The 144,179-nt window shown below is 45.1% G+C and overlaps 1 protein-coding gene across 6 annotated transcripts; it reads right to left on the bottom strand.

Annotated features, from left to right (window-relative positions):
* Positions 1-39,569: 39,569 nt before the first annotated feature.
* Positions 39,570-102,545, bottom strand: JCAD (junctional cadherin 5 associated). 6 transcript variants are annotated; one of them, XM_057432482.1, is made up of 5 exons: positions 102,393-102,545; positions 56,499-56,538; positions 56,180-56,401; positions 45,758-49,410; positions 39,570-41,420 (listed from the first exon to the last, which is right to left on the bottom strand). In XM_057432482.1, exons 2-5 carry the CDS (start codon positions 56,534-56,536, stop codon positions 41,386-41,388), a joined length of 3,948 nt encoding a protein of 1,315 aa, XP_057288465.1. In that variant the 5' UTR covers positions 56,537-56,538; positions 102,393-102,545; the 3' UTR covers positions 39,570-41,385. The 6 variants fall into 6 exon arrangements, with proteins under 6 accessions (XP_057288465.1, XP_057288466.1, XP_057288463.1 ...); XM_057432483.1 differs by lacking the exon at positions 102,393-102,545 and adding an exon at positions 71,142-71,197; XM_057432480.1 differs by having other exon boundaries at positions 56,180-56,538; positions 102,393-102,534.
* Between the last annotated feature and the right edge of the window lie 41,634 nt (positions 102,546-144,179).

The raw sequence follows: 144,179 nt of genomic DNA, 5'->3' as shown, positions 1-144,179 counted from the left end.
CTGGCTGAATTACACATGGTCTGCTGGTTTGCAGCATCTCACGGTACATTCATGGCCCACTGCTTAGCAATCCCATATACCAGCTTTCTCTTTTTCTTCCACTTTCCTTTCATTTATCTATCTATCTATCTATCTATCTATCTATCTATCTATCTATCTATCTATCTATCTATCTATCTATCTATCTATCTATTTTACTTCTTTTAGCTGCTTATGGGATCTCTTTTTCTGAGCTGTGGTCTTCCTTTCCTCTATCCCCTCGTACTTCCCTTTTCCTGAATTTTGTTTCTTCTATCATGCCTCCCAGCCCCACAGCCCACCACCCTCTGGACCACCTTTGGGCCCCTCACTTCCTACCTGTGTTCCCCAGATACAGGCTGGGGTGACTGTGGCTGTCAGCAAGCAAATGCATGTTGTAGCTGCTGTGAAGGTTTGTATCTGGCCACAAAGTGGTTGGTACCACAGCCTGTATTGGTTGCAAATACACACAAATGTGGAACAATTCTTTGTATAATGGAGCAGTTGTTTCCATCAGAGATGATGCATTTTCCTCTTAAGTATACATCGGTACTGTCCTTCAATAGCTAATTCGGGTTTTCTTATTTAAGATAGTACTTACAGACAGTTACTTATAGATAGTTTTAGTCCATGGGGTTTTTTTTTCCAGATCAGCTAATAAAACCTTGTATGTAGAGATCTACTTCAGCCTGTTTAGGCAAGTAAAATAGTCTTTTCATTTCTGTATATGAAGAGGAAAAGGGCACAATAAACTCAATGCATTTTAACAAATTGAAGAATATGACTCTGAAAATAGAGCTTAATCCACTTCCTAGTACAACTCTCCTTAAACACACAAAACCTGCTTGCTAATTCACTTTCAATCTTTTGTCAACATTATTTCCATGGAAGTGGTTGAATTGATGAATAAAATTTTGTTTGCTGAAATGAAAATGTACAGCCAGGTGTTTGAAAGCTAATATTAACATGGAATGATATTGCTTTTCATCTTTTGTGTCTTGGCATTATGCTTTAAATATAAGAATTAAAATCAAGATGAAAGAATCTGCTGACAATTTTTGGTCTCTGTTCCTTCTACATATTGTGTGAAACATGACAGCTCACTAATAGCTCTTCAAGAGCCTCTCCTGTAATACTGAAAATAAGCCAAATGATAATTGTTAGTACCCTTCATTATCCATACAAAATTATTTCTTCATTTATTTTCAGCAGTGCAAATTTCTTTTGCCTGTTTTCAAGAACAGACAGACAAAAGAACTATCAAGAGACTTCTATGTCTCTTGACAGGTCAAGGATGTTACAGCAGCAGTCACTATCATGACAACAATTTACATGAGAGGTAACTTGAGTAACCCAAAGTGCTTAGACCCAGTCTTGGGTAATTTTCCTCTTGTCTCTGTTTCCTCTGCACAGCTTGTGTGACTGGCATCATGGCTCCCACTATCTGTTCCAAACTGCTAGCTATTAGCTTTTGGTTTTGGTGTCTTGGGACACCAGAACGTCCCCATGTTGCATAACCTGACAACTCCCTGCACAGAGGATTCATGAAGACTTTGCAAGAAAGCCTGTCACCAAATGCATGAAGTATTTTCTATTTACACACCCAGCGAGAAATTTTCTCTCATGCATGCCATTTTCCTACCTGACTTCCTTCTCTAAAAACAAAGTTCTGCAATATTATCATGTTTTAACTAACAAATCCTCAAGCCCCACTGAAACTCATTTCAGGTGATGAAAAATTGAGACCCTTGATTGGTTTTTGCTTTGCTCAGCAATTAAAATCCATTAAAATGCTGGGATTTTTCCTGTGTTGAACTCTAACACAGAAAATACAACAGCTGAGCAGCCTGGTGTCACCCTGTGAAGTCCAGTCAACTCCTCCTCCTCCTCTCATGACCCATGACTGAAATAGATGTTCTCTGGTGTAAATATCAGGTGTCCACTTGCAGAGATAATCACAAGCTAATCCACCAACAAGCGATCTAAATAGAGCAGATAACTGCTGGAGCACTGACCTGGGTCTCCATCCTTTGTGCAGCCCCCAAGTCTTAGGGGATGAGGAGGAAGAACCTCTCTGGAACCCTCATCCTGCCCCCATCTGACTGAATAGGCACACAAGCTGGAAAAGGCACCGGCTGGAGGAGAGGTAGGGAGTCTGACAGGCAGAGTGCAATCACATGAACCTCATTTCCTTTGTAAAGCAGACTCGGCCAAAAGTGTACAGACCCTGTTTTGTTTTTTCTAGAGATGATATTTTTTTTTCTGCAGCTGCTAGAAGCCTAAAGGAAAACTTCAGCTCTTTTGGACTCCTCTTTACCATTTGAGCACTTCTGTGTGTATTCAAATCTCATTATACATAGGCATTATGTGCTGGCTTGAACCAGGAATTCAGGACTGGAATGTGGTTGGATGCTGCTCTGACAGGACAGCAGCTGTGAAGGCGTTTGCCTTTGCTGTAGTGATGGGCTCCCTGTCCATGGGTGGAGCAGCCCATCAGTACCCCATCTAGGGTTTGTGCTCAGGGCCCAGCCTACCACCTGGCTCATGAAAACTGTAAGAAAGGCTGCTGCTTCTTCAGAAAACCAAAGGCTGTCGCCACAAACACCAGGGTATTGCATACTGCTTGCAAAAGGACCTGCCAGAGGGCCTTCTCCCTTCCCAGGCAGGAGGGATCATGCTGTACTTTCACCTCAAAACTCTTTTTAGTTGTAGGAATGCAAGAAAGATACAGAAATCTGCTGTTATTTGTAACCCTGCTCAACTTTTAGTTGTAAGGTGTGGGTGTAAGACACGCAGCACAAAACCACAGGCCATATAACGTACGTAAATGAGGCTGTGGGACTGAGTGTGAGTTGTGGAGAGGCAGTGTCAGTGCTGAAGGGGTGAGCAGGGACCCTTGATGAACTCAGAGTCAACACTGCCTACAGCATATACATGCATTTCCCATCCAGGTGGCTTGAGCAGGGTTGTGGTGGGCATGCCATCCATTCAGCTCAGCCAACCAACTCCCTTCAGGCTCCATCAAGCTAGGTGGATGACACAGAGTTTTTCTCCTTTCTTGCTTGCCCCAGAAGACACATTTTGTTCCTGTGCCAACCACAAACAAGAAGTGGAGTTTCAACATAAGCTCTTTGGTGAAATCAAGACAATCACCCCAAGTAAGGGGCATATAGTATACTCTACCTTACGGAGTGGAGTGCAGCTTTGGAAGGCAGTACCTTATCATAAACCAAGCTATTGTTTGTTTGCGTGCAAGCAGATTACTGATGAATCAGCTTTTTATGAATGCTTCTTTTCATCCCTTCCACGTCCCTCACCCATGTCTTGTTTTAAGACAGATGGTGCAACTTCCTTTGCGGCTACAGTTCCCATTGCTCATTTCTAGTCTTGCCGCTGGGGAGCACTCCCAGGTAGGGCAGCTCATAAATAAATCTTTGCCCACAATTGCTCAGTGACATGTGCAGCCTATAAACAATGCAGCAATGTTGAATAAGGAGCTAATTCAAACTGGTGACCCTAAAGCATGAACTGAATATACTGGATAAAGACAGCTGGGTTATAGGTTTTGCTACTTTTGTAAAACATGCTTTAAATTAAAATACATATATTAAATGTGAAATTAGATATGATTCAGAACAAAGCCCATGTTGAGTAGAAGCCTGAATTCCCAGAAACACAAGACTAGCAGTCAGCTGCTTAAACAGGGTAACTAAATCAATAAGCAATTGTCATTTCAGGATTAAAATGTGTAATGTAATGAAATTACAGAAGATCCTGCTTCAGTCTTATTCTGTTCCAAACTCATTGCTCTGAATCAGCATTTCAAAGTTTCTTTTTCTGACAGTAAAGAGGAGTGCAATTTGCAATATGTTTCTGCAAACAGCATATGCAGTTCCTCAGGACTTGCACCATTAGGGTTGTGTTAAAAAAGCCTCTATACTGCAGAGTAAGGATTTCTTTTGCAGTATGGAGCCCTATTAAAAGACAAATTTTTTTCCCTCTGAAGGTCATGGGAACTGTTTCCTATATAGTTCTGCCCAGGAGTTTCTAGTTAAATGGCAGCCTTTTTATTAAAATGTCTGTTTTCTGTCAAGGAAACTTAGCACATCTTTAACTGTCAGAAAACGCTATGCACACATGTGCTGTAGCAGAATGCAGAATTCATAAACACTTGCTAATAACACGCTCTGACTTCACAGATAAAGACAATTTTTCAAGTCCTGGAGTTACCACTGTCATCGTTAAGGAGCCTTGCACTTGGCCAAGAGCTGACCACAAAGTACTGCAGGAGTAGTATCCCCTCTTCCCTTACCTTCGGGTTTGGCTGTGGTACATGCCATTGCATTTATTATTACTATCATCTTATTTTGAATAATGCTTGTTATAGCAGGAAGATATGGGGTATCTTTTCTTAATTGCAAAAACCTCTCAAGCCAAGAGCCTGGAGTCAGAGTTTCCGGGGTCCAGTCCCACATCAGTACAAAGTCATTCTTCATCCTGGCAAGCCCTTCAGCTGTTCTGTCCTTCCTACACTGAAACTTAGACACTCCATCACCACATCTGAGCATGTCTCTCTCCTGACACCCTGCTGGGATTAGCTTCTCACATGCTTGCTTTCTTTTAGTCTCTCTTCCAACGTATACAATGATTTGAATTTTCTAACAATCCACACATGTTATTATACACTTAAGAGAAGGTAACATCAAAGAAACAGAGTTTATACCGAGGGCAGAAGGTGATGAGGTATTTCCTGGGGAAGTTCATACTATGGTCTTAGAGCTGCTAAATATTGTTGTTCTGAGGAGTTAAATATTTGGTAACCGTAGCAGTTTCTGTAAGTTTATGTGTGGTGTTCTTTAACCAATGTTTAGTATGCACTTATGAGTTATTTGGCTGGGAATTGTATGGCAACCCAGTGACAGGAGAGCAGAATAGAGACTAAATTTATGGTACACACAGGTTTCTGAAGTTCCCACTTGAAAAGGCAGTGTTCTGCAGTTACAGCAACGGGGCCCTTTGGTACGTGCTACCCTGAGGTGCTCTGCTGAACCCACCTTTGGCAACTTCTGTCAAGCTGAAGATCATTTCCCTTTGAGTTTGTACAGCAATTCAGTAAAGCCTAATTATTAGTTAAGATGCTAACACTATAAATATTTACTGCTGTTACTGAGTTTCAGAGACAGCTACAAAGCTTGCAGCTATGTATAGCTGGAACTGGAAAAAGATGTTTTGTAACTGCAGAGAGATCCAAGAAGTAGCAGGAGAGAAGGCAGGAAAGGTGAGAGAGGTGCTGTACTTCAGCAGAGGTCTGGAGAAAAGGTCGAGGCAGGGAGTCTCTTGGTTTGTACAGACTGTCAAGAGACAGAAGGCACAGGAGCAATGAACAAGCACAGAAAGGGAGGTCAGGCTCAAACCATGGATAAAATCATGGAGGAAAGAGAAAGAGAAGCAGGAGCAGGCAGGAGCAAATATGATGTGATACTGAAGCTGAGAACACTCAAGCATCATCCTATAGATGGCCAGGTTCCAAGTACTGCCTTTAATATAGCCATTTGTGAGGAGGGGCATGTAGGGGTATATAGCCTGAGGTAGAGTAAGAGAATTTTAACACCACAGCGGGCTGTCAGCTTTGTAATCCTAAACAAAATTTCATTCAAAAGAGCTATATTCTCCCTTTCTCATTATTGCAAACAATAAGAGAGCTGCCCAATATGTATATGCTCCTACATGGTGGCACTCTTTGAGGGACACACAAGGAAATCATGAAACAGAATAAGCACTAGAAGGAGACAGATGGAGCTGCCTGATGGAGCAAAAGAAAGGAGCCCTAAGAATAACATGGGGAAAATGCAAAAGGAAGCAGAAAGCCAGGAGGAGTTGGAGGACACATTCAAAAAGGGATTCAGAGAGCTTAGAGAGCAAGCCAGGCTGGGCACTGGAAGCTGCTGTGTACCATAACAAGTGGGACTTGTCACTGGTATGTCTGGGATATTTCCAGGAAGCTTTTTTCTTCTATGGGGTGCTGAGGAGCTGCTGCTCTGGATCACTCTTGCAGTCCAGCACTTCCTGTGGAAGAACAGCCAGAAGCTATGGCCAGAGAGAAATGAAGTCTGAAGCTGACATTGAGGAAAAGTTGTTGCAAGAAAAGGTTTTCCCTGGAGCAAGGTTGGCCTATGGCCTCAAAGTCTAAATCCTTCCCATTGCTCTTTCAATTTTATTTGGTTTAACATTAGAATGTAAGGGATTATTATTGGTTTTAAAACCAATGCTTAATCCTTATATTTGAAAATCTCTTTACTTTAGAATAATACTGCATTCCCATTAATTACTGCACCAAATAAAATTTATTTCAAAGTTCAGAAACTATCAAGTACACACATTGTTATTGTCAGGAATATTGTCAGGAATTCCCACTTTCCCCCTCATTTCCATCTCAAAGTTGCATTCTTCTGCTGAAGAAGTAATTTCAAGATTAGTTGTAAGAAATATCCAAGATGATCGCTGATTGAGACACTACCCAGCCCTGTCTCCACAGAAGTTTCTGCTGACCTTACATGTCTTGCTTTCGCTTTATTGTTTAACAAATTTGCTTTTACTAGTAAGAGACACACTCACATTTTGTTCCGACATTATGTTTTCAACAAGATACTTTACTAATGCTCTGCAAGAAGATTTTTGATTCTTTTCATTATCTACAAAGATTTTCATCTGAAGTTGCTATTTTTGTTTCATTTGGCATCTACATTTGGGAAAGAGTCAAGGGAGGAAGTGACAAATCTATCAGCTTAAGACGGGAAGCCCTGTGATTACAGAGCTGCTCATATCTTGTTAGAAGTTGTTTTTCCCTTTGGCTATTTCATACTAACATCCTTTCATGGGATAGTTTCTCCATTCACATCATTAAAATATAACATAAAAATATTTATTCATCAAGCACTGACTGTAATAAGTCTAATCTTGCCTGTTCTATACCATGCTTACACAGCACCGAAACAGCCAATTTTAATGGGACAGGGAGGCACGACTGTATATTAAATATAACACAGCAACAGCAGACTTACAAAAGGAATGGATCAGCCATCTAACTGCTATCTTGCTTATAAACTATTTGCCTGGAAGATACTGTGTCAGTCTTGTGTACCACCTTGCATGTGTATGTTCCTAACTTATTTCTGTAGCATCTTTACTCCTTTGCCAGAGGCACAGAGGAAATAAGCAGCAATCATTCACTGTCTCCTTTCCTGTGAAAAACACGGTGTATTTGAGCAACAAAGAAAGGGAGCTTTTTAATTTGTTTCTCTCAATAGCAATTTTCAGGGTCTCAAGATGCTTATTACAGTAGAAAAGCACATGAGAGTAAGTGCACTGATTAATTTGTGCCTACCAGAAACCCTGGATAGCAAATAAATAATAATAACAACAACAACATTGCAAACCAATGTAAATACCACTGTGATTAAAAAGCCTCCCTCTAAAGCAAAAAAGTCAGAGCCCACAGGAGGAGTGTTACATCTAATAGCTGCCCCGAGTTGTACAGTACCTAACATCTCCTATCCAAAGCTCTCACCATTCCTCAGAACAACCTTCAGGAAGCAGAAGGCATTTTAATCCCCAGTCACTGGTCCCGAGAGGACCTTGGTGCCTCCATGTACCTCCTTTAACTCTTCCAGTTGCATTGCAACACTTAACAGGGGAACCACAAGGATGTGGACAATTAACAGCAAAGCTTGAAGCAAGGCTGCCTGAAAGAAAAGGGAGGTTAGGATGAGGGCTGTATTGAACCAGAGCCAGGCAGTCAAACCATGGTACTTACACAGTAAATAACTGCGATGACAACTTTGCTCACCTTTCAGCACTTGCTCCTTTTAAACAATTCTGTAGTATCTTGTGCCCTTACTCCTAACAACGTATCACCATGGGTGTTGACATTTAACCTGTTTGTCAACAGATCCATTTACATCTCATTTCACTGGCACCCCATGCAAGAGGCAGTAAGTGAAGAGCATTTTAGCACAAGTGATGAAAGATGTCATTGCTGGTGCCCTTTAGCACTGCCTGCACTGCCGTGAAGTATAGCTACCATTAGTAACAGAGGTTTGAATGTAATGTCTCCTTTCACCCAGCAAGGTCAAAAATTTATGGTTTTGACCTTTTCTCTCTCATTTGATGTTGGAGTGGGTTCGGGTTGTGTTGCCAAAGAATAACATCAAATCAAATAGAGTTGCTGCAGGTTCAGTGTGAAGTGATGCAGAGAAAGAATTCCACCTCTCCCTGATAAAAAGTACTTCAATGACTTTAATAACAAGGGCCATAAAATTTCGCAAACTTTACAGAAAATGTTGTAAGAGCGTTAAAACTTTCAAGGGGGCACACAAGAGAACGCAGTGATTCCAAGACGACCTACCTTTATTCTTGTCACTATATGGTTTCCCCAGGTGTATTTCTCATGGTCTCAAATATGTTTCAAGAAGAGCAAGTTTTGTTTTGGTATAAAGGTCTGCGTTTGTTAAACCAGCGTAACTTTAAAGTGGTGTGCTTTTAGCAGGCTGTAAACTGTTTTGACTCAGTTTGGGTTGGTCACTTTGCACATGCAAGCTAGAGAGGCACACAAGCCCTTGTGCTGCATTCCCCTGATTTGACCAAGTTGGCTTAGCCCACTACAGACTGCTGTCTATAAGCCTGGGAGGTTTAATGAACTCTTAAACTTTTCCCTGATCCTTGTTTTTAGGGCCAACCAGACTTGAACAATTTGTCTGAGTCACTTTTCAGCACTGGAGTCCTCTGATGTGCAAAGCTGCCATACGGTCTCCAGCACTCTCTTCTTGCCCCATCACCAGCGACTCAGCACGTGAGGAGCAGGAGTGCTGCTTTCCATACACACTGCTGACAGAGGCCAACTGCTCAGCCACTGGGGAAAGGGACATTTTAGGGACTGCTGGCTCTTCACTCACTAAGCATGACAGAGTTGCAAAGCTCACCCAAGATCAGTCCTGCAAGTGTTTAGGATTGGGGATTAACTCAACCCACTGCAGGCTCAGTAAGAAACTATTTTTCAAATAACAAGTTGCTCTGCAGTCTCGTTATCTGGAATGTTTTTTTTTTTTCTACCCCTCCCCGCCTCCTTTCTTTTTTCTCTGCAAAGAAGCATTGCTTAAATGTATGCATAATAACTGTGCAGAGATTCAAACATACCTTCTGTGATGCTGCAGTACTGCTGGCATATTGCATTCAATTTTGGGATAGTTTGGCTTACTTTTATTTTCTTCCTGGTTTCAACAGGAGAAATACATCACTTTGACATGGAAGGATTTAGAACAATTCTGGACACTCATAAAACATGCTGATATGAGAGATCTTCAGATAACCTCCAAATTTTTGTGCTTTTGGGTTTGTTTTGTTTCGCATCTGTAGATGCACTACCACAGCACCCTGGCTGCAGTACCACCAGTCTAAGTAAATGTAGCCTTCCTCGAAGATCATCTTTCTCAGACTTTCTGCTAGGATGCATAACTTCATCGATTCCCCAAGTTCTGGATCTGAGTTTGGGATTTCTACCAGAAAATTTAATGTCTATTTGCATTCAAACTATATATTTTAGCGTGCACACAAGCTGTCCTCTGCTGTCAGGGACTTTGGCAGGAACTGTTGCTTAACAGTGTCTTTGGAAATATAAAGTCATACATAAGCTATGAAATAGGTTGTTATTGTTATATGGATATTTTTAACACATTTGAGCATTGAGTAACTAATACAACATCTTTTTACCCTTATTGGCTAAACCCAGTATGCTTCCTCTCTGGCTTTTGTAGTCTAGCAGGAGATATAATTTGTGCCAGCCCACACAGGGCAAGGGGGCAAGAAATAAACTATAAATTGCATATCATTTTTTTGCTGCTTCTCACTGCTACAGTGACCTTTCTGCCTGCTGTGAAACTTCATGTCCGAATTTCCTCCCAAATACTACAGGATACTGCAAGTACTAACTAAAAGAAATGCAGAGAGGCAGGGAACAGAGCAGTTAAATGGCCATTAGCAAGGCTAACAAGACAAATAGGAATAGCTGTTACAACACAGGTTCTTACCCAAGCAAGACCACTATGAAGGAATATTACATCCAGTAATGTTCCTTGTCAGACTTAATGGATTATAAGTACCCAGGTTGCTCCTTATATAGATACTTCAAATTCACTTTGTAAAACCATGAGACAGATACACTAAACACCCACCTCTGGCTGCAGCTCATGACTGCTTTGCATACCACTGTGGTCCACTATGTCTGTGCTCAGCCCTTCATTGCTGGTCAAGAACATGGAGGCATGGAAACTCTCCTAACTAGAGGATAACTTCAGATATGTGGGTACTTCCCCAGGACCAGCGCAGTAGCCTGTTCTTTTTGTTACTACAGGTGGCCAGTGCTTTTCCAGGCAGTCTGATTCCTCCAGGGAATGCTGTATTTTTAATGCCACTCAATTTTCCCAGTGTTGGCTTTATATGGTACGAGTTGACTCCTAGAAACTACAAGAAAACAGAATCTTCTAAGTTTTGCTGTTCCTAAAGTGCTGCTAGATTGAGCCCTATGCATTGGATACTCTGTCCTCCCCAACCCCCCCCCCCCCCGCCCAGACCACCAAGCCTCATGTCACATAGGGCCTTCTATGCGTGTTTTAACACTTCCAGGGACAGTGTTTCCACCACTTTCCTGGGCAGCCTGTTCCAGTGGCTGACTAATCTTTCAGTGAAGACAGTTTTCTGTGTTCGGTGTTTCGTGTTTTGTTTTTTTTTATATATATATATATATATATATATATATATATATATATATATATATATAACATTATTTAGTATTCTACCTGCTTGCTGGTTATCGGCATTTGGAACCTCACCACCACAGTATCTGCAGAGCATTGCCACTAGTACAAGAACATGACCCCATGCTCAGAAATACAATCTTAAAGAAAGGGTTACCTCACTGAATATTTTATGCTCTTTGTTTTTCTTTTTGCTTAGCAATTAGAAAGTGCCCTTTGTTTGTGTTTCGACAGAATTATTGTAGTAGGACACTACCAAAAAAGGCAAGGAAAGAGTTTCCATGCAAGTCAAGATTTCTCTTTTATTTTTCTAACAATGACAGAGTCACAAAACAGGAGCATGTCAGATGTGGGCAATCTGGAATTTGGTTAAACAGGAATGAAACAAAATCTGCAAGCGACAACTTGCTGTTGCAACAAGGATTACCTCAAAACCAGGAAACATTACAGAGTAAACCTCTTTTTGTTTGCATTTCAAAACAGTTGCTAAAATACTGCTTCTCAGGACTAGAAAGTACCCAGTGCATATATTCCTTTCATGCTCTCCTCAGCAGAGCTTCAGTATGGATTGGCCCCACTTCCTCACACCTGAGCTGCCATGCACATTTATCAGGGGTTTCTCCCCCTGTCTTTTGGTGTTGGTGTGGAAGGAAAAGGTGGAGCAGTTGGGTGAAGCCAGCTCCATCCCACTCCCCCAGCCACAGCCAGCCTAGCCCCTGAAGCAGACTATTTTCTCATTATCGCATGACTAATATAACCACAGGCACTTGAAGTGCATGGGAACTTTTCCAGCCAGTGTTCAGAGGGCAGCGCAACCTTTCTGCTGAGGAGGGTCTTTTCTACTTTTTTCCTTTCAGTAAGTAGTTTGCCATCACTGTCAGTGCAGCAAGACGGACCCCAAACCAGGCACCACTGGAAAACAGCTCTTCTTGAATCCTTCATATAACTTGAATTTCATGCCAGCACCACGCTGGTGACAGCAACAGTCCATGCATTTTCTCAGGCATGTTCAGCATGATAAGCTGTGCCAAAAATGGTTGAACTGATCATTTCGTGGTTACTGCACAAGAGCTCACAAGACAGACAGTGAAGCCTTGCTAGGCTATGTGATATGTTCCACAGCACAGTACCTGCAGCATGTGGTGGCAGCTCACAAGGCTGGTAAGAGCCTTTTTAACTCTTGCATGTACTGACACTGCCTTTTTGGGTTCTCCTCCAGTTAGTCAGGAGCCTGGAAGCCCCTGAGCAGGGTTAACCAGCTCCCTGCTGGGGCTCTCATTAGGAGCAGCTGGGGCATTGCTGTTTCTCCTGTGTCTCTTTTTCCATCTGTTTCTATGTTTCTGAAAAGCCTTGCCAAGAACACCCCAATTTATTCAGCTCTCAAGTCTGATTTGACTTGAAGCCTCTCAGCCCCCCACCCTTGGGTCTGACCAGATCATTGGAGCAGAAGTCACAGGATTTCAAAAAAGAAAAAACAACAGCAAGAAAGCTGATTAGACAAAACTGCTGAAAATCTCCAAGAATTAATGTACAAACTAGATGTGATAGCTTCTCAGAATGGCATCTTTCCAACTGCAGTGTCCATATCACTCCAGTCAATGATGAGACAGATTAGGCACTGAATTCCTGCCAGCTGATGCACTAGGGCATTCTTATTTATGAGAAATGTTGTAATTTGGTAGGGTTTGACCACTCCTTTGAACTTTGGATGTTCGCATTGCCTGATTTTGGCAAGTTTGCACCTCAGTGAATAGCTGTGTGCTGTTCAAAATCTACATGACCACGGCAGCGATACCTTTCATTTATAAATGTGATCACACATACTTAGGCTACACAAGGGCTGGTAAACAGAGAATGCAATTACACTTAAGCATGAGAGGAGACACAAAGCTGGACTAGACTGGGAGAAATTTGAGGATGTTTTGCATGTTTCAATTTCCATGCTGTCTGACAGAAAGCTTGATAAAAATCCTATGTCAACCACAAAAACTGAACGGCCAATTAATTACTAACACTGTTTCAAGTGACTTCTAAATGAAGGAGAATATGGCTGCCTTCAAGGCTGACATTTTAGGTGTGAAAATCAGTTTCACGTCAGAGGTCCTCCACTCTGCTCTGCTGGGAAACCTCTGCACGGCCAGCTCAGCTGCTGGCACTCCGCCTTGCCAGCTCACTGGGAATTCAGCTCTGCAAAACCCCCTGAAGGATGCTACTAGCTTCAGCCCATAGCTGATGCCTGCAAACTGGGAGCATCACTAGCTAGTCTGTAGGACAATTACACCAGTGAGCTTTACAGAAAAAAAAAGAGTTGAAACAAACCTCTAGCTGTGAATTCTCTATTGCAGTGATAGTGTGTGGCTAAAACCCCAACTATCAGTGGCTAAAAGGCTCAGGCCAAAATCAGATCTTTGTACTTTTGAAATACAGGGGAATTCATATTTAAGCCTTCAGGCCTAACTCCTGCAGACTTACATTTCCAACTAGATCCACCGTGTCCAATCCACAATAAGGAGAAAACAAGTCTTTGGCAAGCAAGGAGAGAAGTTCTTGTGACTGGCTTTCCAATTTTTGCACAATAACTTCTGAAAATTACAGTCTTTTCCCTTGCTTCAGTTTATAACTGGATTGCTGGGATAAAAACACAGATTTGGGATCAAACTCTGCTTCTTGCAGTAGAAGAGGTTGTTTTGTTTGACTTGTCTCCTATGGAGGTCGAAGAAGGGCAGTTATTTTTTCACAAACCTAAATGGGTATTGAACGATGGTTAAAATAGGAGAATACCCCCAGAGCTCTGGCCTCTCTGCATAGGTGCAATTCTGTAATTCAGCTGCACTCATTCCAGAGTTATATTAACCTGACTGCAGGTCAGCAGATGGCAAGCAGGACACAAGGGCAGAGTGGGACAGGAGAAGAGACCTGTTAAACCCTGAACTCGCAACCGGATCTCTGCCAGCGGCTGTTCAAAGACTCTGGACACTGCAGGCAAGCCGGGGGCAGGCAGGGCTCTGCACCAGCGCAGGCAGACGCTGAACCAGGGCCTTGTGCATTGGTTTATTTTAGAAAGTTCAGGATGCCGTTACTGAACAGCCTAAATATAGCTCTATCAAAATGGAAAAACAATCTGGGTTCAGCCATGTACAATCACAGACCTCTTCACACTTCAAACAGCAGGACATGCTGTACAACGTGCAAAAACTAAGGTCTTTGTGGGAGCTGAGGAGGAAGGAAGGTGCCAAAGGAGGGAGGGCAGACCCTGAGCACGAATCAGGTCCCCCTGGCAAACACAGCAGCAGGTAGGTGCAAGTCTCTGGGGCAAGCTGGCTTCTACCAGAGCAAGAAACAGCTGCACCGCACTGACCAACAAAAAAGAGAAATCTGTAGAGAAAGAAATGGTAATTACATGTTTCTAGAGCTCTGGTTCTCCAAAATCTTACTCTGAAGCAAGATGTGAAGGAAGTCTGTTTTTAACTTCTGCAAGCAGTCCTGGCCAAACATCTTCCCTCCCCCTTCACTACTGGCTAGAAATCCCCTTCATTACTCACACACAAACAAGGCTGTTGCCATAGAAGTCTTCTTGACTTGGTTAAAAAGTGATTCAAGAGGATCACCCGGTGGCTGAACTGGCTTATGCTGAGAGTAAGACAGAAGAAAACAGGCCCTCTCCAGTGGCTGGGGCTGTGGGGAGAGCCCCAGCTCTCCCGTTGCAGCTTGCCAATCTTGATCTCTGGTTTTGCTCAGAAAGTGAAGCTGAACAGGAAATTATTGTGCTGTGTGACAGAGCAGTGTATTATTCAGTATTAGGAGGATCATGTTCATGAAATGTTATTTTTCTACTTTAACAGTTAAACCTTTGGACTAGTTTTTTTAACGTAATTTTCATTTTTTGCAGTTATTTATGTTTTAATGCTCTCCTCCTCCAAAGGATAGCATCCCCTCCTGTTGCACTAGTGCATAAACTCTGTGTCTCCATGGCAGCCCAGGGGCCGAGGGAAGGGAAGGCACACACCAAGCATGTGGTAGAAATCATCCCCATGTGCCTCTTCACTACCAACTGATGCCAGGCTTCTGGTCATTGTGTATGGATTTGGTGACACAGCGTGAGGCATAGAGGGGGAGGCAAAAGGAAGGGGCCAAGTGGGCCTCTCCTCCAGTGGGCAGAGATGTGGTCTCACCTAATGTATCTTTCAGAAATGGTCTGTAGCAAAGTGCTGGCATTGTAAGGGGACGTGTGACCCAGAGAGTGCAGGATGGAATAATTCATCCATCTCCAAGAGTAAGGCTAAAATAAAATATACACTGCTCAGCTCATTGTAAACATTAATAACCTTCCTTGTAGATTTTCTGATGGGCTTCCTCTAGCCACTGCTGTGTGCTGGAGCAGTGGTTTGGCATGGCCATTGCAGATACATGCCCCTTTCTGGAATATTCACAAGATTAAAGGTCCCTCTTGCCTCAGAGGAATCATACTTCTTGCATGCTTGTTAGAGACAGGGGCTGCCAGACTCCAGAGGTGGCACAGCAGCAAGCCTACCCTGCTGTTCCCAAATACCCCTTTGCCAACAAAGTAGCCAGGGGTAGGATGCAGCATTCTGCCTTTAATGGAAAGTGAAGGATGGAGAGAAATCTGTTTGGCCTGCCAACAGGATGGGGTGATGGTGACACAGAGGAAGGAGCCAGGTTTGTTGGGGTGGATGGGGATACCTGGAGAAGGCAGGAGGACAGGCACATCCTCACCAGCTCCCCTCGGTAATAGCAACCGGCTGCTGAGCTTCCGCTGCAGGGTCTGTGGTCTGACCCTGCCCTAGGCTAAGCACACTGCAGTACCAGAGGTGCTGGGTTACTCTCGAGGAACAGGATTAAACCAGTCTTTTTATTAGTTAATAATAAATATGTTGGTTAATTAATAGTAACCTACTGTACCCTAGGTGAGACAAAGTTGCTGCAGGAGATGTTGCTTCTGGCTGTGTGACCGGAGGCTCTGCCACAGTGCAGGACATGACACAAGGAGGCACAGGAGGGTAGGACAGGCACTGGATATTGGCTTTTCCTGTCCCAGGGGCTTTGTTTGGTAGCTTCAATAGTAGAAATGTTTTTCTGTTATTTTAAAACACACCCTGAAGTTCAACATAAACCACTGTCACAGGCCTGAAGTTGAAAAGGAAGACAGTGCTCATGGTGTATTGTGCATGCATATGGATCTAATTATTGGGAGATCATTAACAAAACAATGTCTCTCTGCTGACTTTACTAGGTCTCCAAAGACGTCGTCTGAAAGAAGTATTTGACATCTTTAGAGTGTTAAGGCTACGGATTTTTCTTATGTTCTTTAGAATCTGAACATGTGGGATGCATACAATGCATTTTTCCATTCTAATTAGCATTTTCATTGGCTAAACTGTGCCTGGCCCTGATACTTTTAAGAGACCCACTGATTCCACATGCCACAAGAGCCACTGAGGAAAACATATGCTAAGACAGTGTAATTATGCAGGATCTTAAGCAGCTTCCAGTTAACCAGTGAATGGTGTAATACTAATCTAAAAGCTTTAACCAGTCTTTGATGGAAAATTTAACTGTTGAAAGAGGAAGACAGAGAGTGGAAGGGGGACAGAGAGAAAAGAAAAAGCCCTGAACAGACTTTGCAGAGTGGAGCAGCATAAGACCCACTGATCGAAAGCTGTTTGATGAGTTGAGTGCCATGATTTGAACAGAAGAACAGAAGAGGAAAGCTTGAAAGTTGTTCCCTTTGCAGATGCAAGCTCAAAAGATCACCTGTCCGCTTGGTATTTAATTTGCAATATTGATGTGCTAAGCTGCTCGCACACACAGTAAATCAAGGAGCAAAGAGCAGAAGGTAACAGCCAGCCCATACGGACAGCGACTTGCTTCATTTATTACTCCGGGAAGTGTGTCCATTTTGCAAACAGAAGTGGCATTTTCCTTGCTTGGTGGCACTAAGTGTCTTATTACAGCAGGACAGTCAGGGCAAGAGACTTATTGACAGCTTGGGTTTAAAAGTGCCCAGTGCCCCGTGACTCAGTGAAAGCCAGCCTGATGCAGACATGGCCACTGATACCTCTTTAAAGGACATGAATATACTACAGTGATGCCAGAAGTTCTCGGGCATTATTTATCTGGAAACGATGTTCTGAAAGGGAAAATAAAAGCATTTTGACAAGCTGTCCATGCCAAATGTGAAGTGCTTTGCTGTCTGCTGCAAGCAGGCAGGGTAAGAATGAGGAGGTACTCTTCCCAGGCCTGCTGTGAAGCAGCTGGGCTGTCAAACCCAGCTTTTGCCTGTGCTAAAACAGGCTAGAAGCTCAAGAGCTCAACAGACAGAAAGCAAGAGAGACCTGTTCTATCACCCACAACAGCACTTCTCCACTAGCACTTTTCAAGCAGCTAATCAAAAAAAACAAGTACAGACTGGTAAAACACTTGAAACATGCCATTGCCTTTGCATGTCACTGTCATCCATCCTCATGTGCTCCAAAGCCTACAATCTGGCTTTTAGGTGAGGCACTGGAAAAGCTATTGCTGGTGAAGCTGAGCAGAACATCATGCAGTGATGAAGCCCTGTAGGACAGCTCTGCCTTTCTCAGGCCAGAAGCTTCACACTTAATTTGCAAGGCCTCAGGACTGAGGCTTTCTGCTCTGTCCGAACTTTTCTTGACCTGCTTGCAGTTTTGGTTTACTTTGTTTTGTTTCATTCAGCTGTGGCAGCAAGTTTGCTAAGTGACTGCAAGTGCAAAGCTTATTTGTTTTACTTTTGTGTGTCTTTGCATGCTACAACCATTTATAAGCTTTATAGAGATTGCAGTTTTTCTGTGCAGAATGAGGTACTTATGACTAATAGAATAATGTAGTGTAGGGGAGGACAGGTCTGCTACAACAGCTGTTGAGAAGCAGGCTGAGGTGCAGAGAAGCACAGGCCTGGGACAATGAGAGATGTGGCACAGGCTGGCACTGGTGATCCCACAGCTATAAACATCTCTCCCATATCAGTTCAATAAAAGTGGAGCTAGACAAAACTGGTTTTAGGGTAAAAAAAAGAACAAAGAAATAGTACCCAACATATGTAAAAGGCACCACATACAGTAAATTCCAATGAAACATGGAGCTGCAGACAAGTAGAGAAAGATAAATGTGTAAAAAACCATGTTAGCTTATGAAAATTACTCCAAGTGGATCCTAGATCAAGGAAGGAAAAACCATCAACCTGAAATCCCATCCCTGGCAGTGTTCAAGGACAGGTTGGATGGTGCTTGGAGCAACCTGGTCTAGTGGAAGGTGTCCTGCTTGTGTCAGGGGGTTGGAACTGGATGATCTTTAAGGTCCCTTCCAACCCAAACCAGTCCATGATTCTATGATTCTACAAACATCAAGCTCCTCTTCACAAAGCACTTCAGATTCCCCCCATTCACTGCAACAACCCCAGCCCCACCAGACTGAGACCGTCCACCTCAGGGCACAGAGGATCACCCTGACACCAGGAAAAGGGGGAGAAATTGAATGTGTAAAATGATTTTAACTGCACTGTTATTCTTTCTTTTTCTGTAACAGATCTAGACTTGCAGTGACTCTTGAATTACTGCTAAGGTTTCTGCTAGTGTAAGGTGAGCTTCCTTTTCACCTGTAAACAAGACTTTTAACATAAAAAATTGCTGGAATTAATGAAATGAGGTGACATTGAAATGACAGAGGCCATGGATAGGAAAGAGCCTACTGATCTTCTGTGGGCTTGCTCTAGCTGTCACAATCCCTGTGACTGAACTGCGGTACAGGGTGACTTCTGGAGGTCAGACGAGGCATGTCTGGGAGCTTCACAGCACAGCATGTTCCTGGGTGAGGGACAGCTATTTCGGCAGAGAGCAGCAGCAGGGGCATGCTTTCACCCACTACAAGCAAATCACTGTCTTTCCCGGGAAAGGGAACAGGAATGGATCCCACCAAGGAAACAAGAATCTTGGTACAGACGAATTGCAACACACATTATTTATGTTAAAATACTGAAGATCAGGCCAGAAAATGCTATAGCCAAATTGATTTGGAAGGGCCAAGCTGGATTCATGAGGAGGAGGCTAGCAGAGGACAGTATGTGTATAATTTGTAACTTAACCCAGGCTGCAGTGGTATGCAGACACCAGCTGTCATACCCTCCGTAGATGCATAGAAAACATTTAACATGATTTAACAGGACTATCTGGATCAAGTGATGCTGAAGTTTGTTTTTCACAAGACCTTTGCTGATAGTGTTTTCTTTATGGACCTTTCCCTGCCAAACTGTCACTAAAACTCAGCAGGATGCAATTTCTTCTCCATTTTCCCTGGGAAAAGAAAAGTACTGCAGTTCAGTGGGTCTCTTCATTCTAGTAGGTATCAAGTCCCTGACAGTCTTTAACCACGTTCTCTTTCTTTTTTTTTCTTCACAAATGGGGAAAGGGGTATTTGCATCTTTTAGGTTAAAGCACCTGGGAAACACCAACCACAAAAACCCAGAGGCTTGGGAGGCCTGGGGAGGAGGGGTGTGTAACTTGCAATGCACTATCATGCAAACTGCATCAGCATAGAGCACCAACTACCAGTTCTGTAATCAGAGTTTTTATGAACTCCAGGAGTTGCAACGTGCCTTGGATGGATGTACCTGGATGCTGGATCCAAGTCCGCCTAACCAGCTCTGTGGCATGAAACTTACGGATATCATCAAGCTTTGGATCAATAGAAGCAAAAGACTCTGGCAACCCTTCAGATGGGCAGTATTTTCAAAGGTCATTGCCAATTTTGCAATACCAGATTTTTAGTCTAATGTTCAGACCTATGGCACCTGCTTTAGATACACAGAAAAGCTGGTCTTTGCTCCAAACACCTTACTCTTTAAACACATGGATCTCATAAAGGCAATGCTGCTGCTAGAATTAATAGTCTACTAATCATGTTAGCTTTTACTTTTCAGCATATGCTGATGCCGTATTTCTGCGGCCAAGTTATCTATAACATGATGAATAGTTTTGTCTGCTTCTAATTTTCAAGTAATACTGGGAAAATTTTCGATTGAATCGGCAGAACTTGACGTTATTCTATGGTTTTGTTCTTAGCATTGCTCTCACAATTCAAAAATATTCCCAGTGCCCCTCTTTCAAACTCTTAATAGCAATGGGGGTGGGTATATCCAAGATTTCCTGTCTCCATCATTAAGAGTGGGACTCACTCATGACGTGAGTCAGTTTCCCATTACTTGCTGCAGAGACTGAACTACCTGTGTCACCAGCCCAGCACCCGGGCTGTTGTCACAGTATTTGACCCAGCAGTCACCCTGTGGCTTAGACAGGGACCATGGAGCAGGAGAGAGGCTGCTGCTGGAGAGTACCCCTCCCTGAGCCTTTCTGGAAACCAGCCTAACTCTGGGACCCACTGCACTGCAATATTGCACTTCCAAAGCAGCTGGTGGTGGGGAGGGCAGGCACAGTGGCTCTCCTGTGCTGTCAGAGGGGTTGGGAGGGTCTAGTGCCCTGCAGCATGTCCACAGTCCTTGCATGATTTGGACCACGCACTGTTAAAGGAAAATGCTGGGGCATGTTTTGCTGTAATACATTCCCTTTCCCATCCTGGCAAGATAAGTCGTATTGCATGGTGAGTTCATTATGTTCCATGTTTGTTGATCTAAGTGAGACAGAATGAGCTAAGACTGATTTTATTTGGCTGGAAAGGGCTGAACAGCAGCTAATATTAAACACCTCTCATGTGAAGCAGGAACATTGGTACTGAAAGAATTATAATGACTTAATGTGAACTTTAATAAAGTGTTCATGAATAATACATTTTAAATTATTACCTAGATATTGGCTGGCTGGAACACCAACCTTAGTCCATATTTCTCTGATACTATTTAACCTTGTCACCAATTTAGGGAATTAAGGCACTAGAAATCCTAGCTGTGGGGGAATATGGATAGACCTCATAGCATAATCCTTGTCCCACTCACACATTGTTTTGCTTTTGCTCCTATAAAAGAGGGTAACATATAAAATGAAATCTATGAATGCAGTCCATAAAATGAAGCCTATACTGTGTCTGTGGCCTCTCCACACGATGACATGGGGCTTCCACCAACCCAAGCCATGCACTCTCCATAGAAGGTTGTCAAAAGTGCAGGAGCCATTTTCCTGTGAGGCTGCAAGTACCTCCAGCAGGTGCCCACTAGTTCCACGTGTTGCTGGTGTGGCCAATAACTTCATTGTGTCTGACAGAGCAGACAGCAAATTCAGCCCATCTCCCTTTGGCTGTGAGAGTCAAGATTAGGATTCATTTGGATTAGGACCAGGATTCATCCCACTAGGCACAATTTTCCAAGCAGTGGATAGAGGAGGCAGGTAACACTGTAATACAGAGGCTTGTAAAGTGACACACTGGGCTTCTCTCCACTTTCCCTGTTGGCTGCTCAAGTAGCTGTATCCATTTCCAGTACCCAGCACACTCCCCATGCACCTCCTGCATGGCTGCTTTGTGCAGCCATGAAACTGCACCTCTAGCAAGTGTACTACTAACATAGGGTACAGCTACCCAAGCAGTTTTTTCTGAATGAAGGTGTACATTTACAATATAAGTGTAGCTGCTAGTGGCAAGTTCTCAGAGGCAGCCTCTTGCCTGGGAGAAAATTTCCCTCTATGATTAGGCAACTTTTCACTTACCATAGTCTGTGAATGGGATCTTGCTGTGGAAAACATGATGTGATATAAATGCACAACTCCACAGTCACTTGTTTGTATAGGTGTACCTTTAGAAATGAGAGTTGCAACCAGAGTAGACCTTGAAAAGAGCCCTGCTGCTGGCCAAACAATGCTTTCAAAGGACTTTCAAACACTGACTGCCTCATGTGGGATTTGTAAACTGTTTTGCTATATGAATCACTGCAGCACCCGAGCCTGGGTCTGGAGCAGTTTATAGTTAAAACACCATGCAGCTGTAATATAATAACAAAGCAGCTCCTCTGACTAAAACTGGCCGCAGTCCTGGGGGCTTTTCTCTTGCTTTCTCAGTCACACCCTTCCCTTAAATCTCCTCCTGGGTCATGCAGCTAACCCCAAGTTGAGGGCCTTTAATGGTTTGTCTAAACCAGCAAAATGAATTTCCAGACCAGAAGATTTAGGGTTTGATATATAGATAAAGAGTGAGCTTTAGTACTGTCTCAGTTTTGAATCATGAGCAACGCCTGACCTTACTGATGTGCCCCCAGCTGGTTTTCACAAACTGAGCTATCAGGGAAAATATCCATCCTCAGATTCCCAAGCATCATAAGTGTCTTGTGGATGTCACCAGAAGTCCATGCTTAATGCACACCCACACTCCTCTCCTCTGCCGGATCCCAAACCACTGTGGCCTCTCAGGAGCTTAAACATCTGCGGACTTTTTAGTGCTCTTGGGTACATCTATAGGTGATGGCTGTTGGATTTCTTCTGGCAGTGCAAACACCCAGAGAAGGCAGCCAGCAAGCACCTTGTGCATGATCAGGTACAGCCACATCTTCCCAGCCAAGCAATGCTATGCAGCACTGTACTTTAACTGGGATTGGGATTGGGGTAGGGCAGCAGAAAGGACATGTTCTTCTTTCATCTGATTTCATCAGGGTTTTTTTGAAGACTGAATTAAAGTAAGGGAATGCCTAGAAATACATTTTTGCAGTAACCCAATTTGAAGTTTTGAATTTATGTACATGGTCATTAAAAAAAAAAATCCTCTTTTTTAAAAAAAAAAAACTCAAAATCTGCAGAGAAATGTTACCCAAATTTCCTCAGATTTTACCCACACCAAAATTCCTGTCCAAGTCAGGCACTTTCAGAGAAACAAAAGCAGTTACAAAGCTGGATCATTAGCATTGTGTAGAAGCCCAGTTTCAGCTGTTTGTATTGGAAAAGTTCATGCTTTCTTTTTCTTCTTTACCAGTTCTAATAAACCGTGCACATAGCTTAGGAGAAGGAGATACTACAACACCCAAACTCCTTACAGTTCTCAGTGATCAACGATGTCTCTTTAGCAAGCCAGGTGTCTGGTTTTATCGTCTATCCAGATGTCACCCCACCATGCAGTCCACCAGGCAGTACACAAAAGTGCTTATGTGCTGCACTAGCTCTGCCTAGACCAGCATCCACTTTAAGTGATGAAAGTCCACAGGACCAGGTGTCTCTAGGCCAAGCATTCCAGTAAGTGAAATTTATTGTTTTAATATTCCTTTCTCCCATTTCTCCATCAAGGGATCTTCCATCACTAAATCAACATGACTCAGCCTGCTGCAGGAAGATAGAAAACAGGACAAGTGCAGGCTGTCTAAAAATAAAATGGAGCCAAAGAGGTCCTCTGCAACATTGAGCTTTACTAAGCACCAAGATGACTCAAAAGAGCTACTCTGTGAGGTCAACGGAAGAAGCAAGTAGAAAGAAAAGCTTGTAATTGGTGTCAATATTACAAGAATGGGTGAAAATCGTCCTGGACTCCATAGCTGAGATAGAAAACTGATGTCCTGCACACAGCAGGAGCAAGCCATCAGTTTTCTCCATCCCAGTGCCTTCGTCATCACACTGCCTGAGGAGAGCAGGAAGGTTTGAGGGTGAGCATTTGCCTTGTGCTTTGCCTTCTGTCTGTGTCCAAGGCCAGAAAGATAAAAGCATCTCCTGTCTCACTGTCCACTGGCAATTTCTCACTGCCAGAGAAAAATGAACTCTGACACACCCTGTCTTACAGATGGTCCAAATCTATCACTCAAGGAAAAGGTCACAAATAGCATCTTTAGCCTTCCCACATCAGCCATACATGTGGGAGCCAGTAGATCCACCATTCCCTGTATGTGGTCCTTCCAGCTCCTACAGGATACCTAGAAGTGTTCTATTTCTAATAATGCTGAAGGAAAGTAGTCTCTGATGGCATGCAGTGCACAAGAACATGGTAAAAACATGATCCAGAGGGTTTACAATCTCATTAAAGAGTTTAATTCTTTATACACACTGTAAAACTGAAAATCCAGGGTAGGTCCATTGAAAACAAAGCAAACCAGATAAATGTGAGCTGTTTCACACTGGGCTATGGGTATATTTATGTGGAAGGCTGAACAAATAAATTAGTGGTTTCTTTTCTGATAATGTAAATACTCCAAGAACACTGGAGATCCCAGTGAAGTCATTTGGAAGGGGTTGTAATGCAGTGCAGATGTGAAAGTGCTTGAAGGGAAAGAGGGAGCGTCCAAGCCTTTCCTGAGACTCTCCTAACACCCTTATGACAGTGATCTGCCTCAGTGTTGTTGTTGGCATGGCTAGCTCAGCAGCCGTCACAGCCCAGCTTCATAATTGACGATACAGGCCCAATTCATTAAAAGAAGATTTACTGGTGTTAAGAGGGTTTTGTTACAGATCTTGTTTTCATAAATGGGGCTCTATAGTGCATTATGTGTGTGATTTACAGAGGAAAGAAAAAACTCTGACTTATGGGGAGAATTGCATGTGAGCAAGTTTCTTGGAGTGCAAATAGTTTAGTATGGAAACGAGATACAGATCTAGGGGAGAAGGAATTCATTCTCCTCCTATCTGCTAGTGCCCCTGGAGATTCACAGCAAGACACAACCACATTGGCGTTGTTACAGTGCTCTGTACACCACTCTGCTCCCGCTACTGTCCTATGTGCTCCACCAGCTCCAGGGAAAGTGGCAAGTAGCAGGGGGGACCAAGCTCCCACTGCTCTCTGCCTCCTATGTGTAGTTCCTCCTGTCTCGGAGAACTGATCAGTTAAGTGATGAGGCCCTGCAGATGTTTTCTACGCTTGGAGTGACTTTTCAGCCTGACTTATGAGTACAGCCCAGCCTGGTTAGCACGGGGAGCTGCCAGCTATAGTGCAAGTTACTATGGGAGCTATATTGCAAGAGACATGCTAGACACTGTAGCTATGGCATAATAAATACTGTTTAGCAAATAGAGCAATATTAAGTAGTGTAGTCTTGGGCATGTCATGTCTCATTCTAAAATGGATGTTAAAAAAAACATGATTTCCTATTGCTCCCCTCTTCCCACTGACTACAAAGGGAGCTAGGGTGACTGGGGCCCAGTTGAGACAAAGTGCCTCTTCAAGTTCTAGTTAAGACTAGTTGCAACGTTCAGGAGCAGGTTGCCCACTTGGCTAAATACAAACAGCATGGCTATGTACAGTGCTGTCTAAAAGGCAGAAGCAACACAATGGCTGGATCCAGATGGGGAAATCCTGAGGACAGAGCAAAACTCTTCTCCTTCCATCTCCCATAAAATTGTTTGTGCCTATTAGCCTATATGCCTTTATGAGTGCAAAACAATGGAGTAAAATATCTTGTTCCTTTACTGAACCCTTTAGACTTTTGTTATTAAAAAAGCAGGTACATTATTTCGTAAAAAAAATCCGTGGAAGCTTTTAATTTTTATGGGTTTTGTCTCTCAAAATGTATAAAAAGCTATGGTATAATTAACAAACTTAGTGAGTAATGCACAGCTTAGTATCAGCCCCTGTGGAGCTGCTAAAATCCATGACAGCCAGGAGTTAACAGACCTATCATGGTCAACAAGGGAAATTGCTGTATGCTTTGATTTATGATGCTATAATTATTTTGCTCTTGCAATATCTGATATGCTGTAGTGACCTATGAGTGACACAGGGCTCTTCCAGAGGGTGTCATGCACACAACCAAGCAATTTCCCTGGCCAGATCTTGTGCATAAAAATTAATTTCTGGAAACATTCATTCATATTTTTACAAGTGATTCACTTACTATAGGGATATCATAAAGGCCAAAAAACTTTGTAGGCATTTTAATAAAAATAAAGTGTGAGGTGAAGCATTTACTGCCTTTAATTTAGGTTGTTCATGTTTCTCCAGCTATCAGGAGCTGGTTTCCAGAGGCCCTGCAGGTGTTCAAGTGCACATTGGAACTGTCAGTGTCTATTGTTTGTGCCAAGCAGTAGGTTTTTAAGCAACATTTGGAAATGTTCACAGAAAAAAGCAATTTTGGACTTGTACAATGGGAGTGATTGTGCACAAAAGCTGAAGCTAAGTTTCACTTGCCCAGTGGGAGACCAAGGAGCAAAACCATTCTTATGAGTCATAAATTCAGTCAACTCAGTCAGTGTCCAAATACTGAATACTTAGATATAGACTTCTCGCAAATTGCTTTTGAGCAGGGAGTTATTCACTGAGTAAGTTTGATTAAGTAAAAACGTTCTAAATGGTCATAACCTGCTTGTGGCCAATTCACAAAAAAAAACAAAACCAAACCCCAAACATATATATATAATATCAATCTTTATTTTGAGAAGTTTATACTGTTCTAATCACATGGCAACGCTCAGATATATGCAACCAGTCACACCCTACTTGCAAGCCATCAGCAAGAAGACACCAGGAAAATCAGCCTTGATGCTTCAAACCCATGTTTTTAATTTTCAAACCTCTAAAGAAGTATGAGACAGCCACAAGCTGGCTGACAACAAGCAGTTAACTTGGACAGTCCCTGTGGGAGTCATTTCAGAGACCCACAGATGATGGCTGAAAAACATAGTTTTAGATCAATCATATTTGACAACCCAGTTTCAGGGCTGGGCTTGTTCTGTGTTGGAACTGTAAAGTCAGAAAGAGATTAAGAATCTTGCCTAATAGGTGGCATTCCAGACTGTCAGAGTCATGCTATCACACATAAAACTTCTATTAGATGAACGATACAAAGGTTGCCCAGTATTCAAATGCTAGGCACTGCCAGAAATAAGGTTATTATGCTCTGTTTTAGCACTTTAAATGACACATCCATGTTATCCTCCTATGGCAGTCATCACTGTAGTGTCTGTCCCCCACAGAAAACAACTATTATTTTCAAGACAGTCTGTGAGATTAGCATTTCCATGAGTGAAGATCCCATCTATACTTACCCATGACAGCCAGAGCTTGCCAGGAAACATATTGCTCTGTTTGAAGTGTTTCTCACCTGATTTTTCAGGATTTTTAGACATGGCACCTTATCTGCCCAAAGCACAGCTCTCACTGGCTTTCAGTGGCATGATCTACCTCTTCAAAGACTATTTGGACAATGTGCACTGTGTCACCTGGGGACAGAGAGACAAGCACAATCCAGACCCCAGACAGCCTGGGATGGTACTGCCCTTCCTATCCCCAGTGCTTCTTTTCTGCAGTGTGCACTTCCCTTCCGGTTTTGCTCAGAGAAGATGGACCCTGGGAGGTCTGTAAATGTACATTGAAGACGCCTCTGGTGTTTCAAAGGTTGTTCTTTTGCTCCATATTCTGCACTATAGCCAGTTTTGCCACATTGCAATCTCTCTCTGGGAGAATGAAAGAACTGTCACTCATCTCATACCCTACCCAAAAAAAGAGCACTCAAAAATTTCAGGCCATGATTTTTTTTTTTTTTTTTTAAAGTTCATTCTTAACTTGGATCTTGGAAGCAGCTTAAGCTGGATGTCTGGCATGGAAAATCTCCCGGCCAAACATTTTCAAAAGTTTGGCAAAATCACAAACAAGGAAGACTGGGGTTTTATGAAGGGGAAACTGTTCAACACAAATAAAATAATAAGTAGAGCTGCTAGATCTCTCAACAATAGGTATAAAATCTGTAAGAGTTTCTCCACATAGGGTTCATAGCTAATAAGCCAAAGACTGGTGTTTTATGAAGACCTAGAAGGACCACAGAGAATCCTCCGTGTTTTCCTGTAGACATTCACTGAGATTAGACTGACACCAAGAGTTGTACTGAACTAAGTCCACAGCCAGAAAGGGATAGTGTCTCTTGGTTAAGTGAGCAGCCAGTCTGTTGGAAGCACTAGATTTGTCTTCCACACTAACCACCTGCTGAACTAATTCACGGACTATAACTGATCACTTATTAAATCAAGGTGACAACAAATATTCATACAGATTAGCTTCTTTCTTCTTACAGATAGTTTATTCAGAAATGTTACTGCTCAATTGCAGAAAGTCCTGCTCAGAAGAGAAAGGAAAAGTTTTAGTTTGACACTGGCTTTCTGTGTGAGCATTGCCTCTCTTTACCTGTTTTCCTGAGGGCTAAAATGTGGGAACTGAAACAGTGACTCAAAAAGGGTTTTAGTTTTACCTAACACAAGATAGGTAGGCTTAAATACTTATAATACAAAATACTGTTTCAGGTTCTTTGCTTTACGCTCAGCTCTATTCTTTTGGATCTAGTTTAGAAACAAGTTTTCCCTAAAGTCTCTTGCACTGCAGGAAAGAAGAGCTCCCTGAAGCCGGTTTGTGTAGATCTTTAAAATAATACTGGCTTACACATTAAAAGACAGACACAGCTGCAGTGAAGGGCACTGGGCTTTTGATCTTAAAAAAAAAGAAGAAGTTGGGTTTAAAGAACATTCATTTTATGCAAATAAATCTGTGCAGAAAAACAGAGTAGGAGAAATCTGTGCCCTTTAGAGACCTGGGAAAGCAGCTGGCCTGGCTCTGCAGGAAGTAGCCTGCAGGTGCTGGGAACTGGCCAGAGGGCAGGACTCTCAGCTGCCAGACTCAAACCTGGCCTTTGCCTCAGCTGGAGCAGGAGGATGTGCTTGAGGAAGTGGGGCTCTTATGAAAATTGTCCCTGGAGAGAAGTTCACCTCTCCTGGCTCCAAGTGCATTAAGGGAGCTGCTTGGCTTTTCACATCTATCAGATGCAGCTTTCTACCAGGCTGGATGTTGTGTTTGTCTTTTCTTGTGAAATAAGCCTTAATTTTGGAAATGTTTTTTCAGAAGTAGTGGCTGGCTCAGAAAGAAGTCAGATAAATGCTTGGGAGAGCTGCAGAGGAGAGTCTGATCTGTTACTCATTTGAAGCAAGAGGAGCTTCTACCTGCAGGACTTGAAGCCTTTTCAGTTTATTTTTCTTTTTTTTGTCCTGCTGCCATGACTATGGATTTTCTCCCTCTTCAGTGTCTTTTGTATGAACACCCTGCCTTATAAGCAATATTAGAAGCTGGGAGGAGAAGTGGAGACAAAAGGACTGCAGTTACCAGGTGTTTCTTCCCAACCAGGCAGAGCCAGACTGCTTGACCTTCATCTCCCTCTTATAGCCTGTAACACCAAAGGGATCAGTGTAGGTAAAGAATGCTGTGTGCGTGACTTGCAAAGGGCTGGCCATTCCAAGAACCGTGTAATGAGCTGAGGCTGACACAGCATTGATAATGTGACAGCACAGCCTTGTCTTTTGTGTCACCACAGAGAATGAGATGGACCAGAGCATCTGCCCATCTCCCAGCTAAGACAGGAAAGAAAAGATGTGTAGAGAGCTGGAAAAACAAACATTTTGAGGAAAACAGGTAAGAAAGAATGAAAACCACACTCATAAAGATGTAGTGCTAGTACAACCTTTTCTTACCTTTGGGTCTCAAAATGTTTCACTGTTTTATAAGATGGGAAGCACACAAAGCACATTGCCAAGTTCATAGAACCTGTTTCCATCTGAATCAAGGGTGAAAAATTACCTTCAGGCTACTGCATTCTTGAAATGTTTTTTTTCCTTCCTCCCAGCTCATCTTGTGACATATTTTAATATAAATGTCCCCTTCCCCACAACTAGGGTTAGTGGAGTTCAAAGGTGGGAAGGAATCTAAGGTATACTTGGGATGGAGATGTATTTCAGGAAAAATTGGGTTAATTTGGCAACATTTCTTTCAAACTGAGAAAAATGTATAAGTAATGGGTGAGGTTACACAACAGCCAGGCAATTAATTGTTCAGTTCAGTGGGTGTTCCCAGTCATCCTGAGGCCCATCTCCCCATGAAAGAAGACAGTTTTCCTCTTCCAGCATCAATGCCTAAACCATTCCCAGCTATTCTTTAGCCATCTTGACACAATCAACAATGAAAAACAAAACCAACCTCCATGGATTTTCATTTTACTCACTGCCCTCAAGCTGTTTTCCATACAAGTGTGAAATGTCAAATTTGCCTGCAGTGGGTCTGAAACCACAGATCAGACAATTCAGTTGCAGTATCAAAGTCAAATAGGATTATGGGTTACACATCTGGGACTGGGGTATAGGATGGTTGGCATGAAAAGAGCTCTGGAGTTCAGGCTGCTAGGATTTGGCAAGTGGGAAGCAACTGTGGTTAATCCAGTTTTGAAAACAGCCTCTTGTTGCTTTGCCTCCATGAGAACCATAAAACCCCAGGTTTTTTGAAATATTCATTGAAAATAAAAATCTCCACTGCCAGAAGAGTCCAGCAGTCTGGAATATGTAAACCCAACCTCATAAATTGGGTATGCACCAGGCAGAGCTTAGCAGCACTTGGAGCCCACCAGCTCCCACCTATCCCATCTGTCTCCCACTCAACCCCAACCTATCTCTGGATGCTTCTGCAAAATCCTACTACCCTACCACAGCCTGATCGCGTTTCAGCTGTCGCACAGGCCCCTTTAATCACAGGGAAAAGGTGCCTGGAAAGCACACACGCCCTTCTCCGCTGCGCTCTTCTCTCACACTGCTCAGTAACCCTAAGACCAGGGAAGCACTCACAGGGTCAGGTTGGCGAGCTGCTTGGGCAGGCAGCAGCTTGGGTGGACACCTGCCGCAGGGTCTCTCCTCCGCCTAGTGCCAGGTCAGCTCCTCAGGGACTCCCAGTCTTCCTGCACCCTGTACCTCAGCTCACGGATGTGCCTTGGTGGGTTGATCCCCAGCACCCCGACTCCAAAGACTCTCCCTTCGCGGCTGGCAGCACCTGGCGGGACCGGGCCCGAGGCAGCTCCCCCGCTGTGGGGCTCCTGGCAGCAGCGCGCCCAGCAGGTGGCGCTGTTGCAGAGGCTGCCGCCAGCGGCCGGCGACGCCTACGGAGGGCCGGCGGGACGGGGCAGAGAGGTCCGCTGATCCTCCACCGGCCTGCGCAGCGCGGACGGGGCAGCGGGGGGCGAGCTCTGCCCGCAGGGCTGCAAGGGAGGGCTGAATTTACCTGTATTTCCCGCTCTGTGGTACAGCCTCGTGAACCTGAGGGACAGTGAGCAGGCTGTGCAGAGCAGGGGTGCCACAGCACGGGCAGTAGCCTCAAAGACTCGACAAACCGTGGCCTCTTCTCGTCACGCTTTGCCTTACGTAAAGAGCACTAATAAACCAACAAAAAACATGGGGTGGAATTCACTGACAGACTTCTGTGGAAAGCAAACAAACAAACAAACAACTATGGTAGTGAGGCACTGGAACAGGCTGCCCAAAGACGTGGCGAATGCTCCATCCCTGGCAGTGTTCAAGGCCAGGTTGGACAGAGCCTTGTTGACATGGTGTAGTGGAAGGTGTCTCTGACCATGGCAGACGGGTTGGAACTGGATGATCTCAAGGTCCTTTACAGCCCAAACCATTTTGTGATTCTGTGGTGCAAGCCAGAGGACAGCCTTCCTTCAAATGAGAGACTCACAGCCCCCTGGGCACAAAATAGCACCCACAGGGCACGGGAAACCCTGGTGTTTGTTCACAGGTTTTGGGCAGGGCACATCTCGGGAGGTACCAGGGCAGCACTGTGTGGGGCAGCAATGGCAGCCAGCTCAACAGTGTTGTGGTGGTGTTGGGGCCATGGCACAATGGCTGTGTCTGTGAAGGGATCTGTGGGGAAGGGGCTGCAGCACCTCCTCATCTCCACTTGCCTGCTCCGTATGAGGAAGTGAGATCTGAGTCCTGTTGAAGGGGTCAAGCAGGAGGGGAAAGGGCTGACTCCCTGAGGGCCATGAATAGTTGTGCCCTGCTGTGTAAAAAGAGGGTAGATAGCGAAGAGGGAACAAGTGCTTGACAAAGGTCACCCAAAGTTAAGGAGACAGTTCACAGGGTGAGGAGTCCTTGAGGAGAACATTCTGGAAGGAGGCCTGCTGATGCTTTCCCAGGGGTTTCCACTGAAGAACACAGTCACACCCAACTGTCAGAACATGAACAGTGGTTACGAATTGCCTCTAAAGGGGACATGCAAACCAACAGCCACAGTCCAGTGAGGTTTGTGGGCTGACAGATCAGAGGCCAGCTGCAGGTATTTTAAGCAAGTGACCCTCCTGAAAGGAGCTTGGCTTTCTTACTGGCCTGCCTGCATGTAATTGAGTTTTTTGTTTCCCTTGAACTCTCTGTTTCAATGCTCCATGGCTATTATGAACTCCTTCAGCTATTTATGTGGTTCAAATGTACTGACACTGCCTAAAAAGTTCCTCAAGGCAGAGTTTTAGGAAATTGGTCCGAAGTCTTAGAAACTGAGTCATTGGGGATGGGTCAAACTTTGCTTTCTTCTTGAGCTGCCTGCTGTGTGTTTGTCAGATAGGGATTGAGCTGAGAAAAAGCCTCAGAGTTCAAACGCCTTCCCTGCTGCAGCAAGGTGGAGCATGGCACAGGATGCAGCTAATCACAGATAACAGCTGTGTGTATCAGGGGTCTCCATTTCCCTCTCCATTCTGCTTGCTCTACTCCCTGCCTCTCCCACGCAGGCTGAGTGGAGGGAGGCCGGGGTAGGATATGGTTTTCAGACCCATTAACAGCTCTTCAGCCAGCTAATGTCTGTGTCACAGGGCATATCCTGCTGATTCAGCAGTAGAGGGCAGTCCCTATCTCAGGGGAAAGGAGAATAGAACTAAATCTTTGCTTCAGGAGGCATGACTTACACCTTTCAACCCTGCCTGGGGGAAATGTGGACCTCTGCTACAAAACTCTACTGCTTCACTCACATAGCCAAACCCGTGTGATTTCTAAGCAGTGAGCAAAACTCTACAGATATATATGGAGTCACCAACATTAATCAACTACTGAATTATAGCTTCAGCTGGAAGAGACAACTGTGCTCTGTAGAGCTGCGCACACCAGGCTTTGGTAGTTGTGAGGGGAGAAATATAGAGGTGAGCAGATAACAAAAATTAAAAATTACATTGGTGCAGGTGAAGGGGGTTTCCAAAGAGCATTTCAGAAGGTTTGGAATGTATCTACAATTGTTTCATTACACCCCCCCCCCATCTAAATCTGTTCTCAAAAACATTATCATGGGGTATTAAAACCCCAACAGCACAGCCAGTAAACATTTAATGATAAAAAGGCACAATGTTCTCCATGAACATCCCCTTATTACAAGAGTTGATGACATTCATTGATTCTGTTTTTCATTTCTCAAGGGGAATAAAAGATGATTTTTACATAAGGAATGTTTCTGTTTAAAATCTGGCCCAGGAGCTTGGCAGCCTCCATTTGACTGTCCTGATTCACCTCTCCACGGTGACTGTGATTTCTGGGGGGGCAGAGGAAAAGGTCTTGTATTTCTGGCATGGTGCTGTTTTCCTTGAGGGGAACTTCAGCTGAAGTGGCTGAATTATATTGAGAGTGGCTTAGGGTAAGGAGCGTGTTGCAAGAAAATGGAGGTGTGTCTGCACCGAGAGGAAGAAGGAGAGGAAAAGTAATGCAGAATGGAAAAAAGGTTTTGTGGATACTTTTCAGCCTCGGGCACTCAAGAGGAGGCTGAGAAGGGAAGGAAATAAGAAAAGCAGCATATCATGAAGTGAAGAGAGCGGTGACATTTTACAGCAGCCAAAGATCTCCACAGTGTTTGTACTCCTTTCATGTGGTGTTATCAGAGTCCTTTGTGAGAGTTTATTATTGTGTTCTCCCAGACAGCAAGCAGACAGCCATCCTGTGACCCACATCCTGAGTTTTACAGCCCTCCTTGTCCTGTGCCATCTTGGGTATTTATAGTGTGACCCACCACGGGGAGAGCAGAGGACTTCCTTTATACTCTAAACATTATGCTACAATAATAATGAGAAACTGGGACAAATGACAAGCCTCTATGCTCACAGAATGTCATAACCCTGCTGCTTCAAATGACTCAGGCTGGCTAGGCCACCATGCTGTTTGCTCAGTGGGTTTCAATTTACTCGGTGCTGTTGCTACTACAGTGAAACTGAGGCTAAAGGCTGTACCTGGGGCAGTACATGGAAAGAGTCTAAATACTCCACAGGTGAAATGGAGTAGGCAAGGAAGAAGAGGAGAGCCTGAAGCTCCCTAGTTAGGGCAACATCTGTCCACCCAGCCCTTCCAAAGGACTGGCTGTTAAATCCATGGCAAAGTGAGCTACAGCTAACTGATGTACACTGCTACAGAGCAGCAGTGTAGCACCTCAAAGAGATTTAAAGTGGTTTGGTTTGTTCGTTTGTTTTTTCCTATTGGTTTGCAAACATTTTTTGTGATCTTGCTTATGGTTACAAGAAGTGTTCTTATTTCAAGGGGTAAAGGAGGGAGTTGGCTTCCTTTCTGCATCATCCCCTGAGATATGACACTTCCCAGGCTGGTGTTGGCACCTCTCTGCATAAATGGTGCAAAGGGATTCCCAGGGGGCTGTTTTCTTTCCCCCAAGAGAGGGAAGATTCAGAGCAGAACACAGAGAGAGATAATAGCGTTTTAATTGAACCTGGGTATGCATACCATTGTTACCCATAAAAGGTCAAATGGGCTCTAGGGCTATGAGGGGTCAGTGAGAGAGATAAAGATGAGGTGTGTGTAGAGTAAGATAAGAGTGAAGGGTTGTCTGAGATTAGCCAGGGATCAGGCATGTGTGGGCTAGTGTGGCTAAGGGTGAGTGAGCTGGTGGCTCTCCAGCTAGTGCTGGAGAGGGGGTGAAGGGAAGCCCTGCAGCTGGGAGGGGTTTTGGTTGACTTAGGAAGAAACCTTCTGAGTGAGGGCTGAGCAGCATCTGCTCACACTTAGCCACTTCTGTGTTTTCCCACTTTCTTTGCAGGCCAGGGTGGGCCTGAGCACCTACAGATTTTTTCTGGAGGGAGCACAGACTATATTGGCCAGCCCCTGTCCTTGTCTGGTGGCAGACAGCAGAACATCTGCCTGCCTGAAGCATTTCATGGAGGTGTTTGCCAGGTAACATCCAAGAGCAAAAGTGATGAGTGGCTCCTTGCTGGTGTGGGCTGGCATCAGTCTTGATATAGTTGCCCACCTCTTTGAGAAAGGGTGAGTGCTGGTGAGTGGCAGTGGAGAAAGGTCTCTGCCCTCCTGCCTTCACCTTTCCTACTGGGCTGTGTGTGTAGGTTCCCAAAAACATGGCCAGCCCCTTGCTTTGAAGCATCAGGTCTCTGAGTAACAGGACGATTTGGTCCCTAGATCACCCTCGGGACTTCGTCCTTTTGTAGCTGATACCAAATGGCCAGTTCTGTTACATATATGGATACTCCTGGAAAAAGTAATGAACAATATGTGTGAATTGAGGCAGGGACCAAAACTAAGTTGAAGAGTAGAAACAGAAAAACCACTCATCAGCAATTGGAAAGAATTGAATACCTGCCTTCTCCTACCAGCAGAAAAACATAGGAAAATCAGTTTCTCGACTCACATTCAGTCAAAGATAGGATTATGCTGGATCAGAGATTTTTATGCTTCAAATGGTGAGGAAGGAGAGGGTATAGTGAGATCAGATTGGGTGGATGATGGAAAGAAAAGGAAAGCAAAACTGCTACAATGATTTCCATTTTCAGCCTTCTCACATCTATCAAGTCTTCTGTTCCACAGGTTTGTTGATGACAGATGAGAGGTACCAGGATGAATCAATTGCTTCTACACAGCAATGTACGTGAGCATGACAGTAAGGTCTAATCTGCTTGTGAGCCAGTGACAAAAGACAGAGCTGCACATTCTAGCTATGAGCAGCCTACAGTTTTGCCTGAAAAAAAAAGATATATTTTTTATATTAACTTGAGAACTTAGCTCTCTTGAAGTCCTATCAGCACAGATGCAGAGCGTGCCATTCTTTACTGCAACATAGCCAAAGTAAACTATTCCAGTGCCATATCAACTTGTGCGAAGGGAGTGGAAAATACTCACATGGAGTGGAAAATGCTCTGACACTGTAGGTTTACCCAGTGCAGATGGCTTGTTGCCAGGCAGTAAAGGAGGAATCGACTCTCACACAGAAGCAGAACATATCCTAAAGGTAGCAAACAAACAGAACACAACTTGGAAATAAGCAGCCTACAGACTGTGCTGATCCAAGAAAGAGTGGATGTGGAAAGTGATTCTTTCAAGTAAACATGATTTCTGTACCTGGTGGTGTAACAGACCAGCAACAATGTCAGGTTTTGAAGCAGCAGCCCCCCAGAGAATACTGCAGCCTTTTAACTCTTCACCAATATATTTAACTTCCTCAAAGGCAATGCAAACACCAGAGCACATGTTCCATTTTGTCCCATGATAACATCAACAACAACACAGGGGAGCATATCCATGCAAAACCTTTATTTGGAGAATGTCTCCTCTTGACAGTGCCCCTCCAGTTTACACATAGGCCCAGAAACACAGTACTTGCATTGTGCAGAAAAAAATTACAAAAATATTCTTAAAACACGTTCATTTTCTGATATCATGTAAATACTATTGTAATTGCTTACCCCATTTCCTCTCTTTATCCTTTTAAATCAGCCCTTGGGCCAGTTTGAGCAAAAAACCATGGCAATGACATAATATTAATTTTGGAGATAGGCCACAGTAACTTGAAAGCCAGTGTGGAGAATTATCTGCATTGTAGAAGGACAAAGACACAAGCAGACTGATGTACTGTCTAGCACACATATCTCCTTGTTTTCCTTCCAGGTTAGGAATGGCTTTTAGAATGGTTCTGATTATTTTCTGTGATGGTCCAGAGCTTGAAAGAAGGCTGAGATTACTGCTGCTGAGGGTGGAAAGTTCCTCCTTCATTTTATAATCTGTATGTTATTGAGGTTTCTCTTGGCTGGGAAATCTCATTTTTATTTCTAATCTCAGCCATGTGTTGGTCAATTGTGACTTATGTTCCCTTCACCCTCTCCCTGCTGTGCAGCTCTGCAAGCCATATTGCAAACATATTTTTCAGCATGGGTGGGAGGTAGTATTGTGGTTTTGAGCTTTGCTATAGATATCAGAATTTCCCTTTTTCTTTGTTTGAAATAGTTTTTCTTTAAAAATAGAGTTGATGGTAAACAGCTTTCATTTAGTTCCCAGGGGGAGGTGCAGCGAACATTTTCATGCAAGTTTGAGTAAGAATTAAATCACAATTCCCCAACTTTTCTAATTAATTCAGTGATACAGTCATCATCTCATGAAATCTTCAGCCTGATACAACATTGCGATGATGCATAAGAATAGAGGTTTAAACTTTGTAGACTCCACTTGCAGTTCAATCTCACTCCAGTAAATTAGGAGTGCAGCATCATGGCTTATTGCCAGTTGAGAGAAATTAGGGTATTGTCTGATCCTCAACGAAGAAAATACCAGTGTCCTCCAAAAGGACAGCTTTGCAGAAAGTATTCAAAAGGCTGACAAGCTGTCAATCCTTTCCATTCCATTTAACATGGGTTTGTCTCTCTTCTTTGACCTGATGGCTCCTGCCAAGTAAAGATTCACTTTTTACATGTACTTGCCTTTATCAGATCTTGAGCCTGGACAGAAGAACTCACTTTGCAATTGAAAGAACTTCTGCCATTTAAAATGCAAGAACATTTCTCGATCACTCCACTATTTTTTTCCTTTGAAAAGGGGCAATGAAGAAAATACCAATATTTTAACCCAAAGAGAAGGTCAGATGCTATAACATTCAGCTGGCTGTCCATGTGGCAAAGGCAACAGGATATCAGCCCAAGATAATAATATTGATTTTTGATATTAAACAAACACGTATTTTACTAAATTCCAATGTTTAAATAAGCTTGATGGGACTGGTTATTTTCTAAGGGTGGCAGATTAATTCAGTCATTCTTTACCACTTTCAGCATATGGTGTCCTTCACATTTTTCAAGATTTATTGAATGTTTCAGCACACAGACTATTTGCTCCCAACATCAAAGGCCGAATCAAGGGAACCTGATAGGTTTGATAGGCAATACAGTGGTTTGCAGTAAAGATTAACCTGCTGTCAAATGTGTGGTATGAAATACAACAGTCCTTATGCCTAGGGAGTTAGTAGCTCACAAGCGATGCTTAGTCAGGCATACCACTGGGCATTTCAGTTACTGATGATCTTGAGTCATTGGAAGAAATTTCCTTCCTTTGCCTTCCCCATCGTACCTTGTTCAGCTCTGATGGCAGCAGGTTTTGAAACACAAACTTTTGAGCTCTTCTCAGACCACACTTCTGCCTAGTTCAAAACACCTCTGGTGAGGAGGCTGCAGTGGGGTCTGAAAACAATGATCCCTCTTGGAAGCATACTCCTAGTTCATGTTCAAGGAACTGCAGGAGGGAGCACTTCCCTCTTCTGAACCAAAAACCCTGTCAGCCTGGGCACCTCCACCTGCTGCACCCCAGTCAGTTCACGGCTGGGGAGAGAAGGCCTTGGACAGGTCAACAGCCCTGAAGCTCATGGGCGACTTCCTTCTCAGACAGAAGAGCCTGAAAGTTTGTCTTCATTGTTTATCTATCTTCCTAGCACCTTAGCACTGCCACCAGTTTCTGTGGCTGTCATTAAGCCCTTAAGCTGATTGTTCATTCTGGATTTCAACATGGAAGGAGATGCAGGTCCTATTTAGCTATCCCTCCCCTGAGGAGTCTCCCCATTAAACGTTTTTAAAATGCGTAAACCAGGCCATTTTCTTGCATGAATTTCTATGAATGCACTTGAAACCAGTGCCTTCGCATGCAAGCCTTTTGATAACCTGTCATCTAGCCCCAGCTTCCCCTGCTACAGCAGTACAACAGCACAAGCTGGATACAAAAAACCTTGTAGCAATGTGATTTCTGAGGTTCTAGCTCTGCCTTTCCTCCTGAGAATACAGGTAAATACAGAGTTCTTCAATGCTGCTCTGCAGTCACAAGACTGTTGCAGGACGCACGGGAAACAGCCTGCCACATCCTCCTCTGCATTACCGGCCTTGAGCTCCTGCCCTTGCCATTACCAACCCCAGCTGGTTTTTAATTCTATCTGATATAAAAAGAGCTTTTTGTTGAATGCCATCTGCAACTGGAAAAAGGTTTCTGGAAAGGTGTTCAGCTGTGCTGCCATCCAGCCCATTCTGATAGTTGTCATTTTAATTATGGCAGAGGTACTGTAGAAACACTCAGGCACAGTTATTCATAAAACTATACTCCATGTATTTCTCAGTTGCCTGTATCATAGTATAATATGAAACAACAAATGCTGTTAGAGGAATACACCATTTTTAAAGCAGTACTGACTCCAGTCTTTCATCCACTGACCAGTCACATACTAATGCAGCTTACTAACTTCCTCGGGTTTAATTTCTCATTCTTGGCCAATAAAATCTTCCCTGAAATATTGCTGCTTTCTATTTCTTCTTTCTTCTTCTTCTTCTTTTTTTTTTTTTTTTAAGATCTTGGCTGTTTATGTACATTGGAAAAGTAATTACTTGACATGAGGGATGACAGGCACGTTGCAGAATCAGTTAACCCCCTCTCCATCAGAACATACAATGCACGGAAAAATCTTGTTGCACCAAGAAATGAACTGAAGGTAGGCCGACTGGTTATATGGGACAATTTACAGTTCTCCAGAAACCAAGGACAAATTAAAACTTTCAATTTATTGCTAGGCATCACAGATTTACTAATAAGTGGGATGATGAAAGTTGAAGCAGTTCCTTCTCAGAATTAGTTTTTTTTTTTATGGGCAGAATTAGGGAGGAGGCTAGGGTGGACAAAAAGTGCTTTGTATCTATTTACTAGTGCCTAGATGCAGAAGATGGTGATGAAGAAAGGTGTTTGTCAACAACAACAACACACACAAGAGTTAATAAAATAAATTATAGACCACATTTTCTTTTCAAACAAGCTTTAAATAGTCCATATGTAACAGAATCATGTGTTACAGACAAGAAATTCTTTCTGCCAAAACACAGGATGAGTGTTTTTCCCCATCGTTCTTTCAAAATTACAAACTTAGGAAAAATATTTCAAGAAACTAGATTTTTAAAAATAAAATTATGCTAAAAAAACAGAAAAGGCCAGTAAAATAGACCGGTGAAGTACATGAACAAGTCATTAGAAGAATGTCAGGACATGGGTACTTACAAAAAAACCACACAGGAGTGGACATAAAGGCTTTAAAGATACACATACTATGCAGGCTAATTTAGAAGGAGCAGAATGCATAGGCTTTATTGTAGCTTCTGTAATTCATGCATTTGTGTGTGCAGATAAAATACACTTAAAGCCATGTATTTAAATGCCATCAAGAAGACACCTGAACTCTCCCCAGCAACATCAATTGACTTCAGGGAAGAATTAAACGCAGTTCTGTTTATTTTTTATACACTGGCCCAATTCAAACCCATAATCTGTAAGAAAGAGAATAAAGTAAAAGAAAGAAACCAGGTATTTTGTCTGAGCCACTCAGAGACACTGGGACTGAGATCCAAACCCATGTTTTCATCATGGCTGCCAAGGAATATAATGGCAGCAACACCAGCCCAGACAGTTCTCAGCTGTGTTTCAGAAAGTGGTTCCAAGAATGATCCAAAGGTTGAGCGGGGAAAAAACACTGTAGTACATACATACATAGATGGCTCTTTTATAGAACAAAATAAGGTGGCACTACTGCGTATGTGGCAATATGGAGTGTGCATTAAGATATACAAGTGAAATCTGCTTGGGGCACCTTCACTCAGAGGGGTAGGTCTTAAAATATAACAATAATAATAATACTTCTTTATACTTGCCACTTGTTAGCAATTGTTTACATCGTAGAAAAATAGATAGTATTTTGTAACAAGAAATATAGTTACTTTGTTAAAATGGGCTATTTTAAACCAGCTACTATTCTTTCATATAAAGAATTTCTAAACAGCAAAACAAAAATAGGTAATACTGAGTGCAAAACAGCCAGTGGTATACTTTGCATTGGTTTGAAACACTAGTTGCCAGCTACTATAATTACACATTCTGTACACTGTACTACAAAAGTCTTCCATCTTTTAGAAGCTTTGGGGTTTTTGTTTTTCTTCTCCCTAGGTGGCAAGCAAGTATTTAATCTGAGTAAATTCAAACTCTGGAAGTTAGAAATAATTTCACAATTGGTCTTCGCTATCATTCTCTCACATTCCTTCTCTGACGTCGTGCAGCAGCACTTTCTACTTATGGCCAAAAATCCCTTAAGTTAAACAAAGTTTAGACTGTAGATACTTAGAAGTTTAGCTTATAAATTCACATTCTTTAAAAAATCATTTCACTAATCTCCCACGTTTACATTTACACCAAAGAGAAAGCTCAAAAGCCTCACTTCATGCATTTCATTGTCCCCACTGAAGACTGAAATAGAGTTCAGATAAAAACCCATTTCCAACAGTTGGAATTAAGTTTTAATGCTACAAAGCCAGATGGTTCCAATGTATAAGTCAGATTTTGTTGTGGTCTCCGCAACAGGTTCAGATACAAATAGCTAATTCCTAGTGGCAGTGGTAAAGGCATTATCAGTACACCATGAACACCACAAATGGAGGCAATTTCCAAGCATCAAAGAACAAAAAAAACAAACAAAGAGCACCCAGAAAAGAAAGAAAATACATCAGTGAAACATTCTTAGTTGAACAGAAGTCTCTCTATTCTCTTCATTCATCTCACACCTTTTCAACTTTGGTGGGGTCATATGTATCTGAAAAAAAACCAAGAAAATATTGTTAATAATGTATCGGGAAATCTATTCAATGTTGCTAGCTGTGGAAATGAGACATCTTTTCCCTAGTTTTTATTTTAGAAAAGAAGCTAAAACTGGACTTACAGCCTTAAAGATACATGCTACATTCCTGACCCAAATTCTATATGCAGTCAAGTGTAATTTGGGAATAACTTGGATCAAACGCATGGAGATAGAATTTGGAAAGCCTTGGGTGGGTAGGAACATGTGCACTGAACGCTAAGTGACTACTTCTAGTTTTCAGATGCTTTGAAAAGGAGAGAAGACTTAACATTTGCCCCCCCCCCCCGCCTTGTACTGAACGCTAAGGACAAGTAAATGTTTTAAGCATCCTAGCAGGGTGTTTAAGACTGGCTGAAGAAGTGATGATGCCATCCAACCATCAGGGTCTTTTCATTCAATTGCAAATCCTTGGTTTCAGATTAATTCAGCAGAATACAGGAAAGCACAGCTGTGTTGCATCACTATGGCTAGTCTGTCTCACTTCAGTCTGCAGAACTGCAGCTCACGTTTTGAACATTATTCACTAAAGCACTTTACTGGCTTACTAGCACTGCTCTTCATTTTCAGCCCACTGCTTATCAGTTCACAGGACAGACCATATGTTGTTTTTCTTTTCCTGAATCACCAAACATACTCTTTTATCAGATTTTTTTAATTGGATTTATCCCAACATTGGCCACGAAGTGAGCAGACAGGAGCCCTTTCCTTCACCTTTGTGACTTTGGGTAAGGATTGCACTGAACAGGCTTTGCCTTGTGAGATATGCCCTCCGCCATCATGCATGCATCTGACTTATCCTGGGCTCCTGGGGATGCACAGTCACAGCATGGAGGAAGGGCCTGGACAAACCAGCACTGCAGCCCATGCTACCATGTGCTACTTGCTGCTTAGGCAATTTGGGCATCTGTGTGAACCTTAAATGTCCCTCTTGTAGGCTGTACTCCCACAGCACTTGTGTTTAAACAGTTGAGCGTGAAAATAGTTGCACAAATAAATATCACACTTTGGAGTAAAACAGTAACCCTCAGGACTTCTATATTGATGTGAGTGAATGTCTTCATTCAAACAAGCATAAAGATCCTCAGAGGGAAACTTCTACTCCAGTGTGCAACTGTCCATCTGCAGCATCCAGACTCACATCAAGGTGGGGCTGGCTAAGGAAGAACTTCTGGATTTGGCCCCAGTGCGTGGATTCCTATTGCAGGATCCTTTATCACTGCTCTTGCCTACTCTCTTCAAATTGCTAGGTCAGTCAAGAAAGGAGTCTGTGCCAGCAACATCGTGTTTTCAGAACTGCTTATCACTATAAAGCCTCCTCTGGCATTTCCGAACTTCAAAAACAGATGCCATGTGAATGCAAAAAAAAAAAAAAAATCAAGGAGAAAATGTTTTCGAGGGTTAGTGCACTCCAGGATAACGCTGCATCTTTCTAAGCGTAATGAACTGATTGTGTGGGAAGATGTCTCTAAAGCAGTAACATCTTTTTCACTGTAAATATTTTGCCATCTAAACTGCTAGAATTGTTCTGAGTGAGGTTGACCTAACAATAAAAATGGATTTACATCCAGAAACCTGATTTTCCTAAGGTCAGATGAATTCACACTAATAAAACTCTCCACAAAACTGCAGGTGCTCACTGTTTTGGGGAGTCAGGGGGGCGGGGGGGGAGACAATCAGGCCACAAGACATGGGAGTCTCTGTGTGGCTCAGTTTATTCCTTGGAAGCTGACCCATGCCCTCAGCACCTAAACCAAGGACAGAAATGGGCCAGGCTACGGCCCAGGCTCACTTCAAGGGAGACAAACATTGGAGTTCTAGCACTGAACAGAAATGTTTATTCAACATTTGGTTAAGCTCATTTTAAATGCTTTGTACAGCAACAAAGCCAGATCAGCAGCCTCATGGAAGCAGTCTTCAAACAGCAAAGGAGAAAATATATCCACTGCATTTGGAAAAATTTGGTGATGTTCTTCTAATGGCAGTATTTGCATAGTAAGATGAGCTTCTTGCACTGAGTTTCATCAGAGCTTTTACTCTGAGATGACTGTTCATATGCCAAGCTGCATTATACGTGTGAAAGCCTGTTTCTGTTAAGGGCTCTAGCCTCTATGATGGGCCCATTCTGCAATTATAAGAGTAGCATCACCCTACCTCACTCCAAATAGTATGGCCTTTGGCAATACTCTTTAAAAGCTATGAATACAAAGGTTTTCAATAAGAAACCTGGAGAGGGGCTTTCTTCATGGGCATGTAGTGATAGGACAAGGGGGAATGGCTTTAACCTGAAAGAGGGTATATTTAGATTAGATATTAGGAAGAAGCTCTTCACTATAAGGGTGGTGAGACCCTGAAACAGGTTGCCCAGAGAAGCTGTGGCTGCCTGATCCCTTGCAGTGTTCAAGGCCAGGTTGGACAGGGCTTTGAGCAACCTGGTCTAGTGAAGGTGTCCCTACCTGTGGAAGGGGGGTTTGAACTAGCTGATCTTTCCAACCCTGACTATTCTATGATTCTATGATTCTATGATCTTGAAGGTCCCTTCCAACCCAAACCATTCTGATTCTATGCTTAATTCTCATTTTGTCTGTCAATGGTACCAGTAAGCTAATCTGGAAGTTGGAGTGAGAGTTAACAGAGGAAGACACAATATTAGGCCTTTCTACAAACATGAATCTTCAGTCGTGCCTCATTAAGATGAGGTGAAGATCCTGTGACCATCAACAATTCAGGGTCTGTTTGGATGGGAAGAGACCAGTGGTGTAGATGCTTTCCCCTCCCATGTGAGTGTGTGCTACCCTGTGGTACTGGATGTGTGCAACAGGAAGGGACATCCACCACGCTTATCCAGGAATGGGGAGGGCTGTTACGTCTGTGAGGGAACTGCTGCAACAGGAACACACTGCAGAATACAAGCCTGGCATTGTCAGCAAGAGGGATAAATTTAGACCTAATTTACTGCAGAATAAATCTCCAATAAACACACATTATCTGTTTTGATACATCCCTGAAGTCATGTCACCATAGCAGTTATTTTCTTCACTCCAGCAGAAACCCCAAGGGAGAAAAGCATACGAAATGCATGTAGGGCATACTAGACCTGATGGGTACAAGAAAGCTGAATTAGCCTGTTTGGAAAATCTGCTCTTGAGAAATACAGTTCAGAACAGAAAGAGACATAGAGCTGTGAGACAGAGAAAGAAGACATGAAGGGAAAGGCTGCAAGACTGCAGGAGTCAATACTTAGAACTAATACAAATATTTCTCTTCAGATGGAAATACATAAATCCACTTTAAAGTATGCTCTATTTAGTTTCTGTCCCTCTGTGCTAGAAGACTGTGAACAGATTTATATCGGTGAAGTTTAATGAATAACCTGCGCAGATTTCAAGGGAAAGTGTTAGCTGTTACAGAGAGGACAGTAAAAGGAAGGAGGAGATTAATATTCATTTAACAACCTTCACACCATACATTTGCTCACTCCAATTAATTTAATGGACTAGACAGGTGGCTTGGGAGATTTATCCTTTAACACAGATCTATGGCAACAACTGATTTTCAGTGTTCAACACAAGGCCATATGAAAACCATTTTGAAGACAGAACAGCTCATACACTTTGGGGATGCATATGGACTACACAAGTTTCTATACTTTTGAGAGATGAGGAACACACACCAACCCCCCCCACAAAAAAAAAAAACAAAACACAAAAGGTGTTCACTGAGAAGGTCAACTTTCCATTTGACCTGGGGATAACAATTATTCCCAACATCTGAGCTGGAAAATATTCATGAGAGAGAATTTTCCAGGCCTCTCAATGCAGCCATTTCCCAGGGGCTTCACAGAAGAACATCAGACTTTTATTTTTAGTTTCTTCTGAACTCTGATACAGTGCGTGTCTACTTAAGAGAGGGAAAAAATGGGTATTCAAGGAGAGGCTATGATTAAATCACCACATTCCCAAACACTGGCACTAGAGTGACTATCTTTCAACTCTGCTGTTTGAAGCTGGCTGTTCTCTGAAACAATTAGACAGAGATAAGATCTCAGAGGGCGCTCCAGTCTCTGTGAATGAGTTTCAGTATCACAAGTGAGTTTTAAAGTACCTTTTCCTAAAATGCGGTCAGAGAACACTCATCTCTTCCACAAGGAGAGCAAAGGGGTGACAACCAGATGGGGGTAGTACCACCTACAGCCTGTAACTATTTGAGCAGCATTATGTGGGCATAAGCAAATCGATCATGCCCATTACATAAGAAAACAGCATGCACCCGGATCTCCTGTAATAGGGTCTTACCTAAAGAAAAATCTTTGTTGATCTTCTTCTTGTCCATTCCACCTAAATATCCGTTTTCACTGAGAGAGATGACACGCTTGGAAACAGCCCCTGAGCTTGCCAGTTTGCTTCCTCTTTCCTCTTGTACCCTCGACAGCTTCTCCTCATCCACCTCCTCTCCTGAGTCTGCGCTCTTAATGCTCAGGCGTCTCATCCGGGACACAGAGTCAACTTCTTTCATTCGTACTAAGCGATCCATGGCAGTCCGGCTAGGTGGAGAAGTGAGCTTGCCTTGGAGTGTCTCTATCACTTTTGAAGTGCTTCTCACTCTCTTTTCTGAATGTGGATACACAGTTGACTTGCAAACCAAGTTTTGGTCCTCACCTTGGCTGGGACTCGCAGGTTGTTCAAGAACTTGCTCTGTTACCTGTGGTTTAGCACTGGTTTCCTGGTGAGCAGTCTTGCATTCATCAGGGTATAAAGATCGGCCTCCTACTCTGACAAAAAGAGCACTTTCTGTCCAGCCACACTTTCGTCTGCCTTCGTAAGAACCCTCTTTTTTTTTTCCTTTGTCACTTACTGCGCTCCCCACTGATGACCCAAAGTCCTGGGCACCATTTGCAGGGCTAGTGCTTGGGTGGGGCTCAAGGCGGTCATCTGGAAGGAGAGACTCCACTGCTATATCTATACCTAAAATCCTTGCAGCTCTTGCCTGCAATGACTCATTCACAGGGATTTCCACTGCATTTGCATTTGAAGAGTAATCGGAACTGTTAGCACCGTGTCCTGGGGCTACATCAAGTCCCACTGACCTCAAATCTGGCTCTGAGCGTCCATGGTTCCTCTTCGTTAGTGACAAGCATACTACCGAGCCTCTCTCTAATACTGCATCATTTGTGGGAGTTGCACCTTTGCTCAGCTTAACAAAGTCTAGGTAATTTTGGTCTTCACTCATAGCCTGCAAGACAGGGTTATTGAAAGGATTACTGTGACATGAACTGCTTGGGCTACTGGACAAAACTCTCTGGAGAGGCTCCATGTCAACTGGCTGCTTGCTTTTTATGTTCTTGGCTTCCCCCATCCTCATTTCTGTTATCAGACTTCCATCTGCTGGTCTGACTCCTTCACTGCTCCCTCCTGGCTGCAAAGAGCCTTGAGAACCAATGCTGCCTGGCTCGCCACCATGCTCTGTCCCCACACTCCAACTTTCAGACTTACTTTTAACTCTTCCTGACTTAAATACAGGCCCTTCTGGCACAACCATTTCCGATTTCCCACTGTGTTTTGGCTCCTGGTTCAACTTCTCATTTCTGGAGGCCCTCCTTTGCCTAAGGGCACCTGCCTGCAGGGAAGCCACAGCACTTTCCAAATCTTCTTCACTGCTTGTGCTCTCCTCCTGCTCTTGCAGCTCCTTGTTAAAACTTTCTAGCTCACTTATTGCATCCCAGGGACGGCGACTTACAGGCTTCAACAGGAACTGACCAAACAGCTCTTTACTGTTGCAGGGAGCACCTGGTTCTCCCTTAATTACATCTCCCTTGGAGAGAAGGCCAGTTTCCCTCTCCTGGGCAGACATGGGCTGGCTCCGGAGCACTTTTGGGGAGGGGGCATGAAGGACTGAGGTGGCAGTCCTGGAAAATGCACTGTTGCTAGACTGGCTGAGGTACATCTGACCCTTCATACCGTAAGTGCTCTGCCTGCAGCTTCTCTCATCAGAAGGTAACTCTGTCTGGTTTGACCCTATCATGGATAGCGTACAACCTAGAAGCTTTGGAGACAGTGGTTTGTTACTACTGGGCTGCTCAGGCTCTGTACCATGGAAAAATTGCGGGCTTTTAGGTTCTTCTGTGAAACTGGTCTGTGTCTGCTGGTCTTTGTACTGATCACCTGGCCAGGAGCCAGAGTATTTGAGCTCTCTGTGTTTTGCAGGCTGAATAAATCTGAGGTCATTCATTTGTTTGAACTCTTCTGGTCTCCACAGCTCTTGTTTTTGTAACTCATTTTTATTGGTCATGCTTCCTGTAAGCGCTTGTAACTCCAAGTCCGTTGAAGACATACTTAAGAGACTTTGTTCTTGCAAAGCCCCATTGTTATCAAACCCATTCTTACCAGGGCTCTGGGTTATGTTGTTGTTCCTATCTGTATCTGGCAGATTGGATTCTGATTTAACTGGGATAGATACCAAACAAAATATAGTTTCATTCATTTTTTTCTTTGAACTTTTTTTACTCTGCATCCCAGTTCCAGGTTCAAACTTTTTCACTTTTGTAACAGTCTCACAGGTGCTGTCCATATGTGAATTTCTTACAGAAAGTTTGCCTTTTGTGTACTCCACACTGGCTTCGTTACAGGGGCTGTGATTAGTTGTGCTACAACTGTCTCTTTGGTCCAGCAAGGCACAGTTTTCCTGATCTTGGATGGACGGTGCCAACCATCTGTTGCTATGGGTGGAGCTGATGGAAGTTCTTTCGCCCTTTGCAGAATTGGACAAGTTTGATGCATCCAGAAAGGCACTGTTGTACTGTACTTCAAGATCTCTCTCTTGCAAAGCACCAGAACTGGGACTACGTGCATTTTCAGTGTATTTAGTGTTGTCCTGAAGACTTTCAGGTGGTGCAATTTTAATATGTCGTATCCGAGGATCATCAAAGGGAATATACTGAACAGAACGCAGGTAGTCAGCAGAGCGCCGTACATGGCTTTGCTTCCCGTGAGGAAGATGGTTGTCTTTGCAAGGGTCAACCCCTTCTTCAGAAGTATTCATGGCTGGTCGTTGGCAGGGGACAACCCGCTCTGCAGGACCCTGCTGATTGCTGCTGGCATATGTGTCTGTGTTAGGCACTTCACTGAGAGGATGCGGGGTCACGTTTTGGTGAGGTGGGGATTTGTAAGAAGGAGGAGGTACATAGACTGGGGGCTCCAAACCAGAGTCATGAATGCAAGCCTCTTGCCTTGGCTCATTAACTTTGGCTAAGTAAGAGATGGGTTCATCTTTCTGGTAGTGGTCCTGGAAACCCACAGCATGGGCAGGTGCTCTGGTCTGCCGCTGCAGTTCATAGGAGGGAGGCTTGAGAGGTTTCCCATACTTGGGTTTCACCAGGGGAAGGAGATGGCCTCCTGTTTCGTGGGGCTTGGCTGGTTCCACACTCAGTTTGTTTGGGGGATACGAGGGGGCTTTAGTTACGCTGAGTGAGTTGTTACTGTTGGTCAGGGAGGACATTTCCACACACCTCATGCTCTCGGGTGAAAGGACCCTTGGCAATGATTGTGATTTCCCCTTGTTGCGGGTGCTCAGTACATTGTCTCCCAGAGTCAGTGAATACAGCTCTTGAAGCAGCTTCTCCCTGTCACCCTCAGACATTTGTCTCCCTACCTTTTTTGGCTGGTTCCAGCTTTCCATTCCCATACTTTGCCATCTGCAGTCACTGGGCACTTCACAGCTCTCCTGCAAGCCACGTCTTCTGCTGTGCCCTGAACCTGTGCCCACCTTCAGCTGACTCTCCTTGGGGTGCTGGGGTGCCCCCGGGGCTGCAGCCAGGCCTTTCATTTCCACACCGGCTTTCTGGGAATAGCTCAGGAGCACACTGAAGTCCTGTCCTCGTCTTCTCCAGTAGGCAAGATCTTTATCAGTCTTGGGCTGGGAAGACCGTGCTAATTGAGGCCTGTCATACACCCTGAAAAAGAAACAGTGTCACAGGCCGTTTGCACAGATGCCCGCCTTTTCTTTTATGAGTAAAGCACATTAGGAGGTCAAATGTGGAGTTATGCCAATGGGGTTTGTGTAATCTATTTGCAATCAGATGATATTATGACTTTAATGAGAGGATTTAAAAGTCAGTCATTAATGCGAGTAAAGGAAGGGACCAATGCTCTGCTGGCACATTGTTAGCTATGCAAAAAGCCGTTAGAGAGAGAAACAAATGCACACAGTTACATGCTGTGCAAGCATGCACAGCCCTCCTCAATGGACACCATAAAACCAGAAATGATTGTGCGAAACTTATTTCTGCACTCTGCTACATCAAAATCTATAGATGTCAAGGGGACTACTGTGATACACAAGTTTAACAGTAATCCAAAAAGCAGAGGTAAGTAGAGCAGATAGAGGGCTATTTCATAAGATATATTCTGTAAGAAACACGATTTGCATCCTACTGCAAGAACTGAAATTTTACATGTTGTTTCCAGTGTTGTTTCTTTTCATTTTTCCAAGGGAATAAATTCCTTCAAAATACTTTGGATTAAATGACACATGCCACAACAACGGTGATGCATCAGCACAATTCTGATTAAGGGGGAACCAATATTTAAAATCTAAAATACCTCAAAAGAAGTATAAATTTCCCATATAAAAGAGGGATTAACTCCAGCAATCCATTCCTTTCCAACCCTAACGATTCTATGATTACTGAAATATGAAAGACATGAGTCATTTTACTATGGATTAAAAATCCAGAACACAGATTTACATGAACAGAATAAGCTCTTTGTGTGTTCTGAATGGTGTAAACTGTTTTACATATTACTGTGGAACAAAACTGGTACCCTTCTATATAAATAATTAATTCATCTTCTACTTGAACTGTGTTCTCTATTCTTGTACCTGAGGTGTCCAACAATATAACTGCCTTTACACTCTGTGGTTGCCACCAGCATAAGAGTGGAAAGAAAAATCAAAATTGACAGAAATAGGACAAGTATGTAGATAGAACCCAAGAATTTCTTTCTCTTCCCTCCACCCCAAGGTATATAAACAGTCATCTGGCTCTTTTTTACTAAAAAAAACCTCATCTATTTAAATAGTAGTTTGTAAAAACTTAATACAACTCAAAATTTAGAATGAAAATTAAGCAATCCAAACCCACAGCAATTTTCTTTTGTGTATATTAACTTCATCCATGACTATAAAAGTTTAAAAACCAAACTGGGATAACGAGCATCTTGTTCATATTAATTCAACTGGATTAAGACTTAACATCTGAACAAAATGTTCTGCTGCTAAAGCGCAAAGTACAGTTCAATTGCTGAACCTCAGGAAGTAACAGACATAGAATCATAGAATCAACCAGGTTGGAAAATACCTTCAAGATCATCAAGTCATCTTCATTAATCAGTGAGATATAACAGAATACCTGCTACATTGGAAACTTGATTGCAGGGACAACAAACATTTCTGTGCCCCTCTGCATGTGGAGACACTGACTTGAACAAATGCTGCCACCTTTTGAGATTATCAGATCTACCTATTCATCTCATCCCCACATTGCTATGGCACCATCTGTATGTGCGTTTACAAAACAAGGTGACAAACAGTGTCTAGCACTAGCGAGGAGGGAATGGAGAGATTGCTCCTTCTGTTTGATTTTATCCATTATTTTAAAAGGGTCTGCAGAAATTGCAGAAAGTACAGAGTCATAGATTCCAAGATCAGAAGAGACTGTTATGATTATTTAGTTTGACATCTTGCCCAACACAGACCATCAGACTTCCCTAAAATGATTCCTGCTTCAGTGGTAGCATGTCTTTCAGAAAAGCATCTACAAATCTTGATCTTTATATTTCCAGAGATGATGTTGCAAAGCTTAATTCACCATCAAAAATATCAAAGCAAACCCAAATTCTTATTAACCTAAATATAAAAACATCCAGGGAAGGAGGTAAGGTAGACAATAATATTGAGATATGCAACAATTTCAACTAACAGCATGGGAACGGAATGGGCTACCTGTTTAAAGGATTTAATAGGAAATCAGGAAAGGGAAGGAAGCATTACTCGACTCTTTCCTAGGAAACCACCAAAACAGAAGAGTTTTAGTTAGTTTGCTTTTTTAAAAAACAAACAAAATCCAAGCTCAGTCATTTATTAAAGTAAATTAGCCCAAGTTAGGACAGCTTCAGTTACAGAAAGGTTGTGTCTCCATTTATTAAAAGCTGTTTAAAAGATTAAATTTATTTTTAAAGATTAAAATATTAATAACTAGGCTCCAGTAATTAATTTTGGAACATGATACAAACCACCACATAACATGTACCATGTCATCATTGCAACATGAGTGCAGAAAAGATATTTAAAAGGAGGTATTCAGAGCATTTTAAGCCTGATCTTTTCTATGATCTATTCACAAGATGGACAATATCAGTCTCTCCAGCTCCTGGCTCAGGTGCTAGAAGTGGTTACAGCCAGCCTGTATTGTAGGCAGCATAAACCTCTGGAGAGCAAGGCACTGCACTGTGCAGTGGAAAGGGGATGCTCCACAGCCTTCCAAAGGACACTCCTGCTTAGCTCCAGCCTGAAGGCTCCTCTCCTTCCAAGGACGGAAAACAACTCCTGCACATGTGCACACTGCAGGTATGGCAGTGGGGCAGCACTGCACAACCGCACTGCTTACGGCCACTACTGCAGCAGAGTGCCTCCTTCTGGGATAGATGACACTTTCGGGTCTTGGGTCAATGAAGTGGTGGGAAGAAGAATCCAAGGGGCACCCCAAGTTCAAAATGCTCCACTACAGCCTCATCAATGCTACATTTTTAGATGGCAAACACCAGTCATGCTGCAGTCTTCATGTCCAGGACATATTATCAATGAAAAGATCCCAGAGCTCCTCTTAGCAGTAGCTAGTCTCTGATTATGCTACTACAGAATTCTGTGTCACCCCATGATGTGCCAGTACTGATGCACAAACAAATGCACACCTGGACACAGCTGCTTGCAACTGCTTCACAGCTGTGAGGGGTGCCAAGGAGGGAGCGGTCCCATGGGACCAACCAGGAAGATGTAAGTGCCAGTGACAGAGAGGTCCCATGGGACCAAGGAGGTAGATTTTAACATCAACAACTGTTTTCTAACAGGCCTGCTTCTAACGAATATCAAGTTTGCTATCATGAAATGCTGTAAACTGAATCTGTATCTAATGAAAACTGCTGAAAATAACTCCCCAAACTATTGCTAGCTTTCTATGAACTTTAGGTCTTTGCAAGAAATGAGGCCATCAGTCCACCCTGCACTATCTGCACTACCTGTATTTCACCAAGCTGCCATACTCAGAGCAATGGGTGGAAGCTGCCCAGTTCCCCTAGGGTGACTGACCAGCAGGACCTCACATGATGCACATAATGCGGCTAGAAGTGAAGGAGTATGGCACAGGCTTCAAGTCAAAACCCTGCAGAATGAGGCCACTGTAGGGCTTTTGAGGGAGTTTTTGTCCCTGTTTTTGGCTTCCTGTATGCAAATAGTAGGCAGTAGGCCCCCAGTAACCCATGGTGCCTGAGCTGCTTTGTACCCAACCAAGAGGCACTGTTCAGAAATTTCCAGGATTTGGCATCAAGGGGAAAACTTTTCAGAGGGCTGCTTTGGACACTGGCAGCTTCTGTTCTGGTTTGGGAGCCTATCCTCACATCAAATTTACCAAGCCCTAGCATTGGGAAACACCAGCACACTTTTCTAATTTTTCCAGCAGGTGATCTCATTAATGATGTCTATTTCTGCCTAAATTTGCTAGTTACCAACATAGTTTCTCCCACACAAACAGCTGAGAAAAGTGCCTTTTCTCTCCACTCAGAAGAGAAGCAGGAGAGAGTTCTATGAACCCTGTCATGTCTACCAATAGGGTCAGCTTTCCCATCTTTTTTGCCTCGTCTCCTTTCCCAAACCTTTACTGTGAGACCTCCTCATGCTCAGTTAAGGACAGTGAGGACAGCCCTCCCATCATCCGCTTCACTTTGCCTGAGGAACAACGGGACGGAGCAAAACATTACTTCTCAGCTCCACCAGGGTGCCAGGCAGCAGCAGCGGGCGGTGTGATGTGCCCACATGCAGTTGCTATGAAGCCTGTCTCCTCCTCCTCCTCCTCTGCAAAGTTTCATCAGCATAACCACCACAATGAGTGGAGACAACAGCATCATCTCCTGCCATCATGAAACACCCTGAGCCCTGCAAACCTGTCTGCGTAGGCAGCAACGAGGTGGGCAATGTCACTCCCTTCTGTGGTGCTTGGAAGGTGATTAGCTCTTCTATATCAGTGAGTGGTATGGGCAAGAGTACGGTGTAGATAATTCCCTGGCTGAGGAGCCCGAGTGATGCTCCAGATTGCCATGGAGCTGGGTCAAGGTCTGTGAAGGCAATTGGGACACACTCTGCCTCTTCTGGGCTTTTCCTGCTGTGGTGCAGCACTGGGAAGGCAGTGCCAGGAAACTGCTGCAGGAAGCCTGCAGTGCCCGAAGAGCAGTGTCTTCATGCTGGATCTTTCTGGGTGGTTGTCACCTCTTCAGGCCTAAATGGCTCCCAGATCTCTGCAGCGTGCAGTTCTTTCCCAGCCTGAGAACCAGGAATCTATTTCCTACGACAGCACAGAAACCAGACAGTGGGAGAGATCAAAATCCCCAGTGGAATTCACCATGGCCTACCTGTAAAAGGCCAAAACATTCCAGAGTGGGTCCCCTTCCCTTCAGTTTCAAAACAGCTCACACCTGCATGGCAGCCCTGTGCCTCAGATGTGCCTGAGGGTCAGGAAGGGGCCTGTCACCCTGGCTGGAGCTCGGCAATTGAAACACGGGTGCTGCAGCACTGAAGCTGCAGCCAGCTTTCCTGGATCTCTCCCAGAGGGCTCGCTCCTCCCTTCCTGTACCAGCAGCGCAGTGGCATGCTCTGCACCAGAGGTACTCTGCACACCCAGGGGTGGCAAGAAAGGCACGGCTCAGACAAAGGTTTTCCCTTGCTCATACTGCTAGTGCCTTGTAAGAGTTCCCAATAGGCTCTCTGGGAATCAGAGTTTGCTGTGACAATAAGAAAAGAGTTCTATCTTTATGAAGGTGTGACACAGCCACTTCCAAGGCTGTGTTCCCTATATAATGTGGAAAAGACATTTTAAAAAAACAGACTATAGTATTTAACTACGCTGCAGACTGACAGGTTCCACTCCTTGCATTTTGAGTCTTAGAGACGTTTAAATTGTCAGATTGCGTTATTTTGTATTTAGCCATCATGAGCAGTTACAGATACCTCTGCCATGTCTGAAACACGGGGCAGATACGTGATCCCCCAGAGATGCACTCGGAGAAGAGGGATTCAGGGAGGCAGCAGTCCTCCCTTGCCACCATGCACCCACACAGGCTCTACCTTACAGGGTGTGGGAGCAGCAGCACGGGAGTAGCTTCCAGCCTTGTACAGCCATATATCTTCTTCACACCAGTTTTTCTCCATACTGTAAACTCGGTTCCAAGGCCAAGCACCACCCCTCCTTGGCCCCCCTGTGCACCCTCTTCCCCTGCTTCAATACCTTTTCCCCTCTCATTCTTTCTCACTGTCTTCCCTCACTTTATTGCTGTCCAGCTTACTTTACCCATAACACACCATGAAGAATCCTCCTCATTACCTTTAAACCTGTGTCCTCTCCTTCCTTCTGCAGAAGGGCTGGTTCCACCTGGGGACTTTCATCACGGCTGGGATGTGCTGCCCTAGGACTGCTTTGCAGAGCTCACATCTCTTCCTGCCCATTATCCTAGCTGGCAGCCAGGAGCCATTTCTGCTCCAGGCAAGCAGAGTTGCAAGCAGAAGAGACATGAGGGACAAGCCCAGCAGTCAGGGCCCACATGCCTTTGCCACATGAAGGTCTTCCTAAGAGGACAACCTCCCAAGGCAACAGCGTTTTGCCCTGCTTTCAGTTTCAGGCCCACTGGGCAGGAGGAAGGGGCTTTTCCTTGTAAACAATCGTCACACGTGGGCTGGCTTCCAGTCCTGCTCTAGCCCCTTTCCTTTGTTCATCTGCAGCACTCAAATAGCTGCAGAACAATGGCCAAGCAGCGGTGTGTACACACAGCTCTTCCTGCCCAGCCTGCCCCAGCCCCAGCACGCACGTACTCCGTGTTAAGCAAGCCACGGTTGTACAAGCACATTTTATGGAGTGACGACAAGAGCTTCCACTGGCTTGGAGTGGTTTTAAAAAGAAATTCACAGGCACCTTCTCATGTTTACTCCACGAGAGCAGGCTTAAAAAACCAAGAAAGTCCTTGGTGCATTTAGGCACACCCTAATGTGTTCAGCACGTGGCTAAATCCACAGCAAAAATCAGGGTGTGTATATGGCAGAAGAAGAAGCTTCAGTTTTTTAAAACTAAAGGAAGAGCTTTTGCCTCCCTCCTTTTTTTTCACTGTACTTGGACTGAGCTTTTCTAAACCCATCAGAAAGGCCTTTCTAATATAGACCACATCAGTAAATTAAATATTCCACTTCCCCTCACCCCAATATTCTCAAAGGCCTACCTCTAAGCAGAAGATGAATGGATGTGCCACTGCTTCGTGTGGACTTGCACTACATGGAAATGGTCACCAGTATGGGAGCAGAAAAGGAGTACAGGAAGGCGGTGTCAGAGGTTAGGGTCATGCTTAGTTAACTGTCAGCACCAAAAGGAAGAGAAAGCAAAGCCATGGCATGATGCTGAAACTTACCCCCCTTCTGAAGTATGAAAAGTGGACAAACCCTGAAGGTCATGGTGGTAACCAGGACCTGCTTGCCTCCCTTGGCTCCCATGGCTGCTTTCAGTGCCGCTTGAGTTGGTTTTCACCAGAGGTTTCTTGCTGTAAGCCCCAGCTCTTGATTCTGCCTCAAATCCATTCAGCGTTCTCTGAGCAGATCTGTTCCTTGTGATTTCCTGCCGGTATCCATCATACCTGTTCTCATATGAAACAGGGGGATTTTTTGACAGCTTGTATCCATGAGAAATAAGGAGGTCCTCGACACTGAACATGTTGTGCTGGTTTCACTCACAGCTGTGCCATCAAAAAGCTCTTTCCAGAAGGATCCATCACTGGAAAACAAAACCATAAACAAACAGAAGGTTGCTTTAAACAAGGAAAGATATCTTTGATCAGCTGATAGGCTACTGAAGCTGAAAGTCTCATTCTCTGGCTTCAGTGTTCTTCAGCATCAAACAGATGAAGCAAAGTGCATGCAGATTCTGACAAATCATGTGCCGACCTTCCCTAGGCAATACACCTCCATGCAGTCAGCCCAGCAGCAGATGCTGCACTGCTGCTGACTCAGCCTGTTCCACTGAAGAATTCACTGGTGATTGCAGCTTTCAGATGTCACTAAGTGATCTCATAAAACCACTTTGCACCGGAGGTAAGCTCACACTTTCTGTAAAAAACAATTTTTTTCTAGTCATGGAGAGGTGTATTCTGTATTACATTTGGAGTTGCTGCAGGAGGGGGTGGATTACAAGGCAGCATGCCTCTCCCTACAGCTCTGCATATTCTATTAAGAAAAAAATGTTCACATGAACAAGGACAAAATATGCATGAGAACAAAAATTAATTTTATGCAACCACATGAGAAACCCAGGTAATATCATGCATACCCCAGCTAAACAGTCTGGTTTTACAGATTACTTTGTTTTCAGCCTCTTGGTCTCCTGGAAGGAGTAATCCTCCAGAGTAATAAGGAGTAATCAGTAATCCTCAACTAGAATAATACAAACCCTAAGACTTCAAGCACAGTCTATTTTTACAACACAACTGCACTGTGTAAAATGATTGGCAACAACCTGAGATGATCGTGTCTGTTGTGTCTCAATGACTTCCAAGTCATGGGACAGTCATGACTTCTCTTCCTGGTCAGCGGGGCTGACCTCAATTCTGCACTGCTAGAGCAAAGATCCAGTAAACTCAGTTAGTTGGCTGGCAACAATCTTTATTTTCTAAATCACTCTCACATCTTTATGGAATTATGGCAACTATAGAATACCCATTCTCCCAGAGTTTCAAAATCCTTGAAAGATAATGATCTATTCTGTAGGTTGTGTGTAATGATGGACCCATTCTGATACATTCCTCCGTGCTTGGGCTGTATTACTAGAATCATAGAATCATAGAATCGTTAGGGTTCAAAAGGACCTTAAGATCATCTAGTTCCAACCCCTCTACCATGGGCAGGGACACCTTATGCTAAATCATATCACTCAAGGCTCTGTCCAACCTGGTCTTGAACACTGTCAGGGATGGAGCATTCACAACCTCCCTGGGCAACCCATTCCAGTCCCTCACCACCCTAACAGGAAAAAATTTCCTCCTTATATCCAATCTAAACTTCCCCTGTTTAAGTTTTAACCCGTTACCCCTTGTCCTATCACTACAGTTTCTAATGAAGAGTCCCTCTCCAGCATCCCTATAGGCCCCCTTCAGATATTGAAAGGCTGCTATGAGGTCTCCACACAGCCTTCTCTTCTCCAGGATGAACAGCCCCAACTTCCTCAGCCTCTCTTCATACGGGAGGTGCTCCAGTCCCCTGATCATCCTCGTGGCCCTTCTCTGGACTTGTTCCAACTGTCTCATGTCCTTTTTATGCTGAGGACACCAGAACTGCACACAATACTCCAGGTGAGGTCTCACAAGAGCAGAGTAGAGGGGCAGGATCACCTCCTTCAACCTGCTGGTCATGCTCCTTTTGATGCAGCCCAGGATACGGTTGCCCTTCTGGGCTGTGCGCGCACACTGAAGCCAGCTCATGTTCATTTTCTCATCAAACAACACCCCCAAGTCCTTCTCCGCAGCGTTGCTCTGAATCTCTTCTCTGCCCAACCTGTAGCTGTGCCTGGGATTGCTCCGACCCAGGTGTAGGACCTTGCACTTGGCATGGTTAAACTTCATGAGGTTGGCATCAGCCCACCTCATAAGCGTGTCAAGGTCCCTCTGGATGGCATTCCTTCCCTCCAGGGTATCAACCGAACCACTCAGCTTGCTGTCATCGGCAAACCTGCTGAGGGCGCACTCAATCCCACTGTCCATGTCAGTGACAAAGATGTTGAACCAAGACCGGTCCCAACACCGATCCCTGAGGGACACCACTCGTTACTGGTCTCCAGCTGGACATTGAGCCATTGACCACAACTCTTTGCATGCGGCCAGCCAGCCAGTTCTTCATCCACCAAGTGGTCCATCCGTCAAACTGATGTCACTCCAATTTAGAGACAAAGATGTTGTGTGGGACAGTGTCGAACGCCTTACACAACTCCAGGTAGATGACATCAGCTGCTCTACCCCTGTCCATCAGTTCTGTAGCCCCATCATAGAAGGCCACCAAGTTGGTCAGGCAGGATTTCCCCTTAGTGAAGCCATGCTGGCTGTCACCAAGCACCTTGTTGTTTTTCATGTGCCTTAGCATGCCTTCCAGGAGAATCTGCTCCAAGATTTTGGTAGGCACAGAGGTGAGACTGACTGCTCTGTAATTCCCCAGGTCATCCATTTTCCCCTTCTTGAAAATGGGGGTTATATTTCCCTTTTCCCAGTCATCGGGAACTTCACCTGACTGCCATGATTTCTCAAATATGATGGCCAGCGGCTTCGCAACTTCATTCGCCAGCTCCTTTGGGACCCGCGGATGGATCTCATCAGGACCCACGGACTTGTGCACGTTCAGATTTTTAAGATGGTCTCGAACCAGTTCCTCTCCTACAGTGGGCCCAAGGTCTTCATTCTCACAGTCCCTGCATCTGCCTTCCAAGACTTGGGTGGTTTGGTCAGAGCCTTTGTCAGTGAAGACCGAGGCAAAGAAGTCATTCAGAACCTCAGCCTTCTCCAAATCCTGTGTAGCCAGTTCTCCTGAGAGCTTCCTGAGGGGGCCTACATTGTCCCTAGTCTGTTTTTTATTTGCTATGTACTTGTAGAATCCCTTCCTGTTATCTTTAATACCTCTAGCTAAGTTTAATTCTAACTGGGCCTTAGCTTTCCTAACCTGGTCCCTAGCTTCCCGGACAACATCCCTGTACTCTTCCCATGCCACCTGTCCTTGCTTCCACTTATTATAAGCCTCTTTTTTCATTTGAATTTTCCTCAGCAGCTCCTTATCCATCCAAGGAGGTCTCCTGGCCCTCCTGCTGCACTTCCTTCTGGTTGGGATGCAAAGAAGAAAGAAATTAAAACAAAAGGTGGATAAAGAAGTGAATCACACAGAAATAGATCAGTTATGTAAAACAGTTAAGATGATCTTCCCCACATGAAGAGTTCATTTAACATGCCTGGTGAGTACTCTGTGTCCTTAGAAGTAGTAGGTCTACCTGAGGACCAGGAGCCCAGCATCGTCAGCTAGTCAAAACGAGATAGTCTCTGCAAAGATCCTGACAAACAAGTACTTTATACACTGGTTTCTAATGTTCTTCATGGGCAAGAAGAAAGAACTCTGTTCACTGATGTTTACAATTATTTACTTGAGATGAAGCAACTACTGATTTGGCTCCTGTGCATTTATTAGTACTAAAACTCTCAAGCTACGTACACAGAGAAGTTGATTGGATGGCTTAGAATGTAAACCAGCTTCTGTGGTGCAGCACTCCATATATTATGGCCACTTTTTGCCTACCCAGCACCCCAACCATTTTCTGCTCCCGCCCTGTCTCCAGGATGCTCTGCAGACTGTGGAGCCGGTCCAGCCAGCCACTCTGGTCCAGCCTGGTATGCAGCTCCTAGGCACACTGGGACACTCTAGCCGCCTCTGCCCTGCACTGCCCACAGCACTTGCCTGAGGAGAGCCCACAGCATGGAAAAACATGCAGAGTTTTTATGCAGAGCCACAGTTTAACTGGGAACCTGGAACGCTGCAGAAGTGGCTTTTCAGCTTGAGAGCCTTAAACTGGTTTGTCTCTAGAGCTTTATGAATCTTCTCCCTTTTCACACACGTAACAACTACACACCTTTTAAAAAAAGAGATTATTTGTTTATTTAAAGCTCTATGCTGAAGATATTTTAGGAGTATCCCTTGCTAGAACAGGATTCCAAATGCCTAATAAGCGTTCTGAGTAAGCGAGCCAGCAGTAAGTAAAAGCAGGCAGAAAGCAGAGAGGAGCAGGACACTTCCCTCTTGGAAGAAAGGAAAAGCTCCGTGCGTTATTTTTGAATGCTGACATAAAAGGCTGATTTTCCATCCACTTGCTGCCCTGGACTGTGATAGGAGCCAGGTTCGAGCAGACCAAGGGGAACAGCTGGCTGCTAGAGCTGTTCAGCTTCTAACAAGAGAAAGATCCAATGTGACCACCATAAACAGCAGAAAACAGAGTACTTGCAGGTGCAAGGAAGAAATGTGCTTTTCCTGCTATTATTGTCAGACTGGCTTGGAGCACAGCTTAACCCCCTCTCTCTGCCTCCCACTGTAGTCATGGTGCCATCAGAGAGGCAAAAGCAAGTGGATAAGTAACCTCCAGCCTGTGGGGTTTACTCTGAACCTCCACTTGGTATTGGTAGTGAGGTGCAATGGTGTGGAAATGCACCATGAGGAGCCAGTGCGACTGTCTCTTCCTGCTCTGCAAATTTACCATGTGTGGAAGGGAAAGCCCTGTGGTGCTATGGGTGGTGGGAAGGCCTGGCTGGGAGCAGGATGCTATCATTGTGCCTGTCACAGCTCCACAATGGGAACAAGGCAGAGAAGCCTGCACCCCTCTGCCTGCCACGGTGCCCTCAGCACCAAAGCCCCCAGTGAGCTCTCCCCAGACCCACCACATAGAGATATGCTCCATGCCTATGGCACAAGCTGCCAGCAGCTGGTAGCAGTGGTGGGCATGGCCACTGGATGGGACGCTGTTAGGACGCATAGAACCAAGTATTGGTTTGGGTTGGAAAGGACCTTAAAGATCACCCAGTTCCAACTCCTTGCTACAGACAGGGACACCTTCCACTAGGCCAGGTTGCTCAAAGCCCTGTCCAACCTGGCCTTGAAAACTGCCAGGATGGGGCAGCCACAGCTTCTCTGGGCAACCTGTGCCAGTGTCTCATAACCCTCACAGTGAATAATCGGCTTGTGCAGTCATGGGGAGGTACCTTCCCCCACATCAAACCTGTCCCGGGCAGCAGAGCCAGAGGCCCTGCTTGAGCAAACCCTGCAGGACATCAACCATATCAGCACATAATGTCCACAAGGACGCCAGCCAGCTTTCCAAACCTGGCTGCAGTGCTGGGATGCTCTTCCCACCCTCCCTTAGATAAATAAATCTAAAAAATAAAATCAAAGGCATTGGATTGGCAGGAGTAACAAAACCATCGCTGCAGTGCTGTCTTGTACATACTCTGTCAGACTGGACCAAAAGAGTGTAGGCTGAGCAGAGCTGCTAATTTGAGGGAAGATCAACAACGCTGGAAAATAGTTTGTTTTTCCAGCAGTCATTTGTTTTGTTTGCCAATGACATCAGTGCTTTCTGATAGGGTTTGCTTCCTGAGGATGCCTGCTATCTTGCCAGCGTTTCCGACTTGTCCCCAGCAGCCGGTACAGCTCCTCATAACACTGGAAACAGGGGCCAAGCTTTTCTCTGGAAACTTCTCAGCAGCACTCTTGGATGCAAAGAAACAAGCATGAATGGCGGAAATCAGCACCAGCCCCCTTGTATGCGGACACAATGGGGATCCACAGCCTTGGCAAGCGGGACACAATGAGACCACCAGACGGAAACATCGTCAGAGCACCTTGTCTCGGGGTGCTCTGTCCAAAGCAGGGATCTCATCCTGGCCCTGAGAAAAGCCACAGTACTCCTGAAAGACACCCCGAAGAAATCTGGTGCTAGAGTTTCCTCTGAGCTGCTTCTAGAGCCCATTCTCAGTGGGGGAAGCACATTGTTTTCTGTCGCTAGTCTGCCTTCATCTGCAGGTTTCTTTAGTGGCAGGGGTTCCCAAGCCTTATTATTTTGGAGGGTGGTGGGGGTACCACCACTACATGTACGATGACCAGTACCAGCGATGATGAATGCCAACACTTTCAGCAGTGGCAGAAGCAGCTCTTATGTCCATGCTCTGAAATGGTTTGCATGCCATTCCCACTCTCCCCCCTGCATGATGTTTGGAGCAGTCCATCCACCCTTTACAATCATAGGTTGGAAAAGACCTTTAAGACCATCAAGTCCAAACTTTACCCCAGGACTGCTTTAGTCCTGGTTCCAGAGAGCATCCTGGCACAGCATCCATGTACTGGGTGGGAGACCAGAAGACCTGTCTGCCCTCTGTTCTGTCTCCCCACTCTCTGCTACTTGAAATAAAGTAGAAGGTGGCAATCCTTCAACTGTTTGAATACAGCCCCTGAAGTCCTTCTGCCACATGATTTGCCTGCCCCACCTCTGCAGAACTATTTCTAACATTTTTTGTAAGTGATTCTGTATAACTGCACAGAGGAGAAAACATTGAAGGAACATGATTCATACTGCAAAATGAAGCATACAGACATCATGAATTGCCAAAATCAAGGCACCCTGCACGGACACACAAGTTGCTGCAGTTTGTAATTACATGACTTCAGGCTACTGAATTCTGCAGGACTCATACCTCAGTGGATGTGCAGGCTAGGTGATGCTAGTCTTCCTGGGCTTTATCGACAGCAGCTATCCAAACACTGCTCTGAACACAAAGTTACTAACAGGCTTCTAAATTACAAAGTGCACTATCTAGATAACACATTAAACTAGCTTATCTTCACTCACGTCTGGGTGATATTATTCCCATTTCATATCAGACATGTGCCAGACAGAAGCATTTATGCAGACAGACTAATGTGAAAACAACCCTCTCCATTCTAGGTACCCAGTCTGAAGTGCTTACAACCTGATTATTTTAAAGCCGTTAGCCTTAAAAGTAAGCTAGGTACATTCAAAACAACTGCTGCAAGAATCTAGTGCCTCTCCACATCAGCCCAGTTGTGGTAAGTCAAGCTATCTGCACTGTGAAGACATGGGATGAGCCAAAAAACTGGCTGCAGTAATTTATCTGCCGTGCTCTTTTTCCATACCTGTGCCCATCAAATCCAGTACCAATGCTTTTGTCCAGGCAACCCTATATCCCTCCCACCTCTGCTAATTCCTCACCACCATGCAGCCCAATGCATTTCCCACTTCCCACACCCACCTGTTCCCTTCCCTGCCTTCCCATCTCCTGGTCCCACCAGTCCAGCCACTCTCCCCACACAGCCCATCACCACACTAGCAAGGGGTAAAGTTTGCCCTTACCTCTTGCACCCCTAACAGCTTCTCCTGGTTCACATCCATCACCCCAATTTCCTCCTTCCCCTCCTGATGACCAGCTTCTGTCCCATCGACATTTCCAGCAGAAGCACCTCTGCGACTGCTTTCTGCTCCCATGTGCAAGACCCCGTTTCACTTGTACCTGGAAAATGCAGGAACCATCATTATGGAGACAATCCAGCTCCACTGCCACAGCCCCGGGCAAGGGCACCATGCCAGGGCTGTGCAGGGATGCTCTGCTCACACAATGTTGGAGTCATTAGGGCACGAGCGCTGTCCTTGCACAGGGCTGGGTCACTGGTGGGCTGCTCAGCACCAGAGGATGTGGAGTTCTGACAGATGGGAGAGAAAAACCTTTGGAAAATGGAGCACCTAGAAACAGAGGCAAGTCTGCCGAGAACATGCGCAGATGTCTCTGAGCCTTGTCACCACAGATCCTGTTCCCGAACACTGCAGGTCTCAGCGGAACAGCTGGAGGATTTCTTTTCTCTACCCTTTTTAATGTGGGCAAAACAACATTCCTTCTCCTCCCTCCTCCCCCCTAATTTATCATGGAAACAGCAGAATTGGTTTAGCTGACAATATTAAAATAAATTTTGTCTGTGAGAGAGGCACAACCTGAAAGTCTCAGATCAAGCGATAAAAGCCTGACAGACTACAGCAGTAGCAAACAGGTTCTTGCGGAAGAAGTTTTAATATGAGATGGTACTACTCGCTCAGTCTAAACATAACCCCGAGCTACATCTCAGGAGAATACCTAAGTCTTTGGCCATTGTACTTGCTCCTGTTTTCTCACTCTGGCTTTGCATATGTGCATATGAGAGAGCTTATCAAAACCAAACACATTAAATGAGGCTTTTACCTTCATCATTTCATCTTTTTGGGGACAATAAACTCAGATGGGACTGTAAATGGCAGGCAGCCGTGCATGCAGCTGCCCTGGCATGCTGTGCCCCTGCCTTCCACTGCAGAAACCACATTCACTGGCTTGCAGACACATGCTCCATTGGGAAAGATAAAATTCATGTGCTTGAAGAGCCGTAAACAGCAATGTTCACTGTGATCAAATATTAGATATTTAACACAAAGATAGTCTAGAACACAGGAAAAAAGAGATTAGAGATATGTTGGGTGTATTCAGCTTGGCAGGGCTTAACTAAGCGTAGGCTAGGAGCAAGGAAGGAGCAGGGAACTAGCCAGGGCAGCCTCCAAGCCATGAGTAAATATCTCCTAGAAATTCTCAAGGGATGAGTGAAGGGCAAATATATTCTCTAACTTCAAACAAAAGAGGGAAGAAGACAGATCTGAGATATCATAGACCAAACAGCCTGGCTTTGATATTGACTCAGACAAACTATTATTCAACCCACTTGTAAATACTTATAACAGGTGTTGATTTATCACAAAGCAGGAGGGAGTGAGTGTGTGATCCAGGAGGAGCAGCGGCATTTCTATCACCCTGCTTCCTGCCCTGCACTGCAGCTGCATCCACTCCCACATGATAAAGTCATGAGAAAACAGAAAACACAGACTTGTCAAGAACAAATTAAGTCTAATCAATTTAATTTTCTTCTTTGACAGAGTTGGGAGCACAGTGGGTAGGGAGGAAAAAACAGTAGAAGTCGCACATTGGAAAGAGGAAAGCTTTTGATGGATGCATGTGATAGCCCTACATGCAAACCAGGCAAATACAATTTAGGTATAATTTACTCTTGGTGGGTATACAAATGTTTCACATCTGTACTCGTAGTTATTAAATTCAATGTCAACCTGAAAAGGCACATAAGGGCTGTGCCTGGGGTCTTGTTCTGTTCAGTATTTCCATTAATGACTTGTAAATTAGAATAAAGATTACAATTACAAATCTGTAGGGAGTGCTTCCAGCATTTTCAGGGATTCCAATTAGAATAAAATCTTAATAAATTATAGACCTAGTCTGGAATGACTGACTGAGATACAATACAGGCAGGTGTAAAGCACCATGCCGAAGAAGAAGGATGCGACACAGAAGTGCAGAATGGCGTGGTACAGCAAAAGAGTCTCTGGGGCTGGGGCTGTAAAGAGAGAAGACATCAGGAGTAGTGCAGGGCTTGGTACACACAGGTGAAGAGGCTTGGAGACAGATCAAGATGAGCTTCACATGTCAGGCTCTTGACTCCTGTCAGCCCTATATTCAGTTTTTGGGCCCTACCTCAAGCAAGATGCTGCTGCCTGCTCCTTGCTCACAAGAACAGTAAGAAGTTTTAGAAGTGTGACCCCTGGAGAAGAAGCTACAAGAAGTGGGCTTGTTTAGTTGGAAGGGAAGGAGGGAGGAATGAGGGTGAGAGAATGAGAGATGATAACAAGTTTTAAATATGTCAGGCTGCTAAAAGGCAGTGATAATCTTGTCCTGCTCCCTGTGGCTGTGGAAAACTGAAGGGACTGGTTTAGCATGCAGCAAGGGAGATTTAGGTTAGATATTAGAAGGACCTGTCTAGCCATGATGATAGTGAACCACTGGTAATGCTAGGAAGTTCTGAAGCTCTATCAATAAAAGTTTTCAAGAACAGGCTAAATGAAGATCTGTCAGGGATGGAGCAGATGAAGCTAACTGGAGGCTCAAGAATGGGGTTCTGACCAAAGGACTCATATCAGATCATGGACACGCACCAGGCAAGACTTCAAGAAAGTTCCCATTATGGCCAACACCATACTGAGGCCTTCAAAGCCACTAGTACTACACACATCTCTGCTAACTACATGAGACAAAAACCTGTCAAAGCCATTGCTGGAACATAAGCCAATTTATGTCTTCCAAGGCCACTCTCTCCTATTCATCTCACCGAAATTAAAAAGAAATCTGTGAATTTCTGTGTTTAACCCTCATTACCTGCGGGCAGGAGTTCATATTTTTTCTCTAACACAGAGATTTACAGTCGGTGAAAATTACAGCACACATCCTCTTTGCATTCTTTGAGCAAAAAGTCCTCACTGAAATCACCAAGGAACTGTGCCACAGAATAAATTAATGATACAACGTGTCTCCAATAAAACTAGGAAGTGGGGAGGAGAAGAGGAGTTAAAGAGTTTATTTAACCCTCAGAAGGTAGTTATTCCTGCCTTGTATCTCACCAGTGCAGATGTATCAGCAAACACACTGTGGCATGAGAGTGAGTGCAGAGCATCTCCTGGGGAAGGCCTTAATGAGCGACGGCTGCTCTCCAGGCATTGCCAGCCCTGTTTGTTAGGAGGTTTCAGGTCATATTTAAAAGTGTGCTTTCTCAGATTTGCCAAGAAAAAATGGTAGAGAGCTAGTCTGGGTTTTCTTAAATAATGTGGGTGTTTGAATACTGGGTTCACACAGTGCTGAAACATGTGTCTGAGAGGGTATGGATGGGAGTTTGTATCTGCAATAAGGTTGATTTTTAAATTTGCCATGGACCAATCCAGCAAAGAGTGAGCACTGATTCACTGAGGCTCATAAGCATCCAAATAGAAGTAAACGCATTCATGGGAGGGAGGAAATGTCCAAGCATGCACAGATACCGCTGTTCATATTAGCTGGTTTTCAAAATGTCAAAGGCTTGCTTCCACCGATGACAGAGCAGCACATTACTCCACTGAAATCGGTGCAGACTTTTTTTAGAGAAGGAGCAATTGTTAAAGAGCGCTCACTGCTACTCTGTGCTCCAGATATATCCAGTCCTTAGACCAATTGGCAGCATATGGTGGATTTCCTCAAATGACAGCTTTTGTTTGTCACAACAGCAGAACAAAATAGTACATTTATTAAATAAAGCATAATTAGCTACCTCTTTCCCTCCCAAAAAGGGACTGCAGAAGAGGATATTCTTTAGGACTCTGATGATGTTTCCATGCTGCTTACAATGCTTTTGTATGGAACAAACCACTTCAGTGAAACAATGCACATGGAAACATATTTGATGCTCACATCGAAAATCAAGATGTTAAGGGCTAATAATCCAACCTAAAATATCTATGGTCAAGGTGCTCATAAGCTACTCCTATGCTAGGACTACATAGATCATTATCATTGTCTGCATTTTTTTGAACTGAAAAGTATTCTGTCTGTAAAAACCAAAGAAAAGTATTTCAACAATAACTGTATTAAATCTTTCTTCAATAACTGCATTATATCTTTCCTCAATAATAACTGAATTGAATCTTTCAAAGTAAAAATTGTTAATACGGGATCTACCACATAGTTGAATTTCTTTGAGGTGACAGTGACATGACTTATAGAGCCTGGGCCCTGTGATCAAAAGGATTACACACATTAGCATCCTACTAATCACAGCAGGACAGGCCTGACCATCAGGCCAGGACTCACGGAGGAGAGATCCGTAAACAAACACTTTCTCCCTCTCAGAAATGTGGCTGGGAGCAGAGGCGCTCCAAGGTTGGTGTGGTCTTCTCCTCTTTCAAAGAGATAAGGATTGTGTCTGCTGGAGTAAATAAATTCTCAGCATAGTCTTAAACTTCTGTTTGTTTACTCATTTTCAGACATTACCATCCTCTCCTGTGTTGTTATCCCTTTTATATTACCCTTGTATGTATAATCAAATGCCCTCTCTTCTGGATTGACCCTCTGTTTCTTCCTGTATTATAGATGCCTTTGATCTATCTTTCTTGCATCTCTGTGTCCTGCCTTGTAGTCTCAGCAGGATTTCCCCCGACCCTTTGCTCTACCAGAAAATAAATGCCAAAATAGCATTTGTATGCATTAGCATAGAACAAAAATAAGACAGATGCTCAAGAAGACTACACGCAAGCGCCGCTGCGCTGCTGAGGCACTGAATGTGCTGGGCAGGGCTGTCTACTGGCAAGGCAAACCCAGGCTGGTGAAAGGTGGCCCAGCCTCCGAGCATGGCTGAGCTCCTGGACCAACAAGGCAAGCAGATATCATAACGACGGGGGAAGAAGGACCATCCTAAAATTTCAGATACATCTGTTAACTTTTCCTCCTTCATCACACACTCGGTGACTTGCAGGGTGCCCTTGCACTTCCAAAAAGCAGGATTCAGACTTTAGCTTTTTTTTCCCTTTTTTTCAACCAGTTTTCAGAACCCCTTCCCTTGCCTCACCATTTGAGATGGTCCAAGTTATGGCTGACAAATTCTATTAATATGCTAACTGTAATACACCTGTGTGACAGAGAGGCTGCTGATGACTTTTGTTCTCTGCAGGCATCGCCAGTACCAGAAAAACTGAGAGTTATCTGTAGCCAGATGTGAAAAGATGCCATCAGTTCATAAAGAGACCTTAACAATTGCATCAAGACCACCAAAAGGCTGACCAGCCCCTTCCTTCATAGCTGGAACTGGTGAGTAAGCTTCCCCAGCATGCTTGAGTCCACTGGCTCTTGAAACAAAGCACAATACCAAGGTTGCAGAAAGTGAGATAACCCTTTCCATTCAAGAAGTGGAAAACAACATCTGTTAAAAACAAATAAACCGGTGCAATAGCCTCAGCGAGAGACCCAGAGGATTTCTGAGATGCAGCTCATGGCTTGGTCAACACATTGTGAACAGCAAATTACAAGACAATTGTTTCATACCAAGCTCTCCCACCCCTGAACTCCCTCAAGGTTAATTAGGATGGCCTCTGGCCAAATTAATTAGAAGAGAAGATTTGGGCAGGACTTTGCTATGTGTTCGTAACTAGTTCCAAGGTGACTGAGAAGTTCAGAAATGCCTCACCTTCCAAATAAAGCCTGCTTCGCAAAACTCGAGCTTACATGTGCCATGTCATTTCTCTGACTATCAGGAGAAACACTTAAAAGTAACGTTTCCTTACTAATGGCTAAGGCAGAAAAACTTTCTGCATCCTTCCCACCAAACAATATGCCCTTGTTTATTTTTTGTGTGCGTTTTAGGTCATAACAGGCCAGTGAAATTATGCATGTAAAGAACAATATACTACTGTAATATGGTACTTGATACACACAGCCTGGCAGACTCTGAAAGATCTCTTTTCCAAGATTGGGCGCATGCATGTTGCAGCTGGGAGCAATCCTGAACATCACTGTTGGAAGGGAGGATGAAGAAGCAGATGTAGCCTTTGAAACAACAGACTCAATTAGTACTTGAGTTGGTATTATAACATGCTGCGGTGGCACAGCTCAGGAGACCACCCTGCCTGGAGGGGGACAGCCCAGCGCAGCTTCTCTGTCCTGTGGCAGCAACCTGCTTCAATCTCCTCTAGACTCCTGCTGTCCTCAGCATCCTTGGCTAAGGGAACAGCCGGCAGGACCACACTTTTTTCCTCCATGGTGAGTAGTAGAACGGCAAGAGCGTAGTCTATGCACACAGTCGGCACAGAGGCAGGTCTAGCCTCTGTGATTACAAACTAAGCACTGGCACAAATTGAGGCTCTTGCAGTGGCTGCACCTCTGAGCTACAGAGCCCTTCTCTGTCATTAATCCTATATTCTTTAGTTTGAAGCTGGAAGGCTGCTATTTTCCACGTCTGTTCCCCACAAACAGCAACAGAGCTTCTGGGTAGAATCAGAACTTGCAACACAGAGAAAATGCTTCAGCTCCTGCAAAGAAGTGAAGCTGAATACTTTTCAGCAGGACACAATTCTCAGTGTCACTAGCCAAGATTTAATGTCTTGACTGCATGGATCAGACTGACTACTCGGAACAGTTACATCGTTATTTTCACTTACAGACACGGGCTGGAGTAGCTTAACATGTAGGGTCCATGCCACTCAAAAGCCATTATTTTCAAGTCATTATTCTCAACTTTTCCCCTTTTTTTTTTTCCTCAAAAAAGGAAGGAAGAAACCCCCAAACCCTTAATAGATGCAAGAGTCCTTTGGCACAGATCCAGTGGGAGACTAAGGCCGTAATTTGTAATTCTGAGGCAATTATGAAATGACATAACGGCACAAATCTCCTTCTGACATAACAGCTTTTTTTCTGCATCCCCCGCAACATTACATGGCTTAAAACAACCGCTATAAACGAAATAACCTCAAAATCCCTGTGACTGCTGTGCAAATATCGAAGTAAGACTAAACACCAAGAGGGGCAGCAGCTGACGTTTCAGACCGTGCTGCCCCATCCTGGTCGGTTCAACGGGAGCCACACCGAGTCGCAGCCGGCGCCCCGGGCGCAGGGGAGCACAGCGACGGGCGCTGAATGAAGGTGAGGGGCTCCAGCCGCGGCACCCAGGAATTTCCCTGGGACTCCCGCGAGCTCCAGGGAAACTGGGCCCTGCTCAAGGCTGGGGACGCGGGCGAAGGGACAGGGGCGATGCCGGGAAGGAGAGGAACGAGCAGGTGCAAAGCGGCCAGAGCAGGGACGGGCACCGGGGGGACGCGCCCCGCGGTGCCGCGCATCGCCCTAGGGCACCCCTCCGAGCCCCGATGCCGCTCTCGCCCGCTCCTCCAGCCGCCCACCGCGCCCTGCCAGGACTCACCTCTCCGGGCGGCCGCGCGAGCCCCTCGAGGGTCGGCCGGGGCCGCCTCGCTCAGCGGCCGCCAGCGGGGAGCGTCCCAGGCGGGGAGGGGCGGCTGGGGCCCGCGGGAGATGTGGCGGCGTGCGCTCTTCTTCCCCGTCCCTTCCCGCGGCGGAGCCATGCTTCAGCCTGGGGAAACAGCTCCTTGCCCTTAGCGAGCCCGAGGCACCAGCTGACCAAGCAGGCGTTACACGCTGCCTTCCCACACTGGGATCCGCTGATCCTCCTTTAATCCGTCCCTGGAAACACGTTGGCCTGTGCACGGAGGAGGCGATGCTCTGCGCCCGTGGTAAAACGTGTGTGAGGCACTTGCAAGATGAAAAATCCAAGCCTCGAGAGGTCCGGTTACCATCAAGTACCCACCCGTCACAGACACATGAGATGGGCACTTAACTGTGAATCACAGAACCATAGAATGGTTTGGATTAGAAGGGACCTTAAAGCTCATCTGGTTCCAGCCCCTCTAGGCAGGGACACCTTCCACTAGACCAGGTTGCTCAAAGCCCTATCCAGCCTGGCCAGGTCAAGGACATGTCCAACAGCAGACAGTGCATCCTTCCAAAGAGATAACCCAGAAGGGCCTGACTCGTAAGCCCACACCAGCAGTGGCAGTTCTGCCAGGAACGCGCTCTTACGTGGGGCAGGTTGTTTTCTCCATACAGTTGAACAGGCGCCTCCTGCCTCCCTGCTCTGCAGCTGAGCTCAGAAAGACAACTTTCTCAGCACAAGGAATATCTGCAGAAGGGAAGGCTGGGGTCCATCAAGGGTGGAGGGGGGGCAGAGGAGACCCTTTCAAAGCTTGCCTTGACTGCTGGCACTTGGCTGCAAGCCCAAAGGGCTTGTCCTCATCATGGTTTTCACGGTGCAATCTGCAAGCCTTTCTGAATCATAGCTGACTGCCTGCTTCCCCACCTCTCCAGTCCCTGGCATTTATTCAGCCTTTAGAAACAGGTGAATAATTTGCAAATATGTTTTGGTTTAATGACACTCTCAAAAATTATGTTTGTGAATTATTTACTTCAGCAATTTCTTAGGCCCGTCAACTGCTCACCATGCCTTAATTCACTTTTACCCTAGGCTATCAAAGTGCTTTACATGTGTTCATACACTGAGTCCTATTCAATATGTGCTCTAGTTAATAATGGGAAAACAAAGGTATTAAAGTTACACAAGGTCACAGGAGGATTCTATAGGAGAGCCCAGAACTCAGTACAGGTTCCCTGATGCCCCGGTTTTGTAGGGTGCTGGGAATAATTGTCATTGTCCTGCTTTTCTACAGACATCTTTTATCTTCCAGCTATGAGGCTCTGAGCCTGCAGCGCTGACACAAGAAGCATGCATCAAGGGTAATGCCATCAGCAGCAGGGGGACTTCCAGCAGGACGCCTTACACTTCATCCCTGCAGCATTCTCAATGGCTTTGCTGGTTGGGAAACCCCTGTATTTTCCCATGGTAAAACCTTCTGTCTGACACAGTCAGTCAGTAGAAAGTTTGGGTTTTGTCACAGAGCAACTTCTTGTGGGTGTGATGATAGCACAGGTTTCCATGAAGGAAGCTGTGCTGGCACAGGTTACGGTTCGTTATTTAAATTTCTTGACTCTGACAGGCAAATTGGGAGTTGTGGGGGTTTAAATACCTGTCTCTATTGTCTTGTATGAAAAAGATTTCCAGGACAACTTTTCAATCTGCATGGCTGCAGCTCTGAGCTGTTTGCTCTCCTTGGCTGTAGGAGACAGTCCTCTTTACATCCCTCCTTCAGAGCAAAAAAGCTTTTGCTCCCTGTTGGGTAAGTATGAGGCACCATACAGAGCAGGTCCTTGCTGCTGTAGCTGTCAGCTCTCCATTGGGAAAGCTGCTTCTGAGCTGCCTTTGAGCCAGGAAGAGAGGAGGCAGAGTCTGAAGCTGCCACTCCAGTGAAGGAAAACTGGATCATTTACTGAACACTGTAAAGGTGCACAGGAGAGACATCTTTTTGTCTGGAGGAGGTCATGGGCTGTGAAGAGTATGATAAAAGTGCAAAGGACAGCCCACCTCAGAGCTGCCTCTCTGAACCTGGGGTATTCTTTTGTTACACTTCTGAGCACGCTTTGTGGGCTGCAAAGGGATGTACAGCCCTTGGAATGACTTTGGAGTGCTGCAGTCACTGAAGATTTCCCTTGAGTGAAGTCAAAGGAACAGTTGAGAAGCAGAACTTTCCTCCTTAAAAAAGAAAACAGCCACCCATGCTTCTAGCTCTCCTGCTAAAGAGAAAAGCCTGAAAACCTGAGCGGAAATCATCTCCATGGTCAGACACCAGAAAGCAAATTGCATGATTTTTGAAACAATATCTGGGGCATCTCTCAGGCTGGATTCACAGTTAACTACCAATGAGAGCTGGCAGCCCCACCTTGTGTCCAAGCAGGATTGCCCAGAGGGCTGGTGTAACACATGAAGCCATTGGTCTGTGATTTGGGAAGTCTGGGTGCTGTGCTCCTCAGTGACAGCACAACTTTCAGAGGCTCCCTTTGCTCCTGCTGCATCTTGCCCACTCTCTGTTAGAGAGCAAACTCTTTGGGCAGATGTTGCTCCTGGTTTTGCCTTAGCTCAGTGCCCACATCAGTAAGGCTGTGGTCTCAGGTGGCTACTACAATGCAGAGTGTGACTGCCAGGAGAAGGGTGAAGATGAGAAAAAACAGAGGAGGCAGGAAAGCAATTCTGCTTTTCAGTGGTTGGAGTAAATGGTGCACAGCCTGCAGCACTGCTCCCCAGCATAGCCCACGATCCTGTGGCTGCCTGGGTAGATTTCCATCTCCTGGCTCTTTCTGGAGAAGAGGCCCATTGACAGATAATCTTCAGTTTAGAGCCTCAGCTTTGAAAAGGCTGGAAGTATTAAATGTGGCTACAAGAGAAGCATACAGATTGGGTTTGTGGAAGAGAAAAGAGTGCTAAAGCTTCTGTCCTGCTACAGAAGATTCCTGAGATGCGTGAAAATCGGTGGATGGGGGAGGGTGACAAGGTCAGGCAATTGAGGAGAGAGCTGTTATTGCCCCTCTGCTTTGCATGGCTTGCAGGGGGCAAGAAGAAGGTCAAAGAAACCATAAACCAAAAGCTGCTGGTGGCTCTGTGGTGGCATCAAAGGTGAGCATCTGCACAGGAGCATGGAGGGGCTGCATGAACCCAGCAAGTGGCAAGGCCATCCCATGTGTCACAGCAGTCGGGTTCAAATCAGCATCCCATGGGACATGGTAGAGTGGGTCCACATGCCTATGCAAGCGGGGAACACCAGGGCTTGGCTCCTAGGGAGATGAAGAGCAGCGCCTGCAAGTCTGAGTGAGTGGCCGTTATGGACAGAAACTGTGGAAAACAGAAACACAAAACATGAGAGAGGCAGGCCAGATGGGGGAAATACAGATGAATTGATGCACAGGGAAGGGAAAAGGAAAAACACACAGGCACGCTGCACGCCAGCCAGCTCTTCAGCAAAAGCACTGCTGCGTGCCATTGCTGTGATGAGTGAATGGGAAGTCCTGCTCTGCTCGGTGCAAGTTGCTGCTGCTTTATGCCTTTATAATTCTCTCCAGCCTCAAAATCTCCCTCCCTGGGAGTCCTCTGTTTATGTTCTATGTCCCGTCATCAGCGTTGCTGCAAGGGGCCAGAGCTTTCGTGCCATTCCTGCTGAGCTTGTTGCAGGCTTGGAGATTCATTTCTGGAGTAATCCTGCATTAGTGGTTTTTACATTGAAATCAAGCAGATTTCTTCATAATTTGGTGTGGTTTGAGTGACTAGGTACTTTAATTTTTCCCCAAAAGACTGTAAGTTTTTGTCTTAGATCCAGTTGCCGGGAATGTATTTAAGAACATACACTGAAATCACCGCATACCTGAAGTTTACCATAACTAACTAGCCACAGATGTGCTACTAAACCTGTGCTTATTTTTTCCTCTTCTCCATCCTATATGGCATGTTAGAGCCCTGATATATTAAAATTTCTCAGAACAGATGCTAGTAATAAACAAAACAGCCATTACCCTTTTGCAACAAAACATGTCACATTACCTATTCACCGGTAATCACCTGTTTATGGAATTGGCACCTCTTCTGTGTTTGGAACAGAAAACCTTCAGATATTTTATTGCTACATGAAGGAAAACATTGCTGTGGAAAGGGGATGTTTTCATTTGCCAGTTCTTTGGTGCTTCTTTTGACCTGGTATTTGGGGATTCAGTTCTCAAAATACCTTATTGCTTTCTAAGCATCCCAAAGAAACAGATGGGATGGATGTGTATTGAATAGAGGGAAATAGCTCATAGCGCCAGGTGGTGACCATTCTGCAAGGACGATGTAATACATAGCAGTCATGTAATATACAGTGTCTGTGCAAGGTGTTGGGCCACAGGCTTCTGGGGAGGAGGAATACTGCACTGTGATGGAGAATATTTTCCTTTAGATGTAAGGAAATAGATGTTCAGCTATGCTTTCCTTTAGATATACCTCAGAATCCTAAAGTATGACCACAGTGTGCTGGAGGGAGGGAAAAGGGGGGGGGGGGAAGCAAAAAATGAAAGACTGGTGAACACAGAGATAGGGTGCACTGATTACGGTGTGTGTTCCTGAACATTGTGAACACTGCTGAAGAGGCTAAGAGGTGTGGCACACAAATTACCCTTCAGAATTTAGCTGGTTTACATTTGGGAAAATTAGGTAGTGCTTCCAAAACTTCTGAAGTGCTAAATATTGTTAAAATAATCCTTACAGCTCTTTACTCAAGGACTTGGCTCAGGATACTCAGCAAATATTAATGATTTTCTCATCATAACACCCAGGAGAGATGGGAAGGTATCACAGTAATTACCCTCGTCACCCAGCTGAGGAACAGAACAGTCAACCCTCATTTTTCAGGAGAGTTTCCTGACCAAAATATTTGTACAGTCGTTCAGCTGAAAAGCTCTCGGGAAGGGCTGGGAGCTCCAGCTGGCCTCAAAGCAAGGCATCAGGACTGGGGAGGGAGAGGATCACCCCTGAAGGTAAGGGAAGATGAAGGGGAATAGTTATGCAGTAGCTAAGCATGTTGGTGTTGGATCCATCCTATTTTTCCTGTTTAAAATATGGATGCTTACTACTCTAGAGAAGGCTAATCACTATATTCATGTAATTAATTATGTACAAGGGTACACAAATGGTACAATGCAGATTGTTACGGCAGCTCCATCGATCTCCATGAGGATACATGAGGAGGCTGAGCTGTGGCTGCCACATTGTCATTCCTGCTAGTGATATGAGCTTCACTCATTAAGGAGTGAAGTCTCACACACAAGGGAAGTGTGGTCATGGCTGAGAGGTATGCAGCCTGGAAGCAATCTTTTCCCAAGCACAGGCAAGGTTTTAGCTTGATTTCTCTAATCAAAAAGAGAGGGTTAGCAAAAGCTGTGAACCCCATTAGCATCACCATGTAGATTAGTGCTGGTGGAAAACACACTTCAAATGAGGTAAAAGAAGAGCAGGCTGTGCTCAAATCTCATGTATTGCAATCAGATGTTGATCTCCATGGAAATACCCACTTCCATGGGCACTTCATCATTACTTGTGAGTGCTCAGCAGCTCGCAGCCAACACTAAGCAGCCCGTTAGGTCGTGCCCGATACCTTCTGTAGGTCTAATCAAGCAGTAGGATCCACCCTGTCTTCCACCAGATTTCTAGCTACAGCTCAGTACCGTTCTGCTATGACTCGGTTTAGTGAGGCAAGTTTAGATATTGACCTGTTGGAGTTACAATGAAGGATGAGAGCAAACTCAGGTTGCCCACAGGCATTAGCTAAAATTTCTTTGCCTTTTTCATAAAAATCTATTGCAAATAAATTACAAATCTACTTTGAAAGAGGAGAAAAAAAACAACCTTCATCTTAAAACAGCTGCAAATGGATTCTCAGTAATATAAATTTAACTCGCAAACACATAGCATGTGCTGAGCAGCTCTCTAGGAGAATAGAGTCTGAAATAGCAGGGCACCTGGGGGAGGAGATGCACAGGGGGCCAGGTGATGAAAGTATGTGAAGTAATATAGAAACAGCAGAGGTGGTTCAGGAATGTCTCCCCCCTTTGCTGAGCATATGTGTATGAACAATTAGCTGGAAGATGGCAAGTACAGTATGGATAAAAGGATTCTTGTTTGTTGCCACTGATATAGCTAAGCTGTGAAAAACACTGCTGTAAGATAGAGCTGAAGCCCCCAGGTTTATGAGGAGCAAACAAAAATATATACCAATGGCAAAAGTAGTAAATATCAAGAAATAGGGTCTGGAGGGAATACACTATTCAAAATCTTCAAAGTTCTTTGACCAGACTGTATTTATTGTCAAAATAAAGGAAACCTGCCCTGGAGTAGGTTACCCCCTTCCCCCAGCCTCTGCAGCAAGCCCTTCCTTGGGGAGCATGGGTTCGCACTGGGGAGAGGGGAGTATCATTGAAATGGTGTGTTTTAATGCGAAACCACAGCACACCATAACATGTCTCCTCTTATAAATGATCTGTGGCATAGTTCCTATTAGTTCCATAAGAAGTGAAGTAATAGTTATTTAACTCATCAATTTCAGCTTTTAGCTGTGGTAACATTGATTTTTAAATCTTACATTTCAAAAGCCAGCACTATCATTTCTGAAACACTGCCTCCCTTCTGTAGATCTACATGAGCTGGCTTTATGAGATCAAGGGGAGAAAACTATCTATAGTAGGTTGTTTGTTTTTTTCATAAGAGAAGTTGAGCACAGTAGCAAGGGCAGAGCATGAAGAAAGGCTTGCCTGTAACCAAAGTACTCAAAAAGTTCAACAAGAGTTTGCAACACCCCTTCATGCCAGCGCATTCCCACAGAAAGCCTCACCCAGAAAGCTGAAATTGCAGTCCTTCCCTGTTAAGGAGAAAAAAATGTGAGAATGGCTTGTAATTTTTGAACCAGGAAAGCTATCTTTATCTTCCAAAGAACAGCCCCTTGAAGATGTGACTGTCATCCAGGGTTAAAGAGCAGGCAGAAAGCCCACAGAGGGATGGGGCCTCAGCAGCTCAACACCCAGGCCCAGGCATTTGTCTCCTCTGGTGAGGGGATGCTCCTGTTATCTCTCTGATGCATACCAGTATCACGGCTTTCCGTATCCAAACACATCTTGACACTGGAGATTACACAGATCCCAGAGCTCTGGAGTGAGGCCAGGGACATGCACCCGCCCCAGATCATCTCATCACCACAGGAGCAGGCAGAGGCAGCGTGAAGAATCATTATCAGAGAGCAATGACATGTCACGGCTGTCTTGAACGGACCTGGGGGTCAAAGGATTATGACTGAAATCCATTCTTCATAGAACAATCTTTTCCAAATGCCTTACTTATGAAATGACACAGGGAGTGTGCTGTTATCTGTGGGGTGGTACAAAACCACCTCTGTTTCAAGCAGGAATAAAAAAATAACTGAAATAGAGCTGAGCAGAGCATCCCAATTGCACAGTCATGCTTGTCAAGTTGGTTTCCTCCCCCCTCAAACCCACTGGTGGACAGGTTTAGAGGACTGGGTGGGGATGTGTCTTTAACCCTACAGTAACAAACTTGCCTTGTGCATGTGTATTTTAGTCTTGGATTTAACTCTTATTTGCTCCTGTATTATTTTACATCAGAGTGTGCACTTCTGCAGTTTCTGCTGTCATCCCCATTTCTTGCCTGCTCTCTACTGGAAGTGCCTCTGGAGGGAATGGAAAGGAAGCTATTTTCTGGAAAAGCTCTTTTGCCGAAAAATTATCTAAGCAGCATTATGGAAACATGTTTTTTCTCAATAACCTTTGAAGTTACAGCAACTGTGCAAAGGATTGCAGCACCAACACCAGAATGTCCACCTGCAACGTAAAGGTTTGCAGGTCTCTAGGGACTATATTTGGAGTCGAAAGTTATTGAAATCTATTAATTATCTTGTAGAAGTTGATAGTGATGTTACAAAGAAGTTTTGCTTGAAAGACAGAGAAATCCAAGTTCTCATTCCAACATGCTTTTCTTGTTAAACTGAATTCTTCCATTTCCCTCCTTCTATCCAGGACAAGAGGAAAACGGAACCAAGCTCCAAAATAAGAGAAGTTTGGGTTATTTTTTTAGTCAAAGCCTCATTCAGATTAACCTGAAGGTTTCCATGTGCATTTTATTGGGTTATTTTGTTCTAAGGCCACCTTCTGTACAATATATGCAGCTCACAATTCACTAGAGGGCTTCCAGACTCATTGGTGGAAATGATGCCTCTACCTCACCGTATTTTCTGTCTTCAGATCAGAAACAGCCACAATAGAGCCCTAAATTTATTACATCCTTTCTTTCACTGGCTCAAGCTTAACCCCCAACATTTCGGCACACTGCAACACTGTGATATAGGCTCTCCTTCAGAGGGATGCTCCTTTATGGGCTGGGGTGCTGCAGGACATTTATACCCTGCACATTCTTAAATCTCATCACCATCCTGTCCAAAACCAGTCACCCTCTCAGGCAAGTCCCTGCACTAGAGGTTCCACATCCATCTGACCAGATGGTGTGGGACCTCACAAGACCTCCCTTTACTTCACAAAGGCTCTGGGAGAAGAACAGCAAGCCAGTCTCTAAATGAGCTGCTGTTTGAAAGGAGATTAAACCCCTCCCTGCACATGCAAGTTATAGTCAGGCAGACAACATCAGAGAAGCCAAGCTGCATCCACTCCGAGGAGAAAGTTAAAACAGAAATGAGCCTTCTTACTTCAGCTCTGCCTTTTGTTGTGCCCTGCAGACAGCCTTTACCTGTGACCATGTATCCTCCAAAGTCAGAGTAGTCTTGCTTAAAGTGAAACCCAGCACACTCAGGCTTATCCTTAAATTCCCATCATTTCTAGGAGAGCCTCTGTCTCCTATTCAACATGAACTGAGTGATCATGAGCAGCACCACAAGTCATGTAGGTACTTGACACATCTCGGAAGCGAAGCTGGAGTGAGTTGCGGTTACTGCATAGCTCAGGTTTCAAAAGTGGCCACTCCATATTTGCGGCAAACAGTCACTACAGACATACCACTACTACTACCTTAATACACTGTCCTCCTCTACCCACCAGGAGCCACCTTCCTAACAATGTCAGATACATGGATGATGGGAGCTGAAAATCCATTTCAACACCAAGTCAGTGGTCCTAACCTGGCTAGGTTTCTGGAGTACACTAGGCTGATGGTTTTGCAATGAAAGCACTGAGGAAAGTCCTGCTGAGGGGTGTTTTCTTGTGGAAGTCATGAAGGAAACAGCTTGGGGCAATGACACCATAACCCAGTACAGCTGTTTCTGCAGTGATCATTTGTTCACATCCTATGATGCATTAAAAGAGCAGCTTGGAACACTTCTGTTGCTGCTTATCCTCTGACTGGGCTGTTGTTAATGCAACACTCACTCAATGAAGTGTTTGGGATGAGGTCCAAAAAAGCACTTAGGTGCCTAAATCCAAGACAGTGATTCACAGCTGCCTAAGGACTTAGGTTCCCCCTTTTGTTTGCCCCATCCCAGAACCTCTTTAAAATCCTGGCTTCTGCAAGGAGGTGACTCTAGGTGCTGCCATCTTAGCAGGGCTTGGCCAACAGAGCCTGCCTGTCTGCCGTCCAGACCTGCAGATGAGATGGTCACGTTCAGGATCGCTCAGATGCTCTGTGGCTGTGTCCTGAGCTCTGAATTCATAGCCATAGCTGCTCTTGCTCAAACTGTGCCTGGTGCTGCTTTTCCCTATTGGTATAACCACCACAGAGGGGGAGCTACTAGATAGATAGCTCTTTGCAGCCAGATAATCACAGCAAGCATGGCACAAGAGTGACTTTATGCTTATGAGGGAAGAGGCTGCCATTTTCCCCCATGTAGCACTCCGCTTCTCCCACTGTTTAAGAGGGGCAGAAAGCAGATGTTCCCTCTTCTGCTCCTGTACTGCTGATGGCCTGGCACAGAATGATGGAGACAGGTGAACTCTGCAGTCTGGTGGATGCTGCGTGTGTGGAAGCTGGACGAGTCATGGGATGCCAGGCTCAAAGCCACTCATACTGCCATCAGACAATAAAGCTGTACAGGAGCAACTCAAAGTCATTCCTAACATGGTATAAAATTCCTCCATTAACCAACTCTTCTAGTATGTTTCAGAGCGTATCTGTCCATGTGCCTCCTCCTAAAGACAAAGCTCAACAGTTACAGAAATCTGGTTACTGAACTCCAAGGAGTTTATAGAGAACAGGAGGGAACGTAGTTGCTCTTCTACAGCTTATTCACCTTGCTTCTGAAAAAGCCAGTTACCTCCCAGGAGGCTCTTGGGGTGGATGATGAGCTGAGGCGTGTGTGCTGGGAACTCATTAGTTGGGATGGCAGCACCCTTTTCTGTAGCACGAGCATCTGTTTGGGTGATCCGACATACACCTTCCAACCACATTCACATGTCTTGCCATGAGATCGTTAAGCTTTGCCAGGTTTCTCCTCTTGTCTGATAAAGCAGTTAGGGATCTGTATAACAGACATTTGCAGTTTTCAAATGCATGTCTCAGGTAGGGCTCTACGTGCACAAGCTGTTTTCCTCATTAAGTCCTTCAGTTGCTGCAGTTTACCTAAATCCATGCTGGACTGAAAAAGGCTTAATCGATGTAACACATTCGCTCCTGGTGATGTCAGGGAGCGGCTATAGCAATCTAACAGATGAGCTGAGCTGATAGCAAGTAAATTTGGGATGACAAGCAAGGTTTATCATGTTAAACCAGATGCCATCAGCACCCTTCAGTCCTGCAAAAATGCTCTAATTCTTCATAAAGCTATTACTGAGACATTTAATAAAACCATGATATCTGAGCTACTTCCTGCTCCAGCCTTCTGCTGCTGGCTCTTCTTCCTACAGTCAGGAGGAGAGCTGGATGTGGAGGCATGTTTCTGAAATTATTTCAAAGATGAGATTTGGTGTCTTCTCTGCCTACATGCGTCCTCAGCAGGAAAACTGCAGAGTGGCAGAAGAGAGAAGATGAGGGCTATTACAGGGTGGAAAATGAATCTTCTGTGGATCTGTCCATGCATGTGTATCTGGCTGGGCTCCGGCCTCCAGTCATGCTGCGATCCCTATTTCAAAGGGACCATAATTCCTTCTCAGATTACTGGCAGAGCAGCAGACCTGGCAAGTGAGCTTCCAGGAATGTCTTATCCCTCACAATCCATATGAAATAGGTCCAAGTAGTAATATTCTTGGAGCTCCAGATACACAGATTTTGCAAAGTTTGGGAGCAGCAAAGCGCACTATTAATAAAAGAGTCACAGTGCTCTTGGTTTTGTTCTCATTGTGAAAATTATAAAGCAGAAGTTTTATTTTGTCTAGGTCAAAGTCTCTGTGCTTCAGGTTTAGCGCTGTCAGAGGCTACTGAGCAATGGGGCTTCATTCAACAGACATCAGTATCCGATCCAGGAAGTACCATCAGTCTGCTCTGGTGAGTTCAGTGGAGGAGTGAAGAGGAAAGCTTGTCTGAGGACCCAGTCTGTGCTATTAACACTACTGCAGCTCAGAGTAGTTTACCAAAGGTGTCTTGGCTTAGAGGGAAAAAATGTAGGCTTTTGGGGATGTTTACAAGCACACACATGATTGTATACAATGGTAAAATCTAGTGTTACCCCAATTGTCATATTTGGTATTCTAGCAATGCTGGCTTATTTTAATGGTGTACCTTTAACAGGGAGAAATAAAGGACATATTTTGAAAATACTGGGAACCAGGTACAAGAAAGAAGCTGCTCATAACGGGTTTTTTTGCTTAGCCAAACATTGTGAAATGAAGTTGGTGCCTTCTGGCAGTATGAGCCTGCTTGGGAAGGGAGAATTTCTCCTGATAATCAATACATTTTCCCTACACATTTTCAACGGGCAAGTCTCAGTGGCTACCGTTAAGAATCAAAGTCTTCGTGCTCCAGAGACCAAAGCACCCACCGTTTCCCCTCATTTGCAATTTAACAGCTTTATCGTTCACACTATGGTGTCTCTTTTAAAGGAAATCCGGGTGGAATTAGCTAACATTAGATTTCAGGTGCAATGGGAAAATGTGCAGCAGAACATGTTTGTGATAGAGGCAGACTTTTGTGGCTAGGTACACTGCAGTGGACGTCGCTGAAAAGGGCAGCTTTTCTGCAAAGTTCTGTTAGATCCCCTCAGCAGGAAACAATTATCCATAATACCAATTTCCTGCAGAATTTCACAAATCCTTCCCTACAGGGATTTCACCTTTCATTGCTTCCCCTGCACAGCACAGAAAATATAACTGCAGTGGTACAAAATCAGATCTCAGGAGTATATTTTTTTTCTAATTTGGAGCACTTTGGCATATTCAGAGCTACCATAGACCAAGATTTCCTTGCAGAATCTACCTTTTTCCACCTCTACGGACATTTCTAGGGGGAGGGGGGAAACAAGGACTTTGGCTGTGTGGTTAGGGATGCAGGTAGGATGACCCTGGGAACACAAGACATTTTCCTGTGCCTAGTACCTGGCAGCCCAGCAGCTGCAAGACCTGGCCTGCTGACTGACGGGTACAAATAACCAGTTAAATGTTTTAGCTGCATTTCCCATCAAGAGGGTGCTTGTGAGGCTGTGCTGTCTGTCCATCTGACCCTGGCAGTGTGTTGCTTCACCAGCCACTTTCACCCAGTCCTGATGGCAGGGATATTTCAAAGCCATCAAGTCCCCATGGGTTTGGGACAGGCAATGAGCTGGGTCTGTTCCCAGCACCAGTTGCCCTTGACCCAGGCAACTTCAGAGGGGGCAGCAGGAGCCAAAGCAGTGTGAAAGGTCACACCCTGCTCAGACTCAGACCAACCAAACCAACCTCACAGTCTCCTACAAGCAGCTCCATCACTGTTCATCCCCATTTGTCCCGAGCTGTTTATTAACTCCAGCCAGGATGACCTGATAACTCAGGTAAGCCGAATCTGATTTTCCAGCTGAAGGAGCCCTCAGATCTTTACTGTTTCCATTGAGATTTCACTGTAGAAAGCACATTGCCCTGAGGCCTGATCTTCAATGCCAGCAGCAGACAGCACTGAGCGTGCCCAGCTGCCAGCTAGAGGAAATTCAGACCTTTGCTAAGCTCTGTCTGTGGAATAGGGAGGAGAAAGAGTGGGGCAGCAGCTCCTGGTCATGCACCCAATTGGGCATCTGACCTAGTGTGTCCCATTGGTGCCCATGGTGACCCAGAATTCAGCTCCTGCCCTGCATGTCTGGCATGGGGAGATGCTCCCCTTTCCAAAATGCAGGCTGTGCCAGAGGGACATTGGTGGTGAGGTCCTGGTGCCACTCAGGTGAACTGATTCAGCAAGGCATGGGGGAAAGGCAAGAGGCACCAAAGCAGCTGCAGAGGCTTTGGGGGTAAGAAAGCGGTACAAACAGGGAGAAAAAAAACAAACAGAAAAGACCTCTCTTTAATAGTTTTTGAGTTCTTAGGTTCCTGGTACTGAAGATGGACAAATAAAATTCATTTTTCTCAAGGTATTTTGCTTTTAAAAATGGAAACTTAAAATACAAGTGTTTTTTAAATTAAATGGGGAAAAAAACCTCAAAAAAACCCCAAACAAACAAAACCAACAAAATTTGTTCAAAAATGGTTTTCCTGCCAGAAATGACTAAAAAAACTCCAATGACAAAACCTCTTATTTTAGGAAGAATATTTTCAAGTCACAAAAGTCCGAGTAGTTCTGCTCCCCGCTGCAGATGCTTTCAGACATGCCCAAAGCACCTGCGTTTGTATATGGAGCTGTGATTTGCTCTTCTTTGGGATGCCTTCTCTTCATTGTTTGCCTTGAAGCTACAGAAGAGCTGTCTTGTTTCCTCCTCAGCAGAAGGGGATACAATGTACGATGCTACTGTCCAAAAAGCATTAGTGGAAGCACACAGACTCGCAACACTGGAAATTAAAGCCATGAAGTAATTCTGCCGGGCTGTTGGTATAATTTTGCATTCATCCCTGATCATCCATTTGTATTCGTGGTCTTTTTACTTGCTAGAATTCTCTAGCAATCTTTAATGAAAAAAGAAAGAAATTCATTTCCCACTTGAGATCTCAGAGGAACAGGGTAAAAATGTAATTTGCATGATAATCAAGGCCTCCTTCAAGGGTAGTGTAGGATCTGGATGAATTAGCCACAGCCTAGCACGAGTGGGAATATCCATCAAAAGTTTGCCCACTTAATTCAGAGTCCAGGTGATCACAAAGCGCGTGTTTTGTAGAAGCCAGCAGAGCAGCAGCCAAAGTGAGTTGTTACAGTAAGCTCTGCACACCAGAGAGCCCTGCTGAATGGGTATAGGGGAAAACAAGGATCATCACAGGCACTAGCACCCCTCCCTCGACTGCAGCTGTCCAAGCGGAGAAGCTCCACCTTGCCCTTATCCTCCCCTTGCTGAAGTCTGGGAGAGGGGTTAGTGGCACCAGGTCTCAGCGCCTTCATAGAGGATTTCTAATTTTCAGCCTTAGTGTTTAGTTCTTATTTTAAGTTGGACACTTTTGATTCGGTTGCTGCGTAGCCATGATGTCCCAAACATGCCACAACATTTGCAAAATTCAACAACAGCCAAGTCCTTCTTTGACTCCAAGCAGTCCTGGTTATTTCTGAGTGCAACGGGAGAAGCAGGGATCCTGGCCTTCCTCTGCAGTACATCCCTGAGGAGGATGTAATTACTGAGTTGGGTTTTGTAGTCTTTCTGCTGGGTGCGCTCTGACTGACAGCCCGGGCCAACCCACACTTCTCTCCTTCATAACAGTGGAAGCTGATCTGCCTGCAGTGCCAATAAAAATAAATCATCTGGTTGCCTTATGCTCTGTGTGGATGAAAGCAGTCATCAGTGGTCTGTGCTCTTGTGTGCTAACTTTACGCCCACGGCATTCTTGTTTTTAAATTAAATTGCAGGATTTTGAAGAGGCTACTATGTGCTGGAGGGGGAACGAAGGGCTGAGGCTCTGCGTGGACGAATGATGAGGTTACAATGCATTCATTGTTCAGTTTAAATAATGGTTTTTCAAATTAGGCTTGCGTGTAAGAGAGTAATGTTCTCATTGACTAGAGTGATGCACAATAGACCACCCACAATTTGGGAGAGCGCTATGAGTTTGTCCCTCTGTGGGCAGGCATCACTTAGTTTTCCATCCTGATTCTGTCAATGTATTTTCAGCCTGGCTTTAATCATTCCTTCTAGATGAGCTGGAAGCATCTCTGGATCACATAATTTTCCATGGTGGCCTCGTATGCAGTTAAAACATGATTTCAAGTTGAGAGTCCTCAAAGTCCGGAGTGTTAAGACCTGCACCACCGATTCAAAATCCAACTTCAGCATTTTCCACTCATTCAGTGTGGGAGTAAATCAGGATTTATTCTGAAGACAGAGATTTACATCACTTTAAAGCAGGAATAAGGGAACATGCCTTATGGGGAACCATGTGGTAGGTTCTTCTTTTACGATATACTGGAGTCTCAGCTGTTTTGCAGTAGTTTTGTCACCATCACTATTACCAGTCCCCCTACTTTCATAACAAAGTAAGTGTGCAAGCAGCCAAATACGATGCATTTTGTGGAGGCATCACTCCTACTCAGGTTGCATTGAGATAAAATTATATAACTTGAAGCCACCAGTTGTATTTTCATCTGGAACCTTCTCCCTTCCCCCATCACTTGTAGCAGAGATGCTTGGACAGGTCGTTATTTATGTCGACGCAAACTGGTGGTACCAGGCATATCTCTGTTGTAGTGAAGGAAAGTGTTAGCACCAGCATCAATGCTCAGCATATGTATGTGATGAGATAATAGACATCTGGCACTGAGCAGCTACTGGGTCTCTGTAAATGCCTTGTTTTGTAGTTTTGTGCAGAAAAGCTACCTCCAGCACTGTATATGACTGTATAGTCTCAACTAAGAAATTATAGATTGCATTGGTCCTTACAAAGCACTGAGCTGTGCCATGCTGCTTTCAGGTCCCCAACTTAGAACCTGTGCCCAATGCCCCCAAGGACATTGGTGCCTGAAGAGGACCCAGGAAGCTCTCAGGTGTCTCTGTGCTTGCTTGTAGATCCCTAAGGTTTGCTTTGCTTCCTGACATCCCAGCATCTTGGCCAGGCCAGGCAGCTCAGCATCTGCCTTCAGGCTGGATGTCTTCCACCTGAGACACCCCACATGGCTCAAGCTGCTTGGCCAAGTTTTCCCAGATGAGAACCCACAGTCATGGCTGGCAACCCACTGTTGTGAGTTGTGCTCACTGTTCTCTGGGCCCGGACAGATGTCAATGCCACATCTCCCACTTCTGGGACAGGAGAGGTGAGTGTTCAAGTCCCTGCTCCAGGTGCAGGCTTTGCATTGCATTCAACTGCTGTTTAGGGTGCACACCCTAAAACCCTCTGTTATTAACTCAAGGTTGGCATATAGCTAATCTTACTCCAAATCAAGATTACAAATGCTGCTAATATTCACCACTGTTGAGAAGAACAAGAATAAACAGATCATTAGGGAGTGCTGTCACTATGGCAAACCCGCTGCAGAACATATAGCAAATACAATTCTGTGATGGGGCATTGCCAGCTCAAAATCTCTCGGGATTGGTATGGGACCAAATTCAACCCTCTCTTGCACTGCCCTAAAGCTAAACTGTCTTGAGTTTGCATCCCTGTGGCTTTATGTGGTAAACTGGTGGGATATTTGATCTCCAGTACCAAGAATAGGAATGAAATGTCTGATTCCAGTGCCTGATACTCTGCAAATATCTATTTGAGTGGCCAGGTCTGAGTAAAAAAAGAAATTAAATAGAGGGATGTGGAAAAATCTCTTTATGCCTATAAAAGGATCACTTCGAAACCACAGGATTTTGTATAGGAACCTTTTTCCTTAAATAGTAGAAACAGTTGCTGTGCATTCCTTTAGTGTAAAAAATGGGGTTTAGAGGAGAGTCGCCGTGTGCAGCGGCAGTTTCCGCTCCTTCCATCTCTCCCTTTCCTCTCCCTTGCCCCACGTGTACCTTGTCTTAGCCCCAGAAACTGTGTTTGTAGGAAGCATGAAAACAGTGTAATTGCAATATATATATATTTATACACACAGATATAATCAAAACCATATATATGTATATACTGTGTGGTGAAAGAGGAACTGCATAGTGGGATTTTCCTGAATTCCTCAGGAAACAGCTTTCTGTCCCATTTTCCCACTGTGATAAACAGACCTTGGCAGTGAATTTTGCTGGGTGGCTGACACCCCATCGCAGGCTCCTGCTGCAGGCTCACACCTGCTGCAGCCTCCTCCTGCCTGCCACCAGCCAGAAAGCAGGGGTATAAAACCCAAAGCTCTTCAGCAGCGCCTGTACGAGGGCAGTGGGCCAAATCCTGCCATGCAAAACCCTGCTGACATCATGGGGATTAGATGGGCTGCTAATCAGGACAGCGGGATTTATGTCAATCTTTTACTTCAGATGCAGTGCAAGTCCCCCAGCGGTCAGTGTGGGATGGCCGGGGTTGTGAAGGGACTGGTCTCCCCAGGGATGAGCAGCAACAGGGGTGGTGCTGGGCTTTTGGGCCTTCCAAGGCAGCAGAGGACAGGACTGGGGAGAAGGTTGCTGTGACTTTGGGGTTCAGTGGCCCCTTGGCAGCAGGTTTGTGTGAGAGTGGGGAAAGGAGTCAAAAGGTTTCCATCTTCAAACTGGAGACGGGCTCAGCTGAGACTGAAACCTTTTCAGGCGGCTGTTTAGAAACCAGGGTGATGGTTTTAGTGCTTTGTAAGAGGAGTCTCATGTGTTCACATTAACATGATGAAAATATCATGCAGAAGCATCTGCAGGGACTCAGTCTGGCTGCAGTCCATCCCTCCACCACATGCCTAGGTCAGTCCTTACAGATGTCCGGATAACCTGTTCTTAAAAGCCTCTAATAGCAGAACCTCCATAGTCTCCAGAGACAAAGTATCTCTGTGTTTTACTGCTTACTATTAGGAACATTCCTTAAATCTCTCTTAAATCTTTCTTAACTCCCTCCCAGCCAGATCCAGTACACACCCTCATTGAAACTTTAGCACGTGGCTGCTATCTACAGCAGGGATGGAGAGCGGTTTATTTACTTTCTTTTTGCTAAGCCCCTTCTGTGCCTGAAACCTATTACTTCTCCCTTCAAAAACCTGTTCTTTAATCAAACTCAGTTTCTTTAGCACATACCCGCATACACCTTTCTTGAAGAATAGCATTCCTATCCCTAAAAATATCTCTAGGTGAAGTCTCACGCTAGCAGGGAGGGGGGGAGCTGAACAGAGGGGAATTGCCTTGCCTGCCATACGTACTCTACAATGGAGTTTGGGGGCTTTTTTGGCAACAGTATTGACATTATAGGCACTCAACTTGTCAGCCATCACGACCGGCAGGTCCTGGAAACCAGCAGCCCAGGCAGTCAGCCCCAGACTGGCTCAGGGACACTGCAGAGAAGTGTGCATTCATCTTCCCCCTCCCAAAATGCATCTGAGGGCTTTTCAATCCCTATCTCCAGTTTGTCATTCCTGCAACCTACAGCCAGCACAGCACCTGCCAGAGCTGCCACAAGCACATTGTTATATTCTTCTATTGCCCAACCTGTCAATGAAAATGTTGGTTAGTTCTGGGACAAAGGGAAACCTCCACGGTCCCATTCTAGGTGCTCCTTTATTGAACATGGATATATACAACTTTGTAGCGGCTTCACCCTTCTCATAACAGTTTCACTCCAACACCATTTCTGCTCTGTGCTCATGAAAGGGATGATACTGTCAGGCTTGGTAGAAACCAGGAGGAAAGGGTGCTGGGGTGAGAGTGTACCCACTTTCCCCTGCTCTAGCAAACACCTCCTGAACATTTTTTAATGTGACCTGGCAGCAGACCAGGGTAAATGGCATGTTCTTTTTACAGTGTGTATTTCAGAGGCTTAAAAGAGCAGTCAGTCAATTAAATGTTATAAACGAGGCCATTTGTCACCAGCACTTTAGCTTTTCTTTTAAAGTATAAAACGAGATAATGAGCAAGGCTTGAAAAAATCCTTTGTGGTGTTGGGAGCCAAGGGCACATGACATACAGAATGGATTTTCTGCCTCTCCCATCATGAGAATGCGATCTGACAATACTCCCCCTCATGACACAGAAATCAGAGACAATGTTAGGAGGGGAAGAAAATCACTGATGGTTGAAAAAACAGTGACATGTTGCAATGAAGATAAGAAAAGAAATGCACTTAGTTAAGGGCAAATCTACCCCATCGCTAACTTCCCGTGGTAGGTGCTGGTCAATAGGAACACTAACACAGAGACAGCTGCATAGCTTACAAAACAGCCTAAAGTAGCACAGTTACCAACACATGACTAGGATGTGATCTGCAGGGTCCTGCACCCTGGGAGTCCTGAGGCTCTGGGGCTCCAGGCAGTGGGGTGATATGCCTCCTGTAATGTCCGTAGCTACATGCAGCACATGAGGACACCCCGTTCACTGACAGCCATGTAAGCAACACAACACAGGTATGTAGCCCACAGGAGTGGTGACATTTAGGTGGTGTGCCCATTAGTGTGGGTTGGTGTCTATGGCTGGAGGGTAGAGGTGGTGCTGGATCCAGAGTGGAGTGTTCCCACCTCTCTTTGAATAAATGGCACCTTTCTGGCAGGTTCCCTGAATATGTTTCCTTCTGTGCATTGTCGTTTTCTATCTGTGCGTGTCTAGGAATTAGGAAACATTTACTCCAATGTACGAAACCTCTCTGCATCTGTGGGGCATGAATATATTGACTGTATTGACTGCATTTCACATTGGCGTGTGCCAAAATGTCAGTGTTACTTCGACACCCTTTTCCCATCTCCCCTTTGCATCTACCCACTTGTGCTACCACAGTAGGAAATGATTTTGTTTTTAAACTTGTTTTCTTAATAAGTCATCAGTTTATACTGATTACATTGAGGCAGGAATGCCAGTAAGTATAGTTGTGCACAAACACAAACAGATGTGTAAGGAGGTGAGAACCACTGACAAGTTTGTCTCTGCAACCTATGTTTTATTTATGTCTGTATTGTGCTGTCTTGGCAGCATTTGATTTATTCCTGGGATGAAAATCTTGCCTCTTGCAAACATGGACAGCCTCACACATGTAATAAGTAATAAATACAGTACACAGAAACATGTATTTTAAGAAAACTACCCAGATGCACCAACAGGAGAGATTGAAGTAACTCAAAGGACAAAGAATTAAAATCTTATTAAAGGAAAGAAAGTCCCAGTCAGGTACCAAACGACTAAATGCCAAACATGCAGTTGAGCCAATGACAGCATCAGGTTAGCCTAAAGTTATCAGCTAATAGAGAACTTTGGTGGGGCTCTTGGAGGAGGACTGCCCTCCTCAGGATTCCAAGTGACCAAAGGGCAGCAGCGTGCAGTCAACTGCAATCACGAGCTTTCCAGCACTCATGGTGGCTGCCACATTAGCAAGGTCTGTGCCCGAGGGGATGTTTCAGATGAGGTTTCAAACAATAGGACCAGATTCTGTACTGTATGAAACTGCTAGTCTGTCTGTCCCTGCCTCCCCTGGAAGCAGGCTCAGCCATAGCCCATGGGTTGCCTCAGCAATGGCTTGCTGAGAGGGTGGGATAATCCTGCTGAAGCCCTTGGTGGGCTGCCCATTTCCTCTCCTTCCAACTCCCTTGCTTCCAAAACAAAACCTTGTTGCAAAGGCTCAGGCCCTTTCAACTCTGCATTCCTGCCTGTAACACGATCCTTTTTGAAAAGGAGGTGAACTGGTACAACTCAGTGAACTCAAAAGGGAAAAGATCCCAAATAATTGTTGGAAATGATCGGAAAGAAATATCTCATAAACCGACATCCTAAACCAAACAGAGAACTGAAAGTTTCAGAAGCAGTTAGCTGTGAAATGGTGTGTTTTCAGAAGCACAGTGACTTACAACAGGCAATGGAGGTGTGGGAGTCAATGCTAACGCCTTTCCCTTCCTCACTCTCGGGCTGCTGCCTACACTGCAAGGCGGTTAGGTAAAGGTGCTACCACCATGCATTTCACCAGCAGTGTGAGAGACCCACCGCTGAGGTATCTAGCTATGGCTCAGGGAGTGAATGCTCTATCCTTTCTGCAGGAGAGGTTTTCTGGCATCCAACCTCATTTGTCTGGGTTAAGGAAGGAGGATGTGGAGAAGGAGGGGGAGGCTCTGACTCCCAAAAGTTAAAATTTACAGCTTCAAGAAGATAGTTTCTTTGCAAACGCTTTCCATGGTTTCTTCCTCCAGTTACCTCTACGGAAAGTTGAGCATCTTTAAAACTTCATTAGCCTCCCTTAGGGAGGCTTGTTTTCAGATCCCTTCTCAACCTGATTTGGAGCAGCGACATCAAAAGCATGGCAAATCTTGTCCCCTGTTAACTTGGATCCATTTGGAGCTGGTCTGGGCAGTTGGAATGTGCCATAGTGTTCAGAGTCTTTCGAAATATTTACTTATCTGACTGACAAGAGAGTTATTTAATAAGTTATGATGTCTGCAGTTTTGTGTAAACAATTTACAGTGCCATGATTGATGCTGGGTGCTGTTTGGAGAGCAGCACGACTGCTTGTATATACTGGGCTTTGGTTTGGAGAGTTCAGCCCTAGGACTGAGCAGTATTATACCTAATAAATAACAACAGTTAATCATTTGGACTCATGCTGTTTCAGGGCTCATAAAGCCACAGCAGACCTTGGCCATGCAAACATCAGGGACCTCTGCAAGGCTGCCCAGTACAGCAGTTACAGTGCTTGGTTTTGCTTTTGCCCCATGCTTATGCTGTACACAGCCCTTCAGCACTACCGGGCAGAAGGGAACGGCTGGTTTTGTGGGTAGGACAGCCAGCACGGATGTGGGGCATTGCACACCAAACCCCTTCTTCAAATCTAGGACGGTGGAGGTCGGAAAGTGAGTCTTACCATATCCAGAAGGCAGCTTCAACCCCTGCACAACTGCACTGAAAGGAGTGGGCTTGCTTCTTCTGGTACCGCTTCAGTTCATTGTACTTGAGTGGGTTTCCTCAGTCTTGCATTTCTCAGTGCCTTACTTCAAGACCCCAGGGGCTACCAGGATGGGATTTCTGCTTCAGTGCTTTGGATCACATCACCAAAGCTCTTTTCTGGGTGAAAACCTTCCACTACAGGTGTGCAGGATCACAGAAAAAAAACTATTCCTTGATAGAAGAGCTGTTCCCAACTCCAGTGTGGTGCCACAAGTGTGATTGTGTGGCTCATGGGTGCATGCAGCCCAGCTGGTGAGCCATAGCTACTGCATAAAAGCACAAGCACCCATGAGACACCAGAGCAGAAAAGAAAGGGCGTGGACTAATGTCAAACTGAGACGAAGTCAGAGGTTTTGGTTCAGTTCAAACTGGAAACAAGTCGTTTTAATTCCGAACAATCCAAATATTTTGTTTCTGGAATTAAGTGACCTGGACATGTCTGAAACAACATTTTCAGGATTGTGTAGCTCCCTCAGATTTTCTGCAATTTGACTTTCTGACCTAATTGTGTATAAAGACAAGGGTATGATTCTCAGAAGTTTTCATTAAATGGAAATGCTGGGCTCAGTGCAGGCCCATGCAATGCAGGAGCTGTGTAAGAGCTACCACTGAAAGGCAGATGCTTGGAAGAAGAAAAAGCCGTTTCTTGCTATGAAGCAGTGGCTGAGATTGACTAGCAGTAGCAAGAAATGGTAAAAAAGAAACAACAAAAAAAAAACATTAATAACTTTTTTTCTGGAAATACTCTTTCAGACACATTCACTGTCAAAGGTCTACTCCAGATGCCGTGAATAAAGAATGGGAGGAAATTGACCCTAACACTGACACAAGATGGCTGAGTGTATGCAAGCTGGAAAAAGGCTCCACATGCCCACACAGAAAAATGTACTTCCTCTGAACAGAGCAAAGTAGTGGAGTATTGACTTGCAATTACTGAACTGTGATATTACATCCATGTTGCTGATGATGGCCTTGTCTGGTGGAGAGAAGAGTACAAGGAGGTTTTTCCAGTTCCAACTGGAAAAGGAAAAGGTTGTCTGAAGCAGACTTTCCACATACTGCATAGGAGAAAAGTAATACTTAGTGCCCTCATAATGTTCAAAACTGTTTCTGCAATCAACCTCAGCCATCAGAAAAGGCTGACTGATCCCCCAGATTCACCAATCGCAGTTACTCTCAAATGGATATACCCTTTCATTCAGTCTGTTGAAATTTGCACTCCAAACAAGAAGGATCTTGAGCAAAACTCATCCTGCTTCTTCCTCCCAAGGGACCCTCCAGAGATGAGCTGCACTTAGCAAAGCAAGTGAAGGTTCCAGGGGGACCTGAGGGACAGCAAGCTGATGGCACCACTCTCTGTCTCCATGGAAATATGCCTTGATGTAATCAATGATAAAGAACTGGGACAAGAATAAAAATGATTCAGAGAAGCTGTGGTACTTCTCCCCTGTTTAGCTCCTGCGATTAAACCCACACAGAGCCTAGAATGGGGAGATGAGCTTCAATCATAGCTAAGGAACAGCATAATGAATTATCTCCTTTGCAGTTACTTCAGCTGGTGAGTAATCCCATTTCTACCCAAACCCATGTTGACTATGGAGATTTTGCTAATATTTGATTCATCAAGATGCTGGAGGAACATGGAAATGCAGAAGAAGGGCCATAACTCTCTACTGCTTATTCTTCAATACTGATAATCTTTGGGAAACTTCTTAGCAGATAACATTAATACAACAAATACAATCCAACTTCAGCTAAAATTAAGTACAAACAAATGGCCTTCTAAGTGAAGAGTTTGGATCCTCTCTTTTATGTACAATATAAAAATCTTTTATTTTGGATGCTTAGTCCTTCTTAGATCCGTGGACTCCAACTGAATAGCACAGAGGGTGTTGTATGTCTTGAATGCCTTTTGCTCATAAAATGCCCAGAACTGCAAGGTATAATTTAAATACTATGGAAAGGTGTCAGCACCCTCAGCTTTACCTCCCTGGCTGGCGGGAGCTGCATGGGGTTGGCATCTCTGTGTTCCCAGCCTCAGCCGTTGCGTGTGAGTACCAGTAGAAAAGATGGCTTTCCTGCACCTGAAAGGAGCCAATTCCTGGAAGTTACAGGGTTATTGAATTCCTGGGACAAAAGCAGTATGACTGCTAAAACTCTGCCCTGCAACTCTGGGAGCTGCTGGCACGATTTGAGGGCTGGGTCTGCAAGCCTTGTGGAGCAGGCACTGGTTTTCTGAGCCACGGGATCTGCAAACCTGGCAGAAGGAGGTGCTGGCTCACAGCATGGCTGAGAGGCAGGAAAGCAGTTCAAATACATTTTTTTCAAAAAGTTGGGGTCTTTCATGAAAGGCAGTCTTGTACAGCAACCTATAAAGGGCTCAAGAGATGTTATTGTTTAAATAAATATTTAAGGGAGATTCCTCAAGGCCTCAAGGGATGTTATTGTTTAAATAAATATTTAAGGGAGATTCCTCTAAATTTAAACACAGCAATCTGTAGCATGTGGAAAGCAGCAGCATTTGATTACATATATGCAAGAAGCCAAAGCAAATCATTATGAGCAAAGGCAGCAGTAGAAGAGGAGAAAGCAATTTCAGTTGATTGTTTCTCTGAGATAGGTTACTGACAACATCTTTTCTGCCTAGTGCCAAAGTGCTGCAGGGGTACAAACCCTGGCAGTCCCAGCAGTGGGTGCACTGTGCAAGAAAGCCACTCTGCAAGCCCCTTTGGTGTTTTGTTGGATGAGGTGGCTGAAGACAGAAGTAAATGCAGAGTTTATCTCCGCAGGTGCTCAAGGAGAAAGGGACAAAGGTGGGCATGGCTCATCATGCATGACCCATCACATATGTTGGCTGGTCTTTGACAGACACACCATTATAGAATCATAGAATGGTTTGGTTTGGAAAGGACCTTAAGATCATCTAGTTCCAACCCCTCCTGCCATGGGCAGGGTCACCTCACACTAAACCATGTCACCCAAGACTCTGTCAAGCCTGGCCTTGAACACTGACAGGGACGGAGCATTCACAACCTCCCTGGGCAACCCATTCCAATGCCTCACCATCCTTACAGTAAAGAACTTCTTCCTTACATCCAATCTAAACTTCCCCTGTTTAAGTTTAAACCCTTTATAGCCTTGGTACTGGAGGGCTGCACGTTGCAACACAGTTCACTTCTAAACCCTGATGATTTGTTTGAGGCTTAGGAATGATGACTTGGGTTTATTGTGCTCTGTGGCTAAGAGCTGGAGTCACCTTGTATGGTGATCTCAGCACAGCCAGAGCTCAATGCTGTGCACCGTCAGAGGTTTGATACAAGGAGGTGCTCTTTGCCCTGCAGGTAGGGAATGTCAAGGGCATAGAAGTCCAGCCAGCAGTAGCAGGAAAGAAGATAAAAAAGGAAAACAATCAGTGCTGAGGGACAAGAATTATAAATAAAAGTGAAAACATGCCAAAAATCTGTAAGAAGTAAGAGAAAACTCAGGGAGTTTGAGGCTATGAGGAACCTCTGTATGTCATGTCTCATACATAGATTTGAACTATGGGATTTGCAAGGGTGTTATAACTGAATTTATAGAAAAGGACTTGAGGGAACCCATGGCACTTGTCTTGGGGTGGGAAACTTGAATTTATGCCTGGGTAGGGATCTCCCAAATGGTCTTCACCAGTGGAAGAGGCTAAAATGCTCATTTTCACCTTGTGCTAGTCTCCTTCTTTTGAAAAAGGTAAGGACTTTGCCTTATCAGAAATCAGTTTTTTGTTTCTGAAACAACTGTGTATTCACTACCCTTCTGAATTTAAGTCACAAGCAATTTAAGTGCACTACATGAATCATTCTTCCAAAGTGTCCCTGAAATTGGAGGATTTTGAAGGGTCATGCAGCCCAGGTGACACATATTTCATGGGTGCATCTGAAGACATGGCAAATCCCCTGTACGAAGCAGTACATGTTTTGTGTAGGAGAACACTGTTCGGGTTATCAAGATGATTGCTATAAGAGTACTCAGCTAGGGCTGTATCTCGGTAGGAGACAAAACCTGTGCACCCATTCATGAACAAACTTCTTTGATGCTTCACCCAATCCCATGTCCCTGCACAGCAGAATAACATGAAGACAAATTTATATCTGGGGTGTAAATGCAGTAAGGTACAAGCTTCTCTCAGGGCTGAAATCAATCTGGTTCTCTCCAGCTACAGCATCTGGAGACCTCAATGTTACTGTACAACCACCTTTAGAAACCCAAGACCCTGTCATAGCTCAGGACAGAAGACCTGGCGCACACAGTCTGTGGAGACATGGGGGCCTTCAGAGTAGGTCACAGCTGTTCTTCTTGGAAAAAAAAGGCATTAATTTCCAAGACAAAATAGTTCATGATACATGATTATTTAGAAACAAATGAGATATATGAATTACACAAAAGCCCCATTTTATTCATTGAGGAAACACAGAATTAATTGCATGTACTTTAATTTCCAGAAAAGGCTAAATCCCAAGGCACAGTGTTATGATTGTTGAGCTGGTCATGTCACGCATACTGGTTTAAATCAGAGCAAACCTGTAGGAAGGGCATGATGGGATAGAGCCAGTAGCTCTATCCATGATGGGAATAGAGGTGGGATAGGAGCAGGGTCTGAGTCTCAAGCAGGTCAAGCAATGAAGGTTTTGGATTAGCACTCAGGAGATGACCTCACTCTTTCCCTGGGCTGTGTGCAGTGAAATGAGCTGGCTGAACCAGCCAAGGTTGCAGATTAGGGACCGGCAGCTTCTCCAGAGCTGTGCAAGAAACATTATGCACGGACCTGACTGCTTCATTTGTGATGTTGCTCCTCGCTCGTAATCATCACTTCAAAGTTGTAACAGCAACAGCTCCCTGGGGCTATTTCTACTGTGACAACTTCCACAAGGACATGCACAATGGGCATTTCTGGTCCTTTAACTGTCAGTCTCCACCTATCCACTCTCATCCCACATCAGATTTTAGGGCACTGTTTGCCACAGTGTCCAGACAAGCACTTTCGAGTTTTTTTTCAATGACACTTAGGGCAAAAGCCTGTAAGCTTCCTTTTTCTTCCTGTTTCAATCCTCCTTAAAACTCCTTCTTGTGATCTTTGTGCCTACACCATCCTGCACAGCTGAGTCCCGGTGCATGTGTGGGCCTCCCAGGAGCTGACGAGGATGATGAACCTTCACTGTCTGGCTTTGTGGCAGAAGAGGCTGTAGAGGGTGCTCCATAACCCATAGCCACAGGAGTGAAGGAAGCCACCTCTCCCTGTCTCTCCAGCAGCAGCAGGAACAAGCAGACCGCAGCTCCCTACCTTTCAATGTGGAAATCGCGTCAAGTGGCAAAATGGAAACACTGAGATTTCACCATCTGTCTGCAAATGCTGCATATGCATTGCATACAGAAATAGGCTAGAAGAATACTGTTAAGACTGAAAACCCCATGAAGTAAGAGATGCCAGAATTAGGCCTCCCTTGTGCTATGTGTTATGATCACTTGTTAATTAGATGATCCCACAGTATTTTACCAGAAGTCTCAGCTTTATCCCATGGTACTGGATGGACTCTCTTCAATGGAGACGATGCTATATAGAATTTTGTTTTTTTTTCCTTAGTGTTCAGTGTGGTCCTAGGCTTTATTTGCTATGCAAGACCTCCTCTCAATAAAAATTACTGATTTTCCCAACACTGGGAAAATTTCTGTAGCACAACTCCTTGTAGTACCTGTGTGCTTCAAATGTGTCTCTGCTCTGGTACCTCTATCAGAGGTGTGTTGGTGCTTTAGTCACCTGAACAAAATGGAAGTGGAGAGAAGAGACAGGCAGGCAAGCAACCAGCTTAATCACATCATGCACCAGTTTGTCAGGGGTCTGGCATGGTTGCCCACCTCAGCTGTCCCCCACCACAGCGGTGGGTCTTCCCTGCAGCAAGATCTATGCCCACATCTACCCTTGCAGGCTTCATGGGTCCCACAGCCCAGTGCATCAAGGTCAGGAGCTGAGACCAAGGGGTGACCAACAGACACAGCTGGGGCTGTGCAGAAGTGTTCAGCTCCAGGCAACACTGGACATGCTCGAGGCAGAGCTCCCACCAAGTCCCATCCCAGGAGCAGACATTAAGTACCAGGGTCCTATGGCATGTTCAGAGAAGGGGGCACACCCCACAGTTACTGAGTGCAGACTGGGGAAAGCCTCAGTAAGACCTGGCACAAAGGGCCCTGCAGGGAGAGTGGGACGAAGCCTGTTCTGCAAAGCAGCATTCATATTCCCCAAAAGAGACCATGGATGGGGCAGCTCAGGTTTCATGTCAGGTTCTGGCATGTCCGTATGCTTCCTTTGGCTCACACCTTGACACATACCTTCCTGCTCCACTCCCAAGCCTCATATGTACCAAGTACTGCCCATCCCAGTCCCAGACGATCCTTCGGCTTTAGCATTCCAGTACCAGACCTTCCCTTAGCCCAGCATCCCCAGGGTGCCTGGCTGCCTACTGCTGTGCAAGGAAGGTGTCAAAAGAATAGTGGTGTTCCCTGCATGGTTTTCCATTGCCCAGTTCCTGGGCTTTGAGCAGCATTATGGGGAACACCCAGCTTCATCCTGCTCCTAGAGCTGGGAATGGCTCTTGGGCTACAGAGAGGGGACATGCGTAGCCCTTGGGCTGCAAGAGGGGAACACAGGTCAGTCCCTGCAAAGCTGTGGGGAGGCAGCAGCATCTCCAGGAACTTGGTAGCATGGACGGGGAGCACAGAAGCATTGGGGTCAGCACTAGGAGCTGCCAGGATGCTGGGCTGAGCTTGCTCACATGGGAAGGAATCTCAGCAGATTTTGAGTGCTCAGCCCTAGCATGCCCCTAATAAGTTGCTATTTTTTCCCTTCAAAGCCAAATTGGAAGAGATTTACCAAGTAAAAAAAAAAAAAAAGGAAAAATTGCAGCCCTAACACAAAGCTGCCAAATTTCAGATCTCTACTCCAAAGCACAGAGGGATAAGAACTATCCAAGGAAAGGATCACCAGGTTCCCCCCTCCTGCTTCTTCTTTTCCTTTTTTTTTTTTTCCAGTTGGACAACAATGCCTTTTTCCCTGTGCTCATTCTTGGAAATAGCTGGACAGTTTTGGCTGAAATTTTCCAGAAAAGAACTTAGCCCAAAGCAGACAATCAAGTTGAAAGAACTCAGTCTGAGCAGTTCAAGTCTGGCAAAGTTATAAGCAACTGTGAATGCAGTCATATAGCAGGAGACATATGAGCAACCTTAATCACAGGAGCTGCATGCAATCCCACCTTTGACACATTCAAAGTTATAATAGCTGATGATTCTTCTCCATTCAGGTGCGTCTCATCACGACTCAGATATGTCACCAGTAAAAAAGCTTCAACTCAGTCATCCCACTGAGCCTTCCCACACCCCTTCCTACTCCAACAGCTCTTCCCATGTAACAACTGGTCATACAAAAAAAACAGCTCCCTCGCTTCCAGTATTTGCATGTGAGTTTTGGCTTCTTGGATAGAGGCTGCTGATGCTAAAATGGGATAGCTCTCTGAACTAATGTATTCAAAATTAATAAAAGAAATAAAGCAACACACTCCCCTGGCGGGTTCCCATGCATATTTTCCATAAAAGTTCATTTTTCCGCAAGAACAAATTCTAAGTTTGTGGGGGATTTGCACTGAATCTTGATATGGAGCTTAGAATTCTTGGCACTGCTTGGGACTTTAAAATGACATCAGCTCCACTTTCTATATTGAAATTTTATAGTTGCTGCCTGACCGCATTTCTCTGTTGTGTGCATATTCTCTCTTCCCCAAGCTGCCCCTCTGCCATGACATGCTGTAGATGAGTATCATGAAAAGCTATGTATTTGTATTCCTTATAGCCCTGCTTGCCCATCCTGGCACTGGGCACCCAAGTGATGATAAAGCTGCATTTCTTCTGTGGACAAAGCATCATTGTTGGCTCAAGGGATGAGGGCACTTTTGCCAGCCGAGAGGATTCCCCCCAGCATGACAGCTCTGTGATGTGAGAGACCTGGTATGCCAGGCAGGGCCCTCCTCTTTTCTCTGGAGGAGCAGAGGAGCAGAGTATGTGCTACCAGGGTGGGATGGCAGGGACCATCTCTGACCATCTCAGACAGGGGAGGCCAGTTACTGCATGCAGGATATAGTGAAACCATCCCGTCTTACTCAGGGAAGGGAAAGATGAGTGGAAGGAAGGGGAAGAGGAAAAGGAGCATCTCTGAGTGGCACATAAGGCTTTCTCCAGTGCTGGCAAGGTAGCACCTGGGGCAGCATTTGTTCAGTGCTACACTGGTGGAAGGAGAGTACAAGTGCCCCCCAACACACACACAGACACACACATGCTGCCCCGTGCCTAATTTTAAATTAATAAAAACTATGAGTAGCAGTGTTTCTGTATTATCCATCAGTGTGACCTGCTGTGTTTGAACACCCCAGTGCAGCAGGACTGATTTGGTACTCAGGAGCAGCACGGGGAGAAATGAGAGTGTTGGGGCTGGGAGAGTTAACAGTCTCCAGCACTGGGAGTTTCAGTCCTACAGGCATTAGCACAGACATCACGCTTGTCTCCTGGATTTCAAATAGAATAAGGATTCAAGCAAAAGATGATGATTTCCTACGTCTCCTGTGACTTGGAAAGCAATAAGAGCAAATAAAATAAAGGCAGTTAATTATCTGGCACGCCACATCCAAACATTTCTGAAAGCACTGTTACTGTAAGAGTCACACTGGAACAGCATTAGCATATACTCTGTAAACAGACTCAGTGCCATCCTCTGGCACAGCCTCTGCCTCCCGCACAGGGAGTACAGCAGCTGGACAAAACCAGGAGGGACTACACCTGACAGTCAACAAAATGCCAGTTGTAGTCTGGCTTGATTACAGTAGTACCTGGGCTTGTTATTCCTATACTGCCTACATGCTCAGCCTCTCTAATGTGTGACAAGAGCATTGCTGCTGCTTGCTTCTCTGTGCAAGATTATCATTTCCTCATTTCACTATAGTATGGAAACAGCCACAAATTAAGAGTTAAAGACTATGAAGCTATTTGCCAAACACTTCTTCCTCAATAAGCAACAACATTTTTATAATTGCATTTGCAACAGCATTTTTGCAATCACATTCATACACTCCTTTACAAGCACATGTAACCATATACAGAACGCAGAAAATCTTTACCTTGTGTGCCCGGAGTAGGGAGCCTGGTTTCCTCTCATGGATCAGAAGCAGGATGAAAAACAAACCTGAGAGAAACCCTTAAACAGACTCATCTTCTCAGAGTTGTTTAAAACGCAAGCCTGTTCCTGCTAGCAGCTCTAAGTTTGTGCTCTGAATAGAGGCTGTGTTATTTTAACCACAGGATTTCTAGTCATGGGGGAGGAGAGATGGATTAGGTACGTTTGCAATCTAATGCTTCACATTTACCTCAACTGAAACAAACTACTTTAAGCCTGATGTAAATAAGTGCTGCTAAGATATAAATTTCAAGAGTCCACTAACCAATTATGCTTAAACTAACATGCTAAATATGTGTGGAAAATTCCAGAGGAATAAGATAACATACTTTTGTGTTCTTTCCTAAATAAAAGGCATGTGTGGAATTTCATGCTAGATACTATGACAAGTGAGGGGCAGCAGATGAACTGTGCAAACTAACCTATGTAAGGTGGCATAACTCATAAAACAATATTCCTAACACCTGTTAGCATCGATTTCAGCAGGCATCCCAGCAATTTGGGGGTTTCTGGCTTGTAAGAAGTACAAATATGAGGGATTTGAATCTAATATTTCAAAAGAGCAAATAAAGCTCGTTAAGGTAATAATGCAAGATTTTAAAAGGCCATAAGGTCTGTAGTTCTGTGGGAGCACAGCCATCAGCCCAGTGAACCAGTGCCTTCTCCAGCAGGGATGTAAGCTTGATACCCTCCTTGCAGCTCGTGGATTGTTACAGTTGTTAAGTTCAGGCAAAATATTATTCCTAGGACACTGGTTTTGAGGTTTTGTTATTTAATCCAGATCAAACTCTGCCCTTATTTCCTGGTTTATGACACTTTCATGCCACAGCTGCTGTGGTTGCAAAGCATGGTTAGAGTCTGGGCTTTCAGGGCCATCTCACACCTGATGGAAAAGAGACATATTAACTTTCTGGTTTTACACATCAGTAAATAATATGCTGTCTTAAACTTTGGGCTGAACTGACGAAAAAAATTTGGATGTAAAACACTAGAGAAGAGGGGACAAATTCTAATTTGTCTTTGACAGCAGAGGCTTCAGGAACACAAGTTTAATTCCATTTTGAATAAAACCTGGCTCTATAAATAACATTATCTTACACTTACATAACGCTCTTCATCCCAAAGCATTCCCGAGCGCTTTGCAGATGTAATCATACCGCCTGAAAGCCCTGCACAGACCTCCCACCCCGACATTGAAGAGCGCGGCAGCGCTGCCCACTCTGGGCAGGAGGGAGGCAGCGGAGCATCCAGTGGCAGCTCAGATAGCTCCTGTCTGTCAGCAGGAGCCAGCAGCTGGCTGTTGCATCACAGCCAGTGCCCTGCTCTTGAGGTGCTGGCCGGGAACATGGGGTCTAATTTTATTGAGTCACCTGGGTACCGCTGGCTGCAGGAGAGTTCATTTGATGTACAGGTCTGGTATCTTTAATAACCAGCAGTGGTTAAGAGCCTGTTGCCCAGCTCAGCCTGCAGGTTCCCAGAACGGACTGGGGCATCTCCGGAGATGCCAGACTGCTTCCCAGAGCTCAGGCTGAGCTCTCTGAGCTACTCCAATGCTTTTCTCTGCTTCCTCACCTGAGCTTGAGGTTTTGCAGAGTAAGCAAGTAGGCTCTCAAGCATTTGTGTCGTGGTCAGAGATGTGCACCTGAGCTAGAAGCAAAATGTTCCCAAACCTCCCATCAGTATGCCTCTGGACCATAAACCAACTCCTTCCACCAGTCGATCAGCAAACTGCACCCCGGCTTGCTTTCTTTGACATTGCTCTAATTACCATAAGATCAATTCCACTGATGTTTTCCAGCTACAGCTTCTACCTCACCTCTGCATGGGACCCCGTAAGGAAAGCAGGCATGAGCAATGCTCTTGTGGCAGGGGCAGGTCTTGCTACAGCCCTGCTGGGAGGAAATCTAGCTGGAAGAGTCCAGGTCTCCCAGTTTGCAGAGGTACTGGTGACAGGCACCAGATCTGTGCACCAATACTGCAAGCTGCTGGAGAGGACTTCAGGAAGAAAATAACCCATGTTGTGCTTCTGTGCTCTCTGCTCCACCTGCATGGAGGATCTTTGCATGCACAAAGGAAGTTTCTATGCTGCAGAGTGGTGTATTTTTTATTTGTGCTTAGCTGGCTTGATAGGAAGCAGCATGAGGAAGAGAGGGCAGCAGCAGTTGCTCTGCAGGTTGACCTGAAAAGAGTCCATTTTCCAGAGAAGCTAAAAAATAACAGTGGGAGAAGAAAAAGTAAAAATAATTTTGCATTAAGTGAAAGCATTTGATCCCAACACATGGTTTGGTTTTTCTAGTGTATCTCTTGGGTCAGGCTGCACTCCAGTTACAAGAAACAGCACTTTAAAAACAAACATAAAGGAAATGAAGAGTTTGATTTCTAAAATGTCAAGGCAAGACATTTCAGCATTGCACATAGCTGCTGTTTCTTTGGGATGCGGAGAAAAATAGTAACAGAGGGATGGTTTAGTGGTTGTTTCCTTTCTCCTCCTAGGCAAGTCAACAGATTGGACCCACATTCACAAAAACCGGTTCCTTCAAGTTGCGTTTTTTACCTCCCAAAAGAAGAAAATCAATCTGCCTGAAACTTTTGCCAGATTTAGGCTGACACAGCAGCCAGCATTGGAAGGCGAACACCTGCCTATTGATGAGGTTTGTTATTTTCTTCTCATGCCTTGAGGCAGCTCAGACCTGCTCCCTGCTTAACATGTCCTCCTGCTGCAGTGCTGACCACAAACATGCCCGCTACCTCCAAAACAAAGCAACAAAGTCAGCTCCACATAGTTTCCTAGAGCTCTTTCCTCCTCCATCCAACCCTAACATTACAGATCTTAGCTGGAATGGCTGTTTCCCAAGTGTAAACAGCAACAAATTATTCCCAGTCTGTGAAAGGAACATTCCTTTTTAGCACTCTCTGTGCGATGCTGGATATCATCTGCACCATAATCACACCAGGCTGAGGTCTGTAAGCTGTGCTGCTCACCTGCCTTCCATTAAAGCCTGCAGAATAAAACACAGCCCATGCTAGAACTATTTAGGTGTTCAGTTTTGCGTTTTGGTCAGCGCTTACATGAACCGAGCAACAAATGAAAGGAACTGTAAGGCACAATGAAGTAAAATTTTGCAGCAGCAAGAACTCCCACACTGGCCTCCCCTTCTGAGATAATGACGAATTCATAATAAATGTTGCCAATAGGAAATTACATGTTAAAGGAACCTATCTTGCATGTTTTCTCCTTTTTTTTTTTTTATAAAGTGAACTCAGAATTAGAGATACAAAGCTTCAATTTCTTTTGAATCAGGGAAGCACTTCTAGAAGTGACATTGGCAATCCACTTTGTTAAAAGATCTTCCATTAGGATCCGCACAAAATCATGGGATTGACCTGGAAAACACCGGCTTCTGAAAAAACAGAACAAAACCACACATTGTGAACGGTAGCAGATCACATTTTCACAGTTCTACCCTGCCATTTTGACATCTGGTACTTACTTCTGTTGTAAAAGAAAGCAAATGTTTTCTTTAATGAAACTACTCTGGAACCGAAGCCCTGTACCATGATACGGAGATACCAGCCTGTACCATGATACCAGCCCCTCCCAATTTCAAGTACCATAAGACACAAAATTGTGATAGCTATTGAAAAAATTACAACAGCAAAAGCTGATTTAAGCTGATGTACCTTGAATTATTTTCTTTCTGTGTTGCAGTGCTTGTTTCTATTCTATTTATTTCTAAAATTATGTCAATGCAACCATCATTGAACATAAACCACCACATGATGTGACAAGCAAAAACTGAATGAGCTTACAGTTAAGTGCAAGTTAACCCAGGGAATTCCACCAAAGAGCTTCCCCTTAAATAAAGTGTAAGCAGTTCTCAGTTATAAGCCCAAGACAAAACACGTGGGCCCTGGGTTTGGGTGACCCTGGCTTTGTGGCTGGCACAGGAGGGGCACTGGCAGCCATTGACCCTATGTCAGCATTGCCTCCCATCTCCACACCCAGCAAGTCTTACCCCTACCATAAAGAAGTTGCACTCACTCAACATGAAGCATCTCCCCATTAATGACATTAGGAACCTGAACTCCGTGGTTATGTGGGACACTGTTTGATGCAGGCAGCCCCAGGCACAGATGGAGAGGTGACAGGTCCAAGGGGACATGGAATGGGGGTACCCTCCAGCCTAGGCCCAGGTGGTCCAGGTCTGCTGTGCAAGAGCAGGGGCATGTTTGTGTGGGCTAAGCACTGTAGCCAGGCCCTTGCAGGCTTTGCCGTGGTCCTGGCGTGATGAACAAATTCATATCAGTCTCCGCCTGGAACAAGTAGTGGTGCAGGAAGGTTTGTATTTCACCACTGCCCCAACAATCAACTTTGTTTCACATTGTGGAAACCTCTTGTGTTGAATTTTTGTACATGAGTGATGGGCAAACCCTAAAGTATAATATAAACTAACTGTAATGGTGCAGGCTGTTCTTACCCTGCAGTGGTGGATCTCAGGGAACTCCAGGACTCTGCAGAGGAGCAAAGGATTAAATGACTGAACCACCAGGGACCAGGCATGAGCCAAGGACCTACTGGGACTTCAACGGAGGTGACCTGCTGTATTCAGCATGTAATAAGGAAAACTGTGGTCACCTTCAAGCCTTGGGGTATCTCACAGCTGTCTCAGGAAGGGTTCAATGGCACAGCCCAGGGCTGCCGCAGGACAAGACTCACTTCTAACAATTTGAATGGCCAGTACCAGAAGTGTAAGCCTGCCCTGTATCCGCAGTTGCTTAAAGTCAGGTGGGAGTTTGTGTTGCTTAGCAAGATATTTTGGTTAAATTAACAAATCTAGAGAAAATAAGGATAATTATCTCTTAACAAATGCTGCCCCACTTCTACATACCATCTTCCAGCTTTTTCTGGCTTGCTGTATGAGACAGAATGAGAAAATCTATGTGAATCTCAGAAGGATGAACATGCATTTCCTGAAGGGAGCTTTTGGACGAGATTGCTGAAAACCATGCTGTATAGACAGCTAACTTTCACTGGGGAAAACACTGAAAATACTCCTAGAGAAGATCCAGGTTTGCTTAGCAATAGAGAATTGCCAGCAGCAGTGCCCAGTGAGACCCTCCACTCCAGAAGATGTTACCCCCAGTCCTGCCAGATGGGTAGATGCAAATGCTACAACTGAATATGCCTTTTTTATGAGGTGCCTTCTGAGGTCTCAAGCATATTAAATCCCAACAGGCAGGCTCATCTGTCAGCAGGGAGCATTTGCACTAGATATGTGACTCCTATAAAACTGGAATTTCTGCCCTGGAGAACTTGTGTTATTAGAAAGTTGTGCTGTTGAAGGGGGAGCTCTCTGCATCTCCCACACTGTTTATATACTCATCTTTAATGTGGAAAGGAAGATGACTTATTGTGACATTCAGAATCAAAAACGAAGACAACTGAGTTCTGATTTATGAGATGAATAGTTTTCTCTGCGTTAGCAAAGGATTCACGTTCTTGCAGTCAGTTACGTGTATCTTCAATAATGTGTTACATAATGATACCCAAACCAAAGCAGCTTTTGGGTGCAGCAGGTATTTTTAGGAGCGAAGCCTCTTTGAACTCCCCTGTCTTATACTGTACCCTCTGTAGCATGAGGTGCTCTGCACTTGCACTAGAAGCCATCATGTCAGTGCTTGTCAATGACCAGGAAGGACCAAGCCAGACTGGGCAGCTGGAGGCCTCTCCCACTCTTGTGCTCCTTTCTGAACTCCTTCACAATACGGGCTGTATTGAGTTTCCATGGCAAGGGTTGGGGGGTAAGGGGGAAGAGGGGCTACAGCGGTGGCTTCTGTGGAAAGCTGCTCAAAGCTTTCCCTATGTCTGATAGAGTTAATGCCAGTCAGCTCCAAGATGAAGCCACTGCTGACCCACAGCCCACAGGTTTCTTTCCCACAGACCAATCCAGCTGCCGGTTAAAATCCCTGGTTTAGGAAGCGCATTCAATAAGATGGGAGCGAATAACAGAGGTCCTTGTTCAGCTGGAGGTGTCAGGGCACACAGTGGGTAAAAGGAGAAGCAGCAGACTGAGAGGAAAGGAAACCAGGGGTTTGGAGTAGGGACCTCAGAGGTCCTGAAAATAGAGGCTAATGAGGAAAACAGAATTAGCAGAGCTCTTTGCTGAACTCAAGAAAATGTTGATGTTCAGGCTAAGCATGTGGCAGTTCTTGTTCGGTAATGACAGTGGCTCCTCTTTTCTCTCACACCTCTGATTGCAGGAGCACAAGGACCTCTGGCAGGTCCCTGTATCATGGTCTGCGACATGAGCCACATTAGTGGAAGATGTTATCATGCCGCTGATGTCTGGTGGTGGTTATGGGGTGTCACTCACTGGCGGAAAAGCAAAATGCAGAGCCAGCCACCGGGAAGGGAGCAGGTCCAGCCTGATGGCTTTTCCTCCAGGAAAAGGACTAAATGCTGCTAATGAAAGTAAGGGTGGGTCTGACCACCAGTAAGGATGGAGTCCTGTCTTGTGGCCTCTGTGGCTCCTTGGCTATTTCTATGTGACAGTTCTTGATGATTTTAGCAAGGCAGGAGGCATCCGTGCAGTAGAAAGGAGAATAAGTCTAATTTTAACACATCCAGAACTGCAGCCTGTATCTTTTAGAAAGCCTTTGTTCCCTACCTTGCTTTCAGCTATTTACCTGTGATTATTTCTGTTACAATTAGCTGTCCAGGCTGCAGTGCGAAAGCCTGTCTGAAGGAAACACTGAGCTAGAGAACCTACTGAATAAGAAGGGAGGATATGAATGTTTTGCAGAAAGTATGGCACCACACCAATGCTTACCTGTCGCACTGCTTGCAGAGCAGCATTTAAGTTTTGCCATTGTTTTTTTTTGCCAAAGTTATCCCGTATATGCTGTGACAAGACCTGGGGAAAGATGCTTCATCAACCTGCTCACAGGGAATCCCCACACCTTCAGCATGCCTAGCAGGAATTTGTTCAAAAGTCACAAAGTGTGCATGGATGATCTAAAATCCTACTGAGCACTGAAGCCCTCTGCACTGCTCAGTGTGAGTAGGACCAGGTGGGGCTGCCTCTACCTCATCACAATCATACCAGCCCTGAGGACATTTCCTCATAGAGAGCTTCTGTCCTTCCCTACAGCTCCCCCAGGAAGCATGGAAAAGCTCCTAAGGAATTGCAGGATCTGCTTTGAGCTCTTTCTTTTTATTTTTTTTTTTTTGGTCTAAAGCAGGACAGCTAAGCCAAGGTTAAATCTAGTGCTTTCCAGACGACTGAGAGGCCTGAGTAACGTACTTTGTCTCAGAGATCAGGATTTGATCCCCAGATGTACTGCAGACTCCCTGTATCACTTTGGCAAGTCACTTTGTGATGGATTTTCATATGCTTGGCACTAAGGCCAAGTCATTACAATAACTATATAAGGCAAGATCTCCAGAAGAGCTCATTTCCCCTTGTCCAGAGTTCTTTGGAAGAATTAGCCCATTATTTTACTTCTTACTAAGTGGGAGCTCAGCTCTTCTGAAAACCTGACTGTGCTTGGCAGCCCTGAGTTCTTAAGAAACTCTATCCCCACACCTCTTCCTCCATTCCCATCTGCTTGTTGAAAGAAACCATATTTCCTTGGAGCCCTTCTTCTGGCTTTCTATTCCAACCATGAGTTCCTGATGGCGAGACCTCTCTCATGTGAGGTGTCTCAACCTCTGGCATGGCAGGGAATGAACCTCTGTCACATGCCTGCCTGCCACTGTTACACAAATATACATCATTAGTAACAGGAGTCAAACTTGAAGAAGCAAACTGTACAGAGGAAGGACACTAAAAAGGGAAGTGAAGCACCATGTTAGATTCCTCTTTGATGCACTTTAATCTGTTTTCTCTTGCAAGATTGTGGGTGTTTGGGACTTATTTCTGCTTTGTACACTTGGGAGATTAGAAGACACGTTTCCTGGTAAAGGCAGTGTAAATCCTCTTGGGGTTTCTAATGATGAAAATGAGTAAGATGAGCATGCTCTGTCTAGAGTGAGCCTCAGAAGGAGCAAAACACCACAACTTCCCAGGAAGTATAAAGAAAGTGAGGTTTTGCTCCTAAGGTTTGAATCTCTCCAAGCTGAACTTTCCTCAGTCTTATGGCCACAGTAATTCTGCTTGATTTTTTCCTGAAACTGGTGTTCAGCATGGGATTCCTCAGATGAGGGAATGGCTTCTTTGAGCTATGGAAACTTGCCCGCAAGCAAATCTACAAAGGTAGTTGCACTCAGATTAGACACTGCCCCTAGCAGATCAAAACTCATTCCCACCTGTTTGTATTCCAGAAAACCAAGCCTCACACTGCTGATGTGGATCACTCACTGATTGGCAGTGCACAAATATGGTTAGTGGCGATAAAGAAAACCAAGGATATTTTTGGCAAAGTTCTGATAATCAGACTTGGATTTGTGCTAAGATCCAAGAGCTCACAGCAACCCTTCCCACCGAAAATTACAAGAAAGCACGATAAAGTTAAGAAGAGTAACACAGAAGCAGCAGATGAGCTTGCAGCTCCATCCTTCACAGGCACAACCTGCAGGGCTGACAAGATCTGAAATTTTGAATGCCTTGTAGAAAGCTGTAAGTGGCAGTGGCTCCTTCTAAACCAGGGCATTTGGCACTTAATGGGCCAAATCCTGCTCTGAGGGCAGCTCCGCCTGCCCTGCAGACCATGCTGTGGATGTACCTGCATTAGCTGCCAGGGATCTTACAAGGGAGCTGCTGCTGATGGAGTCAGGGTCTGCCTTGTCTCATGGCCTGTTCCCAAATGCCCACAGCAAGCCAGGAAACTCACAGGAGGCCACAAGTCTTATTTTGGCCACTGGTCAATTCAGTATGAAGAAAGCATCCCAAAGAGCTTAGCAATTACATCAACATTACAAGTCTCCAGAAAGCAGAGCTGCACTCCTGTACTTGCCCCTCACTGCCATTGTAATGCAAGTTTTCAGTGCTTAATTGCTATTGGAAATGTGGTCAGGAAGAACTCCTGCACAGTGACAGCAATGCAGTGAAACTTCCCACTGAATACAAGGGTTTATGAAGACAGGAGTGGGAACATTTACCTGAGCAAAACTAAGGTGCAGATATCGTAGTTGCATGCACTACCCCCTCATATGCATGCTCCTGAGTTTGAAGCTGGTTTTATTATACTTTAGGTGATGAAACAGATTGGTCTCTACTTACCTCCTCCCTTGCAATGCACTTCAGATCTCTACAAAAAGCAATGTCATGCTGTACGCAGGGAGTGGCCTGGATACAGCATCTTTTGATTTTAGCTAATCTCTTCAAATCTATTTAAGACAGGAGCATTTTGAAGCTCTTGCTCTCTGAGAACTACTTGGCAGCTCAAATTAAATGAATTAGGCCAGGCTCCAGAAGATATGACATTGTCACAGCAGGGTTTGCAGCAGCTCTAGCCAGCATCCTGATTCCTGTTTGCATATCGGGCAAAAAGAAACACGATGCCCTGACAACAGCCACATGAGATGAGTGAGGTTTCACAGGAGTTTTCTTCTCAGAGCATGACCAGCTCTCTGGGCACAAAGCTGGGCTGCTGTGCTCACCACTGCTTGGTGGGTCCCCTGCATAGATGTGAGCAAGTTGGAGCCGAAGGGCAGCAGGGAAGAGGAAGGCAAGGTGGTGCACTGCCAAAATTCAGGCCTATACAGTATGTTCCATTATTGGTCAAGTTTCTCTCTTTGAACTCATTAAATGTTTTTCTTTTCTTTTTTGCTTACATCTCCTTTTGAAGGAGGTATAGCTGCATTTCTTATCAATACCCAAAACTAAAGTGGTTAACCAGCGATCATTCAAGTCCATCTCCATGCATTGGTATTCCAGAATAACAGGAAGGCCATGAACAGGGTTTTTTAAGGATTCTTGTTTGAGGAAGGGAAGAAAAACAATCTTCTGCTCTGGGAAAACTCACAGGATTTGAAAAAGCTAAGGAAAGCTCTGCCCTGAGGTGCCTGCTCAGTTTGCCTGCAGAAGCCCAACTCCCCTAGGACAGCTGCTCCGAGGAAAAGAAGGAGGGGGCCCTTAGGCAAAACCAGCTCCTGTTCTCAGCCCTGCAGCTGTGCAAGCTGCTGTGGAGAGCTGGGGCCCTCGAATGTTGAGGGAGTTTGCAGCGAGAGCCCCCCTGGCAAAACTAACAGGTTTTAACACCCCTGGCTGCTGCAATCTGTCAGAATCAACACATTCCTGCAGAACATCCCCATTTTGGACAAGTGGCATTTTCAAAACGAAAAAAGACATTCATCTGGAAAACATCCAATCGGATCCACTCCTCATGATGCGGTGCACTAACACACTATTTGTGCACTGGAAGCTGGCATAGCTTTCACAAGGAAATGAATCTAGGAGGAGCCTTAACAATGAACCACAGCCAGTGTTGTTAAATTAAAAGTAAAATTCTGTGCATTATCAATCCAGGCAGTGCCATGAATATGACTGTAGCAAGTCCACATCAGCTGTTGTCATAATGATGTTAACTGATTGATTATTCAAAATCCCATGGAAACTAAGCTGCGTAAAACCAAACCCACTCCTTCTCCCATTTAGACTCAACTGCTAAGCAAAAGGGCAGAGAAAAAAATGCATGAATGAGACACTCAGAGTCTCAACTTACTTTTTACTGCCCCTTCATGCCTCCTACAGAAAGGCGACATAGTGTGGCCTGCATCAGTCTGAAGATCAAAATTATTTCTGAATTTAGGAAACCAAAGACTAGGGTGTTTTGTTTCTCTTTATTTCCTATGCATCTCCTGATATGAGGTTAATCATAATACTTTTCGGTATGTTGCACAAACATGAGTTTTAGGCTTTTTGAGTGAAATGCTTTGTTTGCTCCATTTTACAGATAAAGAAAACAGAAACATGGGAGGTTAAACTGTTGGCTTTATGACATGCTGGGTGTCATGGTCACACTGATGACTCAGATTGCAACGCTTGACCTGTGCCTAACTCTTCTGACTCTGCTACCCAAGAAGTTCACAGCACAATAATTCAGTTGATAGGTCTGGTGTTGATGGTCTTACCAATGCCTGCTCAAAAACACCGGCAAAAACCAAGTTCACAGAATTCAGCATCAAACTGATGAGAGTCCCTGCCACAGCCAGGATCCAAGCACTGTCCTTCCAGTGACCCTGCTCTTTTCACAGCTTCTCTTCTCCATCTGCTGCAGTCTCTTGCTGTTGTGTTTTGGTGTCCTTCTCCTTCATTGCTCTCCCACCACCAGTCCCTTGAGGATCTGAGAAAAGTCTGGGAGGAGTTGCTAAATTTTCAAGAAGCTAACTGTATGAAAATGCAAATCTTAAAAATTAAGAATAACTCTCTCCCTGCAAAAATGTGCCTCCCATCTATCTGAGTGACAGCACTGTGATGCTCGGGGGATTCTGTGTTCACACCTCATGTAACAGGCTCTGGCTTTTCTTTAAGGCTCCAGTTCCTGAAAGAATCTGATTATGTGAAAATGCCTAAGTTTATTTAAGGAAAATGTTAGTAACTCTCTTTTTGGGAGAAAAGCTCAAAACTGAAACTGAGGGGACCAAAATCCAGGTGGCAAATTAAAAAGCTGTTGGGTGATTTCTTTTAGCTCACTCCTCAGCTTGCCCTCATTCGTGAGGTGCTCTCTCACTTGTGAGCCCCTCCTCTGCTTGTTGGGAAGCTCTCTGAGCCACAGGTCATGTGCACTTCTTCCCTGAACTACAATTAACACGATATATTCATCATAAGTAAGCATCAGACTAGACTGCCATGCCGCTGCTGGAGCTGCCGTGATGGAAGGGACTTGCACAGCCTGAACCAAGGGGAGATGGCTGCACAGGGGTGAAGTATGAGGTGCAAGGTGTGCAGCAGGAGCACTTTGAACTTGGCAGGAGCCCACTTGGAGAGGGCAGTGGGCACAGTACAGGAGTGTGCTGAAACACAAGATGCCCAGAAGAGATAGCAAGGTCACACTTCCCTGAGTATCCCATGGTGATATCCAGTCCTGAACACCAGTCCTGCCTTAGGTATAGCCGAAGTCCTATCCTCTCACCTGTAAGAGGAGTCTGTAATACAGGAGCATGTACGCTGGATCCTCTTTGTCCCATTTCAGCCAGACAAAGCCAAATCACTAATTTTCCCCTGGAGCATTTTCTTTTGCGTGCTCAGACACCTCAGACAGGTCACCATAGAGAAAAGCCAGTAGTAGATGCAGTCTAAGCAGATGTTGCCATTAATGTGACATTTATCTTTGGACCAGCATGGTGCATATGGTGCACTGGTGGCCTGTGCTGTGTTTCTCATCAGGCTCCCTGCTGGGTATCTCTATTAAATGCTGCCTGCTGGGCTTCCAGCTGCATGGTACAAAGGCAGGTCTGCCCTGTGAGTTGTGCCCACGCTGGGGAGGCTGTGCTGTGGCAGGGAGGGGAGCAGCCAGGCTGCATGGGGGGGTTCACACCACCAGCTCCTCCTCAAGCTGTGCGCCAATGGGACTTCCCTGTGTCATTCTCAGCTGCTGTAGCTTTAGTATCCCCAGTGATGTTGGTCTCATCAGCCACAAGAAGTACCTCACTGCAGAGAAGATGAAAATCCTGATCATTTCCTTGCACAGATGCTTTTTCACATGAGATTTCCTTGTCTGGAGCTTGGCCCTCCACTCTAGTCGCACAGGGGCAGGATTAGCTGACCTGCAGGGCATGCTACAAGGCATGTTTGCTTCCTGGGGCTGTAGAGAGGCATATAACAGATGCAATTTGCAGCATGCCCAGCTAGGGGAACGCAGGACTAGAAACCAACACTAATTAGTTGCTGTGGGAGTTCTTGAAGCTATGGATGGAGATAGCTTCTCCTGTGCACTGTGATGCTGCACTTAACCACATGTCTCCCTGGCCAAGCAGCTTAATTTAGCTGCAGCAGCATCATGGCCCCTGAGCGTCTCCTGTTGCTCACAGAGCTCCCCATAGCCCTCCTGGGGAGAAAAGGCTGGAGCAAGTGCCCCAAAAGCCAGAACTGGGAAGTGCCATGTACCCTTCCAGCCTCCATTCATCAGTGGTGGTTTTGTTACCTCATCCTCCGAGCACTTTGTGAATGCTGATGGACCACACCACCCTGCAGGTGAGTAGCTGATGAGAGCAGAGTAAATGACTGGTTCAAGGTCATGCCAAGAGACTGTGCCTGTAGCCCCAGCTGTGCTGGGCTCTCCAAACCTTTATTTGGTGCATTAGATGTAAAGTTGTCCTTACTCTTTCCTGCAAACTTGGAGCATTATTGATCTAAACCCTTTAACTTCCCCTTCTCCTAGAGAAGTAAATTAGCAATGATTTAAAACAAACAAACTCCCTGGAAATATGACCCAAGAAGTTTTGCCGGTTTAGAAGCAGACATGGCAAGGCTGATCAACAAGAGGAGAGGGTCCAAGAAATCAAGTTGTCCCTCTGATCACATCTGTAGTGAAAAAAAAGGATGTTGGGCACCCATGGGCCATCCGTCCCCTTCTGTTCGTCCCCAGCACTTAGGGAGGGGGCCCTGGCTGGCTTCTATTGCAGCTATACTGTGGGATGGTTGTTCCTGTTTTGATGGCTGTTGTCCCCTGTTGATGAAATGATGTTTCCTTGAGTACTTTATTTATTGATCTTTAATACAGTAATAGTTTTGAAAAATAAAATTCCTCTTACCAACATCAGCTTTTAAAACTACCAATATATTTCAACATACGGTTGGAAAATATCAATGTAATGAAAATATTGTGTTTGAAAGATTATAACCACCACCATAACTTTGCTGAAAGAAGAGCAGGTAGGTATTTTTGGCCTGGCAGTTAGATTCATGGGACTACCTTCCAAGTATGTATCTGATATCTGCAGTGTGACAGTGCCTTTATAGGCAAGGTACTCGTTCCAAAACACTGAAGGGACTTGCCATCACCCAACATAGTTTTTACTTGCTCATATTGGAGGGCTGACAGCAAAGCAAGAAAGATTTTATTTTCCCCTTCTTTGTCCTCCTAATTTAAACAGGAGGAAGCTGTCTTAAGATGACTTCACTTCAATGTGAGACTAGAAATTGTTTAAATGACTGCAGTGAGGAAAAAGAACAAAATAACAGGGAAAGGACACCAGGGGAAAATGATGCAGAAAGCAAGCTACATTTTCTTTTTGCTATTGGTGTAATAGCCAAATTACACATACATGCTGTTGATAGTGCTTTGGAAACAGAAAAACTCCATCCAGCCACGCTGGTAATCTCATCCCTCTTCAGAGGGTGTTTTGGAAGTAGGACTGGTTGAAGTCCTGCTGGCAGCAGTGGGAGGGAGCAGCAGTGGCAGATTGCAGTGGTAACCTGGTTGCTGGTAGCTTATATATGCACCTCACCTGGGCGTCAGGAGGTTGGTACAGCTGCTTATCATGATGGTTAACCCCTGCCAATCAGAGGTGGGATGCAACTCATCTCAGCATCAGAAACCGAGTCCTGTGGAACAAAGAGCTATCTCCTCCTGGTGCATGTCCTCATTTGGGTGGACACCAGACCCTGCCAAAGCCTGATGGGGCTGAAGGTGGGTTTGTTGCAGGGCAGCCCAATAGTCAGATATTCAGTCAGCTGAAATATGCTGCCAACCCCATGGCAGGTGAGCACCGCCTGCCTCCACTCCTTTCCTTACAAGTGCTACGCTCAAATGAGCACAACGCTTGCCCTTGCTGTAGATGAACATGGGGCCTAACCCTATGGTTTGGAGGCTGACCCCAGATTGCCCATGTTGGGAATCTCCCATGGCACATGCTGGGGACCCTTCGGAACCTGGGAGTGACCCGACATACAAGGCGTTCTTAAGTATTTCAGACAGTGACTGAAAATCCATTTGTTAAGCGTTTAGAAGACGTCAGCTAATAAAAGCAACTTTATTCATCACTTATACTTCCAGTACATGTAAGTATATATGTCTTTCTGAACCTATCAGTTTGGAGCTGCTTTTGCTGATGGTTCGGCTCTCAGGCAGCATGCAGCACTGCACTATAAGAGGCATTGAGTGCTATAACAGAGCGAAGAGTTATTTTGGTAATTGTCATCAGGCACTTGAAAAGTCTGAAATAGCTTCTTTGCGTTTTGTTTTTGGTGTTTGTTTTTTTTTAATAAACTCTGGAGCACAAGAAAAAGATGGAGAATGTCAGGTGGAAGCGCAGGGTTCCCCTGTCTGGACTGGGCAGGGTGTCCATGGTGTGTTATCCGTGGCTTCACTGCCTGCCCAGTGCAGGGACCGCACGGGCTCACTTGCACCATAGGATTCATGATTTCAACCAGGAACTTATCCCAGTTTTACTGGGATAAGGACTGAAGGAACAAGGGTCTGTTTTGACAAGGGTGGTATTTAAAGGCTGCCCAATGTACTGACATGGAGAAGAAAAAGCTACTTACGTAAAGCCATTGCAAAAATTGAAAACAATTTAGCACTAATGCCTAGATTTCACTTCACACTCTGCAGGGATGACGGAGAAAAAAGCTCTGTGCTCTCTCAGTTTTCCATTTAAATGGGCAGGTTTCCTTAGGAAAAGCCTTTGACCTGCTAATAGCTAATACAGAAACTCTCCACTTTCTCTTAGCTTTTTAAAGCTGCTCTTCATCTCTCCCTTCTGTTTAGATATGCAAGGGGAATTGACGAATATCCAGCTACAAAACAATTGCTTAAGTCTGTTATATTTAGGACATTACAGCTTTGCCTGAAGGAGATTTTGCAACAATTTTGGTTCTGGCAAACAAGTATGTGGGATCTCACCCACTGACGGACAGGATGCCAGTATTATTTCACTGGAGAGTGAATTTTAAGTCTTTTTTCTCTGTAAGATAAGAATTCAGCTAATCAAATCTGGAAAATGCAGCAAAACTCGGTTGGAAAGAAAAATAACATGCCTTTATAGTTAATCACCCTTGAATCCCTCCAGCGTAACAGGTTTCCTAAAGGTCTTGCCATAATTACACAAGCTCAACAAAAGCCATAATACCCACGTAAGGGTGGGCAATATGGACTGCTTACAGAAATGGTGTACAAGGTGTCAGACAACCATTCACCAAGGGCTTCTTACACTGCACAAGTTGATGGAGCAGAGAAAATCTCGTAAAGCCACCCTCTGTTTGTGGCTCGGGATGAATATAAACAATAATTGGTGAGGTGTTGCAAGACACCCACCTGAGAATACACAACAAATTAATACAAAAGAGACAGGGAAAGAGTGAAGCAGCTGCAGAAAGAAAGTGGGTCTCGAAATAAAATGTGTGGTGGTGGGAAGTCAGTGCTACCACAGCACAAGGCACCATGAAAGACAAAATGTATGCGGTGCTTTGTGCTGGGTACAGTACAGGGCACACATAAGGAAAGAAGAGAGAGAAAGCAGCAAAGTTCATTGCAAAACAGGGAACATGTCCCTTGGAAGGCCTTTAAACCATCCAGAGAGACAGGTTTGCTCTGTGTACTGCCATGGGAGACAGTCTATCAAATTCACTGGAGAAAAACCTTATCTACTGTCTGATTTGTAGCGTGACCTTGAGCTGAAGTGTGTGAACACTGGCACAGAAATGGTTTCCTCCAGTTGCTGGAAGTGTTGCAATGGGAAAAGCACTGAAGAAGTCATGGACACTCAGGAAACCCCCTCAGGGGACCTGGCAGCTCCAGCTTGGACCAAAGCTTGGAAAACTGAGGTGTTATTCCCAACTGCCAGTAAAATGATGTGTGGCATTGGAGAAGGCAATCCACCCATCTCTGCTTCACTTTCACCATATATAAAATGGGAATAATTACCTTTTATGTACTGTGCTTTTAGTTCTACTAGTGAAAAGAATAGATAAGAGTTCAGTATCAATCATTATTATCATTATTAAATAAGCAATTAGTTACAGAACAGCCTAGATCTTAAAAGCCTTAAATCAGAGATACTGACTTTCTTTCTCTAAGCTGCCTGGCATCCATCTGCACATATGTGATGTTGCAGAATTCTGTTCTCCCTGTCATGGACACAGGACCAATGGACCTGCTTCCTGTGAGATGGGAAGCACCCCAAAGCTGGTCACATAAGGCATAAGGATTCCCTGGGGAATGTGCTAATGTTGGTCACTCTGGAGAGATAAAGATAAAAGCAGGTGCGCAGGGAACAGCCTTATGCTCTAATGAAGGGCCAGCATCTAGCGAGCGGATTGCAGGAACAGAGTAATGAGGTGCTCTCACACTCTCCCTGCTGATGGGATTTCTAGATAATCCATTTAGCAGGCCATGAAAATCCTCTCTCATAAATCAGCATGCACTGTCACCTACAAGCCACATTTTGATACAGTCATTTTATGAAGCACTTATGAGAACAATCACAGACTGAAGTAATATAACTGACCTGACTCTGCTCTTGGTTTGGATTCAGCCTAAAGCTGCTGCATCATTGGTTATCTGAAAGAAAAATACCATTGACAGTTGGGATAGATCCATATGTCCTTTAAATTTATGCTGTTAAATGGAAAAATGAAAGAGTGTTTCCTTCACCTCTGTGGAAGGGCGTTTCTTTACCCTGAGAGATAGGCAGAGACACTTCTTGAAAGGTCTCTAGTGATATCTGAGGTTTGCTTTTAATTCACCCGCCCCACCCCCTTCTGTCTGTGCCACTCTTTACAGCCTCACCAAAACCATCTGCCTTGTCTTGGTGTCTCGGTGCCTGCAATGAACACGTTCATGCTCTGCTCCTTGTACCAGAGCAAAGATGGATTTTTTAAAATATGTTGTCTTGTAGTTACAGCTTCACTCTAACACCCTCCCCAGGTGAGGAGGTGTGATGTCTTTATACAAGCATACCTCAAGCCTTAAGGTTTATCTTTGAGAAAGAAATGCATAACAGACTTGTATGTAACAATGCAATTTACTTAGCAGATATTATCCTTCTTAAGGCCTGTTTCATATTTCAGGATCAATGCTAATTACACACACAAGGAAACGATTGGAAGACTAACCATAGGATCAGATCTGGGATCTGTATTATGAGAAGGTGACTGGAGGAATGCATTACCCCAAACTTGTGTTTAACAGCTGTTGGACTAGTGGAGCTTTCCTTAGCAAAGGAAGGAGCATCATTGGGAACCCTTCACTGCTTTCAAAAGTTTTGTCCAGTAGGTTCCTTGATTTTCTTTTAGCTTTACCTCAATAGGTGTGTTTTTAAAACAAAATAACTCACCTTCACACAGAATAGTGATGAGGAATATACAGAAAAAAGTAGCAACAAGTAATTGCAGACAATTATGGTTTTGTTTTAAGTGAATTTTCTGATATTGATGAGCTATACAAAAGCAAAAACTAAGACACAGATGAGGAAAAGCCAGTGTGGGATGAAATAATAGTAAAACTAATAGGGAAAAACTTCAACAGAAGCATACGGATCTCTGTTAAAAAAGGCCAGGAAGAAAAATATCAGCATTTCTGTGACAGTAATCATAAAATCACAGAATAGTTTGGGTTGGAAGGGACCTTCAAAGGTTGTCTAGCCCAACCCCCTGCAGTGAGCAGGGACATTCTCTTATATTAATAGTCATACAATCCACTTGCACTTTTGAAGCAATACAAATTTGCAAGCAGATAGAAGTTTCTCCCTGGCCACATGAACCTGGGCAGAAAGACAGAAGGGTTATGCACACCATGTCCCCACATCTGGGCTATGGGACTGGAGGCTGGGTGGGCCAGCCAAGGTGAGGTCCCTGGTACAGCAGGCACCCTCAGCCTGTCTTCTGCTGGGCCTCAGAGCATGAGCTATGTGTGAGTCAGGGTCAGTCAAGCCCCTTTCCTCCGGAGTAAGTACTAAACCCCTGCAGTTAATAGGGCAGAAGCTGGTAATGCTAACTCATCACCACCCCATTCTACAGCGGAAGGGGTACAGGCCTGGAAGGGACAGGACTGGCAGGGACAGGGCTGGCTTTCTAAGCTGGATCTGCAGTTTGCTCTGAAGCACCTGAAGCTGCCCGGAGCACTGAGATGTCAGCAATCTCACCAGAAGACCTATACAAATATGCAAACCAGCCACTTATGGAGCATTTATTGTCCTTTTTTATTTACCCCCACCTGCTCTGCACGTTGCTCAGCTGCTTTACAGTGGCAGCAATTCCAGCCCCTCATTTAGGGACTGTATGTTTGCATGCAGGCTGGGCTATGGTGTAGGCAGGTACTCCTGCTTGGGAAAGCAGAGGAAAACTCTTCCTCTCCTTGGCTCCCAGGGGAACGCGAGGCACTCTGGGGACCGAAGAGAGACACAAACACAGCTCCACAGAAAACAAGGATTGCTCTGAATTTGCAGAAACAGCAAAATGTCTCAAGAGCTGAGGGGAAGGAAAATGAAACCCTCTTGTTTTGGCCTCAGTCGGTCTTAGATTGCTTCTTGTCCACAGTGTCCTGGAGAAAGGCCTGTCAGAGAAAAGGCATTTTTGGGTAAGCTGAAAGTACACATAAATGGTGCAGGCAAAGGGTGTCCAGGAAAAAGCCTCTCCAAAAGGAAGACCTGGAACAGAGTGGAGAGGGGAAATGGCAGCCCAGGGGAACAGAGAGGGAGGGATGCACCACCACTGCTCAAGTGCCTGTCATTGGGGCAGAAGCAGTGTAGCTGGAGCCAGTGCTGCTGTTGCTGCAGCTGCCGAACTGCCTGCCTCTGCTGTGCAGCACAGAGGAAGCCAGATGTGCACTCGCTCTGCCGGCAGGAAGACAGTGTTTTCCTGCAGAAACCATATTTCACAGGTGCTAATCTCTGCTCAGGGCTCACCCTGACAAACCGAGAAGCTCTTCCTTTACTGACTATTCTCTCTGACAGCTGAGGAAACTCTGTTCCGGCCTTGAGTCAACAACGTCTCCCTTTCTATTTCATGTCTTCAGCATGTTGTGGTGTTTTGGACAAGGTGGTTTTGCGTAGCAGAGCTGTCTTGTGAGGCAAGAAGAGACATCCCATGCCCTGGGAGCAGGTTGCGGCAGCCTCATTGCAAACACAGAGATGCTAAATAGACCCTGGAGCTCTCTTTAGACAGAGGCAAGGCAGTGAACATAAACCCCGGAAGAACAATGATGATGCTGCACCCTTATCATGGATAGGGAGCTTACTCCCTAGCTCGGGCTGCTGTGTGAGTGGGATGTTCTGGGATCTTGTGAATCATAGTAGCAACCATTGCAGGAAGGGTTTGGGAAAGTGTAAAAGCTTGAGGAAGGATGACGGGTGTAACTGGAAGGAGTGATAACTCTGCTTTGTAAAACAGTGTCTGAGGCTTTCAGGTTGGTTTTGGAGTTTGTCAGAGATGAGTTCAGAGGTCTGGGATCATCTCTTCCCTGGGTGGGTCTCATTTGACTAAGCACAGATATATTTAAGCTTATTCTTTAGACTTTCCTTGAAGTCAATGCCAGAAATAAGCACTTTAGGGGACTAATTCTCCTTCTGCTGAAGGAGAGGTCTAAAACAGGTGACAGAGATTGTATCCTCAAAGTACGTGGTTCCCTCATCTCAGTATAAAGAGCCTGTGGTGACTTGCTCTGCTGCAGATGCCCCCACTGTAGCTATCCAAAGGAAGGCAAGGCAAAGCCCACTATAAGTGATGCTAAAGAGAATAAAAATGTGACCACGGAGCTCACCAAACTGGAACACAGTGTGCAGCAAAGTCTGGAGCTGGATGTCAGAACATGGGGGGTTTAGATCAAAAGGAAGGTGTTTTAGGAATGACATCATTAACCAAACACGTGAATGGTTTAGCATAGGCTGGGGTGGATTTTCAAAACCCAGAAATTTTCCTACAATGCATTTTTAAACAGAAATACTCTAGTTCAAAGGCAAACTAATTCAGAGGAGCTCTGGCCTGAGCTGCTTGGGAAGTCAGAGTAAAGGTTTATAACAGTGTCTTCTGATCCTGTATTTGGCAAATCTAAATGACAAACTGAGGACAGGTTTCACCAGCTTTCATACATTTTTTTCGTAAGGTTTGCAATTTGCTGCACTACAGTGATGAGAACTAGATCTGATAGGCATTAGTAATGCTGAGCTCACAAAGGCTCCGTTTGCAGTATCTGCCACTCCTTCACCGGGGCTGCTAGAAAGAAAAATAACTCCTTGCTTGGATTGTCCAAGGCTGCATCAGGAAAGCAATTATTTTGAAAGGGAAATGACTAAAATCAGTCAGAGTTTTACTCCAGAGAACAAAACGTCCACAATTGAAACTGGGATGTTGTGAAAAGGCTGGGGAATGCTTCACTTTTTGACTGACCCCCTCCCTATTTTTTTCCACGTAGGTAGTTACTGCTCACACAGACACAAGAATGGCACAGAACTGGACTCAGAAAACAGGTGAAGCTCACAGAAGGTCAGGCAAGCATTTTTTTTCTAGGCCAAAACACTATAGGTGCATTATTTAGTAAGACTGAAGTGAAGAAAGTACTTGAGCCAGAGCAGCCTCCCCACAGCTCTCGCCATGTTTGGCTGGTCTCTGCCAAGGCACGGTTCTGCATTGCACCATGTACTGCTGCCACATCACGTTAGTTAAGCCTTCCTAGAGAGGTTCAAAGAAACAAACTGCCAGCTCTAACATGAGCTGTCTTCATCTCATGATTTTCTTGCTTAAAAGCAGGAAAAGAGAAGGGTTTGTGGCAGCAGGGGCATCCCTCTGTTTTAACCCTTAAATATAACAAAGTGTGCATGAAAGATTTTTGTTGTGATTTTCCCTTTCTTCTGCCTTTTGAAATAGTTTTTGGGTCCACTTGAGAAACACATTTCACAAATTCTCTTTTTTAAACTTGAATGCGTGTGTATGTATAAATATATATATAGGCATATTTATAGATAAATGTATAATTATACCTATTGCATAAAGTCTCCTGTTTGAAGACACTACCTGGGACAGGAGCAGTGTTTGTGATCCAGTGTCTAGCAGGAAGGGCTCTTTAAAGTCCTTTTGGAAGACTCCTAGGCTTCACTGTGTACAGAGAGATACTACAGTAGCATAATTGGATGGGTTGTTTTCTTGATGGCCAGCTGGGGAAGTACCGAGCCACCACACCTGAATGCTACACAATCCTTCCCCATGTGTATGGTCACACTGTTTTTGCCCCTCTCCTTTTGGCTGTCAGTGTTTCTCCAGCCTTGTATCACCTCCTCCCAGGTATCTCCATGTCTCCCCCATGACACCCTTATATGGCACAACTTCCCCAGACCTGCACTCTGTCCCTGATGTATGCTTACTGTGCCTAATCCCCCATATGCAAATTCTTCAGTCACTGCTGCTTGCATTGTTATTTTGAATCACTGAAGCTGGATATTAAAGGAATCTGTTTAATCTTTAAGTCTCATCCCTCTTCCATATGTAAAGATCAAATCCCTTTTGAGAGGACACACTAAACATTTAATGTTATACTACACTTGATCTTCACCAAAACCCTCCAAGAAGGTATTTGTGAAATCTTAGGCTTAATTAATAGATGCACTTTTGTGTTGGTGGGGTTTTTTTGTTTGTTTGTTTTGTTTTTTTGTTTTGTTTGTTTTTCTTTTGTTTTTTTTTTTTGGTTTTGTGGGTTTTTTTGTGTTTTTTTTGGTTGGTTGGTTTTGTTCTGTTTTTTTAACTTTCCTACCTCCCAAGAAACAGCAAGTCAGTATTTAAAAGGAAACAAATAAAGGGAAGCACCATGGTGAACGAAGAATGGAAAATATCCTGCAGGGTATCTTCAGTGTATGTGTGGTGCTGCTGTTTGTCATCTCCTTGTGTGCTCTGTGACATGGTGCCTGGCACAAGAGTCCCTGCCTGTGGGTGGCCATAGGATGTCAAAAGGGACAGCAAGAAAACTGAAAAATCAATGAAGAAGCAACAGGATTCATCCCCAGTCTCAAAAAGAATGCTCAGATCTAGATGTGCTGGGAACAGCACTGTCCCAGAGATGGGATGCAGCCTCCACTGCCTGCTAGCTGCTGGCAGAGGGAATTCCATGCTAACTTCAGCCCGTTTCTTATCTTACTGATGTTAGGGTGTTCACTCCCTTGCAGAGAGATAGCAGAATCCCTGTGCTTCTTCTCCTTCACCCTGTGTAGGACTATGATGAAGTGTCTGGGAATGCTGGGGAGCAGGGCTCTACATGGCAGCTGGAGAAGAGGCTGCCCGTCCCCACCCCGCAGCTCCACAGCCTCAGTTGAGCTGGTGCAAATGAGCCTGGAAAGCATCACCATGATCAACAGCAAGGGTTGGTTGACAGGAAAACACCCTGGAGCCCCTGCGCTATCACACACACCGGTGAGAGTTCCACTGCCAACCTGTGAGAGGAAGCTCCACTGCCAGAAAGTGCAGCAGGAGATGAAATAGTAGTTTGGGGCTATGTGCCTAAGGAACTGGCCTGACTAAAGAAATCTTGAGTTTGTGCAGCTTACATGAAAAATAACACAGGGAGAATTTTCCCTGTGAATATTGTAGGTCTGATTCCAGTTTTCTTGGCTGGACCTCTCATAAGGAAACGGGGTAAGTTTTCAGCAGGAGTCTGCTTCTCTGCAGACTGCAGCCATGAGTTGTGCAGAAGGATAAGCTGGAAGATTTTGCTTTATGTTCTCTGTTGAGTGAACAAGGGCATAAAAGTACTTTCTAACCACTAATGAGAAAGCCAGCAATCCCTGTAGTCAATGAACCATGGAGATTATAGATGAGAAAGATCAGTAAAATTAGGTCAGTTGGCACAACTTTGTGTCAATGCCAGAAAATCTTAATTCTAAAGGGCTGGCTTTAAAGCAAGGCAGGCATACATGTTTCAGCCATACACATTTCTGTGCATTTCAAAATACATAGAAGTTGTAAGGGGTCTAAGTCACCCCTGAGCATCCCAGTCCTAACATGCGCAGTCCTACTGAGGTCTTGCAGTGTCTGCGGTGGCAATCACCACAGGAACTCAGGAGTCCCCATTTTGCTGCAAACATTTGTTTAACCTTGGCAAGTCACCCTTATAATTTTTTCATTCTTGTCTATAGAAGGGAGCTCATGTGAGAACCACTTTCAACACTGTGAGATATTCCACTTTTACAGTTAATATAACTACCTGAGTAGTTAACATACCTACTCCACTGACCTAGCAGATCTGCACAAAACTAGATCTTTGTGTGATACAGGCCTTGGATACGACTTCTCAAATTCTTACATCTTTTGGTCTTTAACTCATGGTAATGGTTGTCTGCCGCTGGAAAAGCTCATTTCGGGGGAAAAAAAATCAGGGATCTTATTCTCCATAGCCCTGGGGAAGACAAGGATACAAGGTTGTCGGTATAGGAGATACAAAGAGAATGAATCCTTCACTGTCTCTCCTGCTGTTTCAAGTGTTGTGGGAAGCAGGACTGGAAGTAAACCAACCATTTTCCAGATTTCCAGCCTCTTCACCTCACTTCAAACACCAGGGTTTTCAGGGTTTCCAAGCCTAAACCTAAACCAGTTGTTCTCCAGTTGGTCCTGTGAGATGCTGAAGGACAGGCCAAGCCCAACCTGTGGCTCATGGCATCCCTCCAGATGACACTGGCTTGAGCCTTCCTATTGCATTGCCACCAGATCAGCACATTTGAATGAATCAGTGACAAGAAGTCATAGGATTTTGTTCATTGGCCACTTGTTTTGAGCTTTCCGTCTAAACTCATTTCCTTGCCACCTTCTGCCCTGTCTCCATGTGGTAGAAAAGCCTCAGACTGGTGATACCCAGGATGGTGTTGCCCAGGCACAGAGCTGGCAGATACTTTTGCTGGTGGCAGTCCAGCCTTCCTCCTCTCTCAGTGCTCTCAGGGCACCTTTTCAGCATCTGCTACCTCCAAATGTAGGTTTCCACACATACTGCTGGTGCTAATATGAAACATCAGGGTCGCTCCAGCAGAAATTATAATTATCCCCTCCAGTTGAGTGATGATCTTAGTATCTTCACAGTGGGAAACATGTCACTGGTAACTGAAGAGCAAACCTAATAAGCAGCAGAAATGTCAACCAAGCCAATGTCCTTAGCTAGTAATGAAGGAGAAATGCCAGATTTCCTCCTGTGTAAAGGAGGAGCTGCATAAAGCCCATGTACGGTACCTAGTCCCCAGTGGGACCAGTGACCAGAGGTAATGTTCCTACAAGTATAAAGCATTATGTCTTTGAATGGGGGCAAGGCTGGTGTGCAAGGAGCATCCCTAAGGATGAGTCTGTCCAGCACAGCACAAAGATGAAAAGCATTATGTCTCAGTCAAACAAAAGGAAAGAATTGCTAGAATCAAGCTTGCTGATGTTTTCCGCTCATATAGGGGCAGAAACATTAATCCCATGACAGTCTAGTGCTATGCAGGAAAAATGCATTTTCATTTTGGGTGACAACATCAAAAAGCCCAAAGCAAAACAAACAGATGAAAAGAAACACAATGGACTGTATAGAAACATGCTGGGCTGTTTCATATTTTTAACACCCATCACATGCATTGAGCTACCTGCCCTGCATATACTTTGGATACTTTCAGTGCTCACACACTAGCAGATCTGCAGAAGCCAAGCCAGCACACATGTCCAGGTGTGTGCCACAGATTCCCAGGGCCATGTGGTACCCAGATGCAGAGCGCAGTGTCTCACTGCCCTGCGCAGACGTGGTGTGCTGGGGCAGCTCCTGCCAGCCCTGCTCTCTGTCACAGAGTGGTGATAGCCAGCATCAAGCCTCCCTGTCACCAAAAGAGCTCTGGTCACAGAGGCACGTGGCTTTGGGCTGTGTAATTTGTTGTGCCTCATGTCTACCAAAGCAGACAGTCTTGGCTGCTTTTAGAAATGCACCACTGTCTATTTCAGGGCTAGCAGATGCTGCGTGCAATGTGCAGGTGTCCTCTGGGCATGAAGGGCCATGAGGAAGGTCGCTGCAGCTGGGCACAAGTTCCATGACACTCTGGGGCTGCACTCAAAGATCAGGAGCAAAGCCACAGAACTGGAGCCCTCTCCAGCTGAAATTTGGCTTTACCCCTGGCCAAGAGCCCCAGGCACTGAACAACAGCATGGAGCTGTAGGCAGAACATGAAGGGGCAGGTGAGCCCAGATGTGTCTGTCTCCTGCCTGCGCTGCTTTGCCAGGAGGCTCAGTGGCATCTTCTGCTCTGGTCCAGGGGCAGGCACCTGCAAAGCATGGGGCTGCCATAGCCAAGCATGGCCTTTGTGCTGTTAAAGGTGGGATTACTTCAGGATGCTTTGGTTAACAAAGAGAAATTATCAGGAGCAGGCTTTTCCCAGCTGGGAGGCAGTGCGGGAGGAAGCGTGGTGGTGACTCACACAATGCCATCCCAACAATCGCAGGAACTTGCTGGAGGAAATGACTAAAATAGCTATGTGGGGCAGCGCTGGAGAGCTGCTGTGCACAAATAACCAGGACGTGAAAGCTGAACTGCACAAAGTGAGGGAGAGCAAGGGGGGAAGGGGACACAGGAGGTCTCAGAAGAGGATGGTGGAGGGAACGGCTGCCATTCTCCATGCTGAAGGACCCTCAGTGGTGATGGCTGGAAGATCAGCAGCAGTGACAAGGAGGACGATGGCCTTTTCCAGGCACCTTAGGGTGGACATCACAGGTCACCTTCTGCTCTTATGGACCTGGGACTAGGCAACTAGTCATTAGCTGTCCCAAAAAGCAGCCAAGAAAAGATTTTCTTCTCCCTCTTCCCCTTTGGAAAAACATGGCCAGAGGCAGTTATATCAGCCCGACTGCACCAGGAGGAATGTATTTTCCATTTTGCTGCTTGGAGAAAAAGGCACAGGCCCCGTCCCTTCCCTTGTAGGGAAGGCAGAGCTGCCGCAACAGCGCCATGTGTCCGGAGATCCCAGCTTGTTCTGCTGCCACATGCCTCGGCCTCAAAAGCATGAGCGCCTTTGTGCAAAGTACACAAGCCTTTGCAGAGTTTGTATTAAAATGGTGGCTCTAATAAACAATCTCCCTGCAAAACAAGCAAACAGAGGAACAGCACCACAGCAGCCTTTGTTTTTGAAAGAGGTTCTCCCAGTCGGCTACCACTGAGATGAATTTGTTTCTTCATCACAGATATTCCTATATAAAATATATAGTTTATTAGCTTTGATCTCCCACATGCAGTACTTGTAGCCAATTCCAAGTTTTATACAGTTAAATACTACCACATGCTTCAAGAGCTCAGTACAGCCTTCCCTATAAACTAGCATAAATCTGCTGAACTGTGAACTGCTTCTTGCCAAAAGAGAGGGTGTGCCTCTTGCCCAAACTAAACGCCTTTCTTCGTCTCTGCTCTGCTCACAGTTAACCTGCTGTGTAGCAGCCTGGGTTTATACAATACCTATTACATCCCTTACAGGAACACTACAGCTTTCCAGTGACTCTGGAAAAATGCAGAATAAATACAACAGCCCAAATCTTTCTTTCTTTCAGGTCTTTCTGACCCTGGCTAATCTGTCAGCATCCTGGTTACATTTATTCGTTGAAATACTTGAAACTTTGGGAAAAAAAAACAGGAAAGGGGGGGGGGGGAAATCTGTAGGACATAGAAAACAGCTGGCCTCTGGAAACTCATCCAGCCCTTCTCCATCTCATCATCCACAAGGCCATTTCAAGCACAGAAATATCATTCATAACTGTAACAGCACAGTTCAGTCCCAGAGCATCAAACATCCTTGTCTTTGTGGGGAACTGCACCCTTCAGTGTCTTTGGGAGGGCTGAAGGAGAGGGCTGGCCTGGGCGGCATGGCTTCATTCCTGCTGAACACAGTCTGCTAGAAATCAGACTGAAGAAGAGGGCAGTTTGGTCCTCGGTTACTTGAAGACACGTTGCTGATGGACATGTACTTGGCCTAAAATAGCGCATTTCCAGGATGGCAAGGAGAGAGCAGTTAAAAAATCCCACTGGAGGGGAAATTCCTGGGCAAGCTAGGGGTGACGAAAGCAGTCTGGCTAAACTTAGTGGACAGCAGGAGCCCAGCCTGTGGCTTGCTTTCTGATGAGGGCACGGCCGTCCATTAACGGGCACTTGCCGAGCCGCGCAGCTCCAGAGAGGAGCCTTCAGCACCGGAGCCAGGGCAAACCCCGCGCCCCGCAGCCTCAGCGCTGAGCGGAGAGAGCGACCCAGGGAGCCTCGAGCCCTCGCCAGGCCTCGCCCAGGGACTCACAGGGGGCGGTGCCAGGAGGGACGGCCCCGCCCCGAGCGGGGAAAACCCGCCCCCGGCAGCGCGGGAACGGCGCGTGGCGCGGGAGTCAGAGCGTGGCGGGGAGGTTGGCGGCGGGAGCGGGAGCGAGCGAGGTGGGGGGAGATCGGGTGAGGGCCGGGGCCCGCTCTGGGAGCTCTGCTCTGGCTGCCCCGGCGGCGGCAGCGTCGGCACCCGGCAGAGCCCGTGAGAGGGGAGGCTGCAGCGCGGAGCTCGGGGCGCAGAAAGTGCGTGCCCTGTGAGCTAGTAACAAAAAACAACAACAAACAAATGAGGGAGAGGACAGTTAAAAGCAAAGGGCTTCCTCCAAAGTCCAATGTCATCACTCAGAACCGCTTTGCAGTTCTACAGGGAGCTAGCGGTTGCACCATTTGGTGCAATGCCCATTGCACCAAATGAACAGCCAGCTGATGCACCAGTAAAGAGCATCACTACTGGTGCCTGCAGGAAAAAGTGGGTAGTCATAGCAATAGATGACTCTACTTCAAAGGGCACAGAGGCACCCATCTGTCGGCTTGACCTGATCTCAAGGAAGGTGTTGCCTGCCAGGGGCTTCAATCAGGGCTGTTGCAGAAGAGGCTGCCTACTCTACTAAAGTCCTGCTGACTATTACCCGCTTCTAGTGGTCCGTGTGGGTGACATAGGCAGCAGTAGGATGGAGAACATTTTAGAAGGGCTACAGAGACCTGTGAAAGGCAGTTAGTTCTGGGGCTCAGATAGGGTTTTCGTTGATCCTCCAGGTCAAAGGGGAGGACTTTGAAAAGGCCAGGTGGATTTGGCAGGTTAATGGTTAGAACAGTGATGCTATAGTCAGGGGTTTGGTTATTTAGAACATGGGACTCAGTTTGAGAGGCCAGGTCTGCTGGGGGTTGGTGGAGCTGGTCTAAAGGGGAAGTTCTGCTTTGGTAGGAGGCTTGCCAGGCTGGTCAAGGCAGCTTTAAACTGGATGTGTTGGAGGAGGGGGGCATCAGTCCATGCCAACACTCCCAGTCAGTTGCTGGCACCTGTAATAAATGCTTGGAATGATGCAGAGATTTCAGCTGCTCCAGCCAATGAGTTGGCTTCATTTGGAGCTCAGTTCAGATGCCTCTATACAAATGCCCGTAGTGTGGGGAAGAAACAAGAGGAATTAGAGATGTGTGCACTACTACAGGGATATGATATCATTGGCATCACAGAAACATGGTGGAATGGCTCTTACGACTGGAGTGTTGGGATGGAAGGTTACAGGCTCTTCAGGAAGGACAGGCCAGGCAGACAGGGAGGGGGAGTTGCTATTTATGTCAGGGATAGGATGGAGAGTATGGGGGCAGATGATGAGTCAACAGAGAGCTTGTGGGTCGGGGTCAAAGGGAGAACAGCAATGGGGACATGACTGTGGGGATCTGTTACAGGCCACCTGATCAGGAGGACTCTGTGGATGAAGCACTGTACAGACAGATAGGAGCAGCCTCACACTTGCAGGCCCTTGTCCTCTTGTGGGACTTCAACCACCCTGATTTCTGTTGGAGGGACAGTACGGCCCGGCACAAGCAATCCAGGAGGTTCATCAGTTGTGTGGAAGACAACTTCCTCTTGCAGGTAATAGAGAAACGGACAAGGAGAGGTGCCGTGCTTGACCTCGTGCTCACCAACAGGGAAGGGCTTGTTGGAAATGTGACACTCCAGGGCAGCCTTGGTTGCAGCAATCATTGGATGGTCGAGTTTGAGATCCTCGGGACAGTGAGAAGAGCATGCAGCAAGCTCGCTGCCCTGGACTTCAAGAGAGCACACTTTGGCCTCTTTATAGGAAGGTGCCATGGGATAAAGCCCTAGAGGGCAGGGGTCCCACAACTGTTGGTTGATACTCAAGGATCATCTCCTCCAAGCTCAGGAGTGTTGCATCCCAGCAAGAAGAAAATGGGGCAAGAAGGCCAGGAGGCCTCCGTGGATGGATAAGGAGCTGCTGAGAAAACTTAGAGGGGAAAAAAGCAGAGGCCTCTGTGGAACCTGGCTGACATCAGGACCAGGGCGTATGGAGTATTGCTCATGCTGCCAATGGAGCAAGGCTGTTGTGAAGCCCTCTTTCTTTGGTTTGGCTGAAGCCCACCAGGTTTGGAAAGTATGGTGTAGGAGATCATGCTTTCCCAGGGCAATCACAATTCAGAAACTCATTGGAAATGAAGCATCAGTTGTCCTGTGTTCACCAAAGAGCTTGGTTTTGCATGAGCTTCTTTTCATACTGCAGCCTCCAAGCCTGTCAGGGGGTCAGTGCCTTGTGCCATGATCCCTTGATGTTGCTGACAGTGTGAAGGCAGGACTAGACTTTAATACGATCATGCAGTTGCCTTGCCCTGCTGCACTCGGAAGATGGCCCAGCAGGATTTCCTGGCATTTCTTCAGACCTGTCCCAGTTCGGGGCTGGATACCACCATTCTGATCCACTGGGAAACAGGTTTTTTCCAGTCCTCTCCTGCATAGAGGTCCAGAACATTGAAGGAGCTTGTCCTCACCCTCAACTGATGACAGGAAAAACAAGACCTGAAGAGAGAAGGACAATGTGGATTGATTTTGTTTCAGTCTGGGCTGCTCAAACACACTGATGGATCTTTGGAGCAGTCTGAAAACCCCACTTGATTAAAGAATTAAGAACTTAAATTTGATTAAAGAATACAGAAACAGTTAAGCACTTACTGCGCTTTACTTTTGCAGTAGGAGCAATTGATCCTTCTTCCTTCTGGCTTCCACCTGTAACCCTAAGTCCTCGCTCTGCATACAGCTAAGCATAGTTCAGATGGGGGAAACAGGAGAGATTAAGATTCTGGACTTCAGTTAAAAACATAAATCAGCTTTGAAATAGTCACATTTTTTGGCCTAACTAAAGGAAGTCATCTGTACAGATCATGTACAGGCTATGGACACTTTTTGTTATAACTAGAAAAATGCCAGCTTCCTGGCTGCTGGAAATTTACTTTTTTTTTTTTTTTTTTTCCCCCGTGACAGTGGGATCATATAGCTGATAATGTTTGAAGAGAAGCGTAGAGCAGGGTCAAAAAAGAGGAAACAGAAAGGGACTGCTGTGACAGTGGCTGATGGCATGGTCAGGCACAGCATCTCTTGGTGACATCTGTGAAAGAAACTCAGTGAAGGATATTGCACAGGGTCCAAGGCTGTAAATGGAGCATATTGGAAGGAGCCAGGAGGAGCTGTGGGACTCTGTGATGCCACTGCTCCTTTGGGGCATTTATTTTCATGACTTTATTTTTTTATTAATTTTGCCACGCTGTTGGTGACACATTTCACAACACTTCATTGCTGGTGGGATTCCTGGTGCTGATGGCCTCCAAACCCATCCCTCATTAGCTGGCATCTGCATCCCAGCATGTCTTGGGACATTAACTCATGTATTTGGAGCAAAGGAGCAACCTACCACGTCAGCACAACCAGCCCCCATCGTAAGAACTTCCCAGGGGTCCTGGTAGCTTCCAGCATGGAGCCCCCATTCCCAGGGACTGCACAGTTGCTGGCCACAGCTAGCCCAGCATCTTGCCTTGCTTGCCAGCAGACAGTTACTTCACTTGTACAAAAAGTAGACTGTTTGTTTTGCTTGAATGTATATTAATCAGACACAGCTTTTCCCCCTTTGGCTTGCTGTTTCTTCACCCAAATCATTTCACTGACATAGTTTGTGCTACAGCCCAAAAGAGCGATTGTGTTGGCACAGCTGAAGTGGACAGGAGGAATGACCACAGTCTCGGCTGGCAGAAAAAAATTCAGCACCAAGTTTCCATCTCACGCATGACAAAGACCAAGAGAAAGCCAAGAGCAGCCTTTGGGATAATAACTCCTTGTGAAAGGCAGATAGGAGAGAGAGTAGAGGGTGAATGAAGGGAGACAAATAATCTATTTTCTTTTTCCACTTCTATGAAATGAAGTTTTAATTTAAATGTTTCAACACTATAGCAATGGGATGGGAAGTATATTGGGGTATAAAACATATGAAACGTCTCATGGCAAAGAATAGCTGAGAAATGCCCAGCAATAACAGAACTTCAGCTTCACATCTGTTCTTAAATACATAAAACGGCTAAAACTCCACTGGGTGGTTTCCACTGCCAAATCTGAATGCACTGGACCTTATACTAAAACTGTTTTCTCTCTGTAATCAGCTACTGAAGTTTCAAAGCAAAATGTGCTTTTAGTTTGGTTTCACCACTGTCCTTTTGCTGCTCAGTGTCTCACATGGCACTGACAGTAGATGAGCAGCTATTTTACTAAAAGCTTTCCTTAAGAGCATCTCCTGCAAACACAATGCCTATACAGTTTGGTGTCTTTGAAGATGGGAAAATGGCTTCCTTTTTTTTTTGAAGCCTGGAGTACAACCGCTTTCCCGCTGGCTATGTCAGTGTGGCTGCCACTGACTGAGACCAAGGCTTTTGTAAACGAAGCCCAAAGACTTCTGGAAACTGCCTTTCTGCTGCCAGCACTGACATTGCCTGTGGTAGATTACCTCAGCCCAAATACCACTGTCCTGATGGCACTGCTTGGACACCTTCGTTCACCTTGCAGCAGCATGTGCCTGGTCTCCAGCCAGCTCTCTGGCAGCAGGCACATGCACAGGCACACCGGTGTGCCCACAGCATCTTAAACAGACCCTTCAGACATGTGCCTGATACTGCAGCTGTTCGCAGGCTTCTATGCTTTAATTGCATTTCTGAATGGTTTGTGAATGGTGTATGATTATGGGTGTGGTAATGATTTGTGCTGTACTTAGATAGTGAAAGGGATTGCACAGATAGAAGATCTGGGAGGGCAGAGCTGGGGGAATGTGAGTTACCCTGAGGCAGTTTGGCTGTGGTGACATTTGGAGGGTGATACGGGTCTGAAGAGAAAGCAATCACAGAGCAAACGCATCATTAGTTGGCTCCTGGTGCAGCCAAGTGAAGTGTCTGCTCTGACCCTTCCTCCACCTCCCCAAAGCAAGCAACCAGTCTGTAACATCTTCTTGGAGAAAGATGAATCAAAACACTAATACATGCATCTATGGATCCACAAAAATATTCTGCTTTTCCAGGCACCTTCCAATGCGATTCTTATTTTCCTTACATTGTAGCAAGGATGTTTCGGGCCAAAAGCCTCCCAGAACCGGACTGCAAGAAGCAGCGCATACTGCCACATCCCTGTCCTTACATCTCGGATATCCACCATGGAAAAGGACAGCAGTTGTGTAACTGTCACTGCTCATCAGTGTCCCAACACCAGGGAGAGCCAAAAGAGCACCGGAATTTACTGTAATTGTCTCTATCCATTGCGTGTGGTTGCAGAAAGTCAGACGTGATCAACCTCAGAGCACAGGGGATTGCTGCGGTGTTTATTGTTCGTCATGTCAGAGGCAAAACAGAGGCTGTATGTGGATCCGGCCCATTCCTCTGAAAGCAGTGCCAGAGAGCATCCTGGCTCACCATGGTAGGGCTTTCCTGCCTACAGGTCTTCAAGGAGCACACACTTGCATAGTCAGTTTGGTTTCCACCTCACCAGTGTCCTCCACAACAGTTTCTGGCACCCCACTGGGCAGTCTGCACAGCGGGGTAGGCCTTGGCAGAGGGATTAACCCACTGGGTTTTGTAGAAATGACTCTTTGATCATAATCAGATTAATAGAGAATGACACCATGTAAGTAATTTTCTGTTACATGCAGAAAAAAACCCCAAAACCTTATGGAATGCATCTCATTTTCTAGCCAAACCTATAGGTAGAACATTCTCTCTCTCCAAGTTAAAACTATGCTCCACAATATGGAATTTAATTTAAATCTTTTAAGAAGGATCTCAGACTGGCAGAGGCATGGGCTAGAAATGAGACAGGCACTTCTGCCTGTTTAGGGGATTCGATATGCCCATCCTGCTGACTGTGTACTTGGCTTTAGACATCCCGTTTATGCCAAATGCAACCTGCTCTGTGCTTGCAAACATGGGCTGGGTGTGTAGGAACAAGGTGGAGACGAAGCCTGGCTCTCTATGCTCTCTGTTAATGGGTCTTCCGGTGGGGGGGTATAAGTAAGTTGCTAAATTTGTTTTTTGGTTGTTTTGTTTGTTTGTTTTTGTTTTTGTTTTTTTTTCTCCTGGAGCAGTGGGTAATGCTTTCTTGGACAGAAAATCTTTTCAGCTAGCAGTGTCCAAAATCCAACTGTCACATCATGGCTGAAACTACGGAAGGATCTGGTTTCACTGAAAGAGCTGAGAAGGAAGAAAGTGTCAGCATGGGACAGAGAGACAGCTTTTGGCATCCAGACCAGACAGGAAGATGAGCAGCAGTCTGGGGCCAAGGTGGGTTGCTGGGGTGATGTGAGCACATGCAAAGAGAAATGAGGAAGGGAGCTCATCCCTTCCACCAGCCCAGCTCTGCAGAAGGCCAGGCCAATATTTCTGAAAAAGCTGCGGTGGTGTATTAATGCAGAGACCTTTCTTCTGCTTGAGGAGGCAAACATAAAAGACAGACAAGCACTCTGGAGAAAACCTGTCATTTCAGAGTTTGCCTGCTCTGCGGAAGTGTGAGGACCGGCACGCTTGACAGCAACGGCTGGGAACTCTTCCCAAAGCCTGCTTGAGGCTTGTCAGGAGCATGATCAATGCATGCCAGGCTCGCCGTGGTGGGGCAGGTGAGCTCTCGTGCCGTGCTGTGCCACCCCAAGCATGAGGCTGCCAGGGCAAGGGTCCCCATCCCCAGCGGGGAGCAGCTTGGCAGCCTGTGTGACCTCTGACAGCCCTACGGCTAAAAGCTGCTCTTGCCTGCCATTAGCGCTTTTTAACATCATTAATCTTTCAGGAAAATCCTGCAGGATTCCAAAGCACACCCTGGGTAGCAAGTTAAATTTGTCTGTTTAAGCAGAATCATTTCACCTTTTCAGTGCAAATGTGCAGCAATGGAACCCCTTGCAGGGCGTCTGGGATGAGGTTAATGGAAAACCTTCGCCAGAGCTCTGAAATGAATGAAATGAAGCTGGAATTTTCAAGTAAACACCGCAGGGACTTAAGCGTGCTACTCTTGTGCCCCTCCGAGTGGGAAATGTGAGTCCACAGACCTGCTGCAGAGCCTGTCTCCTCCCGCAGGCACTGAGGAAGGAGGAGGATTTAGAAATAAGGTGCTGGAGGTGAGTGGGAGGAAAAGGGATGGAAGGAGGGTAGAGATATAGAAGTTATAATTACAATGAAACACTGTTGTTGAGCTAAGTTTTTTCTGGAGACTACTGTAGAACTGAATGGAGAAAAAAACGAAATGTGCTGTGAGTACTTCAGAGATTTAACAGAACATTGCGTCTTTGCTAAACAATGCTCTAGACTCCACTGGGACCAGGGCGAATATCTGGAGCAAGACCTACCCTCAGTGGAAGTAGTCAGGTTAGGGAACATTTAAACAAATTGTACATGTGCAGGCCCATTGCAAGGCCACTCTCTATAATGTTTGAAAGGTCATAGGGATCAGGAGAGATTCCTGAAGACTGGAAGAAAGCAAATGTTCCTTCTTCCTTAGGAAGGGCAATAAAAAAAATGGGGAAACTTTGGCAAAGATCAGTGGTGTCCTGGGCTGCATTAGACAAGGCATTGCCATCAGGTTTAAGGAGGTGATCCTTCTCTTCTACTCAGCACCTGGAGCGCTGTTTCTAGTTCTGAGCTCCCCAGTACAAGAGAAACATGGACTTACTGGAGTGAGTCCAGTGATGGCCTATGAAAATGATTAAGGGACTGGAGCATCTCTTAAAGAGGGGGAAGCTGGGAGTGCTGGGACTGTTCAGCCTGGAAAAGAGAAGACTCAGGGAGGATCTCACCATTATGTATAAATACCTGATAGGAGAGCTTAAGGGAGGTAGAGCCAGTGGTGCCCAGTGGCAAGACAAGAGGAAATGGGCAATGCAGGAAATTCTGTTTAAACAAGAAGAACCTGCTTTACTGAGAGGGTGGTCAAACACTGGAGCAGGTTGTCCAGAGAGGTAGTGAAGGCTTCATCCGTGGAGACATTCAACATAAACTGGCCACAGTTTACCACTGGGCAACCAGGTCTCGCTGGCCATGTTTTGAACAGGAGGTTGGACTGCCTGATCTCCAGATATTCCTGCCAACTTTATCCAGCCTTATCAGTCTGTGATTCCAATATTGCCCCGCTTCAGATTGGTACGATTTTAGTCTCTTCATTCAGTTGCCAATGGAAGGATTTTTTAGTAAATGACAGATAAGTTTTTTGTTTGTAAGAAGCATCTGACATACCGGACTTTATCAGCTCTCATCCCTAACAGAAAAATCTATAGATCTTCACAAGGATTAAACAATGCAGCTACAACATGTACGTAACAGGGCTTGAAAGAATTACTCTGGAATAATGAGAATTTTGCAGGGAAATGCCACGGAACATATGATATCATTATTCTGGTTCATGCTTGTAAGAGTATGGAAAACCTCCTGGGAAGACCCTTTTTCAAATACTATTTTAGAAAAATTGGTGCAGGGATGGGAATGTTTTCCCAGCTCACATGGGACTTGAGCAAGGCCATTTCTAATCAATGGCCTCATGCTCTAGCCTAGGAACAGAAGACCAGGCAGGTTGGTTCAGAGTTTGGAAGGAGTATTTTGGTGCCTTTGACGTGTACCTCTGCAGAAGCAGCTCTTCCATGTTAAAAATACGTATTTTTTACACAGCAGCTTGCAGCCTCACACTGAAAGAAGCTGAGCCGAGGGAGGGAGGGCCGATGCTGCGAGGTCTGTGGCAGGCAGAACGGATGCATAATTTCATGCTGAAAGAAATCACCTCTTTATATAAGCTGCCTCTGTTATCCCTTCCACCACTTTTGGTGGCATTTGTCTTTCTGGAAAGTGAGCCTACCACACAGAAAAAGTAGTTTATCTTCTCCTTTTAGGAGATGTTTTTGCTGGCAGAGCCAGACACCTTTGCTTTTCAGACTCTTCCAAGCACTGTGGTGGAACGTTTCTAAACACCCTTCAGTAAAGCCCATCAGCACAGTCGTTGCTTGGCTGGAAGTGCACACCACGGCAGGGAGATGTGCTTGGCTTCATCAGCAGCTTGCACCTCAGCTGGTGCACTGCCGTGTACTCTGACAGCAGGACAACCTGCACCCCGTGGCACCACATGTAACTTCACGGAGCAGCAATGAGGAGGCTTGGCTGTGGTTCAGCTAAGCAGTAAATGTTTTTTGACAACGAACAGCAGTGTGAAGTTTTAGTCCTCTGCGTTGCACTGAAGTCATCCAAAATTATGATCTGCAGTGTCTTCCCACCGAGTTGCTGCTTCTGGGAGTAGACCACCCAATCTGTCTTTCTCAGCATATTACAGGCTACTGCAAGGCCAAGTCCACATGTTGTCCCTACACACTACAGGATGGAGAGCTTTTAAGCCATCATCAAGGACTGATTATGATTAAAGTCCATGGAGATAAAAGGTTTTTTCTATTAATGCTGGGGATAAACTCAAGGCCATGACAGGAGGTGGCGTTCTGCTGCCTTCTGGCTGTCAGGGTCTGCCCTTCTTCCAGCTGCTGAATGTGCAGAAGATCGAAAATATTTATCCAGGACATGGACGTAATACCAGCAGGGTGTAAGTGATGTAGCAGTCCAGTCTGTCAGGTGAGAGAGAAAATAGACAGAGAGCAGGATTTATCTATATCAATAAAGAACCTACCCAGGGCTTTTCCCAGCACAAGAAGAGAAGACAGGTTCAGAGGAAGGTGTGAGCAGGACAGAGAAGAGGGGGAGGGTACACAGCCCAGACCCTGATTGTGAACTTGTGGCATCATGAAAAGTGTGAAGTAAAAAGCAGAGACATCAGGGTACCTGAGTTCCCAGGAGGTACCTTCTGCTGCACGGCTCAGAGCAGGATGCTCTGCCCCCGACCGCAGAGGAAGCCACAGGTGCATCCAACCATCTGGCACATTCCTACCTCCCTGCCAGGCTCCTGTAAAATGAGCACCGATACACGCACATAGGGCAGAACAGTAAGAGTGGAAAGGGATCAAACTGCTGAGGACCTCAACCCAGAGGGCAGCTGGGCTCTAGCTCATAAAGCACTGGTGTTTCTGATGGGTGATGGATAAATGGACTGTGTTTATCCAGTGTGAAGTTAATAACTTACAAAGATTAAGCTTTATGTTTGCACTCTGCAGTCTCGCAAACTGCCTCTTCAGGTCCCACTAGATCAAAAGAAGAGCCTCTCTGAAAGGCAGAGGGGGGTTCTCTTGCAGCCTTGCAGAGAAGATGGGCAAAGGAGGGAATCAGGCCCTTATTCACTTATTAGACTTTACTCACTTTCCTGGGCCAGAATTTCCATTTGCAGGGAGAAATGGAGCACTTTGCCCAGGGTTTTGGAATTCAAGGAAAATGCAGGAGCATCACAGCAATTAGCATTTCCTCTTTCCCTTACTGGAAAGTTGGGGGTGATTTTCTCTGCCAACAGAAAGCAGAGCAGCCAGCTCCCCCATTCCTAGGGATTTGGATGGTTAGGGGAATGCTGCTGCCCAGGGTGCCCCAGAGTAGGGGCAGTGGGGAAGGATGCTGAGGTGGTCTCTGTGAGAAACAGTATGTACCCTAAAACTTCCTGATAGAGCACAAGACATTTTTAAACTCCCCAAGCAGGGCTGCAGCTTGTTTGTGCATTGAAGCACAATTGCTTCCAGCTCCGAAGTCACACTGGATGAGGACAGAGCTTTCACATTTCCTCTTCTGCAGCTAGAAAAGCGAAAGCCACCGGGTCCATGCTATTGCACAAGGGGGGGGGGGGGAAACTGCCTTACGCAGGGGGATTTCCCAACAAGGAGCGCAGCTTTCTGCGTCACGGGATGCTGTGTGGGCATCAGGCATGGTACAGCGGTAGTGGGGGCGGTTGCCTTGGGAATAAAGCCCACGTCAGCCTTTTTCCGATTGAAAAGTAAAGAGGACATAAGTTATTAGAAACTGGTCCGGTATTTACTACTGACAGGCTGCAAGAGAACATAAAAGCAAAAGAAAACCGAGCTTGTAGCTTCCTGTGCTCATTAAACTGAGAAAAGAGCAGGGGGACCGCGGGTTTTGGCTGTGGCCCCTCTTCTAGGGGTAATCGCTGCCGGGCTGTGCAATGCCCATGCCCACACAAGAGGGCAATGCCGGAGCAGGAATAAGGGGAGGGCAGCCCCCACTGAAAGGGTGTGCAAATCTCAGCTAAAAGGCATGCAAAGGTGCTGCCTTTGAACGCTACAGCCAGAACTCGCTCCGGATGGCACTGCACAAGTTTCTGTCCAAGGGCACGGGGAAATCTGACAGTCTTCAGTGTTTTGTTGTCTTAACCTGTGCTGAGCACAAACGTATTTTGCTGTTGACAGTTTTCACTAGAGGATGCAGACAGTCACTCCCTGGTATCACTAGAATTGCAGGAGGCTAGACTACAGCAGGATTTAATCCAAATGTTTTTGCGTTTACTGATTATGGGTAAATTCCCCTACTCTACCTTCATTAATTATGTATGCCAAAGAAATTTTCACATAGATATACATAAAATGACTTAGAACTGTGAGGGAGGAATGAGAAAAATTCCACAACCAACCAAGAAAATCAGCCTTGAACTTTTTTCTGGGGGGGGGAAGTTGAGAATCTTCTCAGCTGAATCCTTAGTGTCAATGAGAAAATCAAGGTGAAAACGCATTTATCTTAATTTTCATAGGAATCAGACCAAATACAATGTTTTTTTTTTTAAGTAACTTTGTTTGAATTAGTACATGAAATAGATGCATATAAAACCAGCCTAATCTAACAGTAATTATTACACCATCCAAATATAAATACAGTCTTTAAGCCTGCAATCAAAGTGTGTATGGTAAGTCTTATCAAAAGATGTTTTTTCATCCTATGATGCTACTCCTTATTTTGGCATTACAATTATTTAAATGGAAGGATTAGAGTGTAGCTCATGATTTCTACTACTTTTTTCCTACTTCTTTTAGCAATAAACAGCAATGGCTTAATATTTTGTTTAATTAAATGTATTACCATTATTTGAACATTTGAAATAATCAGCTATCCTTTTATTACAGCATTGACTGAGCTATTTGTTGGATCAACTGGATCAAGTTTCCAGACAACTTCCCATTCTTCCAGATATACACTGGCTCATTTACAGAAACAAAGACTGGACTGGAACGGATGACTGGCTCACCAGACCTACTGGCCATTCATCTCAGTGTGATGCTTCCACGGAAGACACGCTCAATTCTTCTTCCCAACATAAGCTGCTGTGTAATTGATTTTTCAGTGATTTTTCAAAGATGCCGAAAGGATTTGGGATTCAACACTGAAGCCCTTTGAAAATTCAAGTTTTGTTTACATCAGATGCTTCTCTGTGTCAGAACATGGTGTTCTGCTCTGTTTGCATGCATTTCACGTAACAGTGCAGTAGCAGAAACCAAAGTCCCTTCCATTATTATTATTCATTATGCCTTTATTCATAATCAGGAACAATCAAGATCCTCAGCTCGTGTCTTCTGTTGAAAACCATTAAGCTACAGATATTTACACAAACACTGGCTAGGGCTTTAGCCTTAGTAGACGAAAAATCTGACCTTTGGCCAGGTAGGCAGAATTTTCCCCGTTGGGATTTTTTTGTTTTTTTAATTAAGCACCACCAGCAATAAAAAAAAAAAAAAAAAAAAAAAATCAATAAAATTCTCATGATGAGGCTGAAATAAACATACCAGAGTTACCACCCACTTCCCTTCTGAACTGTACTGTAACTTAAAATCTTTGGTTGCACATGTTGTTACTTCAGATTTATTATCAGCTAACTTGGTAACTTTCCTGAATGAGACAGATTTTCGTAAAGTAATTAACTGAACCCTGGAGAAAAGAATTGCTATAAATGGTTAGGACTGATAGAGGGAGGAGAACAGTCTCATAAGAGTCCACAATGTGCTAATAAACATGCCAAGAAAAAGTATGATCATTAGACAACATTGTGTCCAGCCATCAGGATTTACCTCCTTCTTTCCAGAGGAAATTAAAAAAAAAGGATACATGATCTGACCTTGGAACACTGCCTCCAGCTGCCTCAAAAATCTTGTCAGCTTTCAAGATATGGGACAAATTTTATTCTTGAACGTGTGTGGTGTGGAAGCTAAAAAAAGTACAGTTTGGGCTGTAATGTTTGCTGTAACATTATGCTGTAAGGCATCACACATTTCTCCCACTGGTACAGAAGAAACTGACATCAGTATCAAGGAAGTGCATCATTTGGGAAAGAGTTATTCTCGCCAAAATAGGAAAGCACAATGTGTGCCTCAGCTTCTCCCAGCTATAGAGCAGTATTAGCTGTAGTGTTACTGTTTATGTATATAATGGTAATGGAGGACGAGAGGGACAAACCTGGAAACTAGAGCCTGAGGTGCTCGCATGGGCACATGCAGAGCCACACCGTGCTCTGAAGAGCACATGGTATCTTCCAAAGCTACCAAACAAAAGCAGTCCCCAGTCCCCCTCTTGGAGCACTCACGTAAGGAAAGAAATAAACTTCATCTTCAATAAGCAGAGGTTTTCCTGGAAAAAA

This window comes from Pezoporus wallicus, unplaced genomic scaffold, assembly GCF_028554395.1.
Source record: "Pezoporus wallicus isolate ANWC-B61680 ecotype Strahan unplaced genomic scaffold, APGP_CSIRO_Pwel_v1 scaffold_2584, whole genome shotgun sequence".
NCBI classification, from domain to species: Eukaryota; Metazoa; Chordata; class Aves; order Psittaciformes; family Psittacidae; genus Pezoporus; species Pezoporus wallicus.
Note: the sequence above shows the minus strand (reverse complement) of the source record. Positions and strands in the feature narration are given on the sequence as shown.

Excerpts from the sequence above, each read along its gene's own strand:
- JCAD (XM_057432479.1), bottom strand. The coding sequence starts at position 56,478 with ATGTTCAGTGTCGAGGACCTCCTTATTTCTCATGGATACAAGCTGTCA. Across the intron at positions 49,411-56,179 it reads TTTCATACTTCAGAAGGGGG|GGTGTATGACAGGCCTCAAT; the intron begins GTAAGTTTCAGC and ends TTTCTTTTTCAG.